This window comes from Schistocerca piceifrons, unplaced genomic scaffold (genome assembly GCF_021461385.2).
Source record: "Schistocerca piceifrons isolate TAMUIC-IGC-003096 unplaced genomic scaffold, iqSchPice1.1 HiC_scaffold_2171, whole genome shotgun sequence".
In the NCBI taxonomy this organism is placed as follows: Eukaryota; Metazoa; Arthropoda; class Insecta; order Orthoptera; family Acrididae; genus Schistocerca; species Schistocerca piceifrons.
The window spans coordinates 2,342,188-2,486,366 of NW_025728088.1; the positions used below are offsets into that span (position 1 = coordinate 2,342,188).

Sequence of the window (144,179 nt, forward strand, 5' to 3'; positions counted from 1 at the left end):
TGGTGAATGTAGCCACGTAAGTCATTTGATAAGAGTTCGGGATGATGGCTGCAGTTTTGAAAATCGATACACTTTCTGTGTCGTCCGTCAATGAGAGGGTGTGTAGGATACAGTAAACGGGAGTGGCAAAACAGAAACAAGCAAATGGCACCCCAGGAGAGGTTCCATACAGTGATTATAGAAGCGTTAGTCGCTCGGAGAGAAGTCGGCATGGTGCCTGTAGTTTTCAATCGAGACAGAAATGCGGTGTCGCATTGTCAATGTGATGGTGAGAGGTTTTACAGTAAATGGGCAGTGGTGCATCGGAAACAAGCTACTGGTCTCCCAGGAGAGGTTCCATTTGGTGAATGTAGCCACGTAAGTCATTTGATAAGAGTTCGGGATGAAGGCTGCAGTTTTGAAAATCGATACACTTTCTGTGTCGTCCGTCAATGAGAGGGTGTGAAGGATACAGTAAACGGGAGTGGCAAAACAGAAACAAGCAACTGGCACCCCAGGAGAGGTTCCATGCGGTGACTGTAGCCGCATTAGTCGCTCAGACAGAAGTCGGCATGGTGCCTGTAGTTTTCAATCGAGACAGAAATTCGGTGTCGCATTGTCAATGTGATGGTGAAAGGTTTTGCAGTAAATGGGCAGTGGTGCATCGGAAACAAGATACTGGTCTCCCAGGAGAGGTTCCATTTGGTGAATGTAGCCACGTAAGTCATTTGATAAGAATTCGGGATGAAGGCTGCAGTTTTGAAAATCGATACACTTTCTGTGTCGTCCGTCAATGAGAGGGTGTGAAGGATACAGTAAACGGGAGTGGCAAAACAGAAACAAGCAACTGGCACCCCAGGAGAGGTTCCATACAGTGATTATAGAAGCGTTAGTCGCTCGGAGAGAAGTCGGCATGGTGCCTGTAGTTTTCAATCGAGACAGAAATGCGGTGTCGCATTGTCAATGTGATGGTGAGAGGTTTTACAGTGAATGGGCAGTGGTGCATCGGAAACACGCTACTGGGCTCCCAGGAGAGGTTCCATTTTGTGAATGTAGCCACGTAAGTCATTTGATAAGAATTCGGGATGAAGGCTGCAGTTTTGAAAATCGATACAATTTCTGTGTCGTCCGTCAATGTGATGGTGTGAAGGATACAGTAAACGGGAGTGGCAAAACAGAAACAAGCAACTGGCTCCCCAGGAGAGGTTCCATGCGGTGACTGTAGCCGCATTAGTCGCTCAGAGAGAAGTCGGCATGGTGCCTGTAGTTTTCAATCGAGACAGAAATTCGGTGTCGCATTGTCAATGTGATGGTGAGAGGTTTTACAGTAAATGGGCAGTGGTGCATCGGAAACAAGCTACTGGGCTCCCAGGAGAGGTTCCATTTGGTGAATGTAGCCACGTAAGTCATTTGATAAGAATACGGGATGAGGGCTGCAGTTTTGAAAATCGATACAATTTCTGTGTCGTCCGTCAATGTGAGGGTGTGAAGGATACAGTAAACGGGAGTAGCAAAGCAGACACAAGCAACTGGCACCCCAGGAGAGGTTCCATGCAGTGATTAGAGAAGCGTTAGTCGCTCGGAGAGAAGTCGGCATGGTGCCTGTAGTTTTCAATCGAGACAGAAATGCGGTGTCGCATTGTCAATGTGATGGCGAGAGGTTTTACAGTAAATGGGCAGTGGTGCATCGGAAACAATCTACTGGGCTCCCAGGAGAGGTTCTATTTGGTGAATGTAGCCACGTAAGTCATTTGATAAGAATTCGGGATGAAGGCTGCAGTTTTGAAAATCGATACAATTTCTGTGTCGTCCGTCAATGTGTGGGTGTGCATGATACAGTAAACTGAAGTGGCAGAACAGAAACCAGCAACTGGCACCCCAGGAGAGGTTCCATGCGGTGACTGTAGCCGCATTAGTCGCTCAGAGAGAAGTCGGCATGGTGCCTGTAGTTTTCAATCGAGACAGAAATTCGGTGTCGCATTGTCAATGTGATGGTGAGAGGTTTTACAGTAAATGGGCAGTGGTGCATCGGAAACAAGCTACTGGGCTCCCAGGAGAGGTTCCATTTGGTGAATGTAGCCACGTAAGTCATTTGATAAGAATTTGGGATGAAGGCTGCAGTTTTGAAAATCGATACAATTTCTGTGTCGTCCGTCAATGTGTGGGTGTGCATGATACAGTAAACTGGAGTGGCAAAACAGAAACAAGCAACTGGCACCCCAGGAGAGGTTCCATGCAGTAATTATAGAAGCGTTAGGCGCTCGGAGAGAAGTCGGCATGGTGCCTGTAGTTTTCAATCGAGACAGAAATTCGGTGTCGCATTGTCAATGTGATGGTGAGAGGTATTACAGTAAATGGGTAGTGGTGCATAGGAAACAAGCTACTGACGCCCAGGAGAGGTTCCATTTGGTGAATGTAGCCACGTAAGTCATTTGATAAGAATTCGGGATGAAGGCTGCAGTTTTGAAAATCGATACAATTTCTGTGTCGTCCGTCAATGTGAGGGTGTGCAGGATACAGTAAACGGGAGTGGCAAAACGGACACAAGCAACTGGCACCCCAGGAGAGGTTCCAAGCAGTGAATATAGAAGCGTTAGTCGCTCGGAGAGACGTCGGCATGGTGCCTGTAGTTTTCAATCGAGACAGAAATGCGGTGTCGCATTGTCAATGTGATGGTGACAGGTTTTACAGTAAATCGGCAGTGGTGCATCGGAAACAAGCTACTGGGCTCCCAGGAGAGGTTCCATTTGGTGAATGTAGCCACGTAAGTCATTTGATAAGAATTCGGGATGAAGGCTGCAGTTTTGAAAATCGATACACTTTCTGTGTCGTCCGTCAATGAGAGGGTGTGAAGGATACAGTAAACGGGAGTGGCAAAACAGAAACAAGCAACTGGCACCCCAGGAGAGGTTCCATGCGGTGACTGTAGCCGCATTAGTCGCTCAGGCAGAAGTCGGCATGGTGCCTGTAGTTTTCAATCGAGACAGAAACTCGGTGTCGCATTGTCAATGTGATGCTGAGAGGTTTTACAGTAAATGGGCAGTGGTGCATCGGAAACAAGCTACTGGTCTCCCAGGAGAGGTTCCATTTGGTGAATGTAGCCACGTAAGTCATTTGATAAGAATTCGGGATGAAGGCTGCAGTTTTGAAAATCGATACAATTTCTGTGTCGTCCGTCAATGTGAGGGTGTGAAGCATACAGTAAACGGGAGTGGCTAAACAGAAACAAGCAACTGGCACCCCAGGAGAGGTTCCATACAGTGATTATAGAAGCGTTAGTCGCTCGGAGAGAAGTCGGCATGGTGCCTGTAGTTCTCAATCGAGACAGAAATTCGGTGTCGCATTGTCAATGTGATGGTGAGAGGTTTTACAGTAAATGGGCAGTGGTGCATCGGAAACAAGCTACTGGGCTCCCAGAAGAGGTTCCATTTGGTGAATGTAGCCACGTAAGTCATTTGATAAGAATTCTGGATGAAGGCTGCAGTTTTGAAAATCGATACAATTTCTGTGTCGTCCATCAATGGGAGGGTGTGAAGGATACAGTAAACGGGAGTGGCAAAACAGAAACAAGCAACTGGCACCCCAGGAGAGGTTCCATGCGGTGACTGTAGCCCCATTAGTCGTTCAGACAGAAGTCGGCATGGTGCCTGTAGTTTTCAATCGAGACAGAAATTCGGTGTCGCATTGTCAATGCGATGGTGAGAGGTTTTACAGTAAATGGGCAGTGGTGCATCGGAAACAAGGTACTGGGCTCCCAGGAGAAGTTCCATTTGGAGAATATAGCCACGTAAGTCATTTGATAAGAACTCGGGATGAAGACTGCAGTTTTGAAAATCGATACAATTTCTGTGTCGTCCGTCAATGTGAGGGTGTGCAGGATACAGTAAACGGGTGTGCAAAACAGACACAAGCAACTGGCACCCCAGGAGAGGTTCCATGCAGTGATTACAGGAGCGTTAGTCGCTGGAGAGAAGTCGGCATGGTGCCTGTAGTTTTCAATCGAGACAGAAATGCGGTGTCGCATTGTCAATGTGATGGTGAGAGGTTTTACAGTAAATGGGCAGTGGTGCATCGGAAACACGCTACTGGGCTCCCAGGAGAGGTTCCATTTGGTGAATGTAGCCACGTAAGTCATTTGATAAGAATTCGGGATGAAGGCTGCAGTTTTGAAAATCGATACAATTTCTGTGTCGTCCGTCAATGTGAGGGTGTGAAGGATACAGTAAACGGGAGTGGCAAAACAGAAACAAGCAACTGGCACCCCAGGAGAGGTTCCATGCGGTGACTGTAGCCGCATTAGTCGCTCAGAGAGAAGTCGGCATGGTGCCTGTAGTTTTCAGTCGAGACAGAAATTCGGTGTCGCATTGGCAATGCGATGGTGAGAGGTTTTACAGTAAATGGGCAGTGGTGCATCGGAAACAAGCTACTGGGCTCCCAGGAGAGGTTCCATTTGGTGAATGTAGCCACGTAAGTCATTTGATAAAAATTCGGGATGAAGGCTGCAGTTTTGAAAATCGATACAATTTCTGTGCCGTCCGTCAATGTGAGGGTGTGAAGGATACAGTAAACGGGAGTAGCAAAACAGACACAAGCAACTGGCACCCCAGGAGAGGTTCCATACAGTGATTATAGAAGCGTTAGTCGCTCGGAGAGAAGTCGGCATGGTGCCTGTAATTTTCAATCGAGACAGAGATTCGGTGTCGCATTGTCAATGTGATGGTGAGAGGTTTTACAGTAAATCGGCAGTGGTGCATCGGAAACAAGCTACTGGGCTCCCGGGAGAGGTTCCATTTGGTGAATGTAGTCACGTAAGTCATTTCATAAGAATTCTGAATGAAGGCTGCAGTTTTGAAAATGATACAATTTCTGTGTCGTCCGTCAATGTGAGGGTGTGCAGGATGCAGAAAACGGGAGTGGCAAAACGGACACAAGCAACTGGCACCCCAGGAGAGGTTCCATGCAGTGATTATAGAAGCGTTAGTCGCTCGGAGAGACGTCGGCATGGTGCCTGTAGTTTTCCATCGAGACAGAAATGCGGTGTCGCATTGTCAATGTGATGGTGAGAGGTTTTACAGTAAATCGGCAGTGGTGCATCGGAAACAAGTTACTGGGCTCCCAGGAGAGGTTCCATTTGGTGAATGTAGCCACGTAAGTCATTTGATAAGAATTCTGAATGACGGCTGCAGTTTTGAAAATCGATACAATTTCTGTGTCGTCCGTCAATGTGAGGGTGTGAAGGATACAGTAAACGGGAGTGGCAAAACAGAAACAAGCAACTGGCACCCCAGGAGAGGTACCATACAGTGATTATAGAAGCGTTAGTCGCTCGGAGAGAAGTCGGCACGGTGCCTGTCGTTTTCAATCGAGACAGAAATTCGGTGTCGCATTGTCAATGTGATGGTGAGAGGTTTTACAGTAAATGGGCAGTGGTGCATCGGAAACAAGCTACTGGGCCTCCAGGAGAGGTTCCATTTGGTGAATGTAGCCACGTAAGTCATTTGATAAGAATTCGGGATGAAGGCTGCAGTTTTGAAAATCGATACAATTTCTGTGTCGTCCGTCAATGTGAGGGTGTGCAGGATACAGAAAACGGGAGTGGCAAAACGGACACAAGCAACTGGCACCCCAGGAGAGGTTCCATGCAGTGATTATAGAAGCGTTAGTCGCTCGGAGAGAAGTCGGCATGGTGCCTGTAGTTTTCAATCGAGACAGAAATTTGGTGTCGCATTGTCAATGTGATGGTGAGAGGTTTTACAGTAAATGGGCAGTGGTGCATCGGAAACAAGCTACTGGGCTCCCAGGAGAGGTTCCATTTGGTGAACGTAGCCACGTAAGTCATTTGATAAGAATTCGGGATGAAGGCTGCAGTTTTGAAAATTGATACAATTTCTGTGTCGTCCGTCAATGTGAGGGTGTGAAGGATACAGTAAACGGGAGTGGCAAAACAGAAACAAGCAACTGGCACCCCAGGAGACGTTCCATACAGTGATTATAGAAGCGTTAGTCGCTCGGAGAGAAGTCGGCATGGTGCCTGTAGTTTTCAATCGAGACAGAATTTCGGTGTCGCATTGTCAATGTGATGGTGAGAGGTTTTACAGTAATTGGGCAGTGGTGCATCGGAAACAAGCTACTGGGCTCCCAGAAGAGGTTCCATTTGGTGAATGTAGCCACGTAAGTCATTTGATAAGAATTCGGGATGAAGGCTGCAGTTTTTAAAATAGATACAATTTCTGTGTCGTCCGTCAATGTGAGGGTGTGAAGGATACAGTAAACGGGAGTGGCAAAACAGAAACAAGCAACTGGCACCCCAGGAGACGTTCCATACAGTGATTATAGAAGCGTTAGTCGCTCGGAGTGAAGTCGGCATGGTGCCTGTAGTTTTCAATCGAGACAGAAATTCGGTGTCGCGTTGTAAATGTGATGGTGAGAGGTTTTACAGCAAATGGGCAGTGGTGCATCGGAAACAAGCCACTGGCCTCCCAGGAGAGGTTCCATTTGGTGAATGTAGCCACGTAAGTCATTTGATAAGAATTCGGGATGAAGGCTGCAGTTTTGAAAATCGATACAATTTCTGTGTCGTCCGTCAATGTGAGGGTGTGAAGCATACAGTAAACGGGAGTGGCATAACGGACACAAGCAACTGGCACCCCAGGAGAGGTTCCATGCGGTGACTGTAGACGCATTAGTCGCTCAGACAGAAGTCGGCATGGTGCCTGTAGTTTTCAATCGAGACAGAAATTCGGTGTCGCATTGTTAATGTGATGGTGAGAGGTTTTACAGTAAATGGGCAGTGGTGCATAGGAAACAAGCTACTGACTCCCAGGAGAGGTTCCATTTGGTGAATGTAGCCACGTAAGTCATTTGATAAGAATTCGGGATGAAGGCTGCAGTTTTGAAAATCGATACAATTTCTGTGTCGTCCGTCAATGTGAGGGTGTGCAGGATACAGTAAGCGGGAGTGGCAAAACAGAAACAAGCAACAGGCACCCCAGGTGAGGTTCCATGCAGTGATTATAGAAGCGTTAGTCGCTCGGAGAGCAGTCGGCATGGTGCCTGTAGTTTTCAATCGAGACAGAAGTTCGGTGTCGCATTGTCAATGTGATGGTGAGAGGTTTTACAGTAAATGGTCAGTGGTGCATCGGAAACAAGCTACTGGGCCTCCAGGAGAGGTTCCATTTGGTGAATGTAGCCACGTAAGTCATTTGATAAGAATTCTGGATGAAGGCTGCAGTTTTGAAAATCGATACAATTTCTGTGTCGTCCGTCAATGAGAGGGTGTGAAGGATACAGTAAACGGGAGTGGCAAAACAGAAACAAGCAACTTGCACCCCAGGTGAGGTCCATGCAGTGACTATAGAAGCGTTAGTCGCTCGGACAGAAGTCGGCATGGTGCCTCTAGTTTTCAATCGAGACAGAAATTCGGTGTCGCATTGTCAATGTGATGGTGAGAGGTTTTACAGTGAATGGGCAGTGGTGCGTAGGAAACAAGCTACTGACTCCCAGGAGAGGTTCCATTTGGTGAATGTAGCCACGTAAGTCATTTGATAAGAATTCGGGATGAAGGCAGCAGTTTTGAAAATCGATACAATTTCTGTGTCGTCCGTCAATGTGAGGGTGTGCAGGATGCAGTAAACGGGAGTGGCAAAACAGAAACAAGCAACTTGCACCCCAGGTGAGGTTCCATGCAGTGATTATAGAAGCGTTAGTCGCTCGGAGAGAAGTCGGCATGGTGCCTGTAGTTTTCAATCGAGACAGAAATTCGGTGTCGCATTGTCAATGTGATGGTGAGAGGTTTTACAGTAAATGGGCAGTGGTGCATCGGAAACAAACTACTGACTCCCAGGAGAGGTTCCATTTGGTGAATGTAGCCACGTAAGCCATTTGATAAGAATTCGGGATGAAGGCTGCAGTTTTTAAAATAGATACAATTTCTGTGTCGTCCGTCAATGTGAGGGTGTGAAGGATACAGTAAACGGGAGTGGCAAAACAGAAACAAGCAACTGGCACCCCAGGAGACGTTCCATACAGTGATTATAGAAGCGTTAGTCGCTCGGAGAGAAGTCGGCATGGTGCCTGTAGTTTTCAATCGAGACAGAAATTCGGTGTCGCATTGTCAATGTGATGGTGAGAGGTTTTACAGTAAATGGGCAGTGGTGCATCGGAAACAAGCCACTGGCCTCCCAGGAGAGGTTCCATTTGGTGAATGTAGCCACGTAAGTCATTTGATAAGAATTCGGGATGAAGGCTGCAGTTTTGAAAATCGGTACAATTTATGTGTCGTCCGTCAATGTGAGGGTGTGAAGCATACAGTAAATGGGAGTGGCAAAACAGAAACAAGCAACTGGCACCCCAGGAGAGGTTCCATGCGGTGACTGTAGCCGCATTACTCGCTCAGAGAGAAGTCGGCATGGTGCCTGTAGTTTTCAATCGAGACAGAAATTCGGTGTCGCATTGTGATTGTGATGGTGAGAGGTTTTGCAGTAAATGGGCAGTGGTGCATCGGAAACAAGCTACTGGCCTCCCAGGAGAGGTTCCATTTGGTGAATGTAGCCACGTAAGTCATTTGATAAGAATTCTGGATGAAGGCTGCAGTTTTGAAAATCGATACAATTTCTGTGTCGTCCGTCAATGTGAGGGTGTGAAGGATACAGTAAACGGGAGTGGCAAAACAGAAACAAGCAACTGGCGCCCCAGGAGAGGTTCCATACAGTGATTATAGAAGCGTTAATCGCTCGGAGAGAAGTCGGCATGGTGCCTCTAGTTTTCAATCGAGACAGATTTTCGGTGTCGCATTGTCAATGTGATGGTGAGAGGTTTTATAGTAAATGGGCAGTGGTGCATCGGAAACAAGCTACTGGGCTCCCAGGAGAGGTTCCATTTGGTGAATGTAGCCACGTAAGTCATTTGATAAGAATTCGGGAAGAAGGCTGCAGTTTTGAAAATCGATACAATTTCTGTGTCGTCCGACAATGTGAGGGTGTGCAGGATACAGTAAACGGGAGTGGCAAAACAGACACAAGCAACTGGCACCCCAGGAGAGGTTCCATGCAGTGATTATAGAAGCGTTAGTCGCTCGGAGAGAAGTCGGCATGGTGCCTGTAGTTTTCAATCGACACAGAAATTCGGTGTCGCATTGTCAATGTGATGGTGAGAGGTTTTACAGTAAATGGGCAGTGGTGCATCGGAAACAAGCTACTGGGCTCCCAGGAGAGGTTCCATTTGGTGAATGTAGCCACGTAAGTCATTAGATAAGAATTCGGGATGAAGGCTGCAGTTTTGAAAATCTATACAATTTCTGTGTCGTCCGTCAATGTGAGGATGTGAAGGATACAGTAAACGGGAGTGGCAAAACAGAAACAAGCAACTGGCAACCCAGGAGAGGTTCCACGCGGTGACTGTAGCCGCATTAGTCGCTCGGATAGAAGTCGGCATGGTGCCTGTAGTTTTCAATCGAGACAGAAATTCGGTGTCGCATTGTCAATGTGATGGTGAGAGGTTTTACAGTAAATGGGCAGTGGTGCATCGGAAACAAGCTACTGGGCTCCCAGGAGAGGTTCCATTTAGTGAAAGTAGGCACGTAAGTCATTTAATAAGAATTCGGGATGTAGGCTGCAGTTTTGAAAATCGATACAATTTCTGTGTCGTCCGTCAATGTGAGGGTGTGCAGGATACAGTAAACGGGAGTGGCAAAACGGACACAAGCAACTGGCACCCCAGGAGAGGTTCCATGCAGTGATTATAGAAGCGTTAGTCGCTCGGAGAGCATTCGGCATGGTGCCTGTAGTTTTCAATCGAGACAGAAATGCGGTGTCGCATTGTCAATGTGATGGTGAGAGGTTTTACAGTAAATGGGCAGTGGTGCATCGGAAACAAGCAACTGGGCTCCCAGGAGAGGTTCCATTTGATGAATGTGGCCACGTAAGTCATTTGATAAGAATTCGGGATGAAGGCTGCAGTTTTGAAAATCGATACAATTTCTGTGTCGTCCGTCAATGTGAGGGTGTGCAGGATACAGTAAACTGGGGTGGCAAAACAGAAACAACCAACTGGCACCCCAGGAGAGGTTCCATGCAGTGATTATAGAAGCGTTAGTCGCTCGGAGAGAAGTCGGCATGGTGCCTGTAGTTTTCAATCGAGACAGAAATTCGGTGTCGCATTGTCAATGTGATGGTGAGAGGTTTTACAGTAAATGGGCAGTGGTGCATCGGAAACAAGCTACTGGCCTCCCAGGAGAGGTTCCATTTGGTGAATGTAGCCACGTAAGTCATTTGATAAGAATTCGGGATGATGGCTGCAGTTTTGAAAATCGATACAATTTCTGTGTCGTCCTTCAATGTGAGGGTGTGAAGGATACAGTAAACGGGAGTGGCAAAGCAGAACCAAGCAACTGGCACCCCATGAGAGGTTCCATGCAGTGATTATAGAAGCGTTAGTCGCTCGGAGAGAAGTGGGCATGATGCCTGTAGTTTTCAATCGAGACAGAAATTCGGTGTCGCATTGTCAATGTGATGGTGAGAGGTTTTACAGTAAATGGGCAGTGGTGCATCGGAAACAAGCTACTGGGCTCCCACGAGAGGTTCCATTTGGTGAATGTAGCCACGTAAGTCATTTGATAAGAATTCGGGATGAAGGCTGCAGTTTTGAAAATCGATACAATTTCTGTGTCGTCCGTCAATGAGAGGGTGTGAAGGATACAGTAAACGGGAGTGGCAAAACAGAAACAAGCAACTGGCACCCCAGGAGAGGTTCCATGCAGTGATTATAGAAGCGTTAGTCGCTCGGAGAGAAGTTGGCATGGTGCCTGTAGTTTTCAATCGAGACAGAAATTCGGTGTCGCATTGTCAATGTGATGGTTTGAGGTTTTACAATATATGGGCAGTGGTGCATCGGAAACAAGCTACTGGGCTCCCAGGAGAGGTTCCATTTGGTGAATGTAGCCACGTAAGTCATTTGATAAGAATTCGGGATGAAGGCTGCAGTTTTGAAAATCGATACAATTTCTGTGTCGTCCGTCAATGTGAGGGTGTGAAGGATACAGTAAACGGGAGTGGCAAAACAGAAACAAGCATCTGGCACCCCAGGAGAGGTTCCATGCAGTGATTATAGAAGCGTTAGTCGCTCGGAGAGAAGTCGGCATGGTGCCTGTAGTTTTCAATCGAGACAGAAATTCGGTGTCGCATTGTCAATGTGATGGTGAGAGGTTTTACAGTAAATGGGCAGTGGTGCATCGGAAACAAGCTACTGGGCTCCCAGGAGAGGTTCCATTTGGTGAATGTAGCCACGTAAGTCATTTGATAAGAATTCGGGATGAAGGCTGCAGTTTTGAAAATCGGTACAATTTCTGTGTCGTCCGTCAATGTGAGGGTGTGAAGGATACAGTAAACGGGAGTGGCAAAACAGAAACAAGCATCTGGCATCCCAGGAGAGGTTCCATGCAGTGATTATAGAAGCGTTAGTCGCTCGGAGAGAAGTCGGCATGGTGCCTGTAGTTTTCAATCGAGACAGAAATTCGGTGTCGCATTGTCAATGTGATGGTGAGAGGTTTTACAGTAAATGGGCAGTGGTGCATCGGAAACAAGCTACTGGGCTCCCAGGAGAGGTTCCATTTGGTGAATGTAGCCACGTAAGTCATTTGATCAGAATTCTGAGTGAAGGCTGCAGTTTTGAAAATCGATACAATTTCTGTGTCGTCCGTCAATGTGAAGGTGTGAAGGATACAGTAAACTGGGGTGGCAAAACAGAAACAACCAACTGGCACCCCAGGAGAGGTTCCATGCGGTGACTGTAGCCGCATTAGTCGCTCAGGCAGAAGTCGGCATGGTGCCTGTAGTTTTCAATCGAGACAGAAATTCGGTGTCGCATTGTCAATGTGATACTGAGAGGTTTTACAGTAAATGGGCAGTGGTGCATCGGAAACAAGCTACTGGGCTCCCAGGAGAGGTTCCATTTGGTGAATGTAGCCACGTAAGTCATTTGATAAGAATTCGGGATGAAGGCTGCAGTTTTGAAAATCGATACAATTTCTGTGTCGTCCGTCAATGTGAGGGTGTGCAGGATACAGTAAACTGGGGTGGCAAAACAGAAACAACCAACTGGCACCCCAGGAGAGGTTCCATGCAGTGATTATAGAAGCGTTAGTCGCTCGGAGAGAAGTCGGCATGGTGCCTGTAGTTTTCAATCGAGACAGAAATTCGGTGTCGCATTGTCAATGTGATGGTGAGAGGTTTTACAATAAATGGGCAGTGGTGCATCGGAAACAAGCTACTGGGCTCCCAGGAGAGGTTCCATTTGGTGAATGTAGCCACGTAAGTCATTTGATAAGAATTCGGGATGAAGGCTGCAGTTTTGAAAATCGATACAATTTCTGTGTCGTCCGTCAATGTGAGGGTGTGCAGGATACAGTAAACTGGGGTGGCAAAACAGAAACAACCAACTGGCACCCCAGGAGAGGTTCCATGCAGTGATTATAGAAGCGTTAGTCGCTCGGAGAGAAGTCGGCATGGTGCCTGTAGTTTTCAATCGAGACAGAAATTCGGTGTCGCATTGTCAATGTGATGGTGAGAGGTTTTACAGTAAATGGGCAGTGGTGCATCGGAAACAAGCTACTGGGCTCCCAGGAGAGGTTCCATTTGGTGAATGTAGCCACGTAAGTCATTTGATAAGAATTCGGGATGATGGCTGCAGTTTTGAAAATCGATACAATTTCTGTGTCGTCCGTCAATGAGAGGGTGTGAAGGATACAGTAAACGGGAGTGGCAAAACAGAAACAAGCATCTGGCACCCCAGGAGAGGTTCCATGCAGTGATTATAGAAGCGTTAGTCGCTCGGAGAGAAGTCGGCATGGTGCCTGTAGTTTTCAATCGAGACAGATATTCGGTGTCGCATTGTCAATGTGATGGTGAGAGGTTTTACAATAAATGGGCAGTGGTGCATCGGAAACAAGCTACTGGGCTCCCAGGAGAGGTTCCATTTGGTGAATGTAGCCACGTAAGTCATTTGATAAGAATTCGGGATGAAGGCTGCAGATTTGAAAATCGATACAATTTCTGTGTCGTCCGTCAATGTGAGGATGTGAAGGATACAGTAAACGGGAGTGGCAAAACAGAAACAAGCATCTGGCACCCCAGGAGAGGTTCCATGCAGTGATTATAGAAGCGTTAGTCGCTCGGAGAGAAGTCGGCATGGTGCCTGTAGTTTTCAATCGAGACAGAAATTCGGTGTCGCATTGTCAATGTGATGGTGAGAGGTTTTACAATAAATGGGCAGTGGTGCATCGGAAACAAGCTACTGGGCTCCCAGGAGAGGTTCCATTTGGTGAATGTAGCCACGTAAGTCATTTGATAAGAATTCGGGATGAAGGCTGCAGTTTTGAAAATCGATACAATTTCTGTGTCGTCCGTCAATGTGAGGGTTTGAAGGATACAGTAAACGGGAGTGGCAAAACAGAAACAAGCAACTGGCACCCATGAGAGGATCCATGCAGTGATTATAGAAGCGTTAGTCGCTCGGAGAGAAGTCGGCATGGTGCCTGTAGTTTTCAATCGAGACAGAAATTCGGTGTCGCATTGTCAATGTGATGGTGAGAGGTTTTACAGTAAATGGGCAGTGGTGCATCGGAAACAAGCTACTGGGCTCCCAGGAGAGGTTCCATTTGGTGAATGTAGCCACGTAAGTCATTTGATAAGAATTCGGGATGAAGGCTGCAGTTTTGAAAATCGATACAATTTCTGTGTCGTCCGTCAATGAGAGGGTGTGAAGGATACAGTAAACGGGAGTGGCAAAACAGAAACAAGCAACTGGCACCCCAGGAGAGGTTCCATGCAGTGATTATAGAAGCGTTAGTCGCTCGGAGAGAAGTCGGCATGGTGCCTGTAGTTTTCAATCGAGACAGAAATTCGGTGTCGCATTGTCAATGTGATGGTGAGAGGTTTTACAATATATGGGCAGTGGTGCATCGGAAACAAGCTACTGGGCTCCCAGGAGAGGTTCCATTTGGTGAATGTAGCCACGTAAGTCATTTGATAAGAATTCGGGATGAAGGCTGCAGTTTTGAAAATCGATACAATTTCTGTGTCGTCCGTCAATGAGAGGGTGTGAAGGATACAGTAAACGGGAGTGGCAAAACAGAAACAAGCAACTGGCACCCCAGGAGAGGTTCCATGCAGTGATTATAGAAGCGTTAGTCGCTCGGAGAGAAGTCGGCATGGTGCCTGTAGTTTTCAATCGAGACAGAAATTCGGTGTCGCATTGTCAATGTGATGGTGAGAGGTTTTACAATATATGGGCAGTGGTGCATCGGAAACAAGCTACTGGGCTCCCAGGAGAGGTTCCATTTGGTGAATGTAGCCACGTAAGTCATTTGATAAGAATTCGGGATGAAGGCTGCAGTATTGAAAATCGATTCAATTTTTGTGTCGTCCGTCAATGTGAGGGTGTGAAGGATACAGTAAACGGGAGTGGCAAAACAGAAACAAGCATCTGGCACCCCAGGAGAGGTTCCATGCAGTGATTATAGAAGCGTTAGTCGCTCGGAGAGAAGTCGGCATGGTGCCTGTAGTTTTCAATCGAGACAGAAATTCGGTGTCGCATTGTCAATGTGATGGTGAGAGGTTTTACAATATATGGGCAGTGGTGCATCGGAAACAAGCTACTGGGCTCCCAGGAGAGGTTCCATTTGGTGAATGTAGCCACGTAAGTCATTTGATAAGAATTCGGGATGAAGGCTGCAGTTTTGAAAATCGATACAATTTTTGTGTCGTCCGTCAATGTGAGGGTGTGAAGGATACAGTAAACGGGAGTGGCAAAACAGAAACAAGCATCTGGCACCCCAGGAGAAGTTCCATGCAGTGATTATAGAAGCGTTAGTCGCTCGGAGAGAAGTCGGCATGGTGCCTGTAGTTTTCAATCGAGACAGAAATTCGGTGTCGCATTGTCAATGTGATGGTGAGAGGTTTTACAGTAAATGGGCAATGGTGCATCGGAAACAAGCTACTGGGCTCGCAGGAGAGGTTCCATTTGGTGAATGTAGCCACGTAAGTCATTTGATAAGAATTCGGGATGAAGGCTGCAGTTTTGAAAATCGATACAATTTTTGTGTCGTCCGTCAATGTGAGGGTGTGAAGGATACAGTAAACGGGAGTGGCAAAACAGAAACAAGCAACTGGCACCCCAGGAGAGGTTCCATGCAGTGATTATAGAAGCGTTAGTCGCTCGGATAGAAGTTGGCATGGTGCCTGTCGTTTTCAATCGAGACAGAAATTCGGTGTCGCATTGTCAATGTGATGGTGAGAGGTTTTACAATATATGGGCAGTGGTGCATCGGAAACAAGCTACTGGGCTCCCAGGAGAGGTTCCATTTGGTGAATGTAGCCACGTAAGTCATTTGATAAGAATTCGGGATGAAGGCTGCAGTTTTGAAAATCGATACAATTTCTGTGTCGTCCGTCAATGAGAGGGTGTGAAGGATACAGTAAACGGGAGTGGCAAAACAGAAACAAGCAACTGGCACCCCAGGAGAGGTTCCATGCAGTGATTATAGAAGCGTTAGTCGCTCGGAGAGAAGTCGGCATGGTGCCTGTAGTTTTCAATCGAGACAGAAATTCGGTGTCGCATTGTCAATGTGATGGTGAGAGGTTTTACAATATATGGGCAGTGGTGCATCGGAAACAAGCTACTGGGCTCCCAGGAGAGGTTCCATTTGGTGAATGTAGCCAAGTAAGTCATTTGATAAGAATTCGGGATGAAGGCTGCAGTTTTGAAAATCGATACAATTTCTGTGTCGTCCGTCAATGAGAGGGTGTGAAGGATACAGTAAACGGGAGTGGCAAAACAGAAACAAGCAACTGGCACCCCAGGAGAGGTTCCATGCAGTGATTATAGAAGCGTTAGTCGCTCGGAGAGAAGTCGGCATGGTGCCTGTAGTTTTCAATCGAGACAGAAATTCGGTGTCGCATTGTCAATGTGATGGTGAGAGGTTTTACAATATATGGGCAGTGGTGCATCGGAAACAAGCTACTGGGCTCCCAGGAGAGGTTCCATTTGGTGAATGTAGCCACGTAAGTCATTTGATAAGAATTCGGGATGAAGGCTGCAGTTTTGAAAATCGATACAATTTCTGTGTCGTCCGTCAATGAGAGGGTGTGAAGGATACAGTAAACGGGAGTGGCGAAACAGAAACAAGCAACTGGCACCTCAGGAGAGGTTCCATGCAGTGATTATAGAAGCGTTAGTCGCTCGGAGAGAAGTTGGCATGGTGCCTGTAGTTTTCAATCGAGACAGAAATTCGGTGTCGCATTGTCAATGTGATGGTGAGAGGTTTTACAATAAATGGGCAGTGGTGCATCGGAAACAAGCTACTGGGCTCCCAGGAGAGGTTCCATTTGGTGAATGTAGCCACGTAAGTCATTTGATAAGAATTCGGGATGAAGGCTGCAGTTTTGAAAATCGATACAATTTCTGTGTCGTCCGTCAATGTGAGGGTGTGAAGGATACAGTAAACGGGAGTGGCAAAACAGAAACAAGCATCTGGCACCCCAGGAGAGGTTCCATGCAGTGATTATAGAAGCGTTAGTCGCTCGGAGAGAAGTCGGCATGATGCCTGTAGTTTTCAATCGAGACAGAAATTCGGTGTCGCATTGTCAATGTGATGGTGAGAGGTTTTACAGTAAATGGGCAGTGGTGCATCGGAAACAAGCTACTGGGCTCCCAGGAGAGGTTCCATTTGGTGAATGTAGCCACGTAAGTCATTTGATAAGAATTCGGGATGAAGGCTGCAGTTTTGAAAATCGATACAATTTCTGTGTCGTCCGTCAATGTGAGGGTGTGAAGGATACAGTAAACGGGAGTGGCAAAACAGAAACAAGCAACTGGCACCCCATGAGAGGTTCCATGCAGTGATTATAGAAGCGTTAGTCGCTCGGAGAGAAGTCGGCATGGTGCCTGTAGCATTCATTTGTGACAGAAATTCTGTGTTGCATCATCGATGTGAAGGTGCGAGGGTAACAACAAATGGGAAGTTTAACATCGGAAAAAGGCTGCTGGCTTCCCATGAGAGATTCCATGTGCTGAAGGTATCCACGTTAGTAGCTTGGAGAGCAGTCGACATGGAGCCCGTAGTATTCAAACGAGACGCAATTTCTGTGACGCATCGTCAGTGTGCCGGTGTGAAGGGTTAATGTGCATGATCTGTGATCTGTCGGAAACAAGCTACTGGACTCCGAAGAGAGGTTTCAAGCGGTGAACGTAGCTGCCTTAGTTGCTTGGAGAGAAGTCAACATTGTTCCTGTAGTAATGAAACGCGACTCTCCTCCTTACACGAGGCATCACAACAACGTTTCACCAGGCAACGCCGGCCAGCTGCTGTTTGTGTATGAGAAATCGGTTGGAAACTTTCCTCATGTCAGCACATTGTAGGTGTCGCCACCGGCGCCAACTTGTGTGAATGCTCTGAAAAGCTAATCATTTGCATATCACAGCATCTTCTTCCTGTCGCTTAAATTTCGCGTCTGTAGCACGTCATCTTCGTGGTGTAGCAATTTTAATGGCCAGTAGTGTAGTTCGCGCACGAGAAATTTGCTTTGTGCAGGACCCTGGATTCTTGTTTTGACAAATTTTAAAAGGATAGGATGATCTCCTTCACATCATAGTCCAAAGGTGGTAGGTACATTATTTATAAATTCATTTAATGTTGACTTAGTGCCATCAAAGGCCTGAGGGATCAACTGTAACGCATCGCTTATTGAAATACTGCTCTCAGTATCGGCAGAGTTAGGTTTCGTCATGACTCGCTGTGTTTGTGATGCGAAGTGCTGAGTAGAGGCAAGCTGGCGCTGCTCCATTGTGGTACGTGCAGATGCTGCCCTTGGAGCCGAGTTGCTACCACCTGTCCAGAGCTGCGCTATCTCGGGCCGGGCGTGGTGTCGTGTAGCCCGCAGCCGCTGGAGCCGCTGGAGGCGCCTGCTGACGCCCAGGCGGTCCTCCGAGGACCGTGATACGGATTTAGGGCAGTGGTTGCCGGAAGGGCCTACCACTTTAAGCAGATTGAAGGTTACGTTGGACTTCAGGGATGGGATCATTCTGGCAGAGTTTACAGGTGGAGGAGTCAGGTAACTGGCAGAGACCTTCCGCCTTCTATTAACTGTGATTCATAACAACAGTGGTGGAAGAACCTTTGTCTGCAGGTCTACATCTACATCTACATTTATAGACCGCAAGCCACCCAACGGTGTGTGGCGGAGGGCACTTTACGTGCCATTGTCATTACCTCCCTTTCCTGTTCCCGTCGCGTATGGTTCGCGGGAAGAACGACTGCCGGAAAGCCTCCGTGCACCCTCGAATCTCTCTAATTTTACATTCGTGATCTCCTCGGGAGGTATAAGCAGGGGGAAGCAATATATTCGATACCTCATCCAGAAACGCACCCTCTCGAAACCTGGACAGCAAGCTACACCGCGATGCAGAGCGCCTCTCTTGCAGTGTCTGGCACTCGAGTTTGCTAAACGTCTTCGTAACGCTATCACGCTTACCAAATACCCCTGTGACGAAACGCGCCGCTCTTCTTCGGATCTTCTCTATCTCCTCTGTCAACCCGACCTGGTACGGATCCCACACTGATGAGCAATACTCAAGCATAGGTCGAACGAGTGTTTTGTAAGCCACCTCCTTTGTTGATAGACTACATTTTCTAAGGACTCTCCCAATGAATCTCAACCTGGCACCCGGCTTCCAACAATTAATTTCATATGATCATTCCACTTCAAATCGTTCCGCACGCATACTCCCAGATATTTTGCAGAAGTAACTGCTACCAGTGTTTGTTCCGCTATCACATAATCATACAATAAAGGATTCTTCTTTCTATGTATTCGCAATACATTACATTTGTCTATGTTAAGGGTCAGTTGCCACTCCCTGCACCAAGTGCCTATCCGCTGCAGATCTTCCTGCATTTCGCAGGAATTTCCTAATGCTGCAACTTCTCTGTATACTACAGCATCATCCGCGAAAAGCCGCATGGAACTTCCGACACTATCTACTAGGTCATATATATATATATATATATATATATATATATATATATATATATATATATATATATATATATAGTGAAAGCAATGGTCCCAAAACACTCCCCTCTGGCACGCCAGAGGTTACTTTAACGTCTGTAGACGTCTGTCCATTGAGAACAACATCCTGTGTTCTGTTTGCTAAAAACTCTTCAATCCAGCCACACAGCTGGTCTGATATTCCGTAGGCTCTTACTTTGTTTATCAGGCGACAGTGCGGAACTGTATCGAACGCCTTCCGGAAGTCAAGGAAAATGGCATCTACCTGGGAGCCTGTATCTAATATTTCTGGGTCTCATGAACAAATAAAGCGAGTTGGGTCTCACACTATCGCTGTTTCCGGAATCCATGTTGATTCCTACAGAGTAGATTCTGGGGTTCCAGAAATGACATGATACGCGAGCAAAAAACATGTTCTAAAATTCTACAACAGATCGTTGTCAGAGATATAGGTCTATAGTTTTGCGCATCTGCCGACGACCCTTCTTGAAGACTGGGACTACCTGTGCTCTTTTCCAATCATTTGGAACCTTCCGTTCCTCTAGAGACTTGCGGTACACGGCTGTTAGAAGGGGGGCAAGTTCTTTCGCGTACTCTGTGTAGAATCGAATGGGTATCCCGTCAGGTTCAGTGGACTTTCCTCTCTTGAGTGATTTCAGTTGCTTTTCTATTCCTTGGACACTTATTTCGATGTCAGCCATTTTTTCGTTTGTGCGAGGACTTAGAGAAGGAACTGCAGTGCGGTCTTCCTCTGTGAAACAGCTTTGGAAAAAGGTGTTTAGTATTTCAGCTTTACGCGTGTCTTCCTCTGTTTCAATGCCATTATCGTCCCAGAGGGTCTGGATATGCTGTTTCGATCCACTTACTGATTTAACGTAAGACCAGAACTTCCTAGGATTTTCTGTCAAGTTGGTACATAGAATTTTACTTTCGAATTCACTGAACGCTTCACGCATAGCCCTCCTTTCGCTAACTTTGACATCGTTTAGCTTCTGTTTGTGTGAGAGGTTTTGGCTGCATTTAAACTTACAGTGAAGCTCTCTTTGCTTTCGCAGTAGTTTCCAAACTTTGTTGTTGAACCACGGTGGGTTTTTCCCGTTCCTCACAGTTTTACTCGGCACGATGATTAGGTCAGGATTTGTTTTGAGGCTGTGTACGGCTGTACTTGCTGTCGTGTCCTGACACAGTTGGCAGAGGAAGGAAAGGGGTTGCTGGTCAGTCTGCACTCCCGAGCAGTACACAGCAGTACAATTCACAGTGAAGGCATTTGAATGCTTCCATCTATCTGAGCCGGCACTGGTGCAGGCGTTTACTAGAAGAGCAGGCGGTGAGACTCGGTAGGGAACTCGTTGTGAAGACTCTCGGACAAACAGGGGTTTGAAATAGTTGTTTATTCCAGAGAGGACTAACTAATACACTGGAGGCTATGGTTAGAAAAAGCACGAATAACATTGTTACAACAGAAGCCAGTGCACAAGTCCCAGGAGTGGATGCTAACCACAGTAGTAAACACTAGCACCATCTTAAGGCAACAACTTACTTGCGAAACAAAACATACTGAATGCGACACTGTTCACTGAGGCACTCCAAGTGAGAGAGAGCAGACTTACGCGGAGCTGGACCGAGGCTGGAGTCGACGGACGTGGATTCGGCGCCCAGATCGTCTGACTGAGAACTCCGCCAAGATGCGGAATCTAGGAGTTTTACAGAGTCGCGTGGGGGCACTGTTTTTCCCACTTAAAGCCACCCAGCCAAACCCGCAGGTCTCTTGCAGGCGCCTGCCAATCGCGGTTAAGTTAGGTCCCCTCTACTGCTCCTCAGGCAGGGATGATAATGCAGTTGCACTAAGTCCGTATTTGGTATCAACATTGTTCAGCTGAAAGCTAAACGTAACTGCTCTGCCAAATAAGACTTGCAACATTATCGTCACACGTCATTTAGCCCCACCCTTCGGGCTCCCCGGAGTGGGGACTGCTGGGTCAACAGCTTTTTGGCGTTGTCGCTCTCTTCCTAAGCCTTGTGAGCCTACTGACGCTGCTGGCCTCAGGGCTGGTATCAATCTGGCTTTATACACTACTACATGGCCGTAGGTTACAAAGTTCTACGGTGGCAACCTAGCACACTGTTTAGACGACATATGAAGTTACGTGTGAATTCCTCGAAGAGTAACTAGCGCCCTGGGGCCGTGTCTGCATTTTCGCAAGGCTTTCCCTTTACGGTTTACTTCCTGTAGTAACAGCATCTCTCCCAGTTTTGTCTGCCCCCAGCATCGTCTCTGCTTCCGCACCTTGGTGGGCCTGTCCTCCTTTCTCACAGCTTCAAGATAACACTGCAGTAGCAAGGAAAAATCTATATACACTACTGGCCATTAAAATTGCTGCACCACGAAGATGACGTGCTACAGACGCGAAATTTAACCGACAGGAAGAAGATGCTGTTATATGCAAATGATTAGCTTTTCAGAGCATTCACACAAGGTTGGCGCCGGTGGCGACACCTACAACGTGCTGACATGAGGAAAGTTTCCGACCGATTTCTCATACACAAACAGCAGTTGGCCGGCGTTGCCTGGTGAAACGTTGTTGTGATGCCTCGTGTAAGGAGGAGGAATGCGTACCATCACGTTTCCGACTTTGATAAACGTCGGATTGTAGCCTATCGCGATTGCGGTTTATCGTATCGCGACATTGCTGCTCGCGTTGGTCCAGATCCAATGACTGTTAGCTCAATATAGAAGCGCCTGCGATGCTGTACTCAACGACGAACGTGGGTGCACGAATGGCAAAACGTCATTTTTTCGGATGAATCCGGGTTCTGTTTACAGCATCATGATGGTCGCATCCGTGTTTGGCGACATAGCGGAGAAAGCACATTGGAAACGTGTATTCGTCATCGCCATACTGGCGTATCACCCGGCGTGATGGTACGGGGTGCCATTGGTTACACGTCTCGGTCACCTCTTGTTCACATTGACGGTACTTTGAACAGTGAACGTTACGTTTCAGATGTGTTACGACCCGTGGCTCTACCCTTCATTCGATCCCTGCGAAACCCTACATTTCAGCAGGATAATGCACTACCGCATGTTGCAGGACCTGTACGAGACTTTCTGGATACAGAAAATGTTCGACTTCTGCCCTGGCCAGCACATTCTCCAGATCTCTCACCAATTGAAAATGTCTGGTCAATGGTGGCCGAGCAACTGGCTCGTCACAATACGCTAGTCACTACTCTCGATGAACAGTGGTATTGTGTTGAAGCTGCATAGGTAGCTGTACCTGTACACGCCATCCAACCTCTGTTTGACTCAATGCCAAGGCGTATCGAGGCCGTTACTAAGGCTAGATGTGGTTGTTCTGGGTACTGATTTGTCAGGATCTATGCACCCAACTTGCGTGAAAATGTAATCACATGTCAGTTGTCAGTTGTAGTATAATATATTTGTCCAATCAGTACCCGTTTATCATCTGCATTTCTTCTTGGTGTAGCAATTTTAATGGCCCGTAGTGTATTACATTGCTTCTGCTGAAAGGCTGGTGTTCTGAGGAAGGGACAGGTCAAGCTGGAGGTAAGGAATTCCTGGATCGTGACCAGTGGCTGGTTAGGTGGAGGGTGGAGGGGGGGGTGAGGATCATGGTTGGACAGTGCTATGAACTAGGAGAGACAGGGATCAGTGTTGGGATTACGTTGGCTCTGGTTGGTGAGACTGGTGGCAAAAGACGTGTTTCCATTTCATGAATCAGGAGAAGGAGAGTAGGTCTTTGACACATCATCAAGGTCAAGCTCGGGTGTCGGGCGGAAGGTGAGGCCTCTACCTACGACCGAAACTTCTGTGGGGCTGAGGGTTTTGGAGGAAAGGTTAACAACAGTGTTAGGGGAATGTTCTGGCTCTGGATTTGGTGCAGTGTTACCAGGGAGTTTTTGGGGTGTGGCAAATTGAAAAGATCAGCTAGGCAGGGTTTGGAGCGCTGTGGGGAGGATAGGGACTGGATACTGGTTCACTGAGGTGGCAGTAGCATGTCAGCAGGTTGGATGACTTATGAAAGCGGTGCTCATAATGCCATTCCAGGTGCTGGACAGTGTGGGATTCAGTTTCAGAGACACGATGTATACAGCTTGTCTTGGAGGGTTGCTGAGGTAGTTCTGGCATGCCTGTGCCGTACAGATGTGTATTTGCAGTACCAGTTTAGTGAGGACCAGGGACCAGCGGAACCTGAGAAGATGCTCATTATGAAAGCAGGGGTGGGATCCAGAGAAAGGAATTTTTGCTGTTAGACCATTGTACGGGTGGGGGGTGTACTGTGGTTTAGGCAGCGCTTAAGAAACAGGATGTGGGACTGGGTTTTAGCCAGGGAAAGGGATACTCTTCTCAACTGGTGCAGAAAGATTGAGCGGGTACATTGTGGTAGGGACACTGTAGGTAAAACGGGAAGGACACGGAAATGGGCAAATGAAGGAGTTAGATTGTCGTGAGGGGAGCTCAATAACAGAAAAGAGGAGTAAAAAAATACGACACGCAAAAACATGCACAGATACGTTAAAAATGTACAGAAACACGCGAAAAAAGGAACCGACGAGGAACAGGATATGCGTGCGTAAGAGAAAAGTGGGGGACGGGGGATCGGTTAGACTGAGGATCAAAGTTCGTGTGGCACAGGTAGGTGTGGAGAATAAAATGTAAAAATAAGTGAGGATGAGGGATAAAATGGGATCAATAGGAATAATTATCATTTGCAGTGGGAAGAACTTGGAGCATCAGATGCTGCACCGACACCCCGTGCAGTCACGAAGCCACATTTTTAGTGGAAGAAATCGTTCGTACAGAGTTGCTCGGAAGTGTGTGCAGTTTGAAAGGCGGTGAATAAACACTGGAAAGAAGAGAGAAAATGTACAGAGAGAAGAATAATACTATAGAGAATAGTAACAAAGGAAAACATTGCAGAGTTGTGCGATTGTAGAAAACCCGTTAGGCAAAAATCAAACAATGGAAACTCCAGGTTCGAATTTCAACAGTATAAGGAAAAGATAGATCTACTAACTGTAAAGATGACACATTGGCTTGCTGACAGGCACAATGAAAAGATGCTTACACATTTAGCTTCCAGTCAAAGCCTTCAGAAAGTGAAACACACACACACATTCACTCACACGAGCAACCACACCACACACACACACACACACACACACACACACACACACACACACGACCACCATCTCTGACAGGTGGGACTGGGATGTGGCTGTAATGTGGGATGGAAACAGCAATCTCTAGAGGAGGGGGGGGGGAGGGGGAACAGCAGCAAATGGGGGGGGGGGGGGAGAGAGAGAGAGGAACGCTGACTAGCGGACTGTGTAGGACCAGACTGCCGAAAGGCGCAGTGTCAGCAGGTTGTGGGGCTGGGCGGTGAGGGGAAAAGGACAGGAGTGGGGAAGGGGGAAGACGGGGGGACGCATTGGCAGAGTGTGGCACACAAAGAGGGTGAGTGGGCGAGAACGGGAAGGAGGTGACGGGACAGAGGGTGCGAAAACTGTCGGACTGTAGGTTGACGGGAATGGAGAAACCGAAATGATGCTATTTGAAGCTAAATCGTTAAAAGGTAACATACGATGATTAGGATGTCATAGAAGCAAAACGTATGACGTTTTTACACCTTAAATCTCCAAAAATATCCAAACTGGAAGGCACACATTGACTACTTAACGGCTTAGTATTTTCAATTTGTATTTTGGCAGGTGCGAGAAACACAGACTAGAAAGGTAGTCTATAACTTCTACTTTGAGTCAGTTATTCATTATGGCATAATCTTATGGGGAAATTCAACAAATGAGACTCCTAGTATTACAGAAGAAAATACTTAGGAACATAAGTGTTACCAAACAACAGGTGTCCTGTCAACTATTGTTAAAAGATTTCTATACACTATCTATACCCTCCCTTTACATATATGAGGTGATGTTATTCTTATATAAAAGTCAGTATACAGTAAACTCTGTTTCGTCCACAACTAAAATACTCACCACAGAGAGAATTTTAAACTCTTGAAACATTACTGAAAACTTTTTACCCAAACACCAGGGTAGAAGGGACTTAAAATTTACAATAAAATAAAAGGCAGTAATATATTTAACGTGGAGTTTGGTTCATTTAAAAGATTAGTTTTTACCATTCTAGTGGAAAAGTGTTATTAGTCTATTGACGAATTCAATGGGGACAGTTTCAGAGTTTTAAGATGGTAACTATGCATTTTATTTTTGTATACTGGAAACTGCAGTATGCATTTGTGTAGCAGTATCTCAGTAGTATACATAAAATAATGTAAACTATTGCATTTCTCTTTAAAAATGTTTCTTATTTTAAATCCTGACACGTCTCCCACAAATTGTGTATTACGAGACAAATAAGAATGACGACAAGGCGCGACGGTGAGTGCGTGTTTCCACCTGCTGTGGAGGGTCGCTTATGCTTTAGACTCACAGCTTTGCAGGTCTGTCAGCAAGCAAAATCGAGAATGGTGACCACAAGATATTTATAATGTGTAAGTTGGCACACACATCAGCAGGGTGACAGATCATTCATGGAGTGGATCACCAAACCCACACTTGTGCCACTCCACAATGTGTGCTGAAACCACGACAAATGAAATAAAATGACAAAAATTGTTTTCCTAATGAGCCCTCCAATTGTGATGTTGTTAATGTTTATGTTTTATAACTTCTAACTATATGTAAATCGTGAAATATAGATTAGAAATACTGAACAACGGAATGGCAGTGAAGTGTGACTTCTGGTGACACTGACTGTGCAGCTATGTGTTTCAGAACCTCTAGAATATGAAAACTGGTCAGATCTGACAGTTGAGCTCTGGATCAGTGCAACATGGAAAGCATGTAATGTATGTATGACTGACACTTTATTAACAACATTATGAGAAGGAAGGTTGCTACTCAACATATAGCGGAAATGCCGAGTCCGTCCTGGATTTTCCATTGTTTGACACTTTATTAATTTATTTCCATTTCGTCCCAAATAAAAATCGTTGTGTCCTTTCGTTAGTGTATTACTATCTGCAGGTGACATCAAAATAGTGCACATATGAAATAACTGAAAAGTGTGAAACAGGCATCTGAAAGACATTCAGGACACATGGAGGTAGGATTGCCTGCCCATTCAGATTTAAAGGACAATTTCATCAACACAAGGATATGGCAATAAAAGGTATGAATATGACATTCACTATGGTGCCAAAAATTCTCATTTGTGTAATGATAATTGTGACAATGAGCTTCAATATGGAGGGAAATAAAATCAGTTTCAGTGGCTGACATAATGAATTCTTTTGTGAAATAAAATTTTTTTAAACACGAAAAATTGCATTTTTATTTCGGCCAACACTTTCTTGGCTCTTATACAATAATTTCATAAATCCATATTTTGTCTTTTACTTGCTTTTCAAACAGTTCACTCATCCAGGGGCTCCAATGTTACATTCTGCAGTCTGAAAACCAAAATTATTTCTCAGTACCCTATGTCGGTGTCATCATCATCATCCGTTTCGTAATCTGTTAGGAAGTCATTCGCTGTCCATCGGAAAGTATTAATTATCCTGAGCCGAGGCATTTGACTCTGCATCTCAGCAAAAACATTTTTGTAGAAAACCTCATCCTCTTCCTCATATGTCACATGTAGTTCTCTGGAAGAAGAAAGAGAAAAAGTAACTGCAACATTTGTATTTCTGTATTTTATTACACCCTATTTCTTGTAATACTACAAACCATAAACATTGATGAACTGTGTCATAAATGAAGTGCAAAGGAAATTTATCAGAATTTTTAAACTTACGAGATACAAATTCTAGTTAATACCTATCTTCATATTAAACAGGTTTTAACTGTGGAAATATGTGGGTAGCATATGGTGTTTTGACTGATATCTCAATAAAGGACTTGGAGAAATGAAGAACCTACAAAAACAGTGAAAACTGGTCTCAACATGCAGCTGAGGTAAGTACTAAATGATTTCTATTGCGTTTTTCATTCCAATTATTTCTCGAATACATCAAATCCAATGAAATTTGGAATAATGCACTATTTTGCGACTGATGATTTTAAAGAAAGTGTTTTTTTCCTCTGTGCCTTAAATACCTGAGGACCATCCTACACGATATTTTCAAAATTTTTCCTTTTTTCCAGTCAGTCTTCTGACTGGTTCAATACAACCCACCACAAAGTCCTCCCGTGAGCCAATCTCTTGATTTCAGTTGCATCTTGTGTCCTCAATTATTTGTTGGATGTATTACACTCTCCTTCTACACTTTTTACTCCTCACAACTCCTCCTAGTACCACGGAACTCATTGCTCAATGTCCTAACACATATCCTATCATCCTGTTTCTCTCCTATCATCCTATCCCTCTTCTTGTCAGTGTTCTCCACACTGATTCTGCACATAACCCATCTCTCATTTCTTATAACAGGCCACCTAACTTTCAACACTCTTCTATCAATTTTCTTCTCTTCTCTTCCAGTTTTCTCATAGTCTGTGCCTCGCTTTCATACAATGCTGTACTCCAAACGTACATTCTCGGAAATTTCTTCTTCTAATTAAGGTTGATGTTTGATACCAGCAGACTTCTCCTGGCCAGAAATGCCCTCTATGCCTGTGCTAATTTGCTTTATACGTATTGTTTGGTTATAATTAAAGTTCAGCCACTTACACAGGTCCAGTGTGGGCTGAATTATCATATGGCAGTGAATCTTGGTAGGTATGCTAATGTGTTAATGCAGGACCAATTTATGCTGGAAAAACAATTACTTCCAACTACGGCCACTACGAGCAAATCTGGCACAGTACACCGTTTGTACGACATCCGCACTATCGTTCGACAAGCTGTAACGTGAGTGAACAGTAGTGATAATTGAGGAGAAAGACTGTGTGCTGTTAGTGAAACAGTTTCATGTGAACGGCAGCAATTCCAGTGCTGCACTGACAGAGGGGCCAGATGTCATTAAATGCTTTAAAGAAAATGACGATGAAATTCAAAAACGTGGGTGGGCTTGGTGTGGCACCTGGAAGAGGAATGCATCCTACCGCAGTGGAAGTTATTGACACAGTTATTATTGCTGCAACTCAGTATGCAGCACGTGTCCCGGCTAATGCTAGTGTTTGTGCCCTTCCACGAGAATTGTCCATCCTGTGGTCAATGGTGTGGACAGTTTTTGTGTGGTGTCACCGCCAGACACCACACTTGCTAGGTGGTAGCCTTTAAATCGGCCACGGTCCGTTAGTATACGTCGGACCCGCGTGTCGCCACTGTCAGTGATTGCAGACCGAGCGCCGCCACACGGCAGGTCTAGTCTAGAGAGACTCCCTAGCACTCGCCGCAGTTGTACAGCCGACTCTGCTAGCGATGGTTCACTTACTACAGACACTCTCATCTGCAGAGACAACAGTTTAGCATAGCCTTCAGCTACGTCATTTGCTACGACCTAGCAAGGCGCCATATTCAGTTACTGTAACTAATTACTTCAAGACTGTATTCTGAACAAATAATATTGTGAATCATGTACCGTCAAGAGCGACGTTCATCATCAATGGATTAAAGTTAAGTATGAAAGTAATTACGTCCGCTTTCTGAATTCTCATTCCCTGTCATGTTCCAGACCTCACGTCAGCATAGTCCTTCCCTCCTCACGCCCCCCCTGCGGGTTCGGGGGTAAGAATAGGCCCGCGGTATTCCTGCCTGTCGTAAGAGGCGACTAAAAGGAGTCTCAAACGTTTCGGCCTTCTGTGATGGTCCTCTCTTGGGTTTGACCTATTTTTTTTTTTTTCCAAATTTCCGTTGTTAGTGCGTGCCATTTGGGGAAGGACACCTTACGTGGTGTTTTTCTATTGGTCCATCATGCTCCACCATCTTGCATGTTACCTATTGTCGTGTGGGGAGGGGACTACGCCCAACATCTTCTGGGTTGTCTCCTTCTCGCCTTCTGCGCACTCTTCTTCTTAGCGCCCACGACAACTGTGGACCCTTTCAACACCTAAAATCCAGCACGGTAGCCAGTCCGTTGTGGTGGGGTCGTCATGTACCCTCTTGGTGGTAGCCCCCTGACCACGCAGGGATCGCACTACAGATGCCAGAGCTGTTTCCTCCCCATGCATGCCAAGGAGTATGTGCCCATCTTGTCTGGGGCACGGGGACTCCGGGCAATGGGATATCGGCCAGGTACCCGTTGCTTTGGCTGGGTGGCGCCCTTGGGGAGAGCCCTCGTTCAGAGTAGGTGGCATCTGGGCGGATGTGGCGCAATGAAGCGCAATAAATCACACCAAGCTAGTGGTCGCACGGCCACCAGCGTCTCTAAGCGTGGTAGAGTAGACTTTGATGCTGCACAACATGACCCTCAGTCGTTCCCCTCGTTGGCTGCGCCATGGGAGGGACGCCGATCTAGTGCCAAGCGGGAGCCTTACGTACCTCAATACCTTGTCTGCAGCAGGACTGATGGTGACTCCTTTCTTATGACGAAGCCTCTGTTTTTCGTGGAACACCTGGAGGATAAGTTTGGGGAAGTGGCGGGGTTGTCTAAAATGAGGAATGGGTCCATCCTCCTCAAGACGTCCTCCCCAGCCCAGTCACGAGCGTTGCTCTTGTGCGATAAGCTGGGTGACGTCCCTGTTACTGTCACTCCCCACAGTAGCTTAAATATGGTCCAGGGGATTATTTATCATCGTGACCTCTTGTTACAATCCGATGACGAGCTGAGAGCCGACTTGGAACGACGTGGCGTCCATTTTGTCCGTCGTGTGCATAGAGGGCCCAAGGCTAACAGGGTGGCCACCGGTGCCTTTATCTTGGCCTTCGAGGGTGATGTCTTGCCCGAGAAGGTCAAGGTAATGGTTTACCGTTGCGACGTCAAGCCATACGTCCCTCCCCCGATGCGGTGCTTCCAGTGCTGAAAGTTTGGGCATATGTCCTCCCGTTGCCCATCCAGCGCTACATGTCGAGATTGCGGATGCCCCTCTCATCCCGATTCTCCATGTGCGCCCCCGCCTGTATGTGTCAACTGTGGGGAGCACCACTCTTCATGCTCGCCGGATTGCCCCGTTCTTCATAAGGAGAGGAAGATCATGGAATTTAAGACCCTGGACCGGCTTACTTATCGAGAGGCAAAACTGAAATATGAAAGGTTGTATCCTGCTTCCCTTCGACCATCTTATGCTGCAGCCACGTTATCGTCGCCCACGTGAGCGACGGTTGTCGCCTCATCTGTGCCGCCTTCAGTGGGCCCTCGGGGCCGTGTATCTCTGTCTGCCCCCCTCGTGCCTGGGGGCAAGCCTTCCTCTGTTGCCCCCTTAGCAGTTGGGGGCAAACCCTCTTCTGTCGCTCCCCCCAAGCTTACTTCAGGAGTGACATCTGCTCCACAACCGGGAGGCTCGATTCCTCCCCCTCCTTCTCCGCCGGCGTTGCCTCCGCTGGTTCCTCTCTCGCGGAAGGGGTCCCTCGGGGCTCTCCCTTCCTCCGTTTCTTCTCCTTCCCAGCCAGATGTCAGCCAGTGGCTGAAGGTTCCGCCACCTGCTGGTCGTAGGGCTTCTGCGTCGTCGTCAGCCTCCGACGCTCCTTCAGAGAAGCTCTCCCAGCCCTCTCACCCTAAGGGCAGACGCGAGAAGAAGGAACGGAATGTGTCCAAGAAGAAGGACGTTCCGGCGGTTTCAGCACCGCCTGCTGTACATAGTCCTGGCTCCGGGGATGAGGTGGAGATCCTCGCCTCTGCCGCGGATCTCGCCCTCTCGGAACCCTTGGGGGCCTCTCCTATGGACTCAGCTGACTCTCCCCCAGTGGCGGCAGTTGGCTCTGAAGCGCTGTCTGCCTCTTAGTCGCATTCACGCCCTCCCAGTCCCTTCCTGCTTCCATTCTCCAATGGAACTGCGGCGGTTATTTCCGCCACCTGCCTGAGCTCCGGATGCTTCTGAGTGATTCCCCTGTTCTCTGCATTGCTCTGCAGGAAACTTGGTTTCCTGCACTACGGACCCCTGCCCTTCGCGATTATCGGGGATACTATAAGAACCGTGCTGCCTGTCATCGAGCGTCAGGTGGGGTTTGCCTCTTTGTTCACCACTCTGTCTGTAGTTCGCCAGTACTCCTTCAGACGCCTTTAGAGGCAGTTGCTGCCAGGGTTGAGCTCTCGCCGGCTATTACTGTTTGCTCTGTTTACATTCCTCCGGATGGGGAGCTCCCCCGACATGTCTTGGCTGCGCTGCTGGCTCAACTCCCGCCACCATTGCTGCTTCTGGGCGATTTCAATGCCCACAACCCTCTATGGGGTGGGACTGTCTCTGATGACCGCGGTCGGGCCGTGGAGCATTTGTTGGCTCAGCTCGACCTTAGCCTCTTGAACACCGGTGCTCCCACGCATTTCAGTGTTGCCCATGGCTCGTTCTCGGCCATCGATCTCTCTATTTGCAGCCCCAGACTTGTCCCATCCCTCCACTGGAGGGTGCACCCTGACCTGTGCGGTAGTGACCATTTTCCCATCTATTTGTCACTACCCCAGAGTCGTTCTTCTGGGCGCCTGCCCCGCTGGGCTCTCCACAGGGCAGACTGGCCGGCTTTTACTTCTGCTGCTGCCATTGAGTCTCCCCCACAGGGTGACATTGACGAGGTGGTCCGTGTTTTAACCACATCCATCATTTCAGCGGCCGAGGCTGCCATCCCCCGATCTTCTGGCCTCCCTCGGCGGAAGGCTGTCCCCTGGTGGTCGCCGGAGATTGCTGAGGCTATTCGCGACCGTAGGCGGGCTCTCCAGCGTCATAGGCGGCACCCGTCTCTGGAGACCCTCATCGCCTTTAAGAGGCTCCGTGCCTGCGCCCGTCGTCTTATTGCACGGCGCAAGCAGGAGTGCTGGGAGAGGTACGTCTCCTCCCTGGGCTCCCGTGTCTCCTCCTCGCTCGTGTGGTCCCGGATCCGGCAGATTTATGGATCCCAGACCCCTATGGGTGTCCCTGGGCTCTCCTTGGACGGCGCTGTCTGCACAGACGCTGCCGCCATTGCTGAACGGCTAGCCATGCACTTTGCTCAGAGCTATGCGACTGCATCCTATCCCCCCGCCTTTCGCTCTCTAAAGGAGCGAGCCGAGCGGACGCCGTTCTCATTCCACACGCGTCATTCTGCAAAATACAATGCTCCTTTCAGCGAGAGGGAATTCCTCGCTGCCCTCGCCGATTGCCCTGATACAGCACCAGGCCCAGATTGCATCCACACGCAGATGCTGAAGCATCTCTCCAGGGACTGCCAGAGTCACATTCTCGCGATATTTAATTGCATTTGGAGCGAAGGCGTGTTCCCGTCGCAATGGCGAGAGGGTCTTATTGTCCCCATCTTGAAGCCCGGTGCGGACCCACTGGCAGTGGACAGCTATCGTCCCATTACCCTCACCAACGTTTTGTGCAAATTGCTCGAACGTATGGTGGGGCGGCGTTTGTGTTGGGTCCTTCAGTCGCGCGGTCTCCTCGCTCCATCCCAGGGTGGCTTCCGTCGGGGCCGGTCTGTCACGGACAATTTGGTGCGGCTGGAGTCTGCTATTCGTACGGCCTTTGCCAGACGTCAGCATCTCGTTGCTGTATTTTTCGATCTGCAGAAGGCGTATGACACCACATGGAGACATCACATCCTCGCTACGTTGTATGAGTGGGGTCTTCGTGGTCGGCTCCCGGCTTTTGTTCAAACCTTTCTATTGCACCGCTCTTTCCGGGTGCAAGTCGGTGCCGCCTCTAGTTCTTCTTATACACAGGAAAATGGGGTCCCGCAGGGCTCAGTGTTGAGTGTGTCCTTATTTCTAGTGGCCATTAATGGTCTGGCTGCAGCCGTGGGGTCGTCGGTGTCTCCTTCTTTGTATGCCGACGACTTCTGCATCTCATTTAGCTCCACGACTACGGGAGTCGCCGAACGCAGGCTGCAGGTAGCCGTTCGGAAGGCAGCATCATCGGCTCTGACTCATGGTTTTCAGTTCTCTGCAGCCAAGACTCGAGTTATGCACTTCTGCAGGCGTCGGACGGTCCACCCTCATCCTGAACTTTACCTCGATGGCCACCTGCTTGAAGTGGTGGACACTTGCCGCTTCTTGGGGCTCGTGTTTGATGCCCGGCTCACATGGGTTCCTCATATTACTCAGCTGAAGCAAAACTGCTGGCGGCACCTCAACGCCCTCCGCTGCCTTAGCCACACGTCTTGGGGTGCGGATCGCTGCACGCTGCTGCGCTTGTACAGAGCCCTTGTGCAGTCTCAGCTTGATTATGGGTGCCTGGCCTATGGGTCTGCATCACCCTCAGTGTTGAAGTTGTTAGACCCCATACACCACTGTGGGGTCCGGCTTGCAACTGGCGCTTTTCGTACGAGCCCCGTGGATAGTCTACTGGTGGAGGCCGGGGTTCCCCCGCTGCGGATTCGCCGCCATCGACTGCTCGCCGACTATGCTGTCCACGTGCATTGCTCGCCAGGCCATCCCAATCGTCGCCTGCTTTTCCCTGCCATGGTCCTCCATCTGCCCGAACGGCGACCTAGGTCTGGGCTTTCCGTCGCTGTCCGCGTTCGGTCCCTGCTGTCGGAATTGGGTTCATTCCCTCTTCCGCCTCCCTTCCGGGTCCGTGCACCTACGCCTCCCTGGTGTTTGTCCCGGCCGTCCGTCCGTCTGGACTTGGCACAGGGACCCAAGGACTCGGTTCCGCCTGTGGCCCTCCGTCGCCGTTTTCTTGCGCTCCTCGCCTCATTTTCGGACTGTGAGACTGTCTACACTGATGGTTCCCTGGTTGATGGTCGCACTGCCTACTCTTTTGCTCATGCTGCCCATGTTGAGCAGCGCTCCTTGCCGGCTGGCTGCAGTATTTTTACTGCAGAGCTGGTGGCCATATTGCGCGCTCTTGAGCATATGCGTTTCTGCTCGGGTAGGTCCATCGTGATCTGCAGTGACTCCCTGAGCAGCCTTCAGGCCATCAACCGCTGCTATTCCTCCTCTCCTCTGGTGTCCTCCATTCAGGAGTCTGTTTCCGCCATTGCCCGTACTGGTCGTTCGGTGGTCTTGGTTTGGACGCCCGGTCATGTTGGCATCCCAGGGAACGAACGTGTAGACAGGCTGGCCAAAGGGGCGATCGACGCCCCGGCTTTGGAGATCGGCCTTACGGCTCGCGACCAGCAGCTGGTGTTGCGCCGTAAGCTGATTGGGATGTGGACTGCTGGGTGGCGTGGCATGACAGCCCCGAATAAACTGTGGGCTGTCAAGGGGACGACCGATGTGTGGCGTTCCTCCCTGCGGGCTTCTCGCAGGGACTCGGTAGTCCTGTGTCGGCTGCGCATCGGCCATACATACCTGATGCACGGCCATCTGTTGCGTCAGGAGGATCCCCCCTTGTGTTGGTGTGGGTCCCGGCTGACGGTCAGCCACATTTTGGTGGAGTGTCCTCGACTGCGCACACTCCGGCAATCTTTTAATCTCCCGGGCACTTTGGCTTTGGTTTTATCTGACGATGCCTCCATGGCTGACAATGTTTTACATTTTATCCATAGTAGTCCTTTTTATGGTTCGATTTAGGGAGGTCCTGCGCCTTTCCCTTTCTGTGTCTTTTTTCCTTGTGTCTGTTGCTGTTCTGGTGTGCCGTCAGATGGTTGACTCTTTCCCTTTTTTCCTCATGGTCAGTCAACCAGTCTCCAGCCATCCTCCTTTCTTCTGTTTCTTTCTGTCTGGTGTTCCTCTGTCTTGTTCTTGTCTGTAGTGTTTGTTGCTGCATTTGTGTTCTTTTAGCGCCTGGGGGGACGTCTCCTCCCGCTTCGGTTTTTACCTGCTCCGTAGATTTTCGGCTCGCCTGATTTTGGAATGGGGGACTGATGACCTTCGCTGTTTAGTCCCCCCTTAAACATCCCAACAACCACCACCCTCCTCACGCCAGCCTGCGTGAGCTAAAACGCGTGCATTTAGACTGGTGCCCCTACAAGATCCGGACGGTGCAGCAACCAAATCATCATATCTGCAGCAACGTACTGAATTAGCTCTTCAGTTTTCGGACAGATAGAAGTCGATGACATGCGACCAGGCAATTTTCTATGGAGTGAAGAGGCACATTCTACACTACAGGGTACAGTAAATACACAGAACTGCCAAATTTAAGGGTACTGTTAAACTGCATGTTGTGCACCAAGAACCACTGCAGTTGCTGTATATGACTGCTTGGTGTGGAGTCACAAGCATCTTTATTCTTGGTCCGTTCTCTGAAGAGGATACATCCGTAGAGCCTGTCGGGGGGGGGGGGGGGGGGGGCCCTCTGTGATGCTTTTACGTTATGGAGACCTCCTTGTACAGCACGTGATTCCTGCTTTGGAAGAGGACAACTGTGTGGAAACCATTCTTTTCATGTAAGATGGGCCAACATTGCATGTCACTCACCCAGTGAAAGATCTGCTTAGTGCAACCTTCCTTAAAACATATTATATCGAGAGGTTTTCAGATGCATTGCCTGCAAGATGACCTGATCTGAATCCATATGACTCTCGACTCTGGGAATACCTAAAAGAATACCTTTACCAGAGGCACATTAGGTCTCTACCTGATGTGAAGGCCAGTACGCAGGAACACATCGCTTAAATTCCACCAGAACTACTGTGAGCAAGTGTTGATCACATCGTTTTACAGAAGTAGCATCTCATTCGGCATCTCCAGTGCTCGTACAGAATGAATTAACCCTTAAGTGACCAAATTATTTCCGGAAGTTGTAGATTTTTTATGAACACTTTATTGGGCTAAGAAACCGTTCATAAAATCATAGTTTAAATCTTGAAATGAGAGTTTAGCCTATGAGTGTAAAAAAAATTAGTGGGAGCTATTGGAACTGTGGAGTAACTTCACTTGCTAATTTAAAACAAATGTATTTCCTTTATTTTTTAGTACAAAAACATGTTAAACATTACATTTATATTTGTATTAGTTCATACTGTCCTTTGAGTTCACTAAGGTGATGTACTATGGAACTTAGAGAAGCATGGTGCTACATACAAAGGTACACGACAGTTGCTACTCATTACTTTTGTTCGCTTTTCTTTGTTCTTGGTGCTACATTGGCGGCATCTTCTGTTTGTTGTACCTTTTGTAGGGAAATGAGTTCCAACTTTCTCCAGACGAACTTCATCTGGTACTCCAGACACACCTCTTATTGGTGTTTGACCTTCCTCTTCTCTTACGACTTGAGAAGCCAGAGATAAGCTGCCTTGCCAAGTGCAATCTAAATGTTAGCTGGTCTGCTTTTGTCTTCTGTAGCTTCCACATAACGTAGGAACTGACAACTGCCAAATGCACAAGAAAGGAAAACAGTTTGTGCCACCACTTCCACGAACGACGGCCTACAGCATACCGTTGACGCAGCTGATCAAATCTATCGACTCCTCCCATTATTTTATTATACTCTGCCACAGCCAATGGGCAGATTACTTCAGTTCTGCTTCCACTAACTTACCTTGTAATATTTATGTAATTTTCAGTCAAATGCAGCAAATATCCACGAATACTGTCTCCCTCATAAATACAAAAATAGATAAATACAACACAAGTCACTTCACACGCAAAAGGAAAGCACACTATCCAAAAAACGCTGTAGCGGTCGAAACAGTGGCTCGTTTTCACACGGGAACTGCGCTTCTGCAATGATTGACTCACAAGGTAGAAAAACAACAGCTTTAGCCTAACTGTTGACAATCTATACATAGTTAGCACACTCTAACATAGATGGTAGCATAAGTTAGAAGTGGGAACACGGATTACCACTGAACTTACAGAGAAAACAAATAAGTGGGAACTATTTGCATTCGCAGCACCAGATTCGCACCTGGTCGCCAAAATTGAAACTAATTTTTCTCCAGCGTAAAACTGTTCTGTGTTAACGCATTAGAATACAAATCGAGTTCCGCTTCCATATGATAATTACAGCCCACACTGGACCTCTGCGAGTATCTGCACTTTAATTACAGCCATTTGGTATGTCATCATTGCTTCATGCATCGTGTGTTACTTTATTTCCAATGTATCAGAACTGCATCACTTCTTCATGGACACCAGTTTTGATGTTAAATCCATAACTAATCTGATATAGCTAATGCTCATTAATTTCATCTTTCCTGGTTTCTTTCTCAATCTGTAGTGTGTTCTCATTAGACTGTTCTTTCCATTCAACAGGTTTTGAAATTCTTCCTCCCTTTCACAAGCCAATGGAGTATCATCAGTGAATGATATTATTAATATCCATTCTCCCTGAATTTTAATCCACTCTTCCATCTTTCTTTTATTTCTTTCACTGCTTCTTTGATATATAAACTGGAAAGTTGGGATTGAAAGTTTATATCCCTGCCTTACACTCTCTCTAATACTAGCACTCCGTTCCCAGTCTTGTGGAAGTCATCGAGGTCATACGGTAGAAACGCAAAGTCATCAGAACTGGGCTCGGATGGTGAACAGAAGCAGCAGGAGCAACCTACCTGAGGTTCACGAGGCTGACAGAAAATTCTTCAAATGGCACAGCTCTGATGTGGCCGCTGTACAGGATATCGAGGCAGCGCAGTTGCTTCAAGTCCAGGACGTGCCGTAGGCTCGGCTGCAGATCTGTCAGGTCGTCACTGTACTGCAGGAGCAGCGTGCGGAGGGCCGGCAGCTGCGCCACGTGCGCCATGGCAGATCCGCCCAGCCCACTGCATCCGGAAAGATCCAGTCTAGAAGAACAAACAGAAAAATAATGTAACACTTTAAGATGTTGGTGACAACATGAAATTTGCTGTGTAATACACAGTACGACAAAAAAGAAAGGCAATGAATTATCCAAATGGGACAGAAATCAGTACATGTACAGACAAACAAATGGTTACATGTTGTATACATAGTTCCGTGTAGTCAGCGCGTACACAACTTTCCCACTAGAGCGCGCCCCGCTAAGCACAACAGCGCAGGCGCAGCGCTCGTCCATCTCCGCACTACGAGATGGCGCTGCCTTAGAGACGGACCAAATTCTGCTTCCGCCGATCCGCGTATTAATGTGTAACACAGCCAATGAGATTGCTGCTGACGTAGAACCTTTTCTCCTCGCGGATCACACTCGCGCAGTGATACCTGAACGCGTGAGGTATTATAACGAGTGTACAGACCTCCAATTAGTCAGTCTGCATTAGTCTGTACCAGTCTATAGTCAAGTTTCAGTGTGCGCCTAATAAGATTATCATATTCCTGTACATAGCCACGAAGATAAATGTATAGACACTTTGTCAAGTATCAGAGATATGTGAGAATAAGATTAACGTACCAAGACCAAAGGAACTTCAGATTGTCAATTGTAAATAGCATCCAGAATCAAGTTACGTAATGTTTATGCTTGTTATCATTTTAATAAATGTGTGCGAAAATTAATCAAGTTCTGTTTGAAGTCGGTCACCGTCAACCTGCTACTCTAAGCGTGCAAGTGGCATATCTACCGTCCGACCTAACGGCAGAAGATAAACACGCCACAATAAGACCACGAGACATATTGCTGACTCTCGCCTACTTCGTTAGATCGACAAGTCAAATAATCTGATGGTGTGTGTACCGAATGTCTTACAGTACGCACAGCACATTACAATTTCAGAAAATACTGGATGATTCATTCAGGAGAGAGAGCCCCACAAATTGAGCAAATCAATAGCGCATTGGTCCATCTGTGGCACCTATGCAAGCTTGGCACTGATGACAGAGTTGTCGAGTGTCCTCCTGAGGAATATCGGGCCAAATTCTGTCCTATTGATCCATCAGATCGTCATAATTCTGAGACTGTTGGAGGACCCTACCCATAACGCTCCAAATGCTCTCAATTGGGAAGACATCCGGCAAACTTGTTGACCTAGGTAGGGTTTGCGAAGCACCAAGAAAAGCAGTAGAAACTCTCGCCCTGTGGAGGCAGGCATTATCTTGCTGAAACGTAAGCCAAGGACAGCTCGCCACGAACGGCGACAAAACGGGGCGTAGAGTAGCATCGACTTACTGTCGTGCCGCAAGTGTTCCGAGGATGGCAACTGAAGGAGTGCTGAAAACAAATGGCACCTCAAACCGTCACTTCCGGTTGTCGCACCGTATGGCGGGTGACAGACACGTTGATATCCCTCTGCTATCCAGGGTACCTCCAGACGCGTCTTCAGTCTGGAATAAAATTGTCTTCAGTGATGAGCTCTGCTTGAAATTGAGCCACAGTGACCAGCAAAGACCTGCCTGGGGACACCCCGGAGTGTAGTGGGATACCAACCGACAGCAAAACAACCGGAACTGATAGTCTGGAGTGCCACTTGTTTTCGTAGCAGGTCACTTTCGGTTGTTATCCTCGGAAAACTTGTGGCATAGTAGTAAGTCGACACTATTTGGTTGCCATCCACAGCACCCTTACAGCACAGTGATACGTCAACGATATTCTACGCCCCTTTTCATTGCCCTTCCTGCTCTTACATTTCAGCAAGATAATGCCCGCCCACACACTGCGAGAGTTGCTATTGCTCGTCTTCACGTTCGCCAAACTCTACCTCGGCCAGCGAGGTTGCCGGATCTCTCCCCAACTGAGAGCATTTGGAGCATTACAGGCAGGGCTTTAATGATGTCAGGATTTCGATGACAGAATTGGGCACCCAATATCCGTCAGGACGACATCCGACAACTCTGTCGATCGAAGCCGAGCCGAATAACTGCTTGCGTACAGGCCAGAGGTAGACCGACGCATAGTCGAATTGCTCAATTTCTGAAGCTCTTTCTCTCGAATAAATCATCCAACTTTTTCTGAAATTTTAATGATTTGTTTGCCTGTGCACGTACATCACATCTGCCAGTTTCCATCCCTCTGGACAATTCCTTCGTGGTGTGACGTTTTCTTGACTTAGTGTGCACAGGAAATTACTCACGCGTAAATGCAGCTCTAAGTGCAGCAGCTGTTGCAAATACATGCACGGGAACAGACTTTCACTCAGCTCTGTCCCGTGGCACAATCTTCTGGGCCTTTGCAGCTAAGGGGAAAAAGTACAGGGTCTTCATTAATGAGTGGTGCATTTTCATATATTTATTGATTTATATGGGCACATTTTACATCATAATTTTACATCACTACATGACTACGGAGAGCACAGGCTCGCTGTGTCGTTGGGACCGGAACACGGGTCCGGGAACTGCGACGGACGAGCCCGGACGCGGTCGGGGTAGTATCTGGAGCTCAGCGGGAACGTGACACGCACACCGACAGTGGCCCCAATGCCTGATGCGACGACAGTGGGCCCGGGAGCCGTGACGGGCAGTCGGCCGACGAGACGGGAGGAGACGTCTGGAGAACTGAAGACGAGATCACAGCCAGTGAAGTGGCCCGCCGGGGATAGTGTGTTAATAGCAGATGGCAGGCAGGGTGCAAGCTGGCCGTGTCGTGTGGTGTGACGTCATTACGGTGCGGCACGGGCATTCGAAATGGACGCGGCGGCCAGCTCGCGTGACGCAGTCTGCCGGCTGCCGGAGTGCCCGTTTGGAGCACGGTCTCGGGGGCTGCCCGGCCAGGTCGGGGACGGGACGAGGTGGGTGTGGCTGCGCACTGGCAGCTGGCGGTACCCGTGCACCGCTGACGGCTAGGGGAGTGGGCTCTGCCTAACAGGTCGCACGGGGAGTGTCGTCCGTGGACAAGTCCTCCACTGAAACTCCCTAGCAGATTAAAACTGTGTGCCGGACCGAGACTCGAAGTGCTAGGAAGTTTCATATCAGCGCACACTCCGCTGCAGAGTGAAAATCTCATTCTGGGAACATCCTCCAGGCTGTGGCTGAGCCATGTCTCCGCAATATCCTTTCTTTCAGGAGTGCTAGTTCTGCAAGTTTCGCAGGAGAGCTTCTGTAAAGTCTGGAAGGTAGGAGACGAGATACTGGCAGAAGTAAAGCTGTGAGGACGGGGCGTGAGTCGTGCTTGGGTAGCTCAGGGGTAGAGCACTTGCCCAAGAAAGGCAAAGGTCCCGAGTTCGAATCTCGGTGCGGCACACAGTTTTAATCTGCTAGGAAGTTTCATATCAGCGCACACTCCGCTGCAGAGTGAAAATCGCATTCAAGTCCTCCACTGGTTTGAAGAACTGAACGAGAATCGGAGTAGTTGAGGTGAAAGCTGTCTCAATTCTGTCCTCGGAGACTTTAGTCGGCTCGCCATTACATTTGATCTGCAAAATGTTCTCGTCACGGTGATCGTGCGGTGCACTCTATGGCAGCGTAAGTGGTGGCCGTGCCACGTCTACGCACAATACCGGGTCAAAAGTACTCGTATTTAATGCGACAAACTCCTGGAGGTTGTAGGGGACGTCAAAACAAATATTTTCCCTAATGTCATTTTTACCTATGGGGATTATTTAAACTGGTGGAGGCTGTATTATGCTCGTCAGTTGTTAGACGCCGTATTGCGATCTTGAGATGTTAGAGGGTTTATTACGCTCTTCAGTTGTGGGCAACTGCTGTCCACCAGTGTAGTAGTGCATTGTCTCTGTTTACTAGTAGAGCGATACATCTGGAGTGAGTACACTGACACGGTTTGTGCGTACTACGTAGCGCACCACAACGGACGAGCTGCACAGCGGGTTTAGCAACAGCAATATCCTAATCGCCGTATCCCGCATCATACGACCTTTGCTGCTGTGTACCAACGTCTGCGTGAGACCGGGTCATTTAGCACATTACCTGGACAGGGACGCCGTCGCACGGTAAGAACACTGCAGTTTGAGGAAGCTGTCTTGTAGCATGTGGAGCCGGGTGCTTCAGTCAGTACTCGTGCAATTGCACGTGACATTGGGACTAATCAGACGAATGTAAGAACAGTCCTTCGAGAGCAATTGTTACGTCCATTTCACTTATAGCGTGTCCACAACCTGGAACCAGTTGATTATCCACCCAGAGCACAGTTTTCGCAGTGGTACCTGGAACAGTGTGAAATGCATCCTACATTTCCATCCTCTGTGTTGTTTAGCGATGAAGCAACGTTCGGGCGCGATGGAGTCTTCAACATGCACAATTCGCATGTTTGGAGTGAGGATAACCTACATGCCACAGTTACTAGCGCTCATCAAGTGCGGTTCTTCGTTAATGTGTGGGTCGGTGTTGTTGGGGACTGTTTAATTGGGCCGTATCTGCTACCTAGGCCATTAAATGGCAGGCACTATTACAGTTTTCTCGCCAGAGCATTGCCAGAATTGCTGGAAGACGTCCCGCTCCCTACAAGACAACGCACGTGGTGCCAACATGACGGGCCGCCGGCACATTTCAGTCGTCGTGTGCGTCGATTCCTGGACCGACGGTTCCCAGAAACGTGGATTGGCAGAGGTGGTCCTGTACCGTGGCCTGCTCGATCCCCAGATATGTCCCCTCTGGACTTTTTTGTGTGGGGAGAGATGCGCAACCTTGTTTACGCACCTCCTGTTGCATCAGAAGAGGATCTGGTTGCCCGGATAGTAGCAGCAGCAGGAACAGTTAAGGATACTGCTGGGGTTTTGCCCGTGTCAGACATAACATGATCCGACGGTGTAACCTTTGTTTACGTGTGTCAATGGAGGCATTTCTGAAAATCTACTGTCATTGAAATTGGGTTGTGTTAATGTGTTGTCTCTTGGTCATAAAAAAATGGAAAAGTGTTTCTTGGTTTAATTAATTTGCCGCCAGAGAAATCTTCCTCTACTGGTTTAAATACTCCTCATAGGAAAAAATGACATTAGGGAAAAATATTTGTTTTGATGTCCCCTACAACCTCCCAGAGTTTGTCGGTACAAATACTTTTCACTCTGTATAATGTGGAACAGTGTAAATCGGCTCGAGCAAATACCCACCGGTACTGTGCCGTGTCGGCGCGTGCAGTCGGAGGTCGGCTGTACGACTGCGCAGATGTTCTGCCGGTGTCGGGCACCGAGGCAGCGTGTGACGGTAGTACCTCCTCCACTAATTCACCGGGAATGGCGAGCGAGTGAGCACAGGCGAGGTGTACAGGTGGAATACCGATGTCGTCCTTGGGATTATTCGCAGGCCGAGAAGTACGAGCCGAAGTGCGTCCGTCCGGGTGATGCCGTGACACGTCAGGGATGCTTCCGGTATACAGTGGAGCCGTTCCGGGTGGCTACGCAGACGTCAAGTGCACGACGACGAGTCCGGAACTGTGTCGGACTGCCGTCGCGTGCCGCCGAACGTGCAAACTACGTCTCATCTCACTGGCTCAAATGGCTCTGAGCACTATGGGACTTAACTACTGTGGTCATCAGTCCCCTAGAACTTAGAACTACTTAAACCTAACTAACCTAAGGACACCACACACATCCATGCCCGAGGCAGGATTCGAACCTGCGACCGTAGCAGTCCCGCGGTTCCGGACTGCGCGCCTAGAACCGCTAGACCACCGCGGCCGGCTCATCTCACTGGCACCGTTTGATTCGTGGACACGACAGGACGAAGCAAACAGTCGGCACTCGTTCAAATCCGTCAAGGTGTCAGTGGGGGGGCCACGCATTGTACTCGATCCGCGTGGTCCGTGGCTAACAGAATCGGAAATAGGCGTAACTGTCCACGAGGCGTGGAGATCTAGCTCACACTGGCTTTTGCTTCGCTGGGTGCTCCACCGTCGTCACAGGTTGGCCCGGCCATTAAATCTCCTCCCACAGGTAAACGCTGACGTGCTGCTACCCACGTGATTCTGTGGGATGCCTGCCACAAGTTTGGCATAAGCTACGTTTAATATTTTTTGTGGGATCTGAAATTTAAAAACCTCTCTCACACCGGCCCGATTGAGCTTCACAGATCAGGATAGTAAAAAACACGCGAATATTTAGGGAATTTTCATTCACAAAGCAGGCTTATCACATTCACACAGTTCAATGCTGTCCTATCCTGATTAAATTGAGCTTAACTTAAATTCCATAAGGCAGTGAAGCAATTTCGAAGTCTCGGTGCGACGAAAATTGTCAGTCGATCTTCTGAAAACATTTGTAATAATTATTAACTTTCGGTGACCACACGGGGAAGACCGGAGATGTGCTGGTAAGACCGTGTTAGCCCATTTATTGGAAGTAATAAACTGGATATCTTGAGCGTACAAAACGGCAGGTTCGTTCAGTGTAAATCAGACGTTCCCCACTGATCCCCGTGCAACACAGCATAGTAAGCAGACACTGTCAATAATAATCAGTTAAATAATACGCGAACACACTTACTTTAGTTTAGTTCATGTATTAAATTCCTTATACAGAATCTCATCAAGATGGCGACTAGCTCAACAATACATACATATACATCCTCGTTCTTTCACGGCTAATCGGCAAGATCTCCTTCATTCTTTTCATAAGAGAAAACATAGATAGCAGAGAAGGTATTCCATGGAGTAAAATGGAGTAAATGCACGCTCCAAGGAATAATAGGGCTTGAAACTACTTTGCATTGATAAAAGATAAGAAGAGATATTTCGAGATATGTACTGAGTTATATATTTTTATAATATATAATATTCTTTTCATAAGAGAAAACATAGATAGCAGAGAAGGTATTCCATGGAGTAAATGCACGCTCCAAGGAATAATAGGGCTTGAAACTACTTTGCATTGATAAAAGATAAGAAGAGATATTTCGAGATATGTACTGAGTTATATATTTTTATAATATTTCTGAAAATATCGCGTAGAGACCGCCGCAAGAGACATTACATACGGTAGTGCTCAGGTGATCATTAGTGACAACGTCGGATTTCAAACAGAGTCCACAAAGTGGGTACCCCATCTTCTCACCACAGACGACAAATTTCATCATCTTGAGGCGTACAAACGGCTACTAGTACGCTACCAAATTGAAGGGGAACATTTTGTGCACCGGATTTTGATCTGTGATGAAACGTGGGTACACTGTTACGCACGGGAATCGAAAAAAGCAGCCCAAAATGGCACAAAAAAGACCAATCTACACCCACTGACGACTCTACACCCACGGAGTGCCTAAAATTGTCTCTGTGTGGGGAAGGTTATTGCGACAGTCTTTTTTTATATTAAGGAAGTTCTTATCAGTTTTGTCCAAGAATGCTGTACTGTGAGCGCCGTATACTACTGCCATTTTTTGCATAGATCGGAAAGCGAATATCGTCAGAAAATACCAAATCTGGGGCGTGACTAGGCCGCGTGACAGTGCTCGGCCCCACACGGCAGCCCGGACTCGACAAAAAGTTCGGGAGCTGTCGTGTGCCACACTAGGACATCCTCCCTACACTCCGCACTTATTGTCCTGTGATTTTCATTTGTTTGGACCACTAAAAGAAGCAGTCGGACGACACAGATCTAACAACAATTGCACTGTCAAAGTGTTTGTGTGAACCCTGCTGTTACAGCCACATTCATTTTGTGAAAACGGGGTTGAGAAAACTACCTATCCCCTGGGAAAAATGTATTTCCCATTCAGAAGACTATACACAGATTAAATAACTTGTGTGTATGAGTTTTTCTGAAGTGAACTTTTCTGAAGTGAACTTATAAACAAAAAATTCAAATTAATATTTGAATTTCCTTTGTACGTGAGCATAAAACATGTTCAAAAACTGCGCAACAGCGACGTCAGGTACTTACATCTGTAAGTGTTTAAGACGGTGGATCTCGGCAAGTGCTCCGTCTGTGAGACTCGTCGCAAAAGTCAGGCTCAGGTGGCGCAGTGACGGGCACCCCCGAGAAATGGTGACCACCGCGTCATCCGGGAGGTCGGTGGCGTGCGGCAGGTCCAACTTCTGCAGCAGTGGTAGGCAGCCGGGCCTGCAGTTGTTCAAAACAACACCTGTTGTGAATGTAAATCTAAGCCGCACAGGTGAAATATTAGTCAGACCCTCAAAAGAGTACCGTATTTACTCGAATCTAACAAGGGGAAGGCCTCAGACACGGCCAACCGATTCGGCTCAAATTTGGCAGGTCGCTTGTGTACAACCCAAAACGAAGGAATCTAAGATATTTTGGGTCAACACCCCCTCGTTTTTGAGAAAATCACCCCTAAAGGTTATGGCGAGCAATCAACTCAAAATTGGCGGGATCGATAGATAATTGTAATTACATTTTTCATCATCAGGTATGAGGTCCGAAAACGCATACTTTTCCAGAAACGGGGGTAAGAAACTTTTACAACTGCCGCTTCTGTACCGACATGCAAAACGCTTTCCGCCGGCAGCGCCGATAGCACAAAGGTAACTGGCTCGGAATGGGAGAACCCGGGTTCGAATCTCGAAGAAACCTAGCGGATGTTATTATTTTCATTTGTATTTTTCCATATCTCAATTGATAAGGATGGGACGGTTAATAAGGTAAGTAAATCAATAACGAATGATAATAATAAGGTAAGCAAACTAATTTCCCAAGCGCCGTGAGTTAGTAAAGTATTAAACTTTTAAGCCTCGTCACATGAAAACAACTCCGAGCAAGAGTGCTGCGAATTCCTCACGAGGGATCACAGACAGCCAACCGTGCGACGCTTGTTTACAGCGAGGCACGGGACAGAATGTACGCGCGGAGAGTTTTGTTGTCCCGGTTGCCTCTTCGTCATATCATAGTTGAGAACCTGGAAGAGTGAAGGTGTGCAGCACGAGCCTTATAGAAGTCAATCGGAAAGAGTTGTTTTCCGTCATAGGCTGCCGCGAACCTCGCCGATACATGTAGTGATTTTTCCATCGTTAATGCGCCGAATGAAATACGATTTGTGAATGAATACAGTCCTTCCGTAAGTAACATATGATGAGTATTGTCTGTAGTTTGTGGTAATTAGCTCGTCTGTTTATGCTGTAGTAACTAGTTATTGTTTGTTGTGTCATATTTTTTCGAGATTCGAACCCGGGTTCTTCGAGACCCAGCCAGTTACCTTGGCCGGTGCGCTATCAGCGCTGTCGCCGAATAGCGTTTACCACGTGGGCACAGAAGCGGCAGTTATAAAAGTTTCTTTCCTCGATTTCTGGAAAAGTTTGCGTTTACGGACCCCATACCCGATGATGAAAAATGTTCTATTTACAATTATCTATCGATCCCTCCAATTTCGAGTCGATTGCTCTTCACAACTTTTAGGGGCGATTTTCTCAAAAACGCGGGGGTGTTGACCCAAAATAACTTAGATACCTTCGTTTTAGGTTGTACACAAGCGACCTGCCAAATTTGAGCCGAATCGGTTGGCCGTGTCTGAGGCCTTCCCCTTGTAAGCCGCACTTGAATCGATGCCGCACCTGAAAAATGAGACTCGAAAGCAAGAAAAAAAATTTTTCCCGAATCTAAGCCGCACCTGAAATTTGAGACTCGAAATTCAAGGGGAGAGAAAAGTTTTAGGCCGCACCTCCAAATCGAAACAAAGTTGGTTCATTTTAATACGAGACACAATTTAGGTCGAATGAATGACGATACAGCTACAGTAGTTTGGTTCGAGTCGTAAGCTTAGCAATTAAGCTTTACCAGGTAGCCATTGCTATGCGTCAGGCGCTCCGTCGGTATTTATACGGGTACCCTTCCTTTTTCACGTGCTTCGTCTGGTTTGAATTGATTGCTTATATTTCTTTGATCTCGTAAGTGCCGTTCTCTTTGTTATAGGTGTTTACGTCACTCTGAGCGGAAAATGCATTACTGTACTGTGTCACGCATTGTTTGTAGCATTATGATAGTGAGTGTTTACGGCCTGTCGCCGCTCGCGGCATGGCTTGCTTATGTGCGCGCTACCGCCGCTTACAATGGCAGCGGGGGGTGGGGGGGGGGGGGGAGGGGGCGGGGGAAGATGTTCTGAAAGAGAGTTTAGCGAAAATTTTTCTCCGTTTGAAAATCTTTGCAGACGCCTCTTTAGTACATTACATTCTGCACAGAAATTAGAGTCATCTTAGATTTAAAAATCTAGTCAATTGCCGTGCTTCATTTCTGACTGTATCACTAATAGGCATAAGAATAATACGAATTGGTCTAGCGGTTCTAGGCGCTCAGTCCGGAACCGCGCAACTGCTACAGTCGCCATGCCTCGGGCATGGATGTGTGTGATGTCCTTAGGTTAGTTAGGTTTAAGTAGTTCTAAGTTCTAGGGGACTGATGACCACAGATGTTAAGTCCCATAGTGCTCACAGCCATTTGAACCATTTAATACGAATATAAACATGACATGATATGTACATTCTTCCGCGTTTGCTGTTGTCTCACTCTAGTTTCGTAGTTTATTACGCAGACAGGATTTAAATGAGATAGCAGCAAACACGAAAGAATACATGGCAAAATGTTTATATTCATATTATTATATTGTGGTGAAGAGAATACCGCATGTGATTCACAATTCATAAAATTTCCTATTAGCAACCATCTCTTCTCACAGGTAGGTAAAAATTCAGAATGTAGAGTTGGCCATATTGACAAAAACCCCAAACAGTCTTGCCAGTCGGATTTTCATAGTACATTGAAATGCTGCTACATTCGAAGATGAACAATACAGTATTTCTATTTGTATTTACTTCGTTGGATAATGTATGAAAATGCAGTGGTCGAAACTCGGGGTGGAGGAAAAAGCTCATCTTCCATTTTTTTTTAATTTATTTACTGACGCAGAGGTTTTGGCACCAGTATTTATCTTTGTGCCTGCAAAGCAAGCCTGTGTAGCACTACATATATTCGACGGCAGAAGTTAGTTGTGGCGGCACCTATGAACATTTTTCAGAACTTCCACTTACTTTGCACTCGATTCTAAGCCGCAGGCGGATTTTTGGATTACAAAAACCGGAAAAAAAGTGTGGCTTAGATTCGAGTAAACACGGTACACAGGGATGGCTAGAGGACAAATGTAAGGAGGTAGAGGCTTATCTCACCAGGGGTAAGATAGATACTGCCTACAGGAAAATTAAAGAGACCTTTGGAGAAAAGAGAACCACTTGTATGAATATCAAGAGCTGAGATGGAAACCCAGTTCTAAGCAAAGAAGGGAAAGCAGAAAGGTGGAAGGAGTATATAGAGGGTCTATACAAGGGCGATGTTCTTGAGGACAATATTATAGAAATGGAAGAGAGTGTAGAAGAAGATGAAATAGGAGATATGATACTGCATGAAGAGTTTGACAGAGCACTGAAAGACCTGTGTCGAAACAAGGCCCCGGGAGTGGACAACATTCCATTAAAATTACTGACAGCCTTGGGAGAGCCAGTCCTGACAAAACTCTACCATCTGGTGAGCAAGATATATGAGACAGGCGAAATACCCTCAGACTTCAAGAAGAATATAATAATTCCAATCCCAAAGAAAGCAGGTGTTGACATATGTGAAAATTACCGAACAATCAGTTTAATAGGTCACGGCTGCAAAATACTAACGCGAATTCTTTACAGACGAATGGAAAAACTAGTAGAAGCCGACCTCGGGGAGGATCACTTTGGATTCCGTAGAAATATTGGAACACGTGAGGCAATACTGACCCTACAACTTATCTTAGAAGCTAGATTAAGGAACGTCAAACCTACGTTTCTAGCATTTGTAGACTTAGAGAAAGCTTTGGACGATGTTGACTGGAATACTCTCTTTCAAATTCTGAAGGTGGCAGGGGTAAAATACAGGGAGCGAATGGCTATTTACAATTTGTACAGAAACCAGATGGCAATTATAGGAGTTGAGGGACACGAAAGGGAAGCAGTGGTTGGGAAGGGAGTGAGACAGGACTGTAGCCTCTCCCCAATGTTATTCAATCTGTATATTGAGCAAACAGTGAAGGAAATAAAAGAAAAATTCGGAGTAGGTATTACAATCCATGGAGAAGAAATAAAAACTTTGAGGTTCGCCGATGACATTGTAATTCTGTCAGAGACAGCAAAGGACTTGGAAGAGCAGTTGAACGGAATGGATAGTGTCTTGAAAGGAGGATATAAGATGAACATCAACAAAAGCAAAACGAGGATAGTGGAATGTAGTCGAATTAAGTCGGGTGATGCTGAGGGACTTAGATTAGGAAATGAGACACTTAAAGTAGTAAAGCAGTTTTGCTATTTGGGAAGCAAAATAACTGATGATGGTCGCAGTAGAGAAGATATAAAATGTAAACTGGCAATGGCAAGGAAAGTGTGTCTGAAGCAGAGAAATTTGTTAACATCGAGTATAGATTTGAGTGTCAGGAAGTCGTTTCTGAAAGTATTTGTATGGAGTGTAGCCATGTATGGAAGTGAAACATGGACGATAAATAGTTTGGCCAAGAAGAGAATAGAAGCTTTCGAAATGTGGTGCTACAGAAGAATGGTGAAGATTAGGTGGGTAGATCACATAACTAATGAGGAGGTATTGAATAGGATTGGGGAGAAGAGAAATTTGTGCCACAACTCGACTAGAAGAAGGGATCGGTTGGTAGGACATGTTCTGAGGCATCAAGGGATCACCAATTTAGTATTGGAGGGCAGCGTGGAGGGTAAAAATCGTAGAGTTGCCTTTCTCAAATTTTCCCTGACAAGAACTGCTGCATTTTCGAGATGAACATTGTAAAGAGAACTGCACGTAACGAACGTACGGTGTTTGGTGCCTCACAGAAGGCTGTCATTCAGAGCTGCACGTAAAGCTCAAAGTTGCAGCTCGAGTTACGCACTGTAATTGAGTCGACAACTTCACGAGCGGTCTGCATCCGAGTATTATTCTCGATGACTTTTACCTCGATTGTCTTCTCACACAGTTGCCTTTCTCAAATTTTCGCTGACAAGAACTGCTGCATTTTCGAGATGAACATTGTAAAGAGAACTGCACGTAACGAACGTACGGTGTTTGGTGCCTCACAGAAGGCTGTCATTCAGAGCTGCACGTAAAGCTCAAAGTTGCAGCTCGAGTTACGCACTGTAATTGAGTCGACAACTTCACGAGCGGTCTGCATCCGAGTATTATTCTCGATGACTTTTACCTCGATTGTCTTCTCACACAGTTGCCTTTCTCAAATTTTCGCTGACAAGAACTGCTGCATTTTCGAGATGAACATTGTAAAGAGAACTGCACGTAACGAACGTATGGTGTTTGGTGCCTCACAGAAGGCTGTCATTCAGAGCTGCACGTAAAGCTCAAAGTTGCAGCTCGAGTTACGCACTGTAATTGAGTCGACAACTTCACGAGCGGTCTGCATCCGAGTATTATTCTCGATGACTTTTACCTCGATTCTCTTCTCACACAGTTGCCTTTCTCAAATTTTCTCGGTGCACAGGACCTGCTACACAATGCCAAATATTGCAGTCTGACTTCTTCTCCGTCTACAAAATACCAAGGGCGGGAAGAGAGCTTTGTAGTATTTACACTACTAAATGATGTAACAACTCTTTGAAGAACCATTATGTTTTCGGTTGTTCTTTCTAACAATTACAACACAGTGTGAGGGTAGTGGTGTGTAGTATCTGTAAGTGGTTGTTCTTTGGTGGGCGACAATGCCCAGTGGCGCAGAGAGTCGCTAAGTAGAGGCAGTTGTTGAGTGGCTGTGGACGGTGTAGGCTGCGTGAGCCGAAGGCGGTTGCGTAGCGAAGGATTTATCCTGTGTTTAATAGTAGTGGCACAGTTTGATTAATAGTGTGTTTATGTTTGTGCAGTGTGATAAGGGAAAAAAATTAAATTTTACCAGTTCTTAATGCGTCTCCATCAGTTAGTACCACACCACTGCATGTAACAATGAACGAAATCTCGATATACACGGTCAACTAAAACAAGAGGAATGTAACATAATAATCATTAGTTAAGCCATATAATCTCCAAGGAGACGGGAGCTTATAATTGCATCTCTTGTTAATCAGAAAAACATATCCAAAAGGAATCTCAGAACAGATCAGAAGAGAATGACACCTTTCTTCAGCTCCTTTCAACCGTCCGTCTGGACGTCGTCATTCTGGGTGGCCCGTCTCATTCTCTGCCTTCTGAGACACAGCCGAGCCACGACGCAAAGCACGAGTGACGCCTACACTACAGGTGGCGACACCTGACCGCTATCGCACCCTGGTGACGTTCTGTGCTAGCTTGGCTCGCTCCGACTCTGCACACTCGTGAAACCGGCACGAACACAGTGGAAAATTCTCTGCAGCCCAACCACTTAAGCAATAGTTTTACACTGAAACCTTCCATCTGACCGTGAGCAAGAGGTGGAGCAACCACGAGCTGCACACATTCGACGAGCCAAATGACATGGACTGGACAGTACCCAGTTGGAGTTGTACGGCTTGGTCCAGTGGGTCGTGATACTGCTCATTTTTGTACGACACGAGGTATCGAGTGTACTGGTGACCCAATGAGGTGTTTAATCTGCAGTATGTACCGTGACTTGAGCACTTTTGTTGAGGTTACTGTGAACATTAATAGTGTTTATTTCCACATTCTCAGTAACCAAACGTTTTCCTTCTGTGTATGTTCCTGATCAGTATGCTGAGGACACTCCTGTTATTTGAGATGACAACAGCCATGTTCACAGGGCTGTAAGCATACATACCCAGTTTCATGAACATTCAATACCCCTGCCCCACCTTGACTTCTCCTCTATAACAGCCAGTATAAATCCCATTGGAGAATATGTGGGACTCATACAATGTAGGCTTTCACAGCCGGTGTTGTCTTCAGTTGAAACTTCCTGGCTGAGAGGCCGTGGTCGATGTATAAAATTTCCACCTGACGTTTCGTCTCCATCTGCGGGAGACATCTTCTGAGGTCGACCGGCTACTGCCACTGAGGCACCATGTACTCTCGCATTTATAGAGCGCATAGAGGGCACCACCATTCGTCACGTGATGCCGACGGTATGCCTATCTTTGGGAGGCGTCATCATTCTCGATTAAGAGTAATTGATTGTCATTCTGCTGGCGCAACGTCGACATCCATATTTTGTCCAACTTTAAAACTTCCTCTTTTCTATTAAAGTTGTTATGGTGTTTGTGAATTTCTATTGCTTCGCTACACTGCGAGCATGATAATGGGATGTTCGTGCTAGAACGCTTGTCTCATTAAATTTAATTTCGTGATTCCCATCTCGAAAAACATGCTCAGCTACGGCCGATTTTTCGATGTGTCCTAAGCGACAGTTACTTCTATGTTAGGCTAAGCGGGTGTTTACACTTCTTTTCGTTGTTCCAATATATACTTGTCCACAACTGCATGGAATTTTGTATACCCCAGGTGTTGATAGGGGATGTCGGGCGTCTTTTGCAGTTCTTAAATATTCCTTAATCTTCTTGGTGGGTCTGAAGATTGTTTAGAACCCATACTTGGCCAGAACTTTCTCGATACGGTCCGTGACCCACCATGAAGTTTAAGGAATATTTAAGAACTGCAAAAGACGCCCGACATCCCCTAGCAACACCTGGGGTATACAAAATTCCATGCAGTTGTGGACAAGTATATATTTCAACAACGAAAAGAAGTGTAAACACCCGCTTAGCCGAACATAGAAGTAACTGTCGCTTAGGACACATCGAAAAATCGGCCGTAGCTAAGCATGTTTTTCGAGATGGGAATCACGAAATTAAATTTAATGAGACAAGCGTTCTAGCACGAACATCCCATTATCATGCTCGCAGTGTAGCGAAGCAATAGAAATTCACAAACACCATAACAACTTTAATAGAAAAGAGGAAGTTTTAAAGTTGGACAAAATATGGATGTCGACGTTGCGCCAGCAGAATGACAATCAATTACTCTTAATCGAGAATGATGACGCCTCCCAAAGATAGGCATACCGTCGGCATCACGTGACGAATGGTGGTGCCGTCTATGCGCTCTATAAATGCGAGAGTACATGGTGCCTCAGTGGCAGTAGCCGGTCGACCTCAGAAGATGTCTCCCGCACATGGAGACGAAACGTCAGGTGGAAATTTTATACATCGACCACGGCCTCTCAGCCAGGAAGTTTCAACTGAAAAATATGTAGGACTATCTCAAATAGTGGTGGGAAGTAGCAATCGATATCCCCACATTTTTTGTAGCTCTTTGTTTTTTTTTCTTTTCTTTCTTTTTTTTTAATCTCATTTTGTTCGTTGCATTTGCTCGGGGCGGACGTCGTAAGACGTCCATTGATGTTCGTTGTTGGTCGATTAACTCAGTTTTTTATTACAGAGGGCAGCTAACCCTCTGGCCGAACACGCTGAGCTACCGTGCCGGCGTAGCTCTAGATGATCTGAGCATTGACGAGTGGCTCTGGCTGGGTTTGGCATACCTGAAACAGCGTCTGGACTCTCAGCCACTGTGAAGGTGTTAATGTGATGTCTTTATGGGGTGAGTAACTTTGTGTACGGTGCACTTAGAATGGCACTCTCTGCTGGCACACGCAAATGTTCACTTAGGTCGTATCAAAGCCAATCACAAACTTGTGAAACTTGAATTTCTGCTGATGTATAAGATATTCAAACAACTTGAGGGAGCACAGTCAGGAGATGTTTTAGGCAACCAATGACACGTAGCCAGGTGAACAGCCCTTCATTTTCGCAGCTCAAATGCAATAGGGCAGCATTGTGTGAGGAAGTTTAAAACCTCAATATGCAGGTCACATTCAGACAAACACTGTGATGATAGATGTCAAAAGTTATCAATAGCAAATACTAAATGGTGACGTCTCTAGAAATGGAAGTTTTTACTTAAATTCCATTTAAAATCCAGCTCTCTCCCTCTCTCTCTCTCTCTCTCTCCTGAAACAACAGAGAGACAGAGTTAATGTTGCTTCCTCTCCTGCTGATAATTAATATTCACAATCAATAACTTCTGGTATTCATCATCTTTGGTTTTGCAGTGGAGCTAGTATTTACTCTCTCTCTTTCTCTCTCTCTCTCTCTCTCTCTCTCTCTCTCTCTCTTCTCTCTCTCTGTGTGTGTGTGTGTGTGTGTGTGTGTGTGTGTGTGTGTGTGTGTCCTTTTTGACCAGCATACCGAGGTTTTAAACTTCCTTGCACAGCACACTCTCATCTCTCATTGCATATGTGGCTCTCAAACGGTGGGGTGTGTGCCTATCGAAATATTGGCGGTTGTCAAACACGTCACCAGCTGTGTTCTAATAAGACATTTGAACAAGTACACTCTCGAATAGTACCAAATACGAGAGTCGAGGAAAAAAATATTTGGTTTTTGGTTCTCCAGCACTTTTCATTGAAGATAATTGAAGAAAACTTATTTTACAACATATTTTGGTAGCTGAGCTACTTTTCTATGTAGCTGCCACTCAAATTTAAATACCTGTCACAGACTCATTTGCCATCAAGTTGTTGAGCCAGTCACTACTGACCTCTTTCAGTTTGTTGTCATTACCATTGTGCTCTCAGCGCAAAAAGTTCTTCATTTTGTGAAAAATATCATAATCATTTCATGACCAGATCTGGGCTATGACGTCGCTGTTCAAAAGCTTTCCACGTAAACTGCCATGGCGACGCAGCAGAATGCGGCTGAACATTATCGTGAAGAACCACAGTGCTGCCGGAAAACAACCCATGCATCAGTTTTGATTTGCCTGGCACAGTCTCCGAAGGGTCTGACGGCAGGCTGCAGCATTTTTGGTCTCTCCTTTAACCCTACAGCCAACGAGCAGGATGCCCATTCAATCCCTAAACACTGTGGCTGTAGCCTTTCTGGTGATCAGAATTTGTTGATTTTTTTTTTGTTTTGATGTAAATCACGAATGGTGCCATTTGAATGACACGCACTTTGTTTCTGTACTTTTACATGGAACCCACGTCTTGCAACCAGTGACAATGCGGTTACAAAAATCCCCACCATACTTGTTGTGCTGTGTGAGAAATGTTGCTGCCAAATGTCAAGAATACCACCTGGTACACACTTTCTATAGCCGAAATCACCAGAATCAGTTTGATAAAATCCATGTGGTACACACTTTCTATAGCCCAAATCACCAGAATCAATTTGAAAAAACTGATCATGAAATTTCAGGAAAGTACAAGTTCAGTCCATCAAAAGTGGAACGTTTATGGCATCGAATTTTTTTCCTGGGTTTGTCAGTAGCAACTGCCAGTCTGGCTGATCGTTCTTCATCATAAATTTTCCTCTGTCTGCCACTAAATGTGATGCACAATTTTTGAACTAAAACTTCATTCAACACACTTCCATAATGTTTTGTTATGCGTTTCTAAATTTCAATACAGCAGACTTTTTGGCATTCAGAAACCACATTATGGTAAGAACCTCACACTTCATGATCATTACAAGGTGCTGTGACTATTGCCTACTTGCTGACACCACTTTCCATGGGTCAACTGCTTCCTGCGCTGGAATCTTCCTCTTTTGACTTCATCCTACATTTTTATTCTACTCCTTCCCACTTTCTTCTGTGCTCTCACTGAACCTTCAAGAGACAGGCGAAATACCCTCAGACTTCAAGAAGAATATAATAATTCCAATCCCATAGAAAGCAGGTGTTGACAGATGTGAAAATTACTGAACTATATGCTTAATGAGCCCCGGCTGCAAAATACTAACACGAACTCTTTACAGACGAATGGAAAAACTGGTAGAAGCCAACCTTGGGGAAGATCAGTTTGGATTCCATAGAAATGTTGGAACACGTGAGGCAATACTGACCCTGTGACTTATCTTAGAAAACAGATTAACAAAAGGCAAACCTACATTTCTAGCATTTGTAGACTAAGAGAGAGCTTTTGACAACGTTGACTGGAATACTCTCTTTCAAGTTCTAAAGGTGGCAGGGGTAAAATATAGGGAGCGAAAGGCTATTTACAATTTGTATAGAAACCAAATGGCAGTTATAAGAGTTGAGGGGCATGAAAGGGGAGCAGTGGTTGGGAAGGGAGTGAGACAGGATTGTAGCCTCTCCCCAATGTTATTCAATCTGTATATTGAGCAAGCAGTGAAGGAAACAAAAGAAAAATTCGGAGTAGGTATTAAAATCCATGGAGAAGAAATAAAAACTTTGAGGTTCGCCAATAACACTGTAATTCTGCCAGAGACAGCAAAGGACCTGGAAGAGCAGTTGAACGGAATGGACAGTGTCTTGAAAGCAGGATATAAGATGAACAAAAACAAAAGCAAAACGAGGATAATGGAATGTAGTCGAATTAAATCGGGTGATGCTGTGGGAATGAGATTAGGAAATGAGACACTTAAAGTAGCAAATGAGTTACTGATGATGGCTGAAGTAGAGAGGATATAAAATGTAGACTGACAATGGCAAGGAAAGTGTTTCTGAAGAAGAGGAATTTGTTAACATCGAGTATAGATTTAAGCGTCAGGAAGTAGTTTCTGCAAGTATTTGTACGGAGTGTAGCCTTGTATGGAAGTGAAATGTGGACGATAAATAGTTTCGACAAGAAGAGAATAGAAGCTTTCGAAATGTGGTGCTACAGAAGTATGCTGAAGATTAGATGGGTAGATCGCATAACTAATGAGGAGGTGTTGAATAGAATTGGAGATAAGAGGAGTCTGTGGCACAACTTGACTAGAAGAAGGGATCGGTTGGTAGGGCATATTCTGAGACATCAAGGGATCACCAATTTAGTACTGGAGGGCAGCGTGGAGGGTAAAAATTGTAGAGGGAGACCAAGAGATGAATATACTAAGCAGATTCAGAAGGATGTAGGTTGCAGTAAGTACTGGGAGATGAAGAAGGTTGCACAGGATAGAGTAGCATGGAGAGCTGCATAAAACCAGTCTCTGGACTGAAGAGCACAACAACAACAGTAAAGTGGAAAAGTGAAGGGACACATACAGCACAAAAGCGTACAGGCTGACCTCGTCTGTTGACTGACAAAGACTGCTGACAGTTGAAGAGGGTCGTAATGTGTAATAGGCAGATATCTATCCAAACCATCACACAGGAATTCCCAACTGCATTATGATCCACTGCAAGTACTATGACAGTTAGGCAGGAGGTGAGAAAACTTGGAATTCATGGTGATAAGCCGCACATCACACTGGTAAATGGCAAACAACGCCTTGCTCGGTGTAAGGAGCATAAACATACAATGGACGATTGAACAGTGGAAAAACATTGTGTGGAGTGACAAATCACGGTATGCAATGTGGCGATCCGATGGCAGGGTGTGGGTATGGCGAATGCCCAGTGAACGTCATCTACCAGCGTGTGTAGTGGCAACAGTAAAATTTATAGCTCGTGGTGTTATAGTGTGGACGTGTTTTTCATGGAATGGACTTGCACCCCTTGTTGTTTTGAGTGGCACTATCACAGTACAGGCCTACATTGACGTTTTAAGCACCTTCTTGCTTCCCACTGTTGAAGAGCAATTCAAGGATGGCGATTGTATCTTTCGACATGATCGAGCACCTGTTCATAATGCACCGCCTATGGCGGAGTGGTTACATGACAATAACATCCCTGTAATGGACTGGCCTGCACAGAGTCCTGACCTGAATCCTATAGAACACCTATGGGATGTTTTGGAGCACTGACTTCATGCCAGGCCTTACTACTGCCATCGATACCTCTTCTCAGTGCAGTGCTCTGTGGTGAAGAATGGGCTGTCATTCCCCAAGAAACCTTCCAGCACCTGATTGGACGTTTGCCTGCAAGAGTGGATGGTGTCATCAAGACTAAGGGTGGGCCAACAACAAAGTGAATGCCAGAATTACTGATGGAGGGTTCCACAAACTTGTAAGTCATTTTTAGTCAGGTGTCCAGATACATTTGATCACATAGTCTATCTTACAACCTGCCTCATAACTGCTTGACAGAAAGTCACCTCAATTTTCTGCTCGGTCTATGTGACTAAATAATCTTAATCGGGGGCCAGTAAGCTCTATCTCACACAGCAATCCACACCTTTTATTTCTTCGCTTATGCTGTTATTGTCAATTATCGACACTTCTGAGCACTAGACTTTCTCTCATCTCTCACAGTTGGTCCCGTTCAACTCGATGTATTTCTCTTTAACAGCAGCATTTCTCCTGGAAGCAAAGAAGTACTGAGTTTTGATGTCGTCTACTAAAATGCTCAACTCTTCTGCTTTCTTTTCTAGTCTGCCAAATACTTGTTCCAGTTCTTTCAATTTTCTGGACAACATGCAATCATCATAGGGATATGCTTGGTTTTGGTTCACATGGTTAAACAGAGTACCACATGGGTTATTGATCTTTCCCCTTCTCATCACTTTCTCCAACACTATGTTGAAAGGTAGTGCAGATAGTAGATCCCCCTGTCATAACTCTTGGTTAACTTCAAATTTTTAGAAGAATTTCTTTCTATTTGCACTTGGCATTTCATGCTGGTGAGGACCAATTGTACCAATCTCATTAGTTTATAATGAAATTTCATACCCATTACAATCTGATATAGCTTCTTCCTTTTAAAGCTATTGTAAGCCTTTTTGAAACCTACAATGAGCTGATGTACATCCACATTATGTTCATAGTGCTTCTCCATTATTTGCCTTATAGTAAATATACAGTCAGTCACTGATCTGCCCTGTCAGAAATCACACTGATGGTCTCCAAGTATCTCTTCTGCAAATGGAATGAGTCTCACAGGAATGACTTTGGCTAAGACTTTGTACACAACATCAAATAAGGCGATACCACAGTAATTTTCACAATCTGCTTTCTCCTTCTTCTTATAAATCGGGCAAATAATGGCCAAGTTCCACTGGTCTGACATCACTTCTTTTTCTCATATTTCAAAGATCAGCTGGTGGACAGGGTGTGTCAGATGTTCACCACCACCTTCAGTCATCTCTGCTGAAATGTTATTGTTCTCCGAGACCCCATTATTCTTCAGGCTTTTAACTGGCAACCTAATTTTCTCTACTATTGTTGTGGGTGCAAATATTTCATCCTAGCTACCACTGTGCATGGCCGACTGTGCCCTGTTTCATTTTCTTCCAGTATTACTACAGTGAAATCTCTCTATGATATTTTTTTTCAAGGGACCACGAATTCTCAACACTGCATCGAGGTAAACACTGTAAAGGTGAAGACTTCTAATTGATGATTATAAAAGTTGAGTCAAATTTTACTGAGGTTATACTACACAAGAAGACAGTAAATAGTAAAAATTAAAAAAGAATTAGCTACAAATAATTACTTTAATAATGAACTTGTAAAATACAACTTCAGTCACACTTTCGCAAAAATCTATGAACTGACACAAATTGAACATCCTGTACCCAGGGTTCTTTGAAGTAATCAAGCAAACATGTTTGCTTCCTATTTCCTCTGGGCTGTATTAGAACCATTTCTTGCTCCAAATGAGAAAGTTGTGCTATTGTTGTACCCGAGGGGTCATCATAAATCTTCTGAATGTTTTGAATGTTTCAAATCCTTCAGCCACCTTTGTATAAATGGATCTTCAGGCCCCAGATTCCTTCTTCCCATCCAGGGTGAACCCAAAAACGTTTGTTTTTTTCATCACAGTCATTGACATCATCATCCTGCCCTCATCCTAATGGTTACAGGCACTGCCAGGGAAATATTCGAAAAACGGCTACGTCTACCGTGTGTAAATTTATGGCCTGTGTGGTTGTGTGTGCTACTGCTGGAAGAAGAGTAAATGCTCAAAAGCTAGGATGAATGTTGTTGCTTTTAAGTGTTTCTATGTTCCACATACCAATCTGTTAGACCGTAGGTAATTGCCTTTCCCTTATTTTACGTATTGCTCCATCCTGGAATTTCCATTATTGTTATAAATTTAGATAAAGTGTCCTTGAGCAAACAACCATTATAATACAAAACAGTTGGGTCATAATTCAGAACAGTAATAAAATAATTTTGTGCTAGCTACATAACAGAACAACAATTACTTTAAAAAATAGGAACCTCAAGGTCACACCTGTCAGAAATTTTTAATTCAAATGAATTATGTTACGAAAAATCACTAATTCTCCTTCCATTTTCACATTTTATTCCATCTAGTGTAAACACGCAGATTCGTGCCAGGGATACCCTGTGTGTACTGTGTAATTGGTTGACGTGAACCAATCTGCAGTTCCAAACATGTATGCCTGCAGTGCACCTCAGGTGTATAGTGTAATTGAGGTGGAGTGTTAAACACACCGTACAGCTGTTCACCGTTTGCTCACACGAAAAACAAAAAAACAGTGCCGACGAGACAAACGACAAGCACAATGTGTGTCACATCTCACATCACGCAGGCACTGACGCTGACGTGTGACTCACGCCCAGTGTGACCTTTCAGAGCTTGTGCAAATACACAGGACGGGAAATGAAGCACCTCCACCAAAGGCTTAAATGCTATGAGGAGAGAAATAATTGGTTAGGGTTCCAAAAATATGAATGTTACATGGAGGAAAGTGTTGTACAGAGTAAACATACCAAAGAGGAAACTTTAGCAGTGGGCAAATGGGCTTTTCGTCGGGACTGGAAAAGAAAGACAGAACACGGGGGAAACATTATCTGAGGGAAAGTTATAAAGAGGTTTCCGTATATCTCTGATCAGCAGTTTACTAAAATATTCAGCCCACCATTCTAGAATCTGTTCTTCTCCTCCTATAAAATTTCCTTCTTTAGCACTGCAGAATACAGTACACGAATAAAAGCCTTTATTTAGTTCACGAACCCTTTCATAGAATTTTCTTACTTCTTGGCCGTTACATTTTTATTCTAGCTCCATAATTCGTGTCTTCTCTGATTTTCATTTCTTTCTTCTGTTGATTCTGTTTACTTCCTCCCTTTCCTTTGTGAAATCTTCCGTATTAGATTTTGTTGCCCTGTTTATCATTTTCTTTCTTGCCTCATTTCCCTCTGTCATTTTCTTTTTACAGTCTTCTTCAAACCATCCTGACACTTAACAGAGTTGGTACGAGGGTGAATCAAATACAAATGGGATTTTTGTTCCTGAGCACCAACAGTTGGTAGGACCGGACCTGTGCTGCTAGTATTGTCGGGTGGTTCCGTGAGGAGCAGGGAGAGCCGGCTATCGCATACCTCCAACAGCTCCGTCCGTAATGCGCAAGATATCTGAGTGACAGGTCTACCTCTCCACTGCGCGATGCATAATTATTACAAAAATTCTTGCTCGTGAAAGAGTTAGAGTGATAGAAATCTTCCAGAGACTGATTGCACAGTTCGGTGATCAAATACTGTCAAGGATGCGTGTGTTTGCTGGCATAAAGATTTCGAGGAAGAACGGGAACGTGTGGAAAATCAGCAATACGATCATCATCCTCGGACAAGTATTACAAACTGAGACATTTGTGCAGTTCGATACATTCTCGAAGGCGACCGATAGGTGAGAGTATCAGAAATAAGTTACGGGAGCTTTCAAGCGATCGTCACAAATTACCTACAGCTCCGGAAAGTTTGTTCCACAGGGGTACCTCGCCTTTTGATCAAAAATCAGAAGCTGACACATTCGGAGGTCTGTCAAAGTCTTACAGCAAGGTTTGAGAAATAAAGTGATGCACTTTTGAGTCGGATCGTCAGCTGTGACCTGTGTGTCGGTCCACCACTGCACTCACACATCCAGACGGGCCAGTAAGGAGTGTTGGAGGAAGGGGGAGGAAGCCCCAGGGAAAGACAGGGCTCAGCTGTCAGCTGGCGTGGTTCTTTCCACCATTTTTCATTTTTACCGGTAAGCCATTTTGCTCACTGCATTTTTACACGAGCAATGCACAATCGTTGCTGCATACTACTGTGAGCTGCTGAAGAATGTGAGGGCTGCGTATCGCCTCAAAAGACGAGGTCGACCGATTTGACAGGTCGTCGTCCTCTGTGACAGTGCTGGACCCGATACTGCAGCTCTGGTGATCTCCAAATTACAGAAAATGCACTGGACTTAACTTAGTCGTCCTCCTTACAGGCCGCACCTATCACAATGTGATTTCAATTTATTTGGACAGCTTGAAAAAAGCTCTAGGAGAGCACCAATTTGAAGATGACGGGGGTGTGGAGGAATCCGTGCGCAGTTGGCTTCTGACGTGACCAGCTGCATTCTATAATGCTGCAATAAAGAAACCTTCCTTCTCCCTGGGAAAAATGTACTTCTAAAGCAGGGAATTATGTGGAAAAATAAATTGTAACTGCCTTTTTTTCAATAAATGAATTTTTAAAAAATAAAATCTGATTTATATCGACTCAGCCTCGTACCTATAAATAGTGAGGAATGACTTACTGGAAGGCGAGAGAGATGAGGCGAGGCCGGTGCGGGCAGAGCTGGTTGCAGTGCAGTTCACGCAGGTTGTGCAGCTCTCCGAGATCTGCAAACGTCGCGGCCTCCTCCTTGGGTGCCACGTCAAAGAGGCGCAGCTGCAGTTTCTCGAGAGAGCTGGTGGCCTCTTTCAGCACGGGAACCACACATCTGTCAGCAAGTGACACACTTTAAGCTTTTAAAAATTTTTATTATACGGGATGTACAGAAATACCAAAATTTCCAATACCGGCTGTATTAGAGTGGAAAACATATTTTAGGTATTTATTAAGTGGACAACCTTACACTGTGTGTGCCCTAATTTTACGTCTGTGCAGATGAACTGTAAATAATGTCAGCTCCAGACATCAGCAAGGCACGACGGTGAATAAAACACTCCACCTGCCGTGGCAGAGAGCTTTTTCTTTGGGACGTCGCAGCTCAGTGGTGGCTTGAAGGACGAGGAGTGAAAAGAAGTGTGCAAGAAAGTCAACAGAGAAATCAAATGATGAAAGTTGTTAGAACTGTCACTCAGTCATTGGCTAATATCAAAGCAAGACTTATGTATGTTGAGACTTCCTGAGATCTGTTCACCTAGAGTGTCACTGAAGTTGTACACAGAGAAGTAGTGAACATATAATACAGAAGATTTAACGATACACTGTTTACATCTTTGCGTAAATAGTTGATGTACATCTGCACTCTCTTACAGACTGAGTAATTTTTCCTCCTATCTATGTAATTATGTAGTTATGTAGTTCTCAATTCGTTCAAGCAATCAGTCATTCATAATAGGAAACACAATCATATCTCAGTCACTCAAATGATTCAGAAATTTTACTTGTTAGAATGAAATCAGGCGATGATTCTTCTTCTCTGCAGGCTCGTGCTTTGTGGCAGTCTGATAATCTGTACAAATAAAATGCCTCGTAATTTTGGGAGCGTTGTATAATCAGTCGGGAAACCTCAGATTATGCGGATATTTGGCTTTGATGAAGTTTAACCTTCTGAAGAAGTAATGGAGCTCTTGGATTATTAAATGCAGGTTCGTATCCAGTCTTTCGGAAGGTCCCTTCTGATTAACAACTACGCAATATATTGATGGATATCATTAATTCTCAAATGTCAAATACACACCTTTTGTATAAAAGAGCTATATATATATATATATATATATATATATATATATATATATATAAAAAAACAAAGATGAGGTGACTTGCCGAACAAAAGCGCTGGCAGGTCGATAGACACACAAACAAACACAAACATACACACAAAATTCAAGCTTTCGCAACAAACTGTTGCCTCATCAGGAAAGAGTGAAGGAGAAGGAAAGACGAAAGGATGTGGGTTTTAAGGGAGAGGGTAAGGAGTCATTCCAATCCCGGGAGCGGAAAGACTTACCGTAGGGGGAAGAAAGGACAGGTATACACTCGCACACACGCACATATCCATCCACACATACAGACACAAGCAGACATATTTGGTCTTTAAATATGTCTGCTTGTGTCTGTATGTGTGGATGGATATGTGCGTGTGTGCGAGTGTATACCTGTCCTTTTTTCCCCCTAAGGTAAGTCTTTCCGCTCCCGGGATTGGAATGACTCCTTACCCTCTCCCTTAAAACCCACATCCTTTCGTCTTTCCTTCTCCTTCACTCTTTCCTGATGAGGCAACAGTTTGTTGCGAAAGCTTGAATTTTGTGTGTATGTTTGTGTTTGTTTGTGTGTCTATCGACCTGCCAGCGCTTTTGTTCGGTAAGTCACCTCATCTTTGTTTTTATATATAATTTTTCCCACGTGGGATGTTTCCTTCCATGAAGACAATCTCGGAAGCTTTTTCTGACAACCACCAGAGAGAGTACTACAAAGAATAATTATGTGCTCATGGCATAGCTATTGTATGAAACTACTTTGCGCATGGATTCTGCAAGTATGAAGATAGAAAGTTAGTAAACATCATTCAAGGGTACAATTGTATCAGAATAATTCATCGAATATAAAGAGGTTTTACAACCTCGACCTTCTGCAGGAGGAGTCGAAGTCACACGGCCAGAAGTAGTGGCACTGTGCAGCATTTCCACAGCGTCGAGAGAGCTACGAGAAGGCAAGCGTCGGGCTCAAATGAGACAAAGGTGATCGCGTGAAGCATCAGAATGACAGACAGAACTATAAACAAGGACTCGGTTACTACCGACAACCGGAGACCATTTTATTTCACTTCAGAACATGAAACTAATATGACGCTTGAGAATTATAGAGTTTTGGGCAGGGAGAAACAAAATTAAAAGACATTCCTAAAATAAACACATTCTTGAGCAAAGCATTATGGAATGATCAATGTACAGTTGAAATGTTAGTGTGGTTGGGCACTGGTGAAGTCAATGAATGTGAATGAAAGAAAATGATCACAGTACACAAGGATCTGTAGTGTAGCTATAAGCCTAGGCTACTTTGGAATGTCACAGTTTGGTTGCAAGATGGTGAAGCCAACAAATGTGAATCAAAGAAAACTCACTGTGATGACAAACACATATGTAGCATAGCCTGAAGTCTATGTTAATGTGGAATGTTTAATTAATTGTCAGTTGGGGAAGCCATCAAATGTGAATGGAAGAAAACTGGCTGCCGCGGCAGACTGATCTGTAGTGTAGCCCAAAGTCTAAGTCACATCTGAATGTGGGAGTTTAAATAATCATCTCAAAAACGTAGTGTGGTTTTTGTTTTGTTTTGGAATGCTCCATTTTCCAAGGTTGCGATTTCGCAGGAGCCTAAAAGAACAGCTTAAATATTACACAGCATTAAATTTCATATGTCAGCATTCTGCACACCTATATTTCATTATACCACCCTGTATTTTCAGTTACTCACCATGATTACATTTATCATACGCTTTTGTCTCACTGGTTCCCATATTTGATCTATTTCTCTTAAAAGATACTTTTCAGTGCACTGCTTAGCAATTTTGGTGATTTATATAAAATGACGTACTTCTTACAATATAGCAGAGATGCTGAGTCGCAGATAGGCACAACAAAAAGACTGTCACAAAATAAGGCCTTTGTAAAAATAGACAGACACACACACACACACACACACACACACACACACACACACACACACACGCACATGCACGCACGCACGCACGCACGTGTCCACAGTCTCTTCAGCTTCCTGGATTTTTCATTGTTCGATGTACTTCTTACCTACATGTCAGTGCCTAAAATCTGATTTTGATATATGACAATCTCTTTTAATTGGATTCAGATATATTCTTAAGTTTTATCACACTGCCCCAGTCTCTCTCTCTCTCTCTCTCTCTCACACACACACACACACACACACACACACACACACACAAACACAAACACATCTTTCCCTGCTAATGAAGTTCGTGTGTGTGTGTGTGTGAGTGTGTGTGTGTGTGTGTGTGTGTGTGTGTGTGTGTGTGTGAGTGTGTGCACGCGCGTGCGCGTGCGCGTGTGAAGGGGGATTTTGCTTGGTAAGTACATTTTTAAGAAGAATGTCGTGGATTTATTTGATATAGCAGAATGTGATTCAGTTGTATACCTAAATATATGAGTGTCAGGGCCAGTGAATGCTGTGTGTCTGATGCTCATAGGTTGGCAATGTGTCAGTTATGCATGTACATCAAGTGATGTTTTCAGTAACAGTTTTTGCAGCATGTTTTGCTTTCTTGGTACTGAGGGCAGAATTCTAGTTATATAGGTCAAGTGGAGGTTTCAGTGCCAATTTTTGTTGCAAGTTTTGCTTTCTTAGTATCGTGGACTTCTTTCTAGCTATGTGGTCAATTGAAGTTTCCAATACGAGAATTTGTAGCGAGGTTTGGATTTTTGGTTAGACTTTTTTGATACATTTTCTTACAGATTTACTCATTAATTGGTATTATAAAGCTCGGTTTACCTAAACAGGTTAATAAAAAATGACAATACCAAATTGTGTGGGTTTTTGTGGCCTTCATGCAATGTAGATGATGTTGATTCCTGTGTATTATTTTGCTTGGGTATGTGAGTTAACACAGAAAGTCATTTGTTTTGTTTATCACTACCCAAAATCCCCTAATTCCTACGTGTTTCCTGTTACTTTCATGTTATTCTTTAAATTACTATAATCCAATTTTGTATTTGTTTTTGTTTTGTTAATTTACTGAGTTTGTCAATGTGGTGGACAGAGGTAATATGGCTAAGTATGCTATATTCGTGACTTCTTGGATCAAAGGTGACAGCCAGTAATGTCTCGACATTTCCACTGTCCACATTTATCGTAAATTTTAACGACTATAACTCTGAAAGTAAGTTTCATGAAATTAGTAATTTTTGTCCCAGGTTGCTTTATGGAAATACTGTTTTGTATGCTTATTGCTTCAGCACTTAAAGAGAATTAGTAATACTTTCAGCTTAACAAACCCAGAAATTAAAAGAGAATCAGCAGACTTATTTTAAAGTTATTTGTTGCTGTTTAGTAAAACATTGCACCCGCCACAACGGAGCCTCACTGTGAAGGCTGTTCTCAAACATGGGATGAGATAGATGGAAATTGCCTAACTATTGTCAAACAATTGGAAACTGCTTTGAATATGTGTGTTGGGAGAGCTCCCCAGAGTTTTGTACCAGAGGTAACAAAGTTACCTCCAGCACTATCCTCTCCTGTCTCCTCTACAGAAGACTATTCATCCACTCGGCTGTGGGTGACGTGTCAGTGGGAGGGCTAGGCAACATTTCCAGGGGAGACAGGAACCAGGGAGAACTCCGTGTGTTAGACCCATCTCAATAACAGACAAGTTCAAAATGCTGACTTCCCCTGAAACTACACTCAGCCAGTGAGACTCACTTTCACTGTCGGAAACCTGTTCTGTCTCAGGTCAAGAGAAGGGAAATGTGAAAGTGTACAGTCTATCACTAATTTGTAGTTCAAATGTATGGCAAATAATGGTACCTGTTAGGGAAATGTCAGCTAGGGATGTAAAGGAAGATAAGATTCACCTGCCTGGGGGGTCTCATTCAGCATACCGAAGAGGCTAGTCTGGCAGCCGTTGACAAAATGAGGCACAACCGAGAACCGGTTGTGGTGGGTGTTGGAACAAATGATGCCTGTCATCTTGGCTCCGAGGTCATACTCAAATTATCCCAAGCAGATGGCAGGAAAGGCTGAGGAGACCATCCTTGTTCAAAGGTCACGGTTTACAGCACTGACCCCAGAGCTTACTGTGGCACCACAGTTCTGAATGGAGTGGAAGGGTCGAATGACAGGCTTCAAAGGTTCTGAAACTTTCTGGAATAGCAAGATAACGTCGAGAACTGTACGGTCCCCCTAAATGGGTAAGAAATGCACTACATATCAGAGGCTGCTACCCAGGTAGCTGAATGTGTATTGAGTGCACCCAAGGGCTTTTTAGATTAGGTAACCCAATATTCACTCCAGACAATGACAGATGTAGGGGACGCAGAAGTGTCCGTATAAGATTCAAAGAAATGCCTCGTACAGGTGAGAGTCTTAAAATCCTACTGATTAATTGCAGCAGGATTCAGATGAGAGTGACTCACATAATGCTAGGTGCAGAAATCCGGTTAAAACCGGAAACTGATGGCAGTGAGATTTTTGCGAAAACTTTAAATGCATATTGAAAGAGTAGGCTAATGGTAAATGGATGTGGTGTATTTCTCATAGTAGATGAGAAGAATACAGTTTTGTAAGTGGTGGGCATGGCAGGGTACCCTGCAAAACATTATTAAATCACCTACTTCATACTGTCTGGAAGACCAGTCACGATAGAAATATATTGGATATAACAATAATAAATAAACCTGAGCTCTTTGAGGATTTACACATAGGCCGGTATCAGTGACTGAGGCAGCTGTAGTAACAATGATTAGCAAAATACAAAAAGCACCAAAATGAGTAGAAACATTCACAAATTCAGTAAACTAGATAGAGATGACGTAGTGCCATATCTCAGTAAGGAACTCAAAACATTGAGCTCTAGTGAGAATACTGCAGACAAACTGTGGCTTAGGTTTAAAAAAATAATTGCCCATAAATTTGACAGATATGTACCTAGTAGAGCAGTTCATTTTCTTAAAACATTGGGCTACGGACAGAGAGGCGCTACAAATTTGGCTGTCAAGAGAGTAATGACTACCGTCGCAGAAATTTATCGAAGGCCTGTCGAGCAACCAAAAGAAATTCAGATCGCGAGTAAAGGCTGTTGCTGGTATGTCTCCAGACACTCGTGGGCATGACAGGGACTGAGACTGAGAGTAGCAAAGCAAAAGCAGAAATGCTTAACTTGATTTTCAAATGTTCTTTTACAAAGGAAAATCTACGGGTGCTGACTCAATTTAATTCTTGCACCACTGCAAAGATAAGCAATATAGATTTTAGTGTCAGTGGTGTCGAAAAGTAACTGAAATCACTAGAACTGAACAAATCTACAGGGCCTGACGGAATCTCCATCAAATTCCATATCAGACCTGTGGCTAATTTACAATAATCTATCGCAGATCACTCAAACAAAAACCTGTGCCCTGTAGTTGGGAGAAAGCACAGGACACACACTTCCACAAGAAGGATGGCAGAAGTGATCTACAAAACTACCATCCAATATATTTAGCATCCATCTGCTGTACAATCTTAGAATATATTCTGAGTACAAATGTAATGCTGTATGTTGAACAGAATGACCTCCTCCATCCCAACCAGCACGGATTTTGAAATCATTGATCGTGTGGATCCCAACTCATACTTTTCTCACAGGAAATCTTAAAAGCCACAGATCGAGACAGTCACGGAGATGCAACATTTCTCAATTTCCGAAAAGCGTCTGACTCAGTACCGTAGCTATCCTTATTACTGAAAGGATCATTCTATGGGCTGTGAAGTGAAAGTTGTGAGCAGGCTGAGGAATTCTCGGGAGGGAGGACACAGTGTGCTATCTTGATGGAGAGTCACTGTCAGGTGTTGCAGTAACTCAGGGTGTGCCCCACAGAAGTGTGTCCAGACACTTCTGTTCATGTTGTATATTAATGACCTTGAAGACAATATTAACTGTAATCTCAGACTTTTTGCAAGTGATGCAGTTATCTATAATGAAATACTATCTGAAAGAAGCTGCATAAATAATCAGTAAGCTCTTGACAAAATTTCAAAGTGGCACAAAGATTGGCAACTTGCTCTAAATGTTCAGAAATGTAAAATAGTGGACTTTGAAAAATAGAAAAAAATGTAATATCCTATGACGAAAATATCAATGAGTCACTGTTGGAATCGGCCAAATCATACAAATACCTGGGTGTAACACTTTATAGGGATACGAAATTGAATGATCACATAGGCTCAGTAATGAGTAAAGAAAGCAGGCAGTAGAGTTCAGTTTATTGGTAGATTACTGGGGAAGTGCAATCAGTCTATAAAGGAGATTGCTTACAAATCATTCGTGTGACCTATTCTAGAATATCGCTCAAGTGTGTGGGACCTGTACTACGTAGGATTAACACGAGACGCTGAACGTATATGGAGAAGGGCAGAATGAATGGTCACAGGTTTGTTTGAGCCGTAGCAAGAGACTGTCACAGAGATGTTGAAAGAAGTGAACTGACAGGCTCTTGAAGTGAGACATAAACCATACCAGGAAAGTCTACTGAAGTTCTAAGAACTGGCTTTAAATGCTGACTCTAAGAATATACTACAATGCCTTACATATCACTCACACAGGAAGATTTTCACTGTACAGCGGAGTGTGCGCTGATATGAAGCTTCCTGGCAGATTAAAACGGTGTGCCGGACCGAGACTCAAACTCGGGACCTTTGCCTTTTGCAGCCAAATGCTCTACCAACTGAGCTACCCAAGCACGACTCACGCCCCGTCCTCACAGCTTTACTTCTGCCACTACCTTGTCTCCTACCTTCCAAACTTTACAGAAGCTCTCCTGCAAACCATGCAGAACTAGCATGGAGTGTGTGCTGATATGAGACTTCCTGGCAGATTACAATGGTGTGCTGGACCAAGACTCGAACTCGGGACCTTTGCCTTTCGCAGGCAAATGCTCTACCAACTGAGCTACCCAAGCACGACTCACGCCCTGTCCTCACAGCTTTACTTCTGCCAATACCTCGTCTCCTACCTTCCAAACTTTACAGAAGCTCTCCGCTGCAGAGTGAAAATCTCATTCCGGAAACATCCCCCAGGCTGTGGTTAAGCCATGTCTCCGTAATATCCTTTCTTTCAGGAGTGCTAGTTCTGCATGGTTCCAGGAGAGCTTCTGTAAAGTTTGGAAGGTAGGAGATGAGGTACTGGCAGAAGTAAAGCTGTGAGGATGGGGCGTGAGTCGTGCTTGGGTAGCTCAGTTGGTAGAGCACTTGCCTGCGAAAGGCAAAGGTCCCGAGTTTGAGTCTCGGTCTGGCACACCATTTTAACCTGCCAGGAAGTTGCAAGATCAGAATAATTACAGCATGCACAGAGGCATTAACAATCATTCTTTCTGCACTCTGTACAAGAGTGGAACAGGAAGAAACCCTAATAACAGGTACAGTGGGAGGTACCCTCTGCCAAGCACCTCACAGTGATTAGTGAAATCTTGATTAGATGTAGATGTAGATGTACGTTAGGGATGCTAAAAGTGCTGGGCACTATCTGGATTCTGACTGCCTCTGAACTGAGAATTTAAATTCAAAACAGTTGTGTGTGCGTGCGCAAACTACTGCAAGACCGCCTTACATTGATTTCGAGTCTGGACAATGGCTAGATTGCAGAGATGAAATTAGCTTCCACACTGCCACAAAGAGGAGAGGGACAGATATAGAAGAGATAAAAGGTTTCACACTTTATGCAACACCATCCATAACTTATCAAGCACCTCTCGTCGAGCTTGTAGTCGACACTGGAATGTATGTGCCAGCCAGCTAACTAATGGGCTGCTTCAAGTACAGACTACACAAACCTGCAAAGCTCAGATCCAGCAAAAATGTCTATTGGCACAGCTTTACTTTTCTTAGTAGATATGACACAGATGATGAGGTAAGCTCTGTTGCCTCATCTCTGAGACAACTACATGCTCTCATTAATACAAGGGTTGCCTAGAAAATAATGCAAAGCATTTTATTTTTTCAGCCAGAAACAATGCTACAAATGCAAAACATTACATACGTATTATTTGAAGTCTCCTGAGAGAGTGTGCCAAGTTTCAGTCACTTCCGACGGATAGCGTAGCTTCGGGACAGTTTCAGAATGGCGTCTGTAGGTGACAGACGTTACGAGTGATGTGCCGTCATCGAATGACTCGCTGCAGGAAAAGAAATTGTGGGGAATACTCAAAAACGATTGTCCAGAGTTTAAGGAGTACCTGCTGTTGACAGAAGTACAGTCAGTTGTTGGGCACTGAGGGTGAAGTGACACGAAGGCAGTTCGGCAGAGCTCCACGATTTTCAGCGGTCGGGGAGACCGTTGACAGCTCTCGCACCTGACCTAGCCCCCTCGCACTTCCACTTGTTTGGGCCATTAAAGGATGCAATTCGTGGAAGACATTTTGAGGGCAATGAGGAGACGATTCAGACAGTGAAGCACTGGCTCTGGCCCCAGAACAAGGATCGGTACCGACAGGGCACACACGCCCTCGTCTCGTGCCGGAGGAAGGCTGTAGAACAGGATGGAGATTACATAGAAAAATAGGGTGTGTAGATTAAGGAAAGGCAAACCTATGTTTCTAGCATTTGTAGACTTACAGAAAGCTTTTGACAATGTTGACTGGAATACTCTCTTTCAAATTCTGAAGGTGGCAGGGGTAAAATGTAGGGAGTGAAAGGCTATTTACAATTTGTATAGAAACCAAATGGCAGTTATAAGAGTTGAGGGGCGTGAAAGGGAAGCAGTGGTTGGGAAGGGAGTGAGACAGGGTTGTAGCCTCTCCCCAATGTTATTCAATCTGTATATTGAGCAAGCAGTGAAGGAAACAAAAGAAAAATTCGGAGTAGGTATTAAAATCCATGGAGAAGAAATAAAACGTTTGAGGTTCGCCGATGACATTGTAATTCTGTGAGAGACAGCAAAGGACTTGGAAGAGCAGTTGAATGGAATGGACAGTGTCTTGAAAGGAGGATATAAGATGAACATCAACAAAAGTAAAACGAGGATAATGGAATGTAGTTGAATTAAGTTGTGTGATGCTGAGGGAATTAGATTAGGAACTGAGACACTTAAAGTAGTAAAGGAGTTTTGGTATTTGGGGAGCAAAATAACTGATGATGGTTGAAGTACAGGGGATATAAAATGTAGACTGGCAATGGTAAGGAAAGCATTTCTCAAGAAGAGAAATTTTTTAACATCGAGTATAGATTTAAGTGTCAGGAAGTCGTTTCTGAAAGTATTCGTATGGAGTGTAGCCATGTATAGAAGTGAAACATGGATGATAACTAGTTTGGACAAGAAGAGAATAGAAGCTTTTGAAATGTGGTGCTACAGAAGAATGCTGAAGATTAGATGGGTAGATCACATAACTGATGAGGAGGTATTGAATAGGATTGGGGAGAAGAGAAATTTGTGGCACAACTTGACCAGAAGAAGGGATCGGTTGGTAGGACATGTTCTGAGGCATCAAGGGATCACCAATTTAGTATTGGAGGGAAGCGTGGAGGGTAAAAATCGTAGAGGGAGACCAAGAGATGAATACACTAAGCAGATTCAGAAGGATGTAGGCTGCAGTAGGTACTGGGAGATGAACAAGCTCGCACAGGATAGAGTAGCATGGAGAGCTGCATCAAACCAGTCTCAGGACTGAAGACCACAACAACAGCAACAGATGAAACACCATTATTGTGTGTGTGTAATTCTCATTACGTTCAATAAAGAGTTGTTGAAGAAAAAAAAATGTGGTGCATTACTTTCTGGGCAACCCTCGTAAGTCGACGTGGGAGGAATCGTGCAATAGAAGGCAGGACCCGACCTAAAAATAGTACAAATCAATGCAGTCCAACCAGTTTTATTCCAAATACCTTAGTATGGGGGTATGCTGGAATGGTAGAGTGGTGATTCTGAAGCTTAACGATGTTGCTTACTTAGCCTCATAATTGTGTGACACACTACTGATCCTCGTGTTAGCACATTGACGAGATATCTCTGAGGAAGACGGAGGTGAAAAATTGGCTCAGTCAGTCACCCAACACTCCCTATTCCAGTGCTGTCACCCTATCAGGGGCCAGGCCTTCTGTGAAAGCAGCCACGCCATTTACCAGCTCTGTTGCAACCGCTCCACAGCTTTTCATATCAGTACGACTACCAGCCAGCTGTCCACCGGGAGGAACGGCCACTGCCAAACTGTGGCCGAGAGCGAAGTGGACCGCCCTGGGGCATGGCGTGCAGCTGAACATAATTTGCTCGATTTCGACGCCTGCATCGTTACCCGGGGCATCTGGGTCCTCCCATTCACTACCAGCCTCTCCGAACTGTGCTCCTGTAACTATCCCAAACTCAACCTACAGTAACATACTGTTCCTGCACTCTGTATCCGACAGTTTCCACTCCCCTACATTCTGTTATCTCCTCTCCATTCCCATCTCCCACCTTCCTTGTTTGCTATTCTCTGCCATTACACCTGCCCACATTTCCTCGCTCCTCTCCTCGTTTGCTCCTTGTTTTCCCTACCTACCTGTCCCACGACCTCCTAACGCCGCACTCGTCAGCATTCGAGTCCCCACTCACTCCGCTAGGCAGTGTTTGTCTCTCTCTGCACTCATACACTACCGCCCCTTCCCCTTCCTTGCCCGTCCAGATTGTCGCTTGTATCCCACATCGCAGTCGCATTCCGGCCCGAGAAACTGAAGTCGGTGGTCGTGTCTGCGTGAGGTATGCTTTCTTGTACTGATGATGGCTGTGGCTGAAAGCTTTATATAAATGTCTTTAAATTGTGCTCGTCTGTAACTAAATATGTCTTCTTTATGGTAAGTAGCAATCTGTCTTTTCCTACATTGTCGATATTCCTACCCGGAGTTTCCATTACAACAAATCTTCTCGAGAGAGAAAAGCTCGTATCCAAAAATCGATAGGGATCTAGATATCACCATTCCGGTGAAACTCGGCTCGTCCTCTTCTCACACGATGTCCTGCAAACTGTAAATCGAGGGCAACAGGCAGACTGCAAATTCCTAGATCTGCAGGAAGCATTCAACACGGTGCCAAACAGCAGACCGTTAATGAAGGTTCGAGCTCGTAGAATAGGTTCTCAGATAAGTAAGCGTCTCTAAGAGTGTTTACGTAATAGAAAAGTTAGTTAGTTCATTTCGTGTTCCACGGATCATTTTTGCATGATAAATCGTAATCGTCAAACGAGTCTTATTTGATGTTCGCAGTGCAAATTAATTTGTAAATATGGCTATATGCTGAACATTTATAAGTTTTTTTTATTATGTATTAAATATGCAGATGTGAGTTAGTAATTCTTACCCACAACATTTTACATGTTACAATAATGGAAATTCTTGTACAGAACAGGAGTTGTCAAGTAGAAAGTTTTTTAATTTGTTTTCAAATTTTACTTGGCTGCCTGTCAGACATTTTATGTCCTTGTGTAAGTGATCAAAAATGTTAGTTACAGCACTGTGCACCCCTTTTTGTGCAAAAGACAACCTTAATGTGGAGTGATGAATGTCATTTCTCCTTCTCCTATTGTAATTTTGTACATCATTGCTCCTTTCGAACTGTAGTGGATTATTTACAACAAACTTCATGAGGGGATAAATACACTGGGAAGCAGTAGTCAGAACTCCTTAAACAGATGTCTACAAGTTGATCACAGGTGAGCAACACATATTATTCTTACAGCCCTTTTTGAGTTATGAAGACTTTCTTTTTTAAAGATGAGTTATCCCAGAAAATTATTTCATATGATGTTATAGAATTAAAATATACAAAATGTCAGCTTACTGTTTTGTCTTTCCGTGGGATTTTCAATGTTTCTAAGCGCAAATGTGGGTGAACTAAGTTGTTTCAGGAATTCCAAAATTTGTTTTTTCCAATTTAAATCCTCATCAATGAGGACAGTGAATGTTCCTCACAGAGAAAGTAACCATCAGGATTTCCCCAGGGAAGTGTGCTAGGACCACTCTTGTCCTCTGTACATCTATATACACAAATGACCAGACAGATAGGGTGAACAGCAACAATTTTCTGACAATCTCAGTCGGTCCGTTGCAATTAGGGGACATCGGCTAGTATGTACTTTTCAATGTCAATAAACCTTACCGACAGCTGTACACTTTAAGATATTTTATTTTATTTTATTTTGAAAGCAACCAGTTTCGGCAATTCGTGTTTGTGTTGCCATCTTCAGGCCCCGTACGCTATACAATAAGTTCTGCACGGTTAACAGAAGAGTTTCTGTGAAGTCTGGAAGGTAGGAGACGAGATAATGGCAGAACTGAGGCTGTGAGGATGGCTCATGAGTCGTGCTCGGGTAGCTCAGATGGTAGAGCACTTGCCCGAGTTTGTGTCTCTGTCTGGCACACAGTTTTAATCTGCCAGGAAGTTTCATACAATAAGTTCATTGACACTGAAAATTTTCTGATGCTGTAGTTTATGGAAAGTGTCATCTTTGAGTGATTGTAGGAAGATTCAGGACGTCTTAGACAGAGTTTCTATTTTATGAGATGGATGGCAGCTTGCTCTAAATGTGGGGAAATGTAAGTTAATAAAAATGACTACGAAAAACAATTCTGTAATGTCTGAATACAGTATTAGTGGTGTGTGGCCTGACAGAACATCTAGGCATAATGTAGCAAAGTGATAGGAAATGGAATGAGTGTGTAAAGAGAAGGCAAGTGGTTGACTTTAGTTTTTTGGGAGAATTTTATGGAAATGTAGCTTAGCTATAAAGAAGTCTGCAAATAGAATACTTGTGTTTTGAATGCTGCTCAAGTGTTTGGAATCCATACCAGATTGGATTAAAGGAATACATGCAATTATTTCAGATTTGAAATCTGTTACAGGTTTGATCAACGCGTATTGCAGAAATACTCTGAGAACTGAAATCCGAATGCCTGTAGGGAAGAAAATATCATTTTTGTGAAGCACTATTGAGAATATTTAGATAACTGGCATTTGTGACAGACCGCAGAACGATTCTACAGCAAGCGACATACGTATCACATAATGACCACAAAGGTAAGGTAAGAGAAATCGGCACTGGTACAGAGGAGAACAGATAGCCACTTTTCAGCTTGCTCCATTTACAAGTGTAGCAGGAAAGATAGTGACTAGAGGTGGTAAAAGGTATCCTCCGCCACGCACCGTACACTGGCTCGTGGAGTATTTTACGTCTGTGTGAATTTAGGTGACATACCAGAACGCGGAGAAAGATACCGACAGACTCACCTCTTCCCCGCCATGGTCCAGCGCACGGTGGCAGAAGTGAGTGTGTCGCTCTTGGCCTTCACAAAGTACTCGACGTCCTCCAGTGGGTGGTAGTCACAGCTGAGGTTTATCTCCCGCAACTTCGAGCAGGTGTCTGCCAGGAAGCGCAGCACCACGGGCCCCACACCTCTTCGATTCTCGAACACTTCCAGGCTCTGCAAGTGTTCCAGGCGCGACACCAACTCCACGTACTGTCGGTCGGCCAGTAAGTTGTTGGCGATTATCAGCTTCTCTATCTTCGGACACTTCTCAAATATGTACTTCAGGAGCTGCAGGGAGAACAAATTGCAGTGTATTTGTTAGTACATCAGTATTTTCCATAGATTACATCTCATTATGGGATGTAACTATTCATTTACTATTGTCATATTTCATACACTGAAACCAACCTTCTCAATACCAGTATTGCTATTAATATTCTCTACGAATTTATACAGCTGCATTCTCGTTAATGTGAAAATGAGTGTAAGAACACCATCTACATCCACACTCAGCAAACTGCAGTGAAGTTGGAGCGTGCCGGGACATGTATCATGTATTTGTGCCACTTAAAGTTCATGTCACAACTGGATGAACCGGTTTTGAAACATTTCCTCACCCAGTAGATAGTGCGCAGTGTTCTCGACCTACCTTGCTTTGCTTATTCAATATTGTCTTCCCGGTAGCTGCGTCTGTCTCACCTAAATCACACTGAAATTAAGAAGCCAGGATCCTAGGTTAAGTTTTCCAAAATCAAAAGTCAAGATCGTATTCACTGTTGAACATTTATGTCAACCACAGTGTGATTTATTTGTTATCACTCGCACACACAATATTCATGTGACCAGGCCTCTTACACTTAATCGTCAAGTTAATATATCATACTTTATAATTTCCCAGGGTTAAAATGATCCTTTCTAATTGGTTTTGAAGTTAACTATAGGGTTTTATTACTTAAATAACATGAGTGAGCTGTATCAATTTAAATACAGGGAACTAACTTATGCATCCGCCGTGGGAATTCCTGACTTATAACCATGGCACCTCTTGAACAATAATTTTTACATATTCAAATTTACTTAATTCTTAATTAATGCACTTACAAAGTTGAGACTGGAGTCATTTTACGAAGAAAATATAGGTAGCAAAAGTATCAAAACAGATCTCGGAATTATACAGTAGTTTGGTCCCAATTGGCACTTAAAGTCATACAGGCTGCAGATTTCAAGTCTTAATATCTATTTAATTAATAGACTTTAGGTTAATTTAAACACTTTGCTGGAATCAGTAAAATTTAGGCTTTCTTTTGGATGCAGTCTTCTAGCTGAATTCAATCTATTAGCTCACTCGAATTTTATTTAATATGTATTGCACAATATATGTCATTGTTCATAACTGTTAATATGATGCATTTCCAATAAAACTAATTAGCTCATTACTTTCAGAATGGACATTAGAATGTACTGAAATAATAGATTTTACAAGGGGAATTTTATTTAAACTGTTTCTGAATTCTGTACGATGAGGCTGAACGTCACAGAATCTGTAGTCGGAATCTGAGTAGTGAAAATGAAAAAAAATACAAGTTCATTGCTTAACTAAGTTACTAAAGCAGTGTAAAACCAAAACAGGATATCAGTGGGCAACCTTGCTTCATTACAAAGTGAGTGGAAGAGGGGATGACCCACTGTGTCATCTATTAGGGTTTGTTTCCATTCCATTCGTGTACGGAGCACAGGAAGAATGATTGTTTGAATGCCCCTCTGAATGCTGTAAATAACCTACTCTTGTTCTCACAATCCTTATGTGAGCAATATATATAAGGGGATGTAGTATATTTATAGAATTATGTTCTTGAAGCTTTTAACAGGCTTTCTCAAGATATATGTAAACTATACGAGTTGGTCGACGTTCAGAAGCAGTCGGAAATTACCACGACTACTGACAAACGATTGACAGCTGCTGCGAATTGGTGTGTCGGAAGAACTCCCGAGAGTCGTGTACCTGTGATACCTCTACCAGAGGTACCTCTTCTCCTGTGGATCCTGCCTCCTCTGCAGAAAGTACAGGATCTGTCATTACCTGTCCAACTGACTTTGCGTGGCTTGTACAGGGCGGATGGTGACCGAGGAGGATTCAGACTGTCGTACCGATCCCCCTAACCGACAAGTTCGAAGTGCCGTCTTTCACTGAAACTGAGCCAGTGGGACCCACTACACCTGTTGTGGGGAAACCTGTTTTGTCCAGTGTCGAGAGGAAGCAAACGCAAAAGGGTAGGGGTCAATTAATCGTCAGCACTTTGAATGTACGGTGAATGGTGGTACCCCTCAGGGAAATGGCAGCAAGGGACGGGAAAGAACATCAGGTGCACTCAGTGCCTGAGGGGGGGGGGGGGGGGGGGCGGGCTCATTCGACAGGGAGGGCAAAATGCTTATGCAGGGATGGCTAGAGGTCAACTGTAAAGATGAGCGCAGATGGAAAACCAGCCCTAAGCAAAGAAGGAAATGCAGAAAGGTGGAAGGAGTATATTGAGGGTCTATACAAGGGTAATGTACTTGAGGGTAATATTATGGAAATGCAAGATGACGTAGATGAAAACGAAATGGGAGATATGATACGGCTGAAGAATTTGACAGAGCATTGAAAGACCTAAGTCAAAACAAGGCCTGGGAAGTAGACAACACTCCACAACACTCAGCCATGTGAGAGCCTGTCATGGCAAAACTCTTCCATCTGGTGAGAAAGATGTACGAGACAGGTGAAATACCCTTAGACTTCAAGAAGAATACAATAATTTCAATCCCAAAGAAAGCAGGTGTTGATAGATGTGAAAATTACCAAACTATCGGTTTAATACGTCACGGTTGCAAAATACTAACACGAATTTTTTGCAGACGAATGGAAGAACTGGTAGAAGCCGAGTCACCGAAGATCAATTTGGATTCTGTAGAAATGTTGAAAAATGTGAGGCAATACTGGCCCTACAACTTGGAAGATGGGTTAAGGAAAGGCAAACCTATGTTTCTAGCATTTGTAAACTCAGAAAAAGCTTTTGACAATGTTGACTGGAATAATCTTGTTCAAATACTGAAGGTAGCAGGTGTTATTTACATGGAGCGAAAAACTATTTACAACTTGTACAGAAACCAGATTGCAATTATAAGAGTCAAAGGGCATGAAAGGGAAGCAGCAGTTGAGAAGGGAGTGAGACAGGGTTGTAGCCTATCCCTGATATTATTCAATCTGTATATTGAGCAAGCAGTAAAGGAAACAAAAGAAAATTTGGAGAAAGAATTAAAATTTATGGAGAAGAAATAAAACCTTTGAGGTTTGCCGATGACATTGTAATTCTCTCAAAGACAGCAAAGGACCTGGAAGAGCAGCTGAACAGAATGGACAATGTCTTGAAAGAAGGAAATGAGATTAATGTTGTAAGGGATCTGTGATCCCATGAACACAGATACTAGTATCTGACGCCCAGGTCAATAGTAGACAGGAGTCGATTGTCGAGCGCTGCAGGAGGCAGTGAGAGGAGTGTCAAGTGAGCGGCAGTACTGAGAAGATGGGCAAGAAGGGTGGTCGAGCCGAGTATGGTGTCAATGGCGGATGTGCCGAATGAGGAGTAAATTGTAAATTCACGGAAGTGTAACAAATGAGCGCATCCCCATTATCGTTGTGGGGTTGACCCTCATCAATACCGATTTGTGAGTGATATAAAACCGAAAGTGACAAGTGCCGAATTTTGTGTTTCGCATGAACCGCGTCTGCCAGTAACGACCGTCGATTGCAGTGAGGATTGTTGTGAATGTTAACCATCATCATTGTGTGTGACAAAGTACTTAAAAATCAGCAACCAATAACAGATATAACCGTAATTAAGCGTGTAAGGCGAAGGTAGCCACTGCCTCAGAATTTGCACGCAGGTTGCAGGCTGAGCTGTCTATTTGTAGCATCGTACCCAGGGTTGATCGTGGTCCTCCGATTTGGAGCAGAGTGGAAGATCTAAACCAGAGGCTCAGACGACTCTGTGGCAGTATCGGATGCAAATTTCACGACCTCCGCTATCGGGTGCACAATTTTAAGGTTCCTATTAATAGGTCAGGCGTGCACTAAAGTGCGCGTCATTTACGACGGCGGGCAAGTTTAGGTTCTTTCTGCGCATCTGACGTCACAAAACACAGTCAGCCGATGAACAGAGAACGACGTTGCCAGAACTTGACTGCAGTGCAGAGCACGGACGAGTGTCTTAAGTTTTAGAAACGTTCAGTCATATATAAAGTAATCGAACAAAAGCAAAGTCTTGATAGCAGACTTTTTTTTATAGAAAGTTTGGAAAAAGCATTCTTTATACCAACTGCTTCATATTCTATTAATTAATTAAGCCAAACAAGCAATAAGCCTCCTAATTCAGGTGATAGCAAGGAAAGGTGTTTGTATCATTCTCACGAACCGCTTTTTTGCAATAAAGAAAAGCGGTAATTGTTTATTTCCTATTGTACTTCGATGAAACGTGAGCAATTCGTAGTCATACCAACAGTGTTTGTCGGTATTTTGCTTGATATTTTAGAGTACTCCAGGACTTTTGTTAAACGGAATGCGGGGAGCACGTCTCTTAGCAGCGAAAGGGTTAGTGCGGCCGTGGTGGCTTTACTTCATAAACTGCGCGCTCCCGCCTAAACATAAGTTGGCGCTGCTTCTCTTGGCGTGTACGTCGTTTGCAACTGGCAACGCAGCAATCTCCCGCATCTGGGCGGGCATGCGCAAGCCGCCAAGATAAAAGAATTGAACTATAAATGCAGGATGCGGCTACTAGAGTAGTGGAGTATGTGTGGTGTGCACACGGAGCTGTTTCAGGTTAGAGAACTCCTCCCTTGGGAGCAAAGATGATTTGCATGTCAAATCAACCACAGCAACCACGGAGATTCTTGGTCCTCGCAGATCAGAGATAGAAAGATTAATATGATTTTAGTAAACTGCAGGAGCATCCCAGGAAAGGTCCAAGAATTAGTATCGCTTACTGAAGGTGGCATTGCACAGTTAGTATTGGGAACAGAAAGCTGGTTGAAACCAGACATCAGTGATAATGAAATCCTAAGTTCAGACTGGAATGTTTATCCTAGGGATAGGTTAGTCGCCAATGGTGGCAGCGTGCATATTGCAGTAAAAAATTCGATAATATCTAGTGAGGTTACCACGGACTCTGAATGTGAATTAATCTGGGTGAAATTGAGTATCAAATAACGGTCAACAATGGTTATCCAATGCTTTCATAGACCACCTGGGTCAGGATCTGTAGTTGTAGAATGCTTCGGACAGAACTTGCACAATATCATTAGTAATTTTTCTGATTGTGCCGCTGTAATAGGGGGTGACTTCAACTTGCCAGGTATAGATTGGAAGTGTTATGCCATCAAAAGTGGTGCCAGAGACAGAGAATCATGAGCCATTGTCCTGGATGTCTTGCCCTAAAATTACTTTGAGTAGATAGTTAGAGAACCAACTCAAGAGGATAACGTTTTAGACCTCCTGGCAACAAACATACCTGAACTTATAAAATCAGTTAACGCAGAGAAAGGTATCAGTAATCACAAGGCTGTAACAGAATCTATGATGACGGGTCCTACAAGGAATGTTAAGAAAGGTAGGAAGACATATTTGCTCAGCAAGGGTGACAGGATATAAATTTCAGAATATCTCAGCAGTTAGTATCAAATATTTGGTGATGAGGACAAAGATGTGGAGAACAAATGGAAAAAATTCAAAGGCATCGTTCAATATGCCCTACACAAGTATGTTATGAGTAATGTTTTAAGAGATGGAAAAGATCCACCATGGTGTAATAGTCATGTTAGAAAAGCACTACATAAACAAAGAGCACTTCAACTCAGATTCAAGAGAAGTAAAAACCTAGGTGACAAACAAAAGCTGAACAAAGCGAAAATGAGTGTAAGGAGAGCAATGAGAGAAGCGTTCAATGATTTTGAAAGGAAGACATTGTCAACAAATCTGAGAAAAAACCCTAAGAGAGGCTGTGTCGCCTGGCCACCAAGAGCTGTTGCACAATGATTTGAATCACGGATCCAGTTATATGGCTCCCTCCGTGTATAGCAATTTTACGACTATGACGTGTGGGGCCTGAAGATGGCATCAATGTAATGCCGAAACTGATAGCACATAGAATTTCATAAAATAAAATAAATTTCTACAATACATATGGCTGTTGGTAAATTATCGCATCAGGAAGTTCATGCCAGCGTCCATAATGGATCAACGAAGACTACGAGATTTTGGTTGTATGTAAAATCAGTAAGTGGGTCAAAATCATTTATTCATTCTCTTGGTGACCACACTGGCACCAAAATGGAAGATAACAAAGAGAAGGCCAAAATACTGAATTCGGTCTTCTGAAGCTGCTTCACCGTGGACTTTCAATCATCGTACGAACATCGAAGTGGCAGATATTTAGATAACTGATCACGGAACTGAAAAGCAGCTACAATATCTTAATAGTGGAAAGGTTTGAGACCCAGATGAGATACCTATAAGATTCTATAAAGATTATGCAAAAGAACTTGCTCCCCTTCTAGCAGTAATTTATTGCAGATCGCTTGAGCAATGAAAAATACCTAACAACTGGAAAAAAGGCAGGTCATTCCCGTTTTTAAGAAAGGCCGTAAGACAGATCCACACAGTTACAGACGTATATCATTGATGTCAATCTGTTGTAGAATTATGGAACATGTTTTATGCTCAAGAATTATGACATTTTTGGAAATGAACATCTCCTTTACAAAAATCAACATGGATTCCACAAATAGGAATCCTGTGAAACTCAGCCCACTCTATTCCTCCATGAGATCCACAGCACAGTGGGCAATGCTGCTCAGGTTGACGCCGTGTTCCTTGATTTCAGTAAGGCATTTGACACCGTCCCTCATTGCCATTTAATGAAAAAAATATGTGGTTACGGAGTATCACAGCAGACCTGCAATTGGATTCAAGACATTCTTGCAGACAGAACTCAACATGTTGCTCTTAATGGAACTAAATCGACAGGTGTAAAGGTAATATTCGGAGTACCACAGGGAAGTGTGATAGGACCGTTGCTGTTAACAATATACATAAATGATTTAGAAGAAAGCATCGGATGCTCTTTAAGGTTATTCGCAGATGACACAGTTGTCTATACCAAAGTAGCAACATCAGAAGATAATAAGAATTTGCAGAACAACCTGTAGAGAATTGATGAATGGAACAGACTCTGGCAGTTGACCCTGAACATAAATAAATGTAACATCTTGCGCATACATAGAAAAAGAAATCCATTACTGTACAGCTACACTATTGATGACAAACACCTTGAGACAGTGTCTGCCATAAAATATCCAAGTGTAACTATCCAGAGTGACCTTAAGTGGAATGACCATATAAAACAGATACTGGGAAAAGCAGACACAAGACTCAGATTCATCGGAAGAATCTTAAGGAAATATAACTGATTCACAAAAGAAGTGGCTTATAAGACACTTGTTCATCTGATTCTTGAGTATTGTTCATCTATCTGGGATCCCTATCAGGTAGAACTGGTAGAGAAGATAAAGAAGATCCAACAAAGAGCAGCACATTTCATCACGGGATCTTTTAGCTGGCGAGAGAGCATTACAGAGATGTTATACAAACTCCACTGGTAGATGTTACAAGAGAGGCATTGTGCATCACGGAGAGATTTCCTATTGAAATTTCAGGACAGCACTTTTCAGGAGGAGTCCGACAACATATTACTTCGCCCCGACATACATCCCGTGTATTAACCACGAGGAGAAAATTCAAGAAATTAGAGCTAATACAGAGACTTACCGACAATCAATCTTCCCACACACTATTCAGGAGTGGAACAGGGTTGCAGGGTCAAAAAGTGGTAGTGAAAGTACCCTCCACTACACATCATTAGGTGGCTTGCAGAGTATGATGTAGATGTAGATGAAAGGGTGAAATGCTTAACTCAATTTTCAAATGTTCCTTTACAAAGGAAAACCCAGGAGAATTGCTCCAATTTAATCCTCAAACCACTGGAAAGATGAATTAAATAAGTGTTAGTGTCAATGGTGCTGAGAAACAGCTGAAATTGTTAAAACTAAACAAAGCTCCAGGGCCCAATGGAGTTCCTGTCAGATTCTCTGCTGAATTTGCAGCCAAGTTAACCCCTCTCCTCACTACAATCTATCGTAGATCCTCGAACAAAAAGCCGTGCCGAATTTTTGAAAAAATGGCACAGGTCACACTCATCTACAAGAAGCGTTGTAGAAGTGATGCACGGTTTTTTAAAAAATTGATCATGTGAAAATCCCAATTTGCACTTTTCTCACATGTCATACTGAAAGCTTTGGATCAAGGCAACCAGGTAGACGCAGTGTTTCTCGATTTCCAAAAAGCAATTGTCTTAGTACTGCAATGTCAAAAGTATGATCATATGGGTATCAAATGAAATTTGTGACTGGGTTGAGGACTTTTTGGTAGGGAGAGTGCAGCCTGTTATCTCGGATGGAGAGCCATCATCAGATGTAGAAGTAACTTTGGCTGTGCACCAGGGACCATTGCTGTTCATGTTGTATATTAATGACTTGTAGGCAATATGAATAGTAAAACCAGTCTTTTTGCAGATGATTCAGCTATCTATAATGAAGTACTAATTGAGAGAAACCGCATAAATATTCAGTCAGATCTTGATAAGATTTCAACATGATGCAGAGTATGGCAACTGGCTCTAAATGTTCAGAAATGTAAAATTTTGCACTTCACAAAATGAAAAAAATGTAGTAACCTATGACCAAAATACCAATGAGTCACTGCTGGAATCAGCCATCTCTACAACCAGGTGCTTGTATATGCTTTGTAGGTACATGAAATGGAATAATCACATAGGTTCAGTCATGGATAAAGCACGTAGTAGACTTCAGTTTATTGGTAGAATACTAGGGAAGTGCTATCAGTTTACAACAGAGTTTTGTTTACAAATCACTCGTGTGACCTATCCTAAAATATTGCTCCAGTGGGTAGGAGCCGTACCAGATAGGACTGACAGGGGATATTAATGTATACAGAGAAGGGGAACACTAATGGTCACAGGTTTTTTAATCTGTGGGAGACTGTCACAAAGATACTGAAGGAACTGAACCAGAAGACTCTTGGAGATAAATGTAAACTATCCCAACAAACTCTGTTAATGATCCCTCAAGAGCTGGCTTTAGATAATTACTCTAGGAATGTACTACAACTCCCTACGTATTGCTCACAGAGGTGGCGCGATGGTACGATTAGAATAATTACTGCACACACAGAGGCATTTAAACAATCATTCTTCCCATGCTCCATACACGAATGTCACAGGAAGAAACCCCAGTAACTGGTAAAACGGGACATACTCTCCGCCGTGTAGCTCACCGTGGTTTGCAGAGTATAGATGCAGATGTAGATGTAGATGAGTCTGTCAATTCAGTATCCGCAGTATATCTGTGACACTCTCTCACGGGTCAGACAAGCCTGTGATCATTTGGGCTGCCTTTCTTTCTATCCTCTGAATATTCCCTATCAGTCTTGTCTGGTATGGGTCTCACACACCTGAGCATTATTCTAGAATGGATTGCAGAAGTGTTTTGCAAGCAATCTCTTTTGTGCACTCATTCTATTTTCTTAGTGTTCTACCAATGAACCAAAGTCTGCCACCTGTTTACCTATGGCAGAGGCTACAAAACAGTTCAGTTCAATTTCCCTACAAATTCTTACATCCAGAGATTTGTATGAGTTGCCTAGTTTGATGCAGCTGTCTGCCTCTTCATCTCTGAATAACCACTCAGCCTACACTTGTTTGAATGTCTTTCCTTCTTTCCTGTAGTTAAGTTCTGGTCTGCCTCTAAAATATGTAGTCTTACTAACATTCCCTGCCCAAATGACATCAGGCAAACATTCATAATTTTATACTTCACAGCATTTATGTTAGCTTCATCTCAATACATTTGGCAGTGGCCTTGCCATAGTGGTAACATCTGTTCCCACCAGATTACCAAAGTTAAGCACTGTCGGGCCGGGCTAGCACTCGGACAGGTCACCATCCGATCTGCCGACCGCTGTCGGCAAACGGGGTGCACTCGGCCCTCGCGAGGCAAACTGAGGAGCTACTCAATCGAGAAGTGGCAGCTCCGGTCTCTTAAACGTACGTACGGCCGGGAGAGCAGTGTGCTGACCATGTCCCCCTCTGTATCCGGTGACACCTGTGGGCTGAGGACGGCACGGCAGCCGGTTGGTACCGTTGTGCCTTCACGGCCTGTTCGGGCGTAGTTTAGTTTAGTTTCTTTTCGATACATTTACTCAAATGTTTTCTCATTCTCCATTTCATGTGGAGTTTACAATACTGACAGTGTGGTATCATCTTTCTCATCTGATGCAACACCAGGCACCACGATTTTTTAACTGACAGTCAGCAAAGGTGAGAACACGGCAGCTGTATAGTCAATAAAAAAGGTGACGGCTCTGTAACTGTACCGTGTAATTTATATTAAGAAAATGTTCAGTTATTGCCTATTGCGAGTAGAATTATTTTCCACCTGTTCATCATAGGAAATGATTTGTGAATGTATAATGTAGATTCATAGTGAGTAGTGAGAGGAATTATCACAATTATCACAATTCACAATATCACATTATCTGTAGTGAGAGGAATTATTCACAATTTAAAAAAATTTGCAACTGGGTATTTTTATTTATTTTGCACAGAGTTTGGGAAGTTATATGGAAAAGAAGCATTAAAGACCCATTTAGCCCAAATGGAAGATTGCAATTAGAAACTCAGAGAATGTAATAAGCCTTTTATTACAGCAATGAGTGGTAGTTGTCTTTGACTTAAAAATAAGAACAAATTATTTTACTAAATCCAAGAAAACTGATCTACTAATAGTTTTCTACACTGAGGTGGGTAAACAAAAGAAGGAAGTATTACAACAAAACTATTATATTATTGCGATGAAATGGAGATTTATTATGGTGTACAGAGTTTCCTCATATTCCTTCAAAGTCCGCTTCATATAGCAGGCACCAGTAACTGAAAAGTATTTTGAACTTCAGTCCAAGTAAAGCATTATAATCAAATATACTTCCCTTCACCACCAAATTAATTACTCCTCAATGCCGCAGATTGTGCTGTATCGAGCTACTCCTTCCTTTAGCCATATTGTGCCAGGGAGTTATTTTCCCCCCAATTTATTTATTTATTTATTATCATCCCAATGATCACACTTGTGATATAGGATTTGTCAGGATACATTTCAACAACTATATAATATCTTAACAAAATGTTTTTCTATGCTGAATTCATATGAATCTATCTTATGTTTAATACAATATACAACTAATAAGTGTTTTTATAACATAATTTCTTATGTGCTTAACAGACCTATTCCTTGATGTTGTGATTTCATTTGTCACATTTATGATATCATATATTCTTATACAGTTGAGCAGAGCTATTCACTTATCCTGTAGTGACATTTGTCAAGCATGTGGTTCTTTATATTCTAATACAGTTGAGCCTAGAAATTCACTTACACTGTATCAACATTTGTCAAGCATGTGACTCTTTATAACAGTTTTAAATTTATCCTCATTTTCCAGCTCTTTGATATGTTTTGGTAGTGCATTAAAAAGTTTGATGCCTTGATTACAAACATGTTTCTGACTTCGGGCCCTTGTTACAGCTTGTAAGGGGAGATCTTTACATTGCCGTGTATTGTAATTATGATAGTCTGTATTGGTTTTAATTTTGTCCTGATTTCTTTTGATCATCAACAGAAATTTCAGAATGTATAATTATGGAATTGTTAAAATTTTCAATGCTTTAAAAAGGGGCCTACAATGTGTTTGAGGTGGGCTCTGGCTCATTATCCGAATAGCGCATTTTTGCAATTTGAAAGTCTCATTTAGACGACAATTTATTTTTTCCCAGAATACTATCCCATAGGACACAATGGACTGGAAATAGCCAAAATATACTAATCTGGTACAGTCATTACTACAAACTCTTGAAATTATTCTAAGTACAAAACATGCTGAATTTAGTTTTAGTGCTAAGCTCACCAAATGGTCCTTCCAGTTTATCTTCTCATCACTGTGCATACCCAGGAATTTTGCACACTGTACTCAAGTTGTTTGTCCTCCATGGTGGCATTTAGGTCATCATGTTCACTTATTTTTCCATATTGCACATAATTAGTTTTGTTTTTCATTCACTGTTAGCTTGTTTGCACTAAACCATTTTTGTATATCTTGTAGGACATGGTCCACAGCACTGTGCAATGACTGCTTCATATCACTAACTATTAAACTAGTATCATCAGCAAATAACACGATTCTAGCTTTTCTCTCTGACACCCGGATATCACTAATGTAAATGAGGAATAGCAAAGGGCCTAATACACTTCCTTGGGGTACTCCTACAGTGACCTCCCTTGGACCTGACCTTAGTTTAATTTTTTGGTTAATATTTGGTGCTGTAATTTCAACTACCTGCATCCTCTTTTCCAGATACGACTCAAACCACTTTTTTACCGGTCCTCTAATACCTATAGCTTCAGGTTTTTCCAAAAGTATGCTGTGGTCAACAGTGTCAAAGGTTTTTGACAGATCTAGATTTAATCCAACTATACTTTTTCCCTCTCTCAATTTACTGATTATTTCTTTTGTGTATTCCAGTACAGCTGTTTTGGTACTTCTCCCAGCTTGAAAACTGTGCTGATTACTGTTTACCAGATTGTGGATATTAAGATTAAGGTTTTACAGATACAAATGAAATATAGAGTCACACATTGAGAAAGTTGGGAGAAGTGAGACAGGTCTGTAGTTTTCTATTTTAAGCTTAATTCTCTTTTTCAACAGGGGGACGACTTTACAAATTTTCAGTTTCTGTGGAAACACTCCCTCAGCCATTGACACGTTTGCTACGTGCACCAACGGTTTCGCTATTTGATTAGCTGTTTTCTTTGCTATTATTATTGACACCTCAACTACTCCAGCTGACATGTTGGACTTGAGACTTTTAATCATTTTTAAAACTTCCTTTTCGTATGTTGGGACTGCCGTCATACTGCTGGGTGCCTTGGGTGCTGCTCTCCTCATCTGCTCCCCAAAATTCCTGCTTAATGTCTGGGGTATATTTAAAAAGTAATTGTTTATATAACTGGGCATGGCATATTTATCTAACATTTTATTCTCCTCATCTTTTAGAATAATTTCCTTATCTTTGATAGGTACCCCAGTTTCCTTTCTCACAATTTCCCATGCTATTTTAGTTTTATTTCTGGACTGTTTTATTTCCATGTCATTACTTATTAACTTTGCATTTGCAATTACTCTACAGTATATTTTCCTATACGTTTTGACATATTCTATAAAATCAGTATCTGCACACTCCCTCAAATCTGAATTGAGTTTTTTCATTTTTTCACATGATTTATTAATGCCAAGAGTCATCCAAGAACCTGACTTTATGTGTCCATTAGACTTGATTCTGGTCAGTTTCTTTGGGAAACACATATCAAAGTTCATCAGATAATTCGATGAAAATACACTATATGCCTCATCTGCACTTGTTTGTTTCATAACATCTAACCAGTTTTTCTTTTCTAAGATACTTATGAACAGATGACAGCTGTCCACAGAGAAGTTTCTTTTGTAAATATTATTTATACCTTTATCGTCGTTTGACCTTAAAGGGATTTCAATGGTGAGAGCATTGTCGTCAGACAATCCTAAATCTATGTTACCTCTATTTCACAGAGTACCTCTTTGTCAGTTACTCATCTAACCTTCAGCTTTCTTCTGTAGCACCATATTTCAAAAGGATCTGTTTTACTGTTGTCTGAATTGCTTATCAATCACGTCCCAATTACATACAAGTGTAGACTCCACACAAGTACCTTCAGGAAAGGTCTCCTAACATAAACGTAAACACCGCTCATGGATTAGGCCTTAGGCCTGTTCTGGCTGGCCAACTGCTGCCTAAAAGGCACTACGAGGAGCGGTCTACGACGGTGGAACATGTGATCGGCATGCTGACAATTGCTCCAGCCGTTGTAGCCACCAGATGAATCCTGATGATGCTGTTGCATCTTCAATTTGACCTCACAAGGGCTGAGTGAATACCGTACCATATCTCCCTATCTCAAAAGATATCTGAAGAGGTACCAGGAATTGAACCTGCGACCTCCACACTGAAGGCAGCAACATTAATCGTTTGGTTGCAGAGGTGGACTTTCTGACACTTAAGTTTGAATTTGATGTTAACAGAGTCCTCTTTTTCAGAAATGCTTTTCTTGTTATTGATAACCTGCATTTTACATCCTCTCTAATTCAGCAATTATGTTATTTTGCTACTCAGATAACATAACTCCTCCACTACTTTTAGTGTCCAATTTCCCAATCTAATTCTCTCGCCACAGCCCGTTTTAATTCGACTATATTCTGCTACCCTGTCTTGCTTTTGTCGACGTTCGTCTAATATCCTCTTTTCGAGACATTATCCGTTCTGTTCACCTACTCTTCCGACCCCTCTCCCGACACTAACAGAAATTACAGAGTCATCAGGAAACCTCAAGCTTTTAATTTCTTCTTCCTGAACTTTAATTCCATTTTCAAATTTATTCCCAGTTTCCTTTACTGCTCGCTCAGTGAACAGACTGAACGACACCTGGTTTAGGCTACAACCCCATCTTCCTCGCTTTGCAGCACTGCTTCCCTTTCGTCGGATCCGCACGTGGCGGGTGTCATGGAATAGCGGGTGCTTAGACAGAGAGCAGATACGATTAGAAGTACGCACAATCACAGTGGCACTGCTGTTTACGTAAATTCGTACAGCATGTCCAAGAGATTCCATTAGACAGAGCCTAATCATTATAAATGATCAAAATACAGAAATGCCACTATAACCTTCACTCGTAGACTACTAGTTGGCTCATTGCAGTGTCTTCTTATCCAGTTCAGCAGTGGTGCTACATACGTGTACGACCAGAGATGTGGCTTCAAGACGGCAGCGGATGCGTTCTGCCTGGCACGGTATCGATACTGTACGGCACTGCAACTTTCGTGCCCTTAAACTCTTACATCTGCAGTCTACTTTCTGTACGTGCCATAAATATCCTTTCACTCCCCGTATTTTATGCCAGCTTACTTCAGGGGCAGTATTGCCCTGTGTGTTTCTACATTTCTCTGGAACCCAAACTGACCTTCCTCGAGGCCAGCTTCTACTAGTTTTCCCGTACCTCTGTAAGTGTGATGGCGTGTCAATAAATAAGTTGCAAAACAGGCTAGAGGCAATAAAAATCGAAGTAACTTCCTGAAATTTGTTTCACTTTGCTACATATTCACACTGTACATTCAGACACTTATCCCACCTTTTTACAAGCCTTCAATAACTGGCAGCAAAGAAGTCTTCCGAGGGTAAGTTGGGACCATAGGGTAACTGTTCAAAGCATTCCCAATTAAATATTGGTAACAGGTCCCGTATTTGTCTTTCTGTACGAGGGCAGGTACTGTCATCTAGAGGAATCACTACATTTGTGGTGAATGGTGTGTCAAGAGTTCCCACACACTCGTGCAGTATGACACGGCATTCGGTGCCTCACCGTGAGGCCGGAATTTCACCAGTACAGCCCTCACGTGTCCCAAAACGTGGTGAGCAGAATCTTGCAGGCTGACGGAATGGCCTTCAGTGTTTTTATTGTCGAGGAGGTAGAATGCTTCCGTTCCGTGGATGGTCGTTTGGTCTCTGGTTGAAAGTGGTGAACCCAAAACTTGACCCCTGCAACAATTTGTGCCACTAAATCCTCTCCTTCCCTCCTTCCTTCCCCAGAGTATCGAATGAGGTGCTGTTGAGAAAAGCCCATTATATTCATTTTGTGCTCCTCAGTCACCATGCTAGGCAACCACTGTGCACAAACTTTATGAAACTTCAGCTGCTCACCCATTATAGTGTAAGCTGTTTGACACGGACAGCCTACAGCACGTGCTACGTCACTGATCGCCACATACCACTCGTTACGAATTATCTGCTCCACACACTGCTTCTCGGTTTCAGTTGCAACCACTGCAGGACAGCAAGCACGCTCCCAATCTCTGACGCTTTGCCTTCCCTTTATAAACTCCTGATCCGAGTGAATGCAGATTTCTGTGATAAACAGTTGTCAACATACACGGGACCCATTTCACGATACACTTCCCCTGTGAACAGCCCTTCCACCCACAATAAATGCACGACCACATACTATTCTACTCGTGTACACTTCCCTGCAGCCTCTAAATGTGTACACGTGCCACTATCTGCTGGCAAAGTATGTATGCACGATTTAAACACAGTATAAGGTAAACTGATATTTGTGACTTATTCGTTGACTTGTCCTCACGGTGTCAGTATTTTGCAACAATGGTTTAGTAAACCATTGGTCCAGTAGAATACACAACTGTAAGTACAGCAACTGCCTTCTCTGGAATTGGAATCGTGACACCCTCCTTGAACTCGGAGAGTATTTTGCCTGTTTCATACACCTTACGAGGTCTGTTCAAATAATTCTAGAACTTTGTCCAAAAAATTTGTCTATGCTTACCTTCTATTTCTACACGCTCTCTTTCGAAATACTCTCCACCACAATTGATAACACCGCTCGCAATGTCGTTTCTACATGTGGAAGCAGTCCTGGTATGCCTCTAGATGGATTACGCAAAACGCTGTTTTAAAATCTTCTTTTACGTCGTCTATCATTGCAGATCTTCATCCTTTCAAAAGGGATTTCAACTTCGAAAATAAAAAAAGTCCACAGAGGCCAGGTCTGGAGAGTACGGAGCATCAGGCAGCACAGTGATTTCATTTTTTGTGCTACAGTCGAGCAGCAACAGGGAGAGATGTGTGGACGCGAAGATGTGCGAAGCGAGAGCCGTGAACTGTCTCGCCACTTTTCAGGCTGTTTCCTTCTCACATTTTATTGGGCTTCGTAACACGTCCCAATCCTACCATCCGTTAACAGTTTGTCCCTGTGGAACAAATTCGTGATGAAGATGAACTAATCATTCAAAGTCAAAGAAAACTGTCCGCGTCGCTTTGACATTTGATCTGACCTGATGAGCTAGTTTTGGTGTCGGAGAATCCTTCCCGATCCATTGTGAAGATTGAACCTGAGTCTCAACATCATAACTGTAGACCCACATCTCATCACCCGTTATGATACTCTTAAGGACCATCTCATTCTCATTTGTGCGATGCGAGAGCCCTTCACAGGTTGCACGGCGAAGATCTTTCTGGTCTCAACTCACGAGCTGTGGGACGAATTTGCTGGCAACACATAGCACTCCAATATGCTGTGTCAAGATTTCATGACACGGTCCAATTGAAATGTTACATTCTTCCGAAATCTCTCGGACAGTCAGTCTGTGACTGGATCGCACAATTTTGTCGATGTTACCGACACGAGTGTCAGTGGTAGACGTCGGAGGGTGTCCCGAATGAGGGTCATCTCTAACTTCTGTCCAGCCATTTTTAAACTGTGTCAGCCATTTGTAACACAGAGTACGACTTAATCACTCATCACCGTAGGCTTCCTGCATCGTTTGGAGTGTCTCTGCAGATTTTCTTGAGTTTCGTGCACAATTTAATGCAGATGCATTGCTCCTCTAGCTCTTCCATCTCGAAATTCACAAACTGTGCAACACAACATTCTACTAAATGCAGCACTCAACAATAACTAACAGAAATACAACAATGAAACACATTAAACACAAGCATACGCAGATGCCAACCACATTTCACTCTAAATTACAAATGTTCTGGAATATTTTGAACAGACCTTGTGCACACACAATGGAATAGTTCTGTCATGGCTGACTCTCCCAAGGATCTCAATAATTCTGAGGGAATGTCATTTTCTCCAGGGGCCTTATTTCAACCTTCAGTGCTCCAACAAATGCTTCTCGCACAATAAGATCCCCCGTCTCATTTTCATTTACTTCATCATCCCTTTGCTTTCAAGTTGATTTCCATTGTAAAGTCCTTCTACACACTCCTTCCACCGTTCAGCTTTCTATTCTTTGTGTAGTACTGGCGAGCCACTTGAGCTCTTTATATTTGTACAGCTGTTTCTCTTTTCTCCGAAAGTCATTTTAATGCTCCTCTACATGGCATCTATCTTTCCCCACAGTAATGCGTGCTCCTGTAGCCTTGCATTCATCCATTAGCCATTCCTGCTTAGCAATTTTGCACTTTCTGTACAACTGACACACACACACACACACACACACACACACACACACACACACACACACACACACACACTAATAACCACAAGGGCCTCAAGCAAACCATCATCAAACCGAATATCAGAGAAGCCAGTGAGATAGCTTTTCGTGACTGTTCATACATACAATGTGGATCTAGAGCACAGACAAACGTGACACAGCCTAAGATTGATGGATGTCAGAAGCATAAATAAATGCTACAGTCTCAATCAATGATGATACGCTTTGGCCTCTTATGGTTCTCAGTGGCTCATATAATTTATGGTTGTATAATTTTATCAAGCAGTGTAATATAATTAACACAAATTTCCTTATGTCTCTCAGTAATTCACATACATTTGTAAATTGATTAAACATGTCCTATTTTTTATGTGTAATTTATGCAGTATACTCCTGATTACATGTTCACATGCAAAATTAAATAATTAAATACAAGTACATTCTAAATTATTGAAAATTAGATAAAAATTAAAGAATTTTTTAAATTAAGGAACTTAGTACTATAGAGCAGTACAGGTCATTGTCCTAGGAAGTATTATTATTGATGCTGAAATTTATTGACTGCACGGTACTATGAAATATCAAAAATCAGGTTGTTCTGCAAAATAAAATTTCGTCACAAACACTGACTGTCTATCCTAGCATTTACCCCATCATAAGGCACTACTATTTAACACAATTTGGCAGATTTTGTTTTTATTTTAAATTTGAGGCCAGATACCCTTCCTGGTGCCACAGTCACCAGTTAACGTCAGGGAGGAGAGCTGTGGCTGCCACACGACTATGGATCGTGTAAACTTTGTCCTTTGTGTAACCGTATATTACAGATATTTGTACCGAGTGGAGATTGGGGACCAGCCCAGCATTTCCCTACACGAGTGCAGGAAACCACCTAAAAGCCACACTCGGGCTGACCGAAGTACCAGACCACCGGTTCCCAACCCCTCACGGGACTCGCCACTCTTCGTCGGGTCCGTGCTCGGCTACCGTGAGGCCGCTGCCATTGCAGCACAGTTTCCCTTCGGTGCTGCACGTATATCCTCACACTGTTCTATTTCTTCTCCCTCGGGGAACGTGTCCGGAATGTTTCTGGAAAGGTGTTTTGCATTTTCAGTGGCCAATATCAGAACAGTCTCTGCACTGTTTTTCATTTCTTTTTTCTTTCCTTGTTCCCCTTCTCCTATCCTTCCTCCATTTCGGCGTTCGATGTCCTCCTTTTTTCTTCTTCCTCCCCGTGCACCGCCTATGCCTCTGACACGTAACACGTGAACGGGTAACGTGTAAAACCCAGCCCCGAGTCGACAGGTAGAGTTCGCACGTACTCCCTCGTAGAGGCCGGGCCTGAGGAGAGATGATTGCCCGAGCTGCTACCTTCTCAAATTGCCAATTGGAACGTCTGTTAGGTGTTCGTGAGGTGCAATCTGAAGTGTGAACAATCGTCTGAGGCAAGTGTGCCCCCTTCTGACGTGTGCCCCCCAGTAGTAAGGAGCACGCCGTCGGAGATGCCGAAAATCGTGGTGGATTTTCTCGCAACGAGCCAATCGTCTTCACCTTCAACGTCTACAAAACATAAACGGAATGAGGCCAATGATTCAAAAGACCCTCCCAGCTGCACCACAGTTCCATGTGGATTCACATATTGAAGACGGTCAGTCACTACGCTAAATCCGTATATTACCCGGAAAGATGTCGATGCAACTGCTGGCCCTGTGAACTCCTGCTCTCATTTACACAATGTCACTTTGCTTTCGAAGGCTACTTCTGACTCTCAGGCGCGACACTGTTCGCAGCTCCGCTCCTTCGCGGCTATCCCGTCGGTGTCGAGGCCCGCCGAATGCGGAATTCTTCCTGCGGTGTTATTTACACTACACCGCTCGACGGTCTGACTGAGGCAGAAATCCGAACATACCTCTCCGATCGGAGTGCCATCGCAGTCTATCGTGTGATGAAAAAGGTAGATGCCTCCTCAGTGCCCGCACGCACTCTGTTTCTCACTTTTGACAGAGTGGTTCTTCTGTCAAAGATCAAAGCAGGTGATGAAGTTATCACAGTCAGACTGTATATTCCAAACCCGATGCACTGCTACCGGTGTCACCGTTACGACCACACCTGAGAGTCCTGTCGACTCCCGGCCAGATGTGTAACCTGCGGTAGGGACGCTCACGAGGGCGAGTGCCCACCTCCTTCTCCCCGCTGCAGCGACAGCGCTGACGACCGTGCCAAATCCTCCTGCGATTATCCCGCGTATCTCGACGAGTCGGCTGTCCGGGAGATATGAGTGAAGGAAAAACTGCATTACCCGGCTGCTCGTAAGTTGTCGGCTACTCGTAAACCCCACGTCCTACCGCCTGGCACCTACAGTATCGTTCTCGCTCTACGGAGGACCCGGCCGTGCAGACGTCCGACCTAATATTTAGCACCGCGATTGTGAAATTGCTCGGTGTCCCGGTAGCGTCCCCGTCTCCTCCTCCAGCTGTGCGACAAATTTTCGCCTCCCAGGGTTAAGCCACCTGCTACACAACCGGCAGGCATAAAGGACAGAAGGAACACTCCTACAAAGACTTTGTACATCCCTCCAGCCAGCCGACATCAGAGTCTTCCTCTGCCAACCGGAAAGGCTCCGAGAAGTGGAACGGAGGCGGCCGGTCTCCCCTGCGACGCTGTCCCCACGTGATACCCTCACCTGGCCGAACTCTGTGTCGCTGGTGTGCACTCTCGGCTGTTTATCTGCCCTGGAATACGCAGGCCGACAGACGGAGAATGCCGACACTCCTGTAGACTTCACGGAGTGGGATGTTCCCGCTTCCGTGTCCCGTAGTGACAGGTATACGTAGGCCGGCACTCGGCAGCCGCCGAGGTGACACGCCTCCGTGTTTTCCTCGTCGTGACTCTCCTCCAGTGGAACGTTTGCGTTCTTCGATCCGACGACGACAATTTATGGGTGCTCTTAGAATCACAGTGTCCACTCGTCCTCTGCCTCCGGGAAAACAATATTGCATCCTCACGACCACTTTGAGCTCTCGCATTTCTTTCCAGTCTGTTTTGACCTCCTCCCCCTCGTGGAGGAGCCTTGTAGCTCGTACGGGATGATGTTTACAGTCTATCCACCTCTCCGATTACCCATCTCCGAGCTGTTGCAGTTTGCCTTTTCTTTCCTCACTTGACCTTTTCCTTCTGTACCATTTATGTCCCTCCGTCATTTGATATTGCCGGGGCAGACTTTCTAGAGTTTATTGGGCAGCTACCTCACCCCATTCTGCTGCTCAGTGACTTTAATGTGCATCGGCCCCTTTGGGGTTCTACCAGAATGTGTCAGAGAGGTGACCTCTCGGCTGACCTTCTCAATCAAATTAACCTCCTCTGCCTTAATGTAGGAGCACCCATGTTCCTTTCAGACTTCACGCACACCTATTCCCATTTGGAGCTATCCTTCTGCACTGACCAGCTCGCCCACTGTCTGAGGCGTACGTTCTCTGACACGTAATCGAGTGACCGTTTTTCCGTGTAATATCTGTTTGCTGACTCCTATCCCATCTACGTGCACACCCAAATGGCAGCTTACTAAGTCTGACTGGAGGCTCTACTCCTCTCTGGTGACCTTCGACAAACATTGTGCTGACCAGGTAGAGTATCTTGCAGATGTTATCATTACTGTGACACAACATTCCATTCCTCACACTTTCTCTTCACCATGCTGCGCCCCCCGGTCCCTCGGTGGACCGAGGCGTGCCGCGACGCAATTTGTGTATGGACACGTGCTCTCTGCATTTTTAACCGTAATCCTACAATGGCAAACTGCATTCATTGTAAACAGTTGTGTGCACAGTGTCATCACCTTCTTCAGGACAGCAAACAATCTAGTTCGGTTTCATTCATTAGCTCTTTTAACATTCCACTCCCTCGCCCACCATGTGGGCCAATCTCTGACAGATCTCTGGGATTTTCGGGCCTGACAGTAGCAGACAATGTCACAGTGGACCCTACTGCTATCTCCGACACCATGGGCTGCCATTTTCCTGCCTTCTCATCCGTCGGAAATGAGTGGAGGAGGCTCGGGCAGGGCAAGCACTTTCTGCTTAACATGTACGACCGCATCTGGGCAGAGGGCACATTTCCCACAACGGCTCTCGATCTTCCACCATAATCGAGTCCGTCAACACGAGGTGGCGAAGATGAGGTAGCCGAGGAGGTGGAAACGTGGGTTCAACTATGCCAAGACTGCTCGGTAGCTACAACAGGAAAACACAATTAATTAGCAGGAGTACAAAATAAGAAAGAAGTTATTACTTAACTTTGCTGCAGTCCACGATCAGTTGGTCATCAATTATAGAAGGCGCGACTAGACTAAGCGTCTGTAGAATGACATAATATACATGTCAAAAATCGTGCAGTGATGACTTAATGTCTTGTAATCTCAAATGTTGAATCCGGTGAATTTGAAGACTAACTTGGAATGAAGCAACAAAGACTCGATGGCAGCAATACTGAGCTGCAGATGATGACTAACGTCGGCACTGGCTGACCATTGAGCGCGGCTACGAACTGTAGACTGGCACAACTGCATTACTCTCCTGCTGCACACGAAATGGCCCAGCAGTGCCTCGTGGCAAGCGTAAGTACTGTGACTGGCTGTGTACTCTTTGGCTAACACAGCCATTCTTCTGTTCCATTTATTGAGAGAATCACATCCGGCGGATCGGTGTCTCAGGCGGTGGTGTGGTCGTATGACTGATGACATCACATCCCAGATTCTGGCATGAAGCCACTGTCATACCCATATCTAAGGCCGGTAAAGACCTTCCTTCTAGCTACTGCCCCATTTCTCTCACCAGCTGTGTTTGCAAGGTGACGGAACATATGATTCTCGCAATTTACTAAGCATTGCACACTGTGGATTTAGTTGCAGTCGACCATCTCTTCATTTCGTCCACCCGTGTCACGAACGGTTTGCTGCGGAACTCCCAGATTGTGGCCATGTTTTTCGATTTGGAGAAAGCCTACGACAACTGCTGGAGGACCGGTATCCTCTGTCCTCTCTACAGGTGGGGCTTCGGTAGCCGCATATCCCGTTTCCTTCAGGAATTTTTAAAAGACCGAGTTTTCAAAGTACGTGAGGGTTCTGCCTTGTCAGACACCTTTATCCGGGAAAACAGTGTGCCTCGAGGTTCCATCCCAAGTGTCGTCCTCTTCGCTATCGCCATTAGTCCCATAATGGCCTGACTCCCACTGGACATCTTTGGCTCCCTTTTTTTCGACGATTTTGCATCTATTCCAGTTCTCCACTGACTCGGCTCATCGAGCAGCATCTTCAGCGATGTCTCGATCGTCTCTACTTGTAGAGCACGGACAGTGGCTTTTGTTCTTCTGTTGACAAAACTGTTTGTACATATTTCTTGTGGTGCAACGGGTTTCTTCCGCCATCTTTGCACCTCAGGCCTGTACCTCTTCAGTTTGTTGAAACTATGAAATTCTTGGGTCTCACGCTCGATAGGAAACTTTCTCGGTCCTACCACGTGTCTTACCTATCAGCCCACTGTATGCACTCCCTCAATGTTGTACGTGCCCTCAGTGGTACTTCCTGGGGAGCAGATCGAACCACCCTCCACTGTTTGTACCGGTCCCTTTTCCATTCAAAACTAGACTAGGGGTGTTTCGTTTTTGCATCTGCACATCTGTCCCTCTTATCCTGTTTCAATACTATTCACCATTGTGGCATCTGTTTGGTCACTGGCACCTATTCACTGGACCGGCTGAGAGTCTGTATGCTGAAGCTGCCAAACTACCGCTATCCTACTTTCTCCTCAGCAGGTAAGCACACCTTTTGTCTGCCGTGCAGGCCACCCACCCTATGCCTCCTTCTTCAATGACTCCTTTGATCGCCAGCATGGGGCACGTCCCTTTTCTCTGTTACCTCCCGGAGTTCACTTTCGGCTCTTCCTCCGACAGCTTAACTTCACAATACCTGCCACTTTCCTGATGCGTGTGAACCCTTCACCAGCTCGACTTCACGCAGTGGCCCGTGTTCGCCTCAGCCTCCATTCGCTTCCTAAAGTCACTACCTCCAGCCTCGCTCTATCGCCTTCAGTTTCACGACCTTCACACGGAAATTCACAATAGTACCTTTGCATATACTGACAGCTCTCAAACTGACCGTGATGTCAGGGGTGCCTACGTCATTGGCACCTACATTCTACATTTCTGACACGGGTGCGTACGACCCTGCACCCTAAAACAAAAACAGAAGACCTGGTCATTAATCTGCTGCACAGAGCTGATCCGTGTCTGGTTTCCCTCACTGTCATCCAAGGTAGCACGCTGCAGCTAAGCTGTACGAGAAGCTGCTTCCTCGACAAGACTAATTACACTCTACCGTAATGATAAAAAATTACAGCTGAGAACATGACATCTGTCTTCAGAGTGAGACTCCAGATGAGGAGAGAAGCCAGTATCAAGTAGTATCTGTCCCAGACAGCAACAGGCATCACACAGCAGAGCTTGGCACAGGCTCCTCCATCATCTGGGGTCTCAGTCTGAAGTCGGTTTAATGACTGAAACCAATTACTGACACCAGATATAAAACAAATTTGTGATCCCGGTTGCTACTTTTTATTATTCTATTAACCGTGATTGCCGAGTTTGGTCATTGCATCAAAAATTCTCACACTACAGAAATAAGCAAATTGTCAATTGCATCTTAATCAATTTCACCCAAATTTGGAAGACATGCTGCTTGCTGTATCACATTCAGCACTATGGCAGTTAGAACTTCCTAGCTTCCACAGGAGTGGTTATATGGGCACAAAAGGGTTTCCTACCACTGACATGTAGGCTGCCCTGCATGACTGGCATGTCATGTGAGTAGTATCTGCACGACTTGCAGTGGCACAGCTGAGCAAGGTGGGGTGGGGGCACAGGAGAGACTGACAGTGAGAAAGGGAGGAGGAGGAAGCTGAGAGAGAAAAGGGGAGGAAGAGATGGCAGAGAGAGAGAGTAGGGAAGAGGTGGGAGTAGGGAAGAGGTGGGAGGATGAGGGAGACAGGGAGAGGAAGAAGTGGACACAGCGAGCGAGAGGAGGACGTGTGTGTAATATATGTGTCAAAAGTGTATGTGACCGAAGCCACAGGGAAAAGGCTAGTTAACGATAATACGAGAAATGTAACCTACAATATAATTTTAACAGGTAACTGTAGTCCAAAAATAAATTAAAAAATGAAAAAAAAGAAACATACCATGTATGAACTGTAAGAGTGATCTCAAAGCAAGATGAGAGGTCCCACATTGCTACATTTTGAATCACGTGCACGTTCTGTTTCTCAGAAGCACACGTATCTTTTAACCCGTCCAATCCCTCACTATAAAGTACAGAAACCAGGAATTGTCCATCTGGTTAAAAACAGTACTCGCACAAGTGGCCCCTCATTTATATCTCACACTATAGCTGAAGGTTCAACTTACCGAGTAGTTCATCTTCTGACAGCCGTGAAGCTGCAAAGTTGTGAGATTCGGACAGTTCCTGCAGATCTTACGTAAGATGCGAGCTCTGGTACCGCGCATCATCGTAAGTCTCCGGAGTTGTGGCATCATACCGGCTGTCCGTAAGACCTCTCTGTCCGTCTTCTCACACCTGCAGTGGGCGCACTCGGAGCAGGTGACACCGCAGCAGCTGCTCCCATTCTGTGCCCTGCAGTGTGAGAGGCGCACAATGAGAAACACATAATGATCGAATTCTTATACTTTGACGTCAGTTTCGTGCGTAAAACTACTCTCGTTAACTGTGTAGTCCATTTATAGTGAATTAATCCACAAGATCATGAAGGCAGCAAATACTGGTGCCCAGGTTGACGTTCCTCGACTTTTGGAAGATGTCTGACAGGGTTCCACACTGTAGCCTAATAAACAAAAGACCAGTTTTGTGACTGAACAGAAGAGCTCCTAACAAATGGAACATAGTATGCCATTCTTAGTAAAGAGAAACCTTCAGACATATTAGTAACCTCTGAAATATCCCAAGGGAGTTCTTAAAAGATGTCATTTTCACTTTTAGCTGTAACTGTTTTTATTGTGCTGTTGCAATTTTGGATTATAAGCCACTGTCTTGTAACAAGAACCGACACGACCTCACTGTGCCAGTACTGCAAACAGTTAAATGCGGCAGGAAAATACAGCTGTTAGTTTTCCTGGGGGCGTGCTGCCTCTACTGTGTAGTTAAACGATGATGGCATTCTCTTGGGTAAAATATTCTGGAGGTAAAATAGTTCCCCATTCGGGTCTCCACGTGGGTCCGATAAGGAGGATGTCGTCATCGTGAAAAACCAAACATACAATCTACAGGTGAGGTCATAGACTGCTAGATCCCTTAATTGGGCAGGTAGGTTAGAAAATTTAAAAAGGGAACTGGATGATTTGAAGTTGGATATTGTGGGAATTAGTGAAGTTCTGTGGCAAGTGGAAAAGGAGTTTCAGTCAGGTGAGTACAGGACCATAAATACAAATCAAATAGGGTAGTGCAAGAGTAGGTTTAATAATGCATACAAAATAGGAGTCCATGCAGGCCAAAAATGGATATGAAGCCAACATTCACCACAGTAGTACAGGTTTATATACCAACTAGCTCCACAGATGATGAAATAAAAGAAATTGTTCAGACACATAGTTAAGGTACAGAAAAATTTAGTTGTGACAGGGTACTAATTCCTGCTGTCGATGTGCACTAAGGTCATAAGCTGAAGCGAAGACTTGTTATTTTTCATATATCAAACAATCGAAACTCGAGGAACGAACACCAACAATGTAGGAAGAGACGGACTGCCAGTTACCATAAAGAAGACACATCAGGTTGCAGTCAGATGAGATTAAAAGGCACTCACACATATAGCTTTTGGCCACAGCCTCACACACACACACACCATGCACACATGACCACCAATCCAGCATCTTGGGCTGGAATGCACATCACATTGATCACATTGGTTGCAGCAGCTATTTGGAGACGTAGGGGCTTGCACAGGAAAGAGTGGCAGGGGGAAGTGCATCACACGAATCTTTGGAATGAAAATCAGAACAATAACAACAATACGGCACTGAATCTTAAGTGTGACAAAGGCATGTAAACCAAAATTGCAATAGCATTATAACAAAGGAAGTTGATACCCCAAAGGAGTGCTGTAGGACCGTAACTATCCACAGAGTGTATAAATGACCTTGTGGAGAACGTCAAGAGGCCCGTCAGTCAGTTTGCAGATGATAACTGCAGAGGACTGACACTTGGTGCACTGACTGTTAGTTGACCCCCAAAGTAAGCAAATTAACATATTGCGCATAAATAAACAGAAAGACCCATTACTGGACAATTACACAATTGCCAAACAATCCCTGGAAGCAGCCATATTTATTATGTTGGAATATGTGCACAGAGCATTTTAAAATAGAATATCCTTGTAAAACTAAGTGTAGGAAAACGTTGATGCCACACTGAGATTAGCTGACCACCCACAAAGGAGCTAGTCCAAAAGTCCTCGTTCAGCCAATACAGTGGAACCTCACTTAATAAGCAGCTCCCACAATGTGCAATTCACATAATGAGCTAAACAAATTATTAAAAACAGAAACGCTTAACAAGCACGAGTCACGACGATTTAGTGCAACATCACCAGCCGTATGCACGTGGTGGGGGAAACGGTTGCCAATATGAGCAACTTTCATTGTCAGCAGCAGCATATCAATAATGTCTTTAGTACATACCACAGTCCAGGCTTAGCGCTCTTTCTGCTACCCACCTTACTGCAGCTTGCAATCACACATTTTTTCTAAAATAGTGTTCCCACAGTGTTTTTTATGCACAAATTTTAATAAGCTTCTTAAAAATGTCCCAGAAGCTAAAGCTGCAAGAATGTGACCGTAAGAGTAAGAAAATGACCTTAGAAATGAAACGTAAAATAATTGAAAAATGCAGACGTGGTGTGAGCATTGCTGATTTAGCATCACCTATTTGCACTATCCTCAAGAACCGGGACAAGATTAAGGAGATAGAGGCTGCAAAGCGAGTGACATGAACATCCAAACAATGGTTTTGTATTCTGGACGATACTGACAGGTTGTTCCTTATACGGATAAAATGGATAAATGAAAAGCAATTGCAAAACACTAATAATGAGAACATAAATTGTGAAAAGGTGAGAATGATTCACTGAAGTGTTTAAGGGAAGCGGTGGGTGGTCCGAGAAGTTTAAGAGAAGAACTAGCGTCCACTGCATGGCGGACACAGAGGCAGCAGAGAGCTTTCATCAGAAACTTCAAAATGCTCGTAGATTCTGAGTGTTATCTGCCACAGCAGGTTTTTAATTGTGATGAGACAGGTCTGTTCTGGAAAAATATACTGAAGCATACCTTTGTAAGAGCAGAGGAGAATGCATTACCCAGGTGTGAGACAACCAAAGCCGATCTCACACTGCTATTCTGTGCCAATGCGACAGATTATTTGAAAATTAAACCTCTCCCTGTTTACCATTCAGAAACTCTTCAAGCCTTCAAAAAGTGTAAAGGGCACAAGAGCAGGTTAAATGTGATGTGGAGATCCAACAACAAGGCTCGGGTAACACACGATCTTTTTTGTGATCAGATCGACGAAGTGTTCGGTCCTTCGATGAAAAAATATTCTCTCGAGATTAATCTACCACTCTGTATCTTGCTCATTATGGACAACGCTCCTGCCTATTCTCCAATCCTCCAGGCCTACAAGACCACTTCCTTGAAGAATTTCAATTCATCAAAATCCGTTACTCCAGCCTATGGACCAGTAAATTATTTCTAATTTTAAGAAGCCCTACACTAAGGCACTCTACAGGCATTTCTTTGAGTCGACTGAAGTTACCAATCTCACTCTTGGAGAGTTTTGGAAATATCACTTACACACGATTACCTGTGTCAAGATCACCAAAAAGGTGTGGGATGGGATTACCGAGAGAACTCTCACTTCTACTCAGAAGAAACTTTGGCCAGAGTGCACTGTCGAATGTGACTCGGAGGCAATAGAGTCAGTACCTGTGGAGCCTGTAGTCAATGAGATTGTGTCTTTGTTAAGAGCATGGGACTAAAAGTGGACAACAGTGATATCAATCAGCTTGTGGAAGATTACAGCCAAGAAATGAGCACCGAAGAGCTTATAGAGTTGCAGTGTGTTTCACGGCAGGGAGTTGTGGAGAGGAGTTCTTCAAAGGAGGAGGAAGAGGAGAAAGAGGAGGCGGCAGTAACAGCAAAGCAGCAATCTTCTGGTCCAATACGAGAAATGCTGAAAGTGTGGGAATTGGTTGCATCGTCCACTGAAAATCGTCACCCCAAAAAAAGTCAGTCCATAAGTTTAAGTAAACGCAGTCAACAATACAACATAAGAATCAGCTTAATTTTTCAAGGAACTCCACAACAGAATACAAGAAGTGACCCGTGAGGAAACTCCTCAGTTTCGATTTGAAAGTGCGTGGATTACTGCTAAGATTTTTGAATTCTTGTGGTAGCTTATTGAAAATGGATGCAGCAGTATACTGCACACCTTTTTGCCTATGAGTCAAGGAAGTACGATACAAAGGCAGGTTGGATTTATGCCGAGGATGAACTGAGAGAAAGCTGCTTATTCTTGCGAATAAGCTGATATTGCGAATAATCTGATATTGCTAACAAGAAACAGCAGTAAAGAATATATAAATTGAGAGGCCAATGTCAAAATACCCAGACTAGTGAACAGCGGCAGACAAGAGGTTCGCGAACTTACACCACTTATTGCCCAAACCACCCATTTCTGAGCCAAAAATATCCTTTTAGAATGGGAAGAGTTACCCCAAAATATAATACCGTATGACATAAGTGAATTGAAATAAGCAAAGTAGACTAATTTTCATGTCGAACCATCAGTTACTTCAGATACCATTCGAATAGTACAAATGGCAGCATTAAGTCTTTGAACGAGATCCTGAACGTGGGCTTTTCCACGCCAGTTTACTATCTATCTGAACACCCAGAAATTTGAACTGTTCAGTTTCACTAATCATAAGCCCATTCTGTGAAATTAAAATGTCAGGTTTTGTTGAATTACGTGTAGAAACTCTAAAAATGAGTCTTACTGTGATTTAGTGTTAGTTTATTTCCCAGAAGCCATGAACTTGGGTCATGAACTGCACTATTTGAAACCAAGCCATTGTTGCACACAACATCCCTTATTACCAAGCTAGTGTCGTCAGCAAACAGAAATATTTTAGAATTACCCATAATACTAGAGGGCATATCATTTACATAAATAAGGAACAGGAGCGGCCCCAACACTGATCCCTGGGGCAACCCCCCTTTTGACAGTACCCCACTCAGATCCCACATCACAGACATTCTCAACATTGTGAGTAATGACCTTTTGCTATCTGTTTCTAAAGTAAGAGATGAACCAATTGAGCTACTCTCCCTATTCTGAAATGGACCAACTTATGGAGCTATAGTTGGTGATCAAAACAATCAAACATCTTAGTTAAATCAAAAAATATGCCTAGCATTTTGTTTAACCCATCCAGTACCTCACAGGGAAAAGAGAATATAGCATTTTCAGCTGTTAAATGATTTCTAAAGCCGAACTGTACATTTGATAGCAAATCGTGTGACATAAAATGATCAATTATCCTTACATAAGCAGCCTTTTCAATAACTTTAGCAAACACTGATGGCATAGAAATAGGTCTAAAACTGTCTACATTATCCCTTTCTATAAAGCAGCTTTACTTCTGACAAGGGAACCTCCCCATCGCACCCCTCTCAGATTTAGTTAAAAGTTGGCACAGTGGATAGGCCTTGAAAAGCTGAACACAGATCAATCGAGAAAAGAGGAAGAAGTTGTGTGAAACTATGAAAAAAATAAGCAAAACATACAAACTGAGTAGTCCATGTGGAAGATAGGCAACATCAAGGATAGTGTGACCTCAGGAGCGCCGTGGTCCCGTGGTTAGCGTGAGCAGCTGTGGAACGAGAGGTCCTTGGTGCAAGTCTTCCCTCCAGTGTAAAGTTTAATTTTTTATTTTCAGACAATTATCAGAGTTCAGGCACTTACACATAACCAACTTCGCTCTCCAAAATTCCAGAACATGTTCAGATTTGCTTGGACATATGCAGGATTTGACAGTCTGCACACGGAAAAATTTGAAAATGTTAAAAACATATGTTTTGACAGAGCACAGGAAAACAATGTGACTGTGAAACCGTTGCATTCATTTGTTGCAGTTTATGAGACAAACTCTTATGTTTTCATCACTTTTTTGGGAGTGATTATCACATCCACAAAAAAACCTAAATCGGGCAAGGTAGAATCTTTTTACCCATTCGCCAAGTGCACAAGTTAGGTGGATCGACAACATACTCTTGTCATGTGATGCACATGGCGTCACCAGTGTCATATAGAATATATCGGACGTGTTTTCCTGTGGAGGAATTGGTTGACCTATGACCTTGCGATCAAATGTTTTCGGTTCCCATTGGAGAGACACATCCTTTCGTCTACTAATCGCACGGTTTTGCAGTGCGGTCGCAAAACACAGACACTAAACTTATTACAGTGAACAGAGACGTCAATGAACGAATGGACAGATCATAACTTTGCGAAAATAAAGAAAAAAAACTTTTCACTCGAGGGAAGAACTGAACCAAGGACCTCTCGTTCCACAGCTGCTCACGCTAACCACGGGACCACGGCGCTCCTGAGCTCACACTAGCCTTGATGTTGCATATCTTCCACATGGACTACCCAGTTTGTATGTTTTGCTTATTTTTTTGATAGTTCCACACAACTTCTTCCTGTTTTCTCAATTGTTTTGTGTTCAGTTTTTCAAGGCCTATCCACTGCGCCAACTTATAACTAAATCTCAGGGGAGTGCGATGTGGAGGTTCCCTTGTGAGTATTTTAATTGTTCAGGAAACTGACCATACCTAAAGGAAAAATTACAAATATGGCTAAGTACAGGGCTTACATGTGCATCACTGTACTTTAATACTCTGCAAGGAACTCCATCATATCCATGAGAATCCTTAGTCTTCAGTGATTTAATTATTGACTAAATCTCCCCCTTGTCAGTATCACAGAGGAGTATTTCAGACATCAGCCTTGGAAAGGCATTTTCTAAGAGAATTATATGATTCGCTGTAGAAATTAAATTTTTATTTAATTCACCAGCAATGCTCAGACAATGATTGTTAAATACTGTACATATATCTGATTTAATAGTAACAAATATTTTTACTACGAACTGACTTTATATTGTCAACCTTCAGACACTTCCTTCACAACTGACCATATGGTCTTAATTTTATCCTGTGAATTAGCTATTCTATTTGCGCACCACATACTCTTGCCTTCCTAGTAATATTTTTAAGCACCATACAATACAGCTTGCAATGGGCAACTGTAGCTTGTTTGTGACTACTTCTAACATTTTGATATAATTCCCACTTTGTTCTACATGATATCCTTACCCCAGTAGTCAGCCACCCAGGCTGCCTTTTACTGCTAGTACTCCATGTAGAACGTTCTAATGGAAAGCAGCTCTGAAAGAGCAGGAGCAATGTGTTAAGGAAGCGTTATATTCATCATCTATGTTATCGGCACTATAAACATCCTGACACTCTCGTTCCTTGACGAGTTTTAAAAAACTCTCAATTGCCCTTGTATTAACTTTTCTACACAGTTTGTAATTATATGTGACATTCGTTTGAGTACACAAGCCTTTTAGAGCTAAAATTTGTGCATCATGGTCTGAAAGGACATTCACCCTTTTACTAACAGAATGCCCATCTGGTAATGAAGAATGAATAAAAATATTGTCTATGGCTGTGCTACTGTGCCCCTGCACCCTAGTAGGAAAAAACACAGTCTGTATCAGATCACACGAATTTAGGAGATCTACCAACACCATTTTTCTTGCACAATCATATACAAAATTAACACTGAAGTCACCATGTATAACCAATTTCTGGTACTTATTATAAAGTGAATCGAGAAACCTCACTAGCTTGAGCAGAAATGCTCTGAAGTCGGAGTTGGGGGACCTATAAGCAAGAAAAAATACAAGTTTAGTTTCATTAAATTCAACTGCCCCTGCACAACATTCAAATATCTGTTCAGTGCAGTGCCATGATACGTCTATGGACTCGAATGGAATACTATTTTTTACGTACATAGCCACTCCCCCATCCTGCAAGGAACTGCTTGAAAAACAGCCAGCTAATCTGTATCCTGGTAAAAGAAGCCTCTGAATTGTCAAATTATTTATGTGGTGCTCTCATATACCAATAATTTCAGAGTCAACATCTATAAGCAGTTCACTAACTTTATCTCTAACTAGCTGACCCGACAGACTTCGTCCTGTCAAAAAGATTTGTAATATGGCAGTTTTTTTGCCTACGTATTTAAAAAAATTCTCCTGAACAGAACCGTCACCCTGGTGATAGGGCGTTGTGAATAAAAAATAATTAAATAAAACATATATAAGGATTTAAAAGTAAGTAATCGCTTTATTGTTAATCATGTGAATCATAATTATTATTATTATCATTGTAGTGCTTTGTGGTATACGATGTTTTTTGTTTGATTACCTGGCGCATAGATAAACAAATCTGATGGTTTTCCAACATGGGAACAGGCAACATACAATTGACCATGTGAGAAACATGGGTTTTCTAGATTAATACCACAAACACTTAATGATTGCCCCTGGGACTTGTTTATAGTCATAGCAAAAGCAAGCCGCACTGGAAACTGTAGTCGTTTAAACTCAAATGGCACATCAGTCGGAATCATTGGGATGCGCGGTATGAGAACATCTTCTCCTTTATACTTTCCTTTGAGTATAGTTGCTTCTATCACATTGTTTAGTAATTTTTTTATCGCTAACCGTGTACCGTTGCAAAGACGCGGTTGGTTGATATTTCGCAACATTATAACCACCGATCCAACCTTTAATTGAAGATTGTGAGGTGGCAATCCTGGCAAATCCAGCGAGTTTAAAAATTCCGGTGGATAGTTGACTACATCATCTTGATTAGTAGCCGAATCAACTGATTTATATATCCTCAATTCGCCTGTAATTTGTTCTTGAATTTTGAAATTTAATTCATTTACATCTATGTTTTTTGCAGCCAGTATAGCTCGTTCGCTCAACCAATCATGGTTTCTGTAATTTTGAGAAACATCTGGAAACACCTTCTGAATAAGTTCATCTTTTGATCGAGTTAACTGACAAAAACTTTGAGGAAAGTTAATGCAGCCAGTCAACATGTCTATAGGAAATTTGCCATTACCAATGTCAATGAGTTGTTTAGAGAATATGTTTCCAGATTGGTCATTTCGCAACTCGACACGCATATTCTTGCTTAAATGAAGTACTTTGACATGTTTCCACAAATTGGAGGACTTTAGACATGCATTGAGTTCATCAGCTGGCGTTGATCGTGGAATCACTGGCAATGTTTGACGAAAATCTCCTGCTAATAAAATCATTGCACCACCAAATCGGTTATTATTGCTCCATAGATCTTTTAAGGTTCTGTCTAAAGCCTCCAAAGATTTTTTATGTGCCATCGTGCATTCATCCCAAACAATCAATTTACATTGCTGCAAAACCTTTGCCATTGCAGAGTTCTTCGAAACGTTGCAGGTTGGAGTTTCATTGCTTTGCCTATTTAATGGCAATTTTAGTGCTGAATGGGCTGTTCGACCACCTTCAAGCAAAGTTGCTGCGATTCCCGACGAAGCGAGTGCAAGTGCAATTTTATTTTGTGAGCGAATTGTTGCTAATATTAATGAAATCAAAAAAGTTTTTCCTGTACCACCAGGTGCATCTAAGAAGTAAATCCCTCCAGTTTCATCATTTGTTACTTTCATAAGAGTTTCAAATACATACTTCTGTTGTTCAGTTAACAGTGGAAGATTTGTTTGAATTAATTCTTTCAAAGCGTTGAGATCATACAGTTTTTCTCGATGCAACTCTTGGTTAAAAGCGTCATGCATTGGACGATTGGGCGCGGTCAGGCCTAATTGAATTAATAGTTTGTTTGACATTATCAAGCACATGTCCTCAATTGAAATCAATGCTTCATTGTAAATTTCTTCACTGATTTGTATATTTGGATTTCCCATTCTATTCCGTATTTGATACAAAATATCATCACACATATAATCTTTGTACTTGATCCACAAATCAATTGGGTTTGATGGGAAGCATGTAGATATGATTATAGAAAACAATGTTCGTATTTGATGAGCGTGTGATGATATTACAGCATCATTGAGAGTTTGCTCCCAATGAGCGTCATTTTCAAGCAATTGCAAACGTTGACAGGCTTCTCTGTAGGATCCACACAATTCACCATGAACAGTTCGTAACTGTTGGAATGATGTTGGGCCACGTACATTGACTAATAGCAGTCGTAAATAAAAACATTCATCATTGCTTGGATGTACTGAATAAATCCGGCCAATCGCATCGGTGGAATATACATCTGTATATCCTGGAACTGGTTTTCCTTGTTTCCGTCGTATAAGTCTCCTTGAGGATTGATTCCAGGTATAATATTTTGGCATTTCAGAATATAGCAATGTTTGTGCGAAATGATCGTTTTGGCATGTCTCAAAAAAACTGGTTAATGTAGTAGATGGTGGCTGAGCAGCTCTTTGTACTGCGTTCTGTGCTGTAAAATACACTCTTTGTCCATTTTCTAAATGCACAGCTAAGTGAACAACAGAAGGGTGTCTCTCATGAATAGGAAAAGAAAATATTCGCCAAACTGCTTCATTACTACTGACATAGCGGCCCATTTGGTATTGGGTAACTTCATCATTGGAATTCTCTGCACCAATTCCAATCACAGCCATATCACTCCCTTTGGTTACATATTTGCAAATGTATTTAATAGATTTCACTGAATGGCAAGATTCAACGTTGATGTGTGCTTTGAATGTCTTTGATAAAATGGGTGAATATGGAACAATCCAACGATTATCTATTTCAATATCTTGTTGATTTAATTTGACAATTGTTGATTTTCCATTGTCTGCTGTCGATCTGCGACGATACAATGGATAACCGTCATTACCAGTAATTGTTTCCGATATTAATGTCCGTGGATATCGTTTTGAACATTTACCATCCATCATACACGGTGAATTTTGATTAAGAGTTCCACAGGGACCATGTATCATGTTTTTGATAACTACCTCATGCAATCCAGGATCTACTTGTACATTAGGGATTTCAGCTGATATCACTGCATCAACTTCATTTGGCCTTATCTTTTCAACCAACCAAATCAAAATGTGTGCATGTGGCAATCCTCGTTTCTGCCACTCCACAGAATACATCCAGCAGCGTGTCTCACCAAACACATTATGTTTTACGATGAAATCCATTAAAGATTTCAACTTTTGTCTAAAGACTCTGGCTGTAATATCATGACGATCAATGGGTGATTGCCCAGGGAATAACTCCTGCTTGATTTCTATCCATTGCGGATTGCATGTAAATGTGATGAACAAATCTGCTGTACCATAATGACGAACATACGACATGGCATCTTGAGCATACTCGTGCATATGCGGAGGGCTTCCGATGTATGTTGCTGGAAGAATAGTCATCCGACCGACATTCTGTGCATTTCCATCAGTATTAATCGCATCTCGAAGGTGAATATACTCTTCAGATCGGAGTTTGGTTTGATTCAACCTGATGAATGTTAATCTCTCCGTTTCAATTTTTACATACATGTCAACAACATATTTGTGATATAATCGCCGACATTTCAATATGTGATTTTCTTCATTTTCCCGAATCATTAGGCGGTATGAATAATAGTTCATTGAACTGACTTTTTTGTTGGTTTCAGAACCTGTAAATAGATTTTCTTTTAATAACATTCAAATATAAAATTAAAATACATAATATAATGACTGAGATATTATCGCCATAGCTAAATTAATATTTTAGTTACCTGCAATGGGATTTATCATTTTTATTGAGAAATTGTAGCCATCTTCACCTTGCCAAAATATAATGGGATATTGCAGTGCATCATATGAGCGGTGTGTTTCCTTTATACGTTGTAATTGATCATTCCGACGATGTAAAACAATATCACGGGATTCCAAGTTTTCTCCAACTACAACGATAGCAACTTCATCAATAGTTGGTGCATTAAAACATCTTGTATGTTGACCTGCGGGTGTTTTATCAGCTCTGATTACAATTTTGTGATTATCGGATGGCATCAGATCCAGGGCAGTTTTAAACAATATAATCAATTGATTGTGTTGATGAAATAAAGTTTGTAATTGTTCTACAATAGACCTCTTTACTAAATTGTTATGTGCACAACGCAGATCAATTTCTTGTGGTGAATTGCCCATAAAATAAATTTGCAGGAATTTGTTGTCGCTATCTGACACTGGTAACAGTGAACCTGCTCTGTGATATATTTGCCCTTGTATCTGTAAATAAAATAAAATATTATGGTGTGGTATAAATTAATGGATTGTCAGTGATCAAACTTAAATAATATTTGATCTTAAAAAGTATATATTTAGTTTGAACTAATATCTATCAAATATAAAATATAATAAAAGTGTCACTGAAACTGAATCACCATATAATATGATGACTAAGTGATATATAAGTGATTAAGAAATTGAAGATTAGTGACACATCTTAACTTTTGTGACAGAAAATTTTGTTCGCTAAAATAATTATGAGTAACTGCTATAATACATACCTTGAAAGTTGGCATAAAATTTTCCCGAACTACATTTGTTGCCCCAAATGAAGTCATTTGAAAGCAATTGTTATATTGTTGGATATGTGTCAAAAAGTGTATAGAATCTGTTCCTATTCCTGAAACCAATGAGTACAATGGTTCTGGTGGTGGGTCCAATGGTATCAATTTCACTTTACCATTTGCGCAACACAATCCATTGGCTTCGTTTTTGTATTTTAATGCCTTACAGTGTGAGCAAACCGAGTTCATAGAACCAATAACAACACATTGGTAGTTACTGTAGTCAATTGACACATCGTAACTGAAAGCAGCTCGATTCAAACTTGCGCGATTATTAGTTGAATGTCGCGCTCGCGCTTCACGCGTTTGTGATATCCGAATTCTTTCACGTTCATTTCCGTCGTCACGTTCTTGTGCCGTACGATTAGATCGGTAATTAGCTTGGTTTGTAGCATTTCTGGTTCTTCTACCTAAATTGCTTCGTCTTATAGGAGGCATATCAAATATAAATTAGTTTTTCACTAGTCACGAACGAAACAAACACTAAGTAAGTAAACACTCTGCACAAAACACGAATTTGTTTCGTGTATCAGTTGACAAAAGCAAACTCAGTAGATTAGGTCACAGACAACTTTTTTTTTTTTTTAAATTTTATATGACTTGAAGTCAAATCCTTTTAAGCCGTACGAATTGTAACGCGATTTTTGTTTGACTGATGTAATGACGTGGAAACTGATGCATTTTATCTCGCGTGCCGAAACTAATACAAAAGAAACGCGAGTTTCGGAACGCGACATTAAACTTCTCCAACTATGTATTCTGTGCTCCAACGCACACACGCACATTGTTTTGATAGATATGATCTTTGACGTTAGGAACACACCTACATTGCTTAGACAACAGTGAGTGTTTGTAATTTAATATCAACTTTATACCATAGCAATAAAGCTCAAATTGACTACGTTTTAGTTACAAATCATTTGTATAGGAAAAAGAAAAGGGCTATTTTTAGGGTTTTTCCAGCAATAATTCTAATTTTTCTCGCCGTAAGAACCATCCTTGAACTTCAACGAACATTTTTAAAAAAAATTTGGCCAAATTGGTCGAGGCGTTGTTGAGTTATGCGCTTACCAACACATTTTGCGATTCATTTTAATATGAACTTTATACCATAGCAATAAAGCTCAAATTGACTACGTTTTGGTTACAAATCATTTGTATAGGAAAAAGAAAAGGGCTATTTTTAGGGTTTTTCCAGCAATAATTCTAATTTTTCTCGCCGTAAAAACCATCCTTGAACTTCAACGAACATTTTAAAAAAAGATTTGGCCAAATTGGTCGAGGCGTTGTTGAGTTATGCGCTTACCAACACATTTTGCGATTCATTTTTATATTATAGATACCTCTTACATTTTGATGAAATACGCTAATTCCTTCTCTACTCGGGAACATGACGTCCTCTGACGGTGATTCCTTAGTTAGAGGGGCTTCCTTTAAGCAGCTGACTTCAATCTAAAAAAGGTGCAGCTCTAACACCAACTACTACAGGAATTTTTCCACGAGTGATCCCACCACCCCCTCCCACTACACTGTCACCTATAAGCTTTGCCAGCCTCCCCTCCCTATATATTTTGAGGTGCAGGCCATGCCTAGTGAAACCTGATCTACTGATAAGACTGTACTGGCACAATTGCAATGTGACCCATCCCCTCTGCCACCAGTGCCTTCTCCAGCACCATGTTAAGGTGCCTAACAACCGCATTAAGATGAGGCCAATTGTGATGCTGAAACGCTGCACGAAATGCACATAGTGTTATGTTTGGGTAGCTATCTTTACCAGGTCACCACCTACTTCACATTCCCTGTCCCTATCACGTACGTAATACTGTATGCATAATTTTCTTTGAACAAATGGCACAAGGAAGATAAAACTTTTAGTACTTTTTCTGCACGGAACGCATTATCGTATTTTACATCACTTTATACGGGATAAATTATTTCCCTTAAAGAGTGTTTTGCACTATGAGTAAGATTCCGGAACGAATTGTGCTCACTGTGCGAGGTTTCACTGTATTTGAATACTGCTCGTGAGTCTGGGATCTGTAACAAATAGGACTGATAGAAGAAACAGACAATACCCAAAAGTAGAGCAGAACATTTTGTCATATAATAATAAAGATTTTATTGTCTTTAGGCCATTACAGCAATTGACAATGTCAAATGAAGTTACAATTTATAATACAGTGTGATAAGGTATTGACTACTGAAATATTTTAGCTTATATTACAATAAATGTACAGTGGGTCATCTGTTGGATTACTGCATTTTACAGTTGAAGAATTCATTGATATCATAGAACGGGTGGGCAATAAACCATTCATGCAGTCTTTCTTTGAATGTATGTTCAGGAAGATCCTGTATAGCATGTGGGAGCTTATTAAATAGTTTGTGCCCTGTGACTTCATAGCTATTTATTGATTTTGATAGTCTGTGGTAAGGCGTGTATATGTGTTTGATGCTTCTTGTGTTGCAACAATGTACATTTTCTCTACGTTTCACATCTTGTAGGTTCTTCTTCGTAAAGGTTCATTTAGTAAGTGCGAAAGCATCGAGGAGATGTCCAGTCAACTCAAATGGTAAACACTGCGAGAGGAGTGTCGTGTACCACAGAATAGCTTACTTTTAAAATTATGAGTGCGTACGTTCCCAGAAGTCAACCTCCCGGAAGTCCACCAGTATATCGATCCTTCCTTCGTACAGCATATCCCAACAGGAACAGTCAATATTCGGAGGTACGACAGGAATGATCGATTGAAGCAAAAAATTTTGTAGGAATGGGCTGTAAAATGTGCCTGTGGTCATACCTTAAAAGCTATGACCACTGGTTCATCTTAGCTATTTTGAAAAACATCTCTTCTACTGAATAAATGTTTGTAGCTCTTAAGCTATGCACTTAAGAGCCCCTGCTTACTGGAAATTTTTTCTTTGTTTTGATCCATACCACCACCTCTCAAAATGCGGAAAGCAGAGAGCTTGCAGTACAAGGGACTTGTTACACAATATACAGGGTGTATTCATAGCTCTTATGGTATGTACTTTAGAGCCCATGCTTATGTGACGTTTTTTGTTTACAATGATCGTTTCTGTCACGTTCCCAAATCCTGGGACACTCTGTAGATGCAGATGTGGATATAGGATAATGCTAGAATATTGCACACTTTTTACTTGCTTTCGGTCGGTACAACATTGAAGGTTTTTTCTTACCTCAAAAATAAGATGTGTACTGAAATTACTTAATTCTATTATTAGATACTGTGTGAATGTCACCCTAAATAGTTGATAACACTGGTTTGGTGCAAGTGGATTACAACTGAACAGGAAAAGAACTAAATACTACAGTTTAAAAAACCAAAATCAACGAACTTCCAAATTATCCATAAAAACGAGGAACTTGGAGAAGCAGAATCTGTCAAATTCCTTGGGGTATTTTTAGAAAAAAAAAATTATCCCGGTCTTCTCATATAAGCCTATCTCAATGACAATACTGTTCTATGCAAGTGACACGGACACTAGGAAAGTTCTCCGAATGACATTTTCACTATGCAGCGGAGTGTGCGCTGATATGAAACTTCCTGGAAGATTAAAACTGTGTGCTGAACCGAGACTCGAACTCGGGACCTTCGCCTTTTGCGGCCAAGTGCTCTACCAACTGAGCTACCCAAGCATGACTCACGTCCCATCCCCACAGCTTCAATTCTGCCAGTACCTCATTTCCTCTCTTCTAAACTTCACAGAAAAGCTTCTGTGAAGTTTGAGTCTCGGTCTGGCACACAGTTTTAATCTGCTAGGAAGTTTCACTAGGAATGTTGTTTACCACAACTCTTTTGAATCTATTATAAGATATAGTATAATCTTTTGGGAGGGGGGGGGGGGGGGAAGAAGTAGTGTAAATAGAATATTATTAGTTTGAAAAAGTATTAGTATAAATATATGAACTATTGATCCTACAGTGTCATGCCGACCTTTATTCAAAGGTCTAAAAATTTTAACTACTTCATGTATTTACATTTATGAACTGTTTGTCTTTGCCCATATCAATCCAGAATTATTTATGGGAAACCATTTTCAATTTATATATGGCACAAGAAACGAAGATAATTTTCTGTTGCTATATCATAGGCTAAAGCTCTACTCCCAGGCTCCTCAATAAACAGCTATAAAAATTTATGATAAATTAAAAATGAAAAACTTTCTCAATATGGAACTAGGTTCACTGAAGATAAAATTATGCACCATCCTAGTGCAAAAATGTTATTGTTCATGCATGGAATTTCTGAATGACGGGGAAGATTCCTTTTGTAGAATATTGAAACAAATTTGTAATGATTTTTATAGATTAGGTTTCTTTCTACATTGTATGTACCTCTGGTACATTATTTACAATTACAAGCATCCTCTACTTTAAATCAATTATGTATGTCATGAGACAATAAAATTGTGATTCTGACACACACACACACACACACACACACACACACACACACACACACACACACACACAGGCATACACTTTCAGTGACTAGTCTCCTTTAATCTAAAAAGAGTTTAAATTCTATCAAAACTTTGCTAGAATATTATAAACAGCTTGATTCATGCAAGGCACACCCCCTTCAGCTTCAAGATACTGACATGAGGTTTTCAGCAATTGGTAGTAAGCACAGGGGCATCTAAATTTGTTATGGAGTGAACACAGTTAACCCTTTTCCCAATCATAATTTGTTTTAATGGAACAGCATACATTTTAATGGCAATCAAAACCTCTTTTTTTTAAATGGCAATCAAAATATCTCAAAAAGACGAGTATGGCGTTATACCACTCATAAATACTGGTGTTGAAATTTTTCATAAAAATATCTGTCAAATATGCTGGAGTTGAGAGGCAAGGTGGACTGGGATGTAAACACAGTCAAATTGGGCTCTTGTGCAAGGGAGTGTATTGTGTGCAGTGAGAAGAAGGACTGAGGCTGATAAAACGAAACATATTTCCTCTTCGTTTTGGCACTACAGGTCTCGGTGGACCTCGAGCTCCTCAATACTCTTCCTCCATACGTATCTGTTCTCTGTTTTTCTCCTCCATCAGATCTCTGTCTCATTAAGGTCAGTGGATACAGTATCCCGCCATCTAGCTCTCGGTCAGCCCTTCCATCTGGTGGAACACAACCTGTCTTTCATTATTCATTTGGGCATCTTGTCATCTGCATCTTCCCCACAAATCCCAACCAGAGTATGCTTTCAGAGTTAACAATATTAGGGAAGGACATCTCGACACGACTATCACTTGTCGGTTCAGAAGCATGACGAAGAGGAACTTCTTACTTACTTCGCTACACAGTATTTTGCACTCGGGCATTAGGCGGTGTGAGAGAGAAACAACCAAAGCATGCAAAGTATAAAAGCTGTACATTCAGAAGTTCATAACTGTATACTATCAGAATTGTGGCCCAAACTTTAGTGCAGGCTCGATTGCTGAGCAACTACAATTTGTGACCACACAGAGGACTTCTCAGTGAGGAGAATGCAGCATTTTATCTCAGATGGAGTGCCGTCGGCAGGTGTAGAAGTAACTTCAAGTGTGACTGAGGGAAGTGCGTTAATGAACTGGCACACAATAGTAACAGTAGCCTGTAATGGGCTTAACACTACACAGAAGTGAGACATATCCCTACGTCTTCTTACCAACAAATGATACTCTAAATAAAAGTAATTTATAATAACAGAACATACAATAATACACTGAGGCCACGAAAGTCATAGGATACCCTTTAAATTGCTGACGGACCTTCTTTTACCCAGCACAGTGCAGCAAGTTGACATGCACTCGACAAGTCACTGGAGTCCTCTACATCTACATCTACATCTACATCTACATCCATACTCCGCAAGCCACCTGACGGTGTGTGGTGGAGGGTACCCTGAGTACCTCTATCGGTTCTCCCATCTATTCCAGTCTCGTATTGTTCGTGGAAAGAAGGAGTGTCAGTATGCCTTTGTGTGGGCTCTAATTTTATTCTCAGGGGCTCTTTGCATGATAAACGTAGGAGGGAGCAATATACTGCTTGACTCCTCAGTTAAGGTATGTACTCGAAACTTCAACAACAGCCCCTACCGAGCTACTGAGCGTCTCACCTGCAGAGTCTTCCACTCGAGTTTATCTATCATTTCCGTAATGCTTTCGCGATTACTAAATGATCCTGTAACGAAGCGCGCTGCTCTCCGTTGGATCTTCTCTATCTCTTCTATCAACCCTAACTGATACGGATCCCACACTGCTGAGCAGTATTCAAGCAATGGGCGAACAAGCATACTGTAACCTACTTCCTTTGCTTTCGGATTGCATTTCCTTAGGATTCTTCCAATGAATCTCAGTCTGGCATCTGCTTTACCGACGACCAACTTTATATGATCATTCCATTTTAAATCACTCCTAATGCGTACTCCCAGATAATTTATGGAATTAACTGCTTCCAGTTGCTGACCTGCTATTTTGTAGCTAAATGATAAGGGATCTATCTTTCTATGTATTCGCAGCACATTACACTTGTCTACATTGAGATTCAATTGCAATTCCCAGCACCGTGCGTCAATTCGCTGCAGATCCTCCTGCATTTCAGTACAATTTTCCATTGTTACAACCTCTCGATACACCACAGCATCATCCGCAAAAAGCCTCAGTGGACTTCCGATGTCACCCACAAGGTCATTTACGTACATTTCCTGTGCGGAAGTACTGAGCCGCGCTGCCTCTGTACCTGTTTACACAGTAGTTGCAAAAGCGTTGCCACAGCACAGTACTGTGCACAGCCCGACCTCTCGATAACATCCCACAAATGTTCAACGAGATTTGCATTTCAGGCATTCCGGGTGGCCGAATTGTTCACTCGAGTTGTCCGGAATGCGGTCCAGTGATATGGTACATTGCCATCCATAAAAATTCCATCACTGTTTGCAAAAAAGAAGTCAATGAATGGCTGTAAATTGTCTCCTAGTAGCCAAAGAGAACTGCTCCAATGGACCAGTTTGGTTCCGTGTGAAGACAGCCCACACCATTGTGGAGCCACTACCAGCTCGCACAACACACTGTTGACAACTCGGGTCCGCGACTACATGGGCTACGTGCCACACTCAGACCCTACCGTCAGCTCTTACCGACTTAAATCGGGACTCGTCTGGCCGGGTCACAGTTTTCAAATAATCTAACATTCGACCGATACGCTCACGAGCCCAGGAGAGGCACTGCAGACAGTCTCGTACTGTTAGCAAAGGCACCCGCATCGGTCGTCTGCTGCCGTGGCCCCTTAACGCCAAATTTCCCTAACGGACACGTCTGTCGTATGTCCCCGATTCGTTTCTCCAGTTATTTCACGAAGTGTCGCTCGTGAGTAAGCAATGACAACTCTGAGCAAATGCCACTGCTCTCAGTCATTAAGTGAAGGCTATCGGACACTGTGTTGTCCACGGTGAGAGTTAATGCCCTAAATCCGGTATTCTCGCCACACTCCAGACACTACCGATCTCAGAATTTTGAATTCCCTAACGATTTCTGAAACGGAATGTCCGACGCGTCTAGCTCCGACTACTGTTCCACATTAAAAGTCCGTTAACTTCTGTTGTACGGCCATAATCACATCGGAAACCTTTCGGCAGGAATCGGCTGAGTATTAATGACAGCTCACCGATGCACTGCCCTTTTATACCCCACCTGTATACGTGCACATTGCTATTCCAGTGTAAGTCTAATATAAACAGGCACATATTGTGTGCTGGTTTTATTTTTATTGCACATTTGGTGGGCCATATCTACATCTATGTCTACACAGATATTCCACAAGCCACTGTACAGTATGTGGCGGAGGGCACTGTGTACCACTACTTGTCATTTCCTTTCCTGCTCCATTCACAAATAGGGCGAGGGAAAAACGACTGTCGATATCCCTCCTCGTGAGCTCTGATTTCTTCTATCTCATCTTCGTGGTCCTCACGCACAATGTATGTTGGCGGCAGTACAATCGTTTGGCAGTCAGTTTCAAATGCAGGTTCTCTAAATTTCCTCAATAGTGTTTCTCAAAAATGACATTGGCTTTCCTACAGGAATTCCCATTTGAGTTCCCAAAGCATCTCCATAACACTCGCACATTGTCTGAACCTACTGGCAACAAATCTAGCGGCCCACCTCTGAATTGCTCCAACGTCTTCCTTCAGTCCGACCCGGTACGGATCTCGACCACTAGAGCAGCACTCGAGATGAGGTCGCACCGGTGTCCTATATGCAGTCTCCTTTACGTTCGAACCACTCTTTCCTAAAATTCTCCCAATGAATCAAAGTTAGCCGTTCACCTTCCTTACCACAGTTCTCACACGCTCGTTCCAGCTTGTACCGGTATGCGATGTCACGCCCAGATATTTAAATGACTCGACTGTGTCGACCAGGACACTAGTAATACTGTATCCGAACACTACGGGTTCGATCTTTCTACTCTGTTCTCTGCCAGATCTCTCGCTAAAGTATCACGTCGGTAGTTGTTGTATGCTTCGCGTGTAGATCTCACAGACACACGAATCTCTACTGACCTTCACTTGTCGTCAATTATGCACTCGCTTTTGAACCGAGAGTGCAACAGCCTCTACTTCCACAGCATCCGACGAATTTTGTTATTAAACCGTGGTGGGTCTTTTCCATTGTTTTCTGCTTACTAGGCATGTAACTCTCCAGACCACGATTTACAATAGGCTTATACTTTGGCCATAATTCCTCAACATCCATGGTACTGGAAGTAAATGATGCCAATAAACAGTCTAAGTGAGATGTTAATAACTGCCCATATGCTCTATCGAGCAGAAACTCTCTCCTAGCCTTCTTGACTGAATTAATAACTTTCGTACTCATAATTGCTACAATGACATCACGATCGCTAATCCTTGTTTCTGTACTGTCTCTGTCAATAAGGTCAAGACCGTTTATTGCTACAAGGTCTAAGATATTTCCACTGCATGCGGGCTGCCGAGCTAGCTGCTCGAGACAATTTTCAGAAAACATGTTCACAAGTGTTTCGCATGACTGGATGTCTGTATATTCCCACAATGAATCGACAGACATCCCAGTCTATTCTCGGTAGGTTAAAATCACCTTCAGTTAGTACTACACGATCTGAGTATTTATGCATGAAGGTACATTTTCTTCTAATGACTCTTAGAAGTGTCACAGCAGAATTGGGTGGACAGTAAAAACATCCAACAATTAACTTGGTTTCACCTACACCTGTTATATTTGACTTCTTTGTCACACCCACTTCGACCTCAGAGACAACATTTTTGTCAACTGCAACGAATACTTCCCCTCCTATGGCCTCTAATCTGTCTTTCCAATATACACTCCACAGTTAGCTAAATATCTCTTAACTTTACTCTTCACGTTTCAGCTACCTCTCAGCCCAAGAATAATTTGAGCGTGAGAACTTTCCTGGAGGGCAGTACATTCAGGTACGTTATTACGAAGACTTCGACAGTTTACTCATAAAATTGACAGGCAAAGTGTCTTTATTCTGAACGCCGTTTGACTCCCCTCGATGCTTATTGAATGGTGAGTGTCCGTCAGAGCACCTCAAACTACTGCCTAGCCAAAAAAATCCCATGTGCACTCCAGAATTACTCTGCTACCTTAGTAGCAGTTTCCTTGTGTGGTGCAAATTGTGTAGTGGATACTGAGAGATGACATGCATCTTCGGCATGGGACTGCAGTTGCAGCAACTTAGTGAGAGGAAACAGCTGCTCGGACATGGCAGTAAGCATTTCGTGGGTCGCCATCCTGCCCTGGAGATGTGCAATGTTATCAAGAACTGTTATAACGACAATAAAAATGGTGAACTGGAAGGGAGATACATTTCTGAATTTGATATCAATCTTTTATGAGCAACGATAAAAACATTTGAATAGTACAAGTTATCAATGTACATAAAGTATAGGAATATATATCGCATCTTCAGTTGCAAATTGTGTGAAAAGTTTAAAATTTAAAAAATGTTATCTGTTCTACATCACATTTTACAATTAAAGTAATTATTACAATATCACTGATGAAGTCTGGGAGATTAACATGGGAAGTACAAGGACGAACTAATGCTATGCAGGTGTAATTGAGAAGTTCATAATAGTTTTTAAAAAAATTTTACCTTGCACTGATACTGAATGGTGGCCATTTTTATTTGTAATCACATGGTGGTTTTTCAATTTGGAGACCAGGAAGTAACAGCTACATCAAGAATCTCAGACTTTTTGCAGATTACACAGTCATCGAATTGAGTGCTATCCAAAAACATATCCAGTCAGATACCTATATACGATTTCAAATTGTTGCACAAATTGGCAGCTTACTTTAGGGCCAGTCCTAATGAAGTGATCCAATAAAAATTAAGTCAGTTGCTTGACCATTTTTAAATATTTTGATTTTTTATGGGTGATTACCCTGTAATTGAAAAGTTCAAAATAGTTTTTAAAACAAATTTTACCTTGCACCGTTACCGAATGGCAGCCATTTTTGTTTGTAAGCACATGGTGGTTTTTCAATTTGGAGACATTAGGTTAATTTTAATATCACTGCACTGTGTTAAGTTACAACACTGCAACTGACATGATTGTTTTTAGAAAAGTCTCCTCTACAACATTGTTTATTACCCAAAATATCCTAAATTCAAAAATAACCAGTCAAAATAACCTCCAAAGTTTGGTATTGAAAATTTAGAAAAGCCACTTTTTAGGCTCATAAATGACAACCAAGAAACAATTTTTTTTCTAGTTAGACGACATAAACTACTAGCCTTATATAGAGCCTTATACAGAACAAGAACACTGACAAATGTTTCCTTAATTTTTATAAATATTTGAAATTTGAAAATCTTAATTTTTTGTAAAGTGTGGGACTAGTTATCCTTGGTGGGACTGATTGATTTTTGCACATTTTGTGCACCTATATGATAGCAAAGTACTGTAAAAAACTCAACATTGACATTTGACTGTGAACATAGATACGAATTTCTGAAAATGAGGAAATAATTCCCATCACATTACAATTGATCTTATGGCTGTTGCCTAATTCATGTGTGATATTGGCTAGACGTAATCAAATTGAAGTTAAGGTACTGAATTATATGCATAAACTCTAAAGTACGTTAACTGAAAATATTTATTTAAAATTTATCAACATAATACAAATGTTGAGTTCAGTAATTTTTCAAGATGTGGTGCTTCTGAATCCTAGTAGTTTCTGTTAAGACCACTTATTTCTTCAGTCAGCTTGAGGGATATAGAATAAGACCTCCCAGTTGTTGTGGCAAGTTCAAGAACTGAAATCATCATGATCATCATCATCGTCATTTAAGACTGATTATGCCTTTCAGCGTTCAGTCTGGAGCATAGTCCCCTTTATAAAATTCCTCCATGATCCCCTATTCCGTGCTAACATTGGTGCCTCTTCTGATGTTAAGCCTATTACCTCAAAATCATTCGTAACCGAATCCAGGTACCTTCTCCTCGGTCTGCCCCGACTCCTCCTACCCTCTACGGCTGAATCCATGAGTCTCTTGGGTAACCTTGCTTCTCCCATGCATGTAACATGACCCCACCATCTAAGCCTGTTCGTAACCTCAACCTTGTGATAAGGTAACCTGAATCCACCCAGCTTTCGCTCCCATACAACAAAGTCGGTCGAAAGATTGAACAGTGCACAGATAACTTAGTCTCGGTACTGACTTCCTTCTTGCAGAAGAGAGTAGATCGAAGCTGAGCGCTCACTGCATTAGCTTTGCTACACCTCACTTCCAGTTCTTTCACTGTGTTGCCATCCTGTGAGAATATGCATCCCAAGTACTTGAAACTGTCCACCTGTTCTAACTTTGTTCCTCCTATTTGGCACTCAATCCGTTTATATCTCTTTCCCACTGACATTACTTTCATTTCGGAGATGCTAATCTTCATACCATAGTCCTTACATTTCTGATCTAGCTCTGAAATATTACTTTGCAAACTTTCAATTGAATCTGCCATCACAACTAAGTCATCCGCATATGCAAGACTGCTTATTTTGTGTTCACACATCTTAATCTCACCCAGCCAGTCTACTGCTTTCAACATATGATCCATATATAATACGAACAACAGTGGAGACAGGTTGCAGCCTTGTCTTACCCCTGAAACTACTCTGAACCGTGAACTCAATTTACCGTCAACTCTAACTGCTGCCTGACTATCCATGTAAAGACCTTTAATTGCTTGCAAAAGTTTGCCTCCTATTCCATAATCTCGTAGAACAGACAATAACTTCCTCCTAGAAACCTGGTCATATGCCTTTTCTAGATCTATAAAGCATAGATACAATTCCCTGTTCCACTCATAACACTTCTCCATTATTTGCCGTAAGCTAAAGATCTGGTCCTGACAACCTCTAAGAGGCCTAAACCCACACTGATTTCCATCCAATTGGTCCTCAACTAATAGTCGCACTTTCCTTTCAACAATACCTGAGAAGATTTTACCCACAATGCTGATTAAAGAGATACCTCTGTAGTTGTTACAATCTTTTCTGTTTCCATGTTTAAAGATTGGTGTGATTACTGCTTTTGTCCAGTCTGATGGAACCTGTCCCGACTCCCAGGCCATTTCAATTATCCTGTGTAGCCATTTAAGACCTGACATTCCACTGAATTTGACGAGTTCCGACTTAATTTCATCCACCCCAGCTGCTTTATTGCACTGCAATCTATTGACCATTTTCACCACTTCCTGAAATGTGATCCTATTTCCATCATCATTCCTATCCCATTGTACATCGAAATCTGAAACATTACTGATTGTATTTTCACCTACATTGAGCAACTCTCCAAAATATTTCCTCCATCTGCCCAAGGAATCCACAGGATTCACAAGCAGTTTTCCTGACCTGTCCAAAATACTTGTCATTTCCTTCTTACCTCCCTTTCGAAGACTGCTAATTACACTCCAGAATCGTTTTCCAGCAGCTTGACCCAAAGTCTCCAACCTGTTTTCAAAGTCTTCCCAAGATTTCTTCTTGGATGCTGCAATTATCTGTTTGCCTTTATTTCTTTCTTCAACATAACTTTCTCTGTCTACCTGAGTTCTAGTATGTAGCCATTTTTGATACGCCTTCTTTTTCCTTTTACAGGCTGCCTTGACTGTGTCGTTCCACCAAGCTGTTTGCTTCATCCTACCTTTACACACTACTGTTCCAAGACATTCTTTAGCCGCTTCTAGTACTGTGTCCCTGTACCTTGTCCATTCCTTTTCCAATGACTGTAATTGACTACATTCAACTAACTGGTACCTTTCTGAGATCGCTGTTATGTACTTGTGCCTGATTTCCTTATCCTGAAGTTTCTCCACTCTTATCCTCCTACATATGGACCTGAACTCCTGCACTTTCGGCCTCGCAATCCCAATTTCACTGCAGATTAAATAATGATCAGTGTCGTCAAGGAATCCCCTGAATACACGTGTGTCCCTCACAGCCTTCCTGCCTTCCTGAAGTCCTTAAAAACTTTGTCACTATTCGATTTCTTGAATGGTGTTATTGGGCCAGCAGGGTGGTAAAAATGCACAGAAACATAATTATTTTCCAAACTTATGACTTTCAACCTCTGCATGCCACCATTGTCTATCACACACACATGCTCCTGTGTCATTCAGTGTTAAAGACAGAGAAGTACTTTTACTGACACAATGATCCTGGTAAATTTCGGTATCTGATGTTTTGTAACATCGAACTTAGTATTCTGCAATTCCAAGGAATCTAGATTAGATTAGTACTTGTTCCATAGATTGTGAATATGACACTTCGTAATAATGTGGAATGTGTCATAGATATGACATTACATAAAATATTACATGACACTCAATATTTTTAATTTTTTTTAGGGGAGGGGGGGAGGGAGGGGGCGGGGGGAGAATGACCCACTTACTATATCCAAAAATTCATCTAATGAGTAGAAGGAGTTGCCATTAAGAAATTCTTTTAATTTCCTTTCAAATGCTATATGGCTATCTGTCAGACTTTTGATGCTATTAGGTAAGTGACCAAAGACTTTTGTGGCAGCATAATTTGCCCCCTTCTGAGCCAAAGTTAGATTTAACCTTGAGTAGTGAAGATCATCCTTCCTCCTAGTGTTGTAGCCATGTACACTGCTATTACTTTTGAATTCATTCGGATTATTAATAACAAATTTCATAAGTGAATATATGTATTGTGAGGCTATAGTGAAGATCCCTAGCTCTTTAAATAAGTGTCTGCAGGATGATCTTGGATCAGCTCCAGCAATTATTCTGATTATATATAAAAACAAAGATGAGGTGACTTACCGAACAAAAGCGCTGGCAGGTCGATAGACACACAAACAAACACAAACATACATGTCTATCGACCTGCCAGCGCTTTTGTTCGGTAAGTCACCTCATCTTTGTTTTTATATATAATTTTTCCCACGTGGAATGTTTCCTTCCATTATATTGATATCAATTATTCTGATTACACGCTTTTGTGCAATGAACGCTCTTTTACTCAATGATGAGTTACCCCAGAATATGATGTCATACAAAAGCAGAGAATGAAAACAGGCGTGTTAAGCTAATTTACTGAGATGTATATCACCAAAATTTGCAATGACCCTAATAGCATAAGTAGCTGAACTCAAACGTTTCAGCAGATCCTCAGTGTGTTTTTTCCAGTTCAACCCCTCATCAATGCATATACCTAGAAATTTTGAATATTCCACCTTAGCTACCGATTTTTGATTGAAGTCTACATTTATTAATGGTGTCATTCCATTTACTGTGTGGAACTGTATATACTGTGTTTTGTCAAAGTTTAATGAGAGCCCATTTGCAGAGAACCACTTAATGATTTCCTAAAAAACATCATTTACAATTTCACCAGTTAATTCTTGTCTGTTGGGTGTGATAGCTATACTTGTATCACCGGCAAAACGTACCAGCTTTGCATCTTCGTGAATATAGAATGGCAAGTCATTAATATATATTAGGAACAGCAGAGGACCCAAGACCGAACCTTGCGGCACCCCATTCTTGATTGTTCCCCAGTCTGAGAAATCGCCAGTTTTTTGCATATTATGTGAACTGTTTATTTCAACTTTCTGCACTCTTCCAGTTAGGTATGATTTAAACCATTTGAGCACTGTCCCATTCATACCACAGTACTTGAGCTTATCTAGAAGTATTCCATGATTTACACAATCAAAAGCCTTTGATAGGTCACAAAAAATCCCAACGGGTGACTTCCAGTTACCCAGCCATTTAATATTTCATTAGTGAAAGTGGAATTGCATTGTTCCTTTAATTGCTATACAGTTTTCAGATCTGATTTGAAGTGTTGTTTCTATATGAAGCACTCTCTCTTCTTTCTTGATGGGAAAATAGGTGATATCTTTAATATTATGCTTGCAAAAGGCATACATATCCTCTTCTGTAAGAAATTTGTCTGTGGTCTTTCTTTGTATGCTGGATTTACTCACTTCACATTTTGTTGTACCTCCTACTTCAATGTTCGGTCTCCAACCCAAAATCTACTTTGCGGTTGCAAAGATTTGAAAATTCTTTTTGTTCTTGTATTGACTACCACTTCTATCTCAAAAGTGTATGAGCTTCTCAGCCTTGGACAACTTTTCTTTTATGTAATTTGTTACATACACATGGAAAACCAAAGTGCTGTGCTCCAAGCAGTTACTTAGAATGCAAATTGATGAACTGCAAATTTCGTCCTCATTTTTAAAGTACAGAACAAATGGATGCACTGTCACCTGGTCATTGACCCAGTGGTACCCTTGTATTGCATCATGAACCACAAACGTAAAGTAAAAACTTAGTTTGGTATTTAGAAACATAGTGGTGACTTTGTGATTCTCTAAGTTATCAATTAAAGATTCAAAGTACTCCTCCTGAGATTTAATCACTTAAGCATTTCAGCACTGCAGTTGTGACCCACTGCCTCAAGGTAGCACTGTCGGGCATTTCCTCCTCAGATTCGCTAAACAATTCGAGAGCAGTTTCATTATTGTAGCATTTATCATACAAAATCATCATGCAGTCATCATTGTTAGTGTCACAGCCTGTTAAATCTAGTAACTTTTTGTAGATAACATCATTGGGTTTTGCACCCATAGTCACCAGTCTGACGTTTTGTTGACATAAACATGGCTCTAAGTCTTTTCTAATATTGTCTGAAATTCATTGTACCTTGCTTTCAATAGCTGCTTTTATTTTTCTGCAACTCAGTTTTCTTATTTTTGAGGCACAAGATATTTCTACATCAGGAAAAACAAAATCCAATTTGCTAATAGCTTTTTCATTAGGAACCAAAATGTCATTTACAAGATTACACAGTTTTGGTCCTGGATTCATCACAAATATTTTTGAATAACAATTTGGGCATGGGGAATTTCCAGGATTTACATTAAGTTTCATTTGGGTAGCTGTTTTACTCTCACTTAGCAAGGACAAATGTTCAAATTTTATTTCCCTCGAACCTTTAGTAAGTGGCTTTTTATAAACTTTGAATGGATCAGAGCATTTTTTTTTTTCCAGAAATGTGATTGTATGTCAGAACATATTTTCCCTTAAGATACTCAGAAACTGGTGATACAGAAGACCCTACTTGTTATTTTAGACAAAGTTTGTCTATCTTCGTCAAAGTCACTAACATATTTTACATTTTTTGAAACTGAACCATACACTGTTTTGTGACACACTTAACTTAGAGCACTGTTCATCCATTTTATTGCATTCCAATTAGGCTTTTAAATTTATTTATTATTAAATTTTAAAATTATTTTAGTTGATTTCAAATTACACTAAAAACAAAAGTACATAAAATATTCTATGCTCTCAATGAAGTATGTAGATCCATACTAACAGAGGTTTCTGGACAGACCGGCTAAAACAATACCATACCCAGCAAACGTAGTGGGGGAACACAGTTTATGTCACCGACTACTGGGCTGCAGTACAGACTTGTAACTCTGGCTACCAAGCCCCTGTACACACTTGTCATGCACAAAATAGTAGACTTACCAACAATAGGGAAATTTTTCATGTTTATTATTTTACTTTTATCATTTTGAACTTGTAATAATGTGCTACTTTTTTTGAGAATAAACCTAGGTGTAAATGGGCAATTTTTTTTAACATAGAACCAAAGCAAAAGCTCCTATTGTTGAATATTTTGTTATTAAAATAAATAATAATAACTAAATATAGGATGACGGTGTTAACTTAATATATTAAACTAAACTCCACCCCGAACAGGCCACGGAGGCCCGAGGGTACTGACCGCGAGCCGTGTCATCCTCAGCTCACAGGCAACATCATCAGATGCGGATACGGAGGGGCACGCGGTCGGCACACCTCTCTCCTGGCCGAATGTCAGTTTCCGAGACCGGAGCCACTACTTCTCAATCGAGAAGCTCCTCAGTTTGCTTCGCGAGGGCCGAGTGCACCCCACTTGCCGACAGCACTCGGACGAGTGCTAGCTCGGTCTGACAGCATTCGGCAGACCGAAAGGTCACTCGTCCGAGTGCTAGCTCGGTCCGACAGCACTTAACTTCGGTGATCTGATGGGAACCGGTGTTACCACTGTGGCAACTAAATTTTATTACAATGGAACAATAAACCATTTAAACGAGCACAATATCAACTATTTCATCGTATTCAAAAATTCATATCTTTGTTCACAGTCAAATATCAATGTTGAAATTTTTACAGTACTTTGCTATCATATAAGTGTACAATAAGTGAACAAAACAAATTTTTATATTCAGTCTCACCAGAGATAAATAGCTCCAAACCTTACAAAAAAATAATGATTCTCAAATTTCAAAAATTTATAAAAATTTAAGGAAACCTTTGTCAGTGTTCTTGCTCTATTTAAGGCTAGGAGTTTATGATATCTAACTAGAGAAAAAAAATACACTCTGATAATCACTCCTTGGTTGTTATTTTTGGGTCTAAAAAGTGGATTTTCTGAGTTTTCAATACCAAACTTTGGAAGTAATTTTGACTGGTTATTTTTTAATTTAGGGTGTTTTGGGTAATAAACGATGTTGCAGAGGACATTTTTCTAAAAACAGTCATGTCAGTTGCAATGTTGTAACTTAGTCTAGTGCAGAGATATTAAAATTAATGCTAGTGTCTCCAAATTGAAAAACCGTTGTGCACTCACAAATAAAAATGGGTGCCATTCAGTAAGGGTGCAAGGTAAATCTTTTTAAAAAACTGTTTTGAACTTTTAAATTAAGGTTAATCACATGAAAAAAAAACAACAAAATATTTAAAAATGGTCAAGCAACTCTCATTAGATCTTTTCATATGGACTGATCCTTACAACATAAAACAAAGGTAATGAAGTGCAATCTGATCAAGTCAGGTGATGCTGGAGGGAATTGGATTAAAAAAATTAGTTTCTATATGTTGTAGATACATTTACTATCTGGACTGGAAAGTAATTTAAGTCATCAGAAATAAAGAGGGTATAAAATTAGTACTGCCAAAAGAAGGAAATGTGTCTCTGAAAAAGTGAGTATGTTATCATCTAATCTAAGTATATGTGTTAGCTAGCATTTTGTTATGCATTCATTTGGAGAGTAGTCTTCCATGGATAATACATAGTATAGATGAGGCAAAAATAATAGTTTTTGAAATCTGGTTCTACAGGTGAATGATGAAAATGGAATGGGTACATCAGATAATACACTTAAACTAATAAACAAAAATAATCAGTTTTTGAAAATATAACAAAAAAATACACTCTGATAATCACACCGAGGTCACCACTTCGACGCTGTAGAGCACTCTCTGGAACAGGATAGTGCGTGTTGCTGGTGTGCACGCTCTGCCTATGCGTATTCACCTTAACTGATACCTTGGTGGTAGTTGTGCCAATGTAAAAGGCCGAACAGTGTTTAAATAACAGCTGGTGCATGATGTGTGTCATTTCACAGGTGGCTCTCTCTTTGACTGTACATGTTCTGCCAGTTACAGGGCTAGTACAGGTGGTGGTAGGAGGGTGCAAGTCTTACAGTGAAGACAACCACAAGGGTAGGAGAAATAGCATAGGGAGAGAGGTGCAGAAGGAGAATGAGGTCTGAAAGGATATTGCAGAGATTGCGAGGGTGGCAGGCAAAATGTCAGACAGAATGAACCCCATTTCAGGGCACAATTTAGGGAAGTCAAAGCCTTGTCAGAGTAGTTAACTGTATTTAATTGGGACAAACTGACAAAAAGAAGGGACAGGTTGTTAAGACATTCTGAGGCATCAAGGAATGGAGGAAAGTGTGGTGAATGGGTAAAAGTCATACAGAAGACAAAACTTGAATACAATGAGCAAATTCAAATGTACAAGGGTAATCCCAAAAGTACGGTCTCCTATTTTTTTTGTAAGTACATAGACCTGTTTATTTCTACAATCGTTTACATCAGTTTACAGCTTGAACATTTAGCTATTTTTCGACATAATCACCATTTCTGTCAATGCATTTTTGTAGACGCTGTGGCAGTTTTTGTATGCCCACATCATACCAGCTCGCCACCGTGCTGTTCAGAAAGTTATGAACCTCTCCTTTCACCTTGTGGTCAGAGCTGGGACCACAGTTAGCACTGACAGGTACTGTGAGACTCTGAAAAAACTTGAATGGGCAATTCAGAACCAGAGAAGAGGAATGTCAAGCAAGGGCGTACACATTCTCCGTGACAATGCTCGCCCACACGTTGCTCGGCAAACCTTTGCTCTCCTGCAACAGTTTCAGTGGAACATAATCACCCACCCACCCTGTGGTCCTGACTTGGCGGCCAGTGACTATCAACTGTTCCCTAGGTTAAAAGAACATTTGGCCAAAAAGTGATTCAGCTCCAATGGTGAGGTGTAAGAAGAGGTTCATAATTTTCTGAAAAGCATGGCAGTGAGCTGGTATGATGTGGGCATACAAAAACTGCCACAGCATCTACAAAAATGCATCGTCAGAAATGGTGATTATGTTGAAAAGTAGCTAAATGTTCAAGCTGTAAACTGATGTAAACCATTGTAGAAATAAACAGGTCTATGTACTTATAAAAAAAATAGGAGACCTTACTTTTGGGATTACCCTCGTATGTAGGTTTTTGTGTTTATATAAATGTGAAGAGACTTCTACCTCTACATCTACACTCCACAAAACACCGTGAGGTTCATGGCAGAGGGTACATTCCAGTGTACCAGTTATTAGGGTTTCTTCCTGTTCCATTCACATATGGAATGCGGGAAGAATGCTTGTTTGAGGGCCTCTGTGCATGCAGTAATTAGTCTAATTTTATCTTCACCATCCCTATGTGAGCGATACATAAGGGGTTGTAGTCTCTTGCTAGAGTAATCATTTAAAGCCAGTTCTTGAACTTTGTTAGTAGACTTTCTCAGGATAATTTACGCCTGTCTTAGAGAGTCCGTTAAGTTTTTTCAGTATCTCTGTGACACTCTGCCACTGACCAAACAAACCTGTGACCAGTCATGCTGTTCTTCTCTCTATTCATTCAATATCCTCTGTTAGTCCTATTTGGTATGGGTCCCACACCCTTGAGGAATATTCTAGAATCAGTCACACAAGTGACTTGTAAGCGATCTCCTTTTTAGACTGATTGCACTTCCCCCACTATTCTACCAATAACCCATGAGCTCACAGGAAGAAATTATCAAAATCCTACGGAACAACATTCACACTTTAAAAGCAGAACTATCAGTGCAGAAGCAAAAAAAATTGGGACCTGAAAGGGGAAGAAAATGTTTTTGTGAAATAGCTGTGGCAATTGACGAAAATAACATCAAAAACACGCGGACTATTACATCTGTTCAAAACAATGCACCTGCAACACCTACAGAAGAAACTAGCACAGAAATCACAAAAACTCCAATTTAATGTAAATGGGCAAGTGTAACATGCAGAAAAAAGAACTCAAAGCACCTCAGTAATGTAAAACAGAACGAAAACAGTGATTTCCTTGTTATGGGCAATTCTCTGCTCAAAAATGTGGCAGTGCCAAATTCCACAATAGACATTCGCCCAGGTTTCAAGACCCATCAACTGAAGAAACGTTTTAACAACATATATAACTCGAAGGATGGTTCAGCAGAGGCATCTCGGAAGAATTACAAGGGGATATTCATCCACGTAGGTACAAATTCCCTTACAAGCAATTTAATTTGATCTGACAGATACGTCTACAAGACGTTTAGAATGGTAGTGAGTGGTATTGTCTACAGAAGATCTGTGAGTGATAGTTAAATAGCGAGAATAAATAGTGATATAAATGAAAGCTGTAATGATATGGGAGAGGCTATAACCCTGTCTCCCTCCCTTCCCAACCGCTGCTTCCCTCTCATGCCCCTCGACTGTTATAATTGCCATCTGGTTTCTGTACAAATTGTAAATACCCTTTCGCTCCCTGTATTTTACCCCTGCCACCTTTAGAATTTGAAACAGAGTATTCCAATCAACATTGTCAAAAGCTTTCTCTAAGCCTACAAATGCTAGAAATGTAGGTTTGCCTTTCCTTAATCTAGCTTCTAAGACAAGTCATAGGGTCAGCATTGCCTCACATGTTCCAACATTTCTACGGGATCCAAACTGATCTTCCCTGAGGTCGGCTTCTGCCAGTTTTTCCATTCGTCTGTAAAGAGTTCGTGTTAGTATTTTGCAGCTGTGGCTTATTAAACTGATAGTTCGGTAATTTTCACATCTGTCAACACCTGCTTTCTTTGTGATTGGAATTATTATATTCTTCTTGAAGTCTGAGGGTATTTTGCCTGTCTCACACATCTTGCTCACCAGATGGTTGAGTTTTGTCAGGACTGGCTCTCCCAAGGCCATCAGTAGTTCTAATGGAATGTTGTCTACTTCGGGGGCCTTGTTTCGACTCAGGTCCTTCAGTGCTCTGTCAAACTCTTCACGCAGTATCATATCTACCAGAGTAAATGAGCTGTATATACGGTTAAACACGGGCCCGAGGATAGGTGCACAATTCTGTCGATTCACTGTGGCTTCCACGACAATACCGCCCTGGGAATGACGCAAAAACATTCCACAAGACCATAATGCTTTCTCCTCGTTTGCTTTCACACTTATAAAACTGTACACGAAAGCCACCTGACGTCACCCGGTGAACATCCAGTTGCGGTATTGGTGTGCAAATTCCAGCCTTCATCCAATGAACAGCAGTCAGCATAGATGCACGAACCAGGCACCTGCTGTGGAGCCCCATACACACCAACTTTTGCTGAACGATCGCCAAGGAGACACCGGTGGTAGCCCGTGGGTTCATCCGGGTGGTCATTTGCTCGACACTTGCACGTTTATTCACCTGTACACATCTCCGCAGCTATTTTTCACCCCTGTCACCTACGGCAACCTGTGGTGCAACACAGTTGCCTTGGCGCCACTTCTGGTTAGTGCCATTTTGCCGCACATGGTATACTTTAATCGCAGTAGCATACAAACAGTTTACACACTTATCTGTTTCAAAAATGCTTCCACCCTCGGCTCAAAAGCCTATGATCGTGCACTTCTGGATGCCAGATAGATCACTCCATTTCTGCATTACGACAATGAATACACAATTTTTCGTATCACCCCAACATTTTATGTGTGTGTACATAGTTCCGCGTAGTCAGCGCGTACACAGCTTTCCCACTAGAGCGCTCCCCGCTAAGCACAACAGCACAGGCGCAGCGCTCGTCCGTCTCCGCACTACGAGATGGCGCTGCCTTAGAGACGGACCAAATTCTGCTTCCGCCGATCCGCGTATTAATATGTAACGCAGCCAGTGAGATTGCTGCTAACGTAGAACCTTTTCTCCTCGCGGATCACACTCGCACAGTGATTACCTGAACGCGTGAGGTATTATAACGAGTGTACAGACCTCTGATTAGTCAGTCTGCATTTATCTGCACCTGTCTGTACCAGTCTACATTAGTCTGTACCAGTCTATAGTCAAGTTTCAGTCTGCGCCTGTACATAGCCATGAATATAAATGTATAGACACTTTGTCAAGTATCAGAGATATGTGAGAATAAGATTAACGTACTCAGACCAAAGGAACTTCAGATTGTCAATTGTAAATAGCATCCAGAATCAAGTTACATAATGTTTATGTTTGTTCTTATTTTAATAAATGTGTGTGAAAATTAATCAAGTTCTGTTTAAAGTTGGTCACCGTCAATCTGCTATTCTAAGCGTGCAAGTGGCATTTCTATCATCTGACCTAACGGCAGAAGATAAACACACCACGATAAGACCACGAGACATATTGCTGACACACACATACTTCGTTAGAGCGACAAGCCAAATAATCTGATGGTGTGTGTACTGAAGGTCTTACAGTACGCACACCACAACGTGCCGTCCTCGAGTGCTTATTGCGTGTCAATGTCGAATGTGGGTAGTGGTCAGATTAACGTCAGTAGACTGTGTATAAAGAAAGCAATACTAATGGAAAACAGAGAAAACATAGATTGCAAATATATTTTCATAGAGAATGCACTCAAACTACAATAACAAAATTTCAAAGTTTGTCTACTTGACTCATATCATATACACTGATGAAAGCTACACTGCAGCTGAAGTCTATATCTGCAAGAATGTACAGACTGAATTGTGGCTGACTGCTGACTTACTTCCTGTGCAAACAATGTTTATCAATGCATGCTTTTGCAGAATAAGTACTTTTTCACATTAGACATTAGGTGCCTTGTCCCAGAAGATCATATCATAAAACCATATTGAAAGTACAAGACCACTGCAAAACAGATGTAAAGTGAAGCATAGTGCTATAGCTAGAGAGACGCATTTGGCTCTTGAGACAGCAATGTGTGACGCCTTCAATGACTCCTGTCACAGAATACTTTCAAATGATCTTTTACACAACCCAAAGAAATTCCGGTGTTATGCAAATGAGACAGGGACTGAAATTGAGGGTAGCAAAGCAAAAGTTGAAAAGACTAACTCCATTTCCAAACGTTCCTTTACAAAGGAAAACCAAGGAGAATTGCTCCAATTTAATCCTCAAGCCATTGAGAAGAGTCAGTGAAATAAGTATTAGTGACAGTGGTGTTGACACACAGCTGAAATTGTTAAAACTGAACACAGCTCCAGGGCCCAATGGAGTCCCTGTAGATTCTATACTGAATTTGCAGCTGAGTTAGCCCCTCTTCTAACCGCAATCTATAGTAGATCCCTTGACCAAAAAACCATGCCCAGTTCTTGGAAAAAGGCATAGGTCACACCCATGTAACAAGAAGGGTAGTAGAAGTGATCCACGAAACTACTGTCCAATATCCGTGACATCGATTTTTGTAGAAACGTACAACATATTCTGAGCTCAAACATTATGACCTCCTCAATGCCAAAAAGCATGAAAACATCAATCATGTGAAACCAAACTCACACTTTTCTCACATGATGTAGTAAAAGCTTTGTATCAAGCAATCAGGTAGATGCATTATTCTTGATTTCTCAAAAACATTTGATCAGTACCACACCCAGGCTTATTGTCAAAAGTACGGTCAAATAGGATATCGAGTGAAATTTTTATCGATGTAGAAGTAACTTCAACTTTGGGTGTGACCCAGGGAAGTGTGTTGGGACACTTGCTTTTCACAGTGTATATTAGTGACCTTTCAGATAATATTAACAGTAAAATCAGTCTTTTCACAGTTGATGCAGTTATCTATAACAAAGCACTATCTGAGAAAAGTTGCATAAATACTGAGTCAGATCTTGATAAGATTTCAATGTAGTGCACAGATTGGGAACTTGTTCTAAATGTTCAGAAATGTAAAATTGTGCACTTCACTAAACAAAAAGGTATAGTATCCTATGACTATAACATCAATGAGTCACTGTTGGAATCAGACAACTCATACAAATACCTGGGAATGATCACATAGGTTCAGCTGTGGGTATAGCAGAGGGTAAACTTTGGTTTATTGCTAGAATACTGGGGAAGCGCCATTAGTCTCTGAAGAAGATACCTTACAAATTGCTTGTGCGACCACTTCTAGAATATTGCACAAGTGCGCGGGACTCATATCAAATAGGACTAACAGGGGATATTGATCATATACAGAGAAGGGCAGCATGAACAATCACAGGTGTGTTTAATCCGGGGGAGAGTGTCACAGAGATACTGAAGTAACTGAACCGGAAGACTCTTTAAGATAGATGTAAACTATCCCGAGAAAGTCTATTAACAATGTTTCAAGAGCTAGCTTTAGATAATTATTATAGGAATATACTACAACACCCTATGTATTGCTCACAGAGGTGGCCTGAGGGTATGATAAGAACAATTACTGCACACACACAGAGGCACTCTTCCCGTGCTCCGTACGTGAATGGAACAGGAAGATACCCTAAGAACTGGTAGAATGGGACGTACCCCTGCTATGCACCTCATGGTGATTTGCGGATTATAGATGTAGATATGTAAGTCATTCTCAGAATAATCCAGGTAGCAGCGGGCTTTTCAGTTAGCAAATCCACCTCTGTTGTTATCCATCTCGATTCCTTGGAATTTCACACCTCACACTTCCACCTTCAACCAGTGTACAGCCACTGATCTATACTCACAGTCCCTGTAAGTCAGTTTTATAATGGAACAGTGTAATATCAGTTTTTGTACTGTTGGCTACGAAACAGTTATTCTCTTTGCTGTGTCTGGTACTTTATCAATATGCTTGTGTCATCACGAGACACTAAAGTTTTTGAAGAGTCCTACAGTATCCCGCATAAATCATTTGCGTGGATCGAGAATAGAAAGGGTTCGAGCACTGATCCTTGTGGCACACTATATTTAATGTTTCCCTGAATGATTCATTAGTAGTTATGGTAGTTATAAGAGTCGAGGGGTATGAAAGGGAAGCAGTGGCTGGGAAGGGAGTGAGACAGGGTTGTAGCCTATCTCCGATGTTATTCAATCTGTATGTTGAGCAAGCAATAAAGGAAACAAAAGAGAAGTTCGGAGTAGGTATTAAAATCCATGGAGAAGAAATAAAAACTTGGAGGTTTGCCGAATACATTGTAATTCTGTCAGAGACAGCAAAGGACTTGGAAGAGCAGTTGAACGGAATGGACAGTGTCTTGAAAGGAGGGTATAAGATGAACATCAACAAAAGCAAAACGAGGATAATGGAATGTAGTCAAATGAAGTCGGGTGATGCTGAGGGAATTAGATTAGGAAATGAGACACTTAAAGTAGTAAAGCAGTTTTGCTATTTGGGGAGCAAAATAACTGATGATGGTCGAAGTAGAGAGGATTTAAAATGTAGACTGGCAATGGCAAGAAATGCGTTTCTGAAGAAGTGAAATTTGTTAACATCGAGTATAGATTTAAGTGTCAGGAAGTCATTTCTGAAAGTATTTGTATGGAGTGTAGTCATGTATGGAAGTGAAACATGGACGATAAATAGTTTGCACAGGAAGAGAATAGAAGCTTTCAAAATGTGGTGCTACAGAAGAATGCTGAAGATTAGATGGGTAGATCACATAACTAATGAGGAGGAATTGAATAGAATTGGGGAGAAGAGGAGTTTGTGGCACAACTTGACAAGAAGATGGGACCAGTTGGTAGGACATGTTCTGAGGCATCAAGGGATCACAAATTTAGCATTGGAGGGCAGAGTGGAGGGTAAAAATCGTAGAGAGAGACCAAGAGATGAATACACTAAGCAGATTCAGAAGGATGTAGGCTGCAGTAGGTACTGGGAGATGAACAAGCTTGCACAGGATAGAGTAGCATGGAGAGCTGTATCAAACCAGTCTCAGGGCTGAAGACCACAACAACAACAACAACATGATAAAGTGAAGAATTTTTCAATACTTCTTGTAATACATTTTAAAGTCTTTATTAGAGCTAGTCCTTTGCATTAAATAAAGCTATATCTTCATACTGGAGGATATTTTGATCCCAAATGTAGGCCCGCCTTTCTCTGGGCTTCAAACGTATGTTTCCCCGACTCAGTGTACATGATTATTGGATTCATAAAGATGTAGGCATATTTCTAGAAAACAAATTTCTCATATAATGTGTGTTCATAGTAAACTTCTCCCCATTTCTCATCACACGAATTCTCTATTAGTACTGTGAGTTGACATTTACATACATATCTATGAAATTTTACTTTCCCCTTTTTATTCAAACTGGACTAATGCTTTATTGCTGCTATTTGATTAAGGTTACCAGATAAACCACTTCCTGCCCTATTCTCATTTTATATTATCCTATTTTGTTAATATTTTATCTGTATACAGGGTGATTATTATTAACATTTTAAAACCCTCAAAGTGATTAGATGACACAGAGACAAGTAATTTGATACAACACGTGTGTCCTCGCAAATGTTGAGAAATACTCCAAAATTGGAATGGCAAATGTTGAACATGTGACATCACCAGACGACACACCCTCGCCCATAGGGGGCATTGCTATACATCACTCCGCCAGACTACTCTGTTTTTGTAAATGTAAAATGATTAATTATCATATTGGATTACCACTACTGCAAGTACTACTGTGTCACATTGGTAATGTGAGAATGAATACAGAGTACACTAGCGGAGTAGTGTGTAACAGAGCCATTGGACCAACAAGTGTAGAACCAACAAGCCCAATGACTGCACAAGTGGTTAGTTATGTTACCTGGACACATCACATGGCTGCCATCCACTTTTGGGGTATCTCCCGACATTTGCAACTCTGTGCGTCTTATATCAAATGAATTGTCTCAGTGTCATCTACGTCGCTTCAGAAGTTTTCAAATGTTAATAAGAATCACCCTGTATATTATTTCTGTAATGTTTCTGACATGTCTGATACTATTGCACTAAGTGGTTGATGGGGGAATAAGTAAATAATGAGGCTTATATATATTTCACAAAATACAGTTGCCTTAAGAAATAAATTATCAATTCTATCACACTATGTCCGTCTGTTCTTGTTGGGAATATTACTGAGGGTGTCAAAGCAAAGCTGGACATCATTAATTCTGTGTGTCCTCAGTACAAAATATATGTGATGAAACTGATATTGAAGTCCCCACATACAATCATTTCCCTGTTATTAATACTATCTTTAGCAGCACCTCTAATTGTTTAATGAAGTTTAAAACATTTGCTGTTGGGGAGCCACTACATACACAGCCAGGACTGGTATCTTGTATGTTTCCAAGGTTAAGCACAGCTTTCAAACAGCTGTTCAGTGCAGTACTTAGTGAGTTCACTGGCCTGGGAGTATATTCCACTTTTCGTGTATATGGCCATTCCTCCTTTCCTCATATTACACCTACAGTAAAGTGATACTAACTTGTTAGAAATTTGGGCAATAACAAAAGGGTGGCAGGAATTACCCTACATCTTTCTAAGGCCTTTGATAAAGTAAACCACCAAATTATCCTTGACAAA

At 43.2% G+C, this 144,179-nt stretch overlaps 1 protein-coding gene across 1 annotated transcript; it reads right to left on the minus strand.

Annotated features, from left to right (window-relative positions):
• Positions 1 to 26,403: 26,403 nt before the first annotated feature.
• On the minus strand, positions 26,404 to 117,689 carry LOC124742185 (F-box/LRR-repeat protein fbxl-1-like). Its single transcript, XM_047248766.1, has 7 exons — positions 117,684 to 117,689; positions 103,300 to 103,525; positions 77,500 to 77,807; positions 63,106 to 63,291; positions 45,664 to 45,843; positions 37,543 to 37,773; positions 26,404 to 26,734 (listed from the first exon to the last, which is right to left on the minus strand). The coding sequence occupies exons 2-7, from the start codon at positions 103,426 to 103,428 to the stop codon at positions 26,560 to 26,562; spliced, it is 1,209 nt and encodes a 402-aa protein (XP_047104722.1). The 5' UTR covers positions 103,429 to 103,525; positions 117,684 to 117,689; the 3' UTR covers positions 26,404 to 26,559.
• Between the last annotated feature and the right edge of the window lie 26,490 nt (positions 117,690 to 144,179).

Bases quoted from the DNA above. Each gene is read 5' to 3' on its own strand.
- LOC124742185 (XM_047248766.1), bottom strand. From the start codon at position 103,428: ATGATGCCACAACTCCGGAGACTTACGATGATGCGCGGTACCAGAGCT. The intron at 77,808-103,299 runs GTAAGTTGAACC...TTCTCCCTGCAG, and splicing joins GTCAGAAGATGAACTACTCG to CTCCTGAAGTACATATTTGA. The intron at 45,844-63,105 runs GTAAGTCATTCC...GAACAACTGCAG, and splicing joins CTCATCTCTCTCGCCTTCCA to GCCCGGCTGCCTACCACTGC.